The sequence below is a fragment of the Hyperolius riggenbachi genome, chromosome 11 (genome assembly GCF_040937935.1).
Source record: "Hyperolius riggenbachi isolate aHypRig1 chromosome 11, aHypRig1.pri, whole genome shotgun sequence".
Lineage (NCBI taxonomy): Eukaryota > Metazoa > Chordata > Amphibia > Anura > Hyperoliidae > Hyperolius > Hyperolius riggenbachi.
This window is the reverse complement of record NC_090656.1, coordinates 224,879,703-225,023,881: the sequence shown is the minus strand read 5'-3', so window position 1 is coordinate 225,023,881 and position 144,179 is coordinate 224,879,703. Positions and strand designations below refer to the sequence as shown.

Here is a 144,179-nt window from a genome sequence, read left to right as displayed (position 1 = left end):
ACCCCCTTCACCATACACCCACCTTTCATCAGAGAGATATACTGAGCGCCCCCTATCTTGCCAACAGATGACCAGCACCTGAGGAGAAAAATTATACATTGTGATCGCCATGGACAGCAGTACTGTATGAAGAGGTTTTTTTGGACCATCTGGAGAATGTTTAGCTAGTAACCATAAAATAATCTCACTTTCCTGCTGACATACAGAAGTTTCTAACATTGGAAAAGTTAGTCTCAGAGAGTGTGTGTGTGTGTGTGTGTGTGTGTGTGTGTGTGTGTGTGTGTGTGTGTGTGTGTGTGTGTGTGTGTGTGTGTGTGTGTGTGTGTGTGTGTGTGTGTGTGTGTGTGTGTGTGTGTGTGTGTGTGTGTGTGTGTGTGTGTGTGTGTGTGTGTGTGTGTGTGTGTGTGTGTGTGTGTGTAATGGGGTGGCTGAGTGATGTCAAGCAGGGACTGAGTGAAGAAAGGGTGCTGGAGACTGGGTGGGCGTGGGACTGGGGGAGTTGGAGGATTGGAAGATGGAGGGGATGGGGTTGGGAGAGAGGGTTTGGTGAATGAGGGGGTAGCATCCATTTGGAAGGAGCAGAATAACACATGATGCTCGATAACCCAACCTGCTCCTGTTGCTGGAGATCCAGAATCATCTGTATCAGACTTGAAGGTGTGAATGGGGCTGAATAATTGCAAGACACAAACACAGCTACTGCCAGGCAAAAGCCATGCTTCCAGTGCTACCTACCCACTTTGTGATTGGATGTTCAGGTAGTCGACTTCTGTGGACCGTTTCACAAACTGGATACAGGTGAGCGTGTTGAAGGTCTCGAAAGCTTCAGTAATTAAATACTTCTCATCATTACCTGAAATCATAAAATCAAATACAAGTTACACAATGACAGAGCAAGTGGCCTTGGTAACAGCGGAGTGAGATGAGCCAGGAAACAGTGGTGATTAGAGATCAGTGGTGCTCAGCAGAGCTCGAATATTCGAGTAGCTCGAATATTCGAGCTCTTTTTCAGCTATTCGAGCTCGGTATTCGAGCTCCGAATAGCTGGAGCTATTCGAATGGGCTATTCGAGTGAACTCGAATAGCCCATTCACTATTCGCGCTATTCGAGCTAACAGCGCTATTCGAGCTCGAATACCGAGCTCGAATAGCGTCATAGCCCAGATTGATGTCCTTAGAGCCAATCAGAGGGCTCCCAGGCCCTCTGACGGCGGCCAATCACTGAGGGGGACCCTGGCCAGCCCCTACCCTATAAATAGCGGCCGCCATGTTCCGTTTCTCCGTCCTTGCCCGACTTTGCACAGAGAGAGATTTGCTCCTTTGTGCGTTGGCTTAGCAAGAGCTTTATTGTGGTCATTTACCTAGCGTTTTTGCTCACATACACCTCCTATATACACCTATATTGTTGTTAGTTAGATAGACATTGTATTTTAGTTAGTAGCTTTTGTGTTACATAGAGAGAGACTCAGACAGCTGCTGCAGGCTTACAGCTTTAGGCCTCAGGGCCTTGCCTGTGTGGGCAGCTGTTCTCTCCTGTCCTCTGTTTATTTCTCATCTATACCAGTATTTCTGCTGTCCTTTAGTACTGATTGATTGTATTTTGTATTGTAGTTATATACTGTAACTGTACTAGGACACTCACTCAGTCACTGTTCATAGGCTACTAGCTCCTGCGTGTGCGTGCACTCACTGTCTGTGTACTGTACACACACTCTATTTCCTTCTGAATAGTTATATACTGTAACTGTACTAGGACACTCACTGACTGTCACTGTTCATAGGCTAGCTCCTGCGTGTGCGTGCACTCACTGTCTGTGTACTGTAGTGTACACACACTCTATTTCCTTCTGAATAGTTATATACTGTAACTGTACTAAGACACTCACTCACTGACACTGTTCATAGGCTACTAGCTCCTGCGTGTGCGTGCACTCAGTGTCTGTGTACTGTAGTGTACACACACTCTATTTCCTTCTGAATAGTTATATACTGTAACTGTACTAGGACACTCACTGTCACTGTTCATAGGCTACTAGCTCCTGCGTGTGCGTGCACTCACTGTCTGTGTACTGTACACACACTCTATTTCCTTCTGAATAGTTATATACTGTAACTGTACAAGGACACTCACTGACTGTCACTGTTCATAGGCTAGCTCCTGCGTGTGCGTGCACTCACTGTCTGTGTACTGTACACACACTCTATTTCCTTCTGAATAGTTATATACTGTAACTGTACTAGGACACTCACTCACTGACACTGTTCATAGGCTACTAGCTCCTGCGTGTGCGTGCACTCACTGTCTGTGTACTGTAGTGTACACACACTCTATTTCCTTCTGAATAGTTATATACTGTAACTGTACTAGGACACTCACTGTCACTGTTCATAGGCTACTAGCTCCTGCGTGTGCGTGCACTCACTGTCTGTGTACTGTAGTGTACACACACTCTATTTCCTTCTGAATAGTTATATACTGTAACTGTACTAGGACACTCACTGTCACTGTTCATAGGCTACTAGCTCCTGCGTGTGCGTGCACTCACTGTCTGTGTACTGTACACACACTCTATTTCCTTCTGATTACTGATTGATTATTGTAATTTCTGGTTGTACTTACTGTTACTACTTACTGTACTAGTAGGGACACTTAGTCACTGTTCATAGGCTAGCTCCTGCGTGTGCGTGCACTCACTCACTGTCTGTGTACACACACTCTATTTCCTTGTGATTATTACTACTGATTATTGTAACTTCTAGTTGTACTTACTGACTCTGTTACTACTTACTTACTGTACTAGACACTCACCCAGTCACCTCGCCCACCAACCCACTCCATTAAAGTACCCCACTTTTCACCCGCCCTTTTAAAAAACTTTTGTGTTTACGCCCAAAACATCGAAGATGTCTGGAAGTGGCAGCCAGCGCGGTCTGGGCAAGGGGAAGGGCAGCAAGGGAATCAGGAGGAGAGGGAGCAGCATTGTGGCAAGCCGCGGGCGAGGCCGCGCCACCATGCACAGTTCGCAGCAGCAGCGTCAGTGGCTAACATTCCTCCTATAGCCACTGGCCGTGGACGCCTTGGGCGCCGCCCAGCAAGAGCATCTGCAACTCACGCTGCAGAGACACAGCAGCAGCAGCGTGTAGCACCTGCTCCGATTTTCCTCCAGCCGGGTCGGAAACGTCCCATTGAGGAAAAGGATGCAGACACTGTGGTGCAACTGATGACGGAGGATGAGCAGCCCGCCATCAGCTCTGCATCCGAGGCCTCCACCCTCACCACCACCACCACCACCACCACCACCCCTGTTCGCAGCAACCGCCCAGCAGGGCCTGGGGAGGAGGCCAGTTCACCGTCAGTCGCCGACCTGTCACTCAGCACTCTTTTGACCCCAGGCATGATGAGTCAATTGTCTGCTGTTGTTGGCGATTTGGAGAAGGAGATGCTGATGGGCACTTTGGGGGATGAGGGATTGGACAGCAAGACTGTGGCGACAGTCAAGCAGCCCATCCATGCATCAGGAGAGGAGTTTGGGCGGTCATCATCCCAGCAGGGCATGTTTCAGGAGGGGGAGGATGATGATGACATGGTGACAGACAGAGACTGGGTGCCACCAGCTCCAGGGGATGTCGTCATCAGCAGCTCTGAGGAGGAGGAGGAGGATGCGCTTGTGGGCCTTGCAAGGAGGCGCATCATTGCAAGCATTGGCAGCAGTAGGCAGGTCCCCCAGCCTGCTGGTGTCTCAGGCTCAGCAGCAGCAGCATCTGCCAGTACCACCACCAGCCGCACCCAAGCCCCCCCCCCCCCCCCCCAACCACCACAGGGAGACAGGCAGCAGCGGTTCCATGCCGTAGGGGGTTGTTTTTGTCACCAATCTGGCGCTTTTTCACCATGCCCACAGTGTACAGCAAGTACGCCACTTGCAACCACTGTCAGCGGAAGTTGAGCAGAGGTGCAGACCCCTTAAAGTTCAGCACCAGCTCGCTCATCAACCACCTTGCTGCGAAACATTTCCACCAGCATGAGGAGTTCCAGAGGCTGAAGGCATCTGGTGCTGGCAGTGTCACCACACCCATCACTGCACAGCCTTCAGCAGCAGCAGCAGCAACAGCAGCCACCCGCCCTCCTGCTCTTCCAGCAGCACCAGCAGGAGTGCGGAAACGCACTGCTCCTCCCCCCTCTGCAACTCCTGCCGCCGACACTGAGGCCTGTTCTGGCAGCCAGTCCTCAGTGGCCTCCTCTGCTGTGTCTGCTGATTCCCGTGCCAGCAAAAGGCCACGCCAGAGCCTTTTGAGCGAGTCCTTCCAGGGGGTGGTTAGGGCTCTGCCTCCCAGCAGCCGTCGCGTGCGGCAGCTGAACGGCTTGCTGGCACGGGCCATGTGCTCCCAACTCCTGCCGTACACGCTCGTGCAGGAGGGGAGCGACATTCGTGCGCTGCTTGCTTGCGCAGCCCCAGACTGGCAGCTCCCCAGCAGACACTTCTTCGCCCGCAAGGCCATTCCTGCACTGCACCGCTTTGTGATGGCCAATGTGGAGCGAGGGCTGGAGCACGCGGTTGGTGAAAGGGTCCACGTCACCATGGACTCCTGGAGCAGCCGCTTCGGGACAGGCCGCTACCTGTCCTTCACTGTCCACTGGGTCAGCTTGGTGGAAGGGGGTGAGGATGGGAGAGCAGCAGCGGGCACAGCAGCAGCAGCAACACAGTGGGTGGTGCCACCCCGCAGGGTCGGGGGAACTGCAGCAGGTTCCTCCGATCCTCTGCCATCCTCCGGCACACCTGGCCAAACCCCCTGCCTCAGCAGCAGCGTGAAGGCCCGCCACTGCCAAGCGCTGCTGCACTTGGTCAGCCTTGGGAAGACCAAGCTGACGGCAACCCATGTGTTGGCCAAACTCCAGGAGCAGGAGAGGATTTGGCTGACCCCGAGAGGCCTCAGAGTCGGAGAGGTGGTGGCCGACAATGGGGCCAATCTGGTTGCCGCAATAGACAGGGGAAACCTGACCCACATCCCCTGTCTTGCCCACGTGCTGAACCTGGTGGTGCAGAAGTTCTTGCGCACCTACCAGGGGATGGGCGAACTGCTGGAAACGGCAAGGAACGTTGTGCGTCACTTCCGGCGCTCGGCTGCAGCCTGTGCGAGCCTGGAAGACGTGCAAAAGGAGCTGGATCTGCCACGCCATCGGCTGATCCTTGACGTTCCGACTCGCTGGAACTCCACCCTGGCGATGTTGGAGCGTCTGGTTGAACAGAAGCACGCTGTCAACCAGTACCTTGCCCTGGCCACTGTTTCCGCTGCTCAGAGAAGGGACAAGACCAGCAACATCCCGTCCATCGTCCCCGATGATGACTGGAGGCACATGCAGCAGGTGTGCTTAGTGCTGGCTCCCTTTCTGCAGGCCACTAACATGGTGAGCAGGGACCATGCTATGGTCTGCGAGTGGGTGCCCCTGGTTTGTCTGCTGAACAGGGCCCTCGATGCTTTGCTGGAACAGGGAGCAGCAGCCTTGGACCAGCAGGAGCGGCAAGCAGCTGCACAGTCCACCTCTGAGGGGGAGGAGGACTTGGTGGAGGTCCCTGACCTTGCTGCTGATGAGGGGGATCAGCACAGCGCAGCTGAGTTGGTGCGGGGGTGGAGAGAGGATGAGGCGGCAGAGGAGGAGGATGAGGAGGACAGCACTGCATCGATGTGCCAGCAGACGTGGCCCGCCTCTTCCCAATGGCAGCGCACATGCTGACGTGCCTGCGCAAGGACCCCAGGGTGATCCAGATGAAGCAGAGGGAGGACATCTGGATCAGCATGATGTTGGACCCGCGTCTCAAGGGGAAGTTGAGCCAGTTCCTGCCGCCTGCAGGAGGAGACCCAGCGCAACAAATAAGGAGCTTGCAGCAGGCCCTTGTTGAGCGCTTGGAGGAAGCCTTCCCCCAGCCTTCCACCCCCACTGTCCAGCCAGCACAGAGGCAGCAGCGGGTGCCTGCATCCAGCAGCAAGCGCCCCACAGACCTGCTGTCTCTCAGCCACGAGCTCTACAGGACTGTAGAGGCTCCGGCAGCAGTGACTAGAGAGGAGGTGCATGCAGCAGCATCCTCCTCCGGTCACAGCCAGCGCCTGACCCGCATGGTGGCTGACTACATGGGGTCCTACAGCGGGCTTGACAGCGATGCCCCTGTTGATCCCATGGAGTATTGGGTCAAGCGCCTGGAGATCTGGAGCGAGCTGGCGCAGTACGCCCTGGAAGTGCTGTCCTGTCCCCCTTCCAGCGTGCTGTCCGAGCGCTGCTTCAGTGCAGCTGGTGGCGTGGTCACCGAGAAACGCTCACGTCTGTCTCACAAGTCTGTGGACAGACTGACGTTTCTCAAGATGAACCAGGCGTGGGTGGAAGGCGAGTTCCTGGCCCCTGTTGTCGGCGAGAGGGGGACATGAACTGAAGAACCATCGTTAATGTGCCTTACCACTCTTTACCACCTCCTGGCTCCTGCTCACTAAGCCAGCCTGGTTCACTTTGACTATTACGTCGCCTACAGCCACACATTTTACACCTACAGTGGGCTGCTGTGTACTGCCCTTCTGCTGTCTGTCTGTGTTTCCCACTGTCAGGGTACACAGATTTACCTTCTGCTGCCACTCTGCCACCAGCTATTACGTCAAAAAATAGCTATATCTGTGTAATTGGTTGTAAAACCAAAACTACAAAACCATTAAAAAAAAAAAAAGGTTTAATTTTTCTGAGGTGCCCGGGTTGAAAACTGTGTTGTCCCAGTTGTGTATTGGACACAATGTGGGCTGCATGACCGCTGTCTGGGACCTCCTGTTGTGTTTATTTACGCCCTGGTATCACCGCTAGGTACCAGGGCTATTATGTCACGCTGCCTGCCTGCTGCCACACTCACACTACTCCTCCATTCCTCCTGCTGCTGCTGCTGTCTGTCTGTGTTTCCCACTGCCAGGGTACACAGAATTACATTCTGCTGCCACTCTGCCACCAGCTATTACGTCAAACAATAGCTGCTCACATTACTCCTCCATTCCTCCTGCTGCTGCTGCTGTCGGTCTGTGTTTCCCACTGCCAGGGTACACAGAATTACATTCTGCTGCCACTCTGCCACCAGCTATTACGTCAAAAAATAGCTATATATCTGTGTAATTTGTTTTACAAACAAAACCAAAAAACCATAAAAAAAAAAAAAAAGGTTTAATTTTTCAGAGGTGCCCGGGTTGAAAACTGTGTTGTCCCAGTTGTGTATTGGACACGATGTGGGCTGCACGACCGCTGTCTGGGACCTCCTGTTGTGTTTATTTACAGCCCTGGTATCACCCGCTAGGTACCAGGGCTATTATGTCACGCTGCCTGCCTGCTGCCACACTCACACTACTCCTCCATTTCTCCTGCTGCTGCTGCTGTCTGTCTGTGTTTCCCACTGCCAGGGTACACAGAATTACATTCTGCTGCCACTCTGCCACCAGCTATTACGTCAAACAATAGCTGTTCACATTCCTCCTCCATTCCTCCTGCTGCTGCTGCTGCTGTCTGTCTGTGTTTCCCACTGCCAGGGTACACAGAATTACATTCTGCTGCCACTCTGCCACCAGCTATTACGTCAAAAAATAGCTATATATCTGTGTAATTTGTTTTACAAACAAAACCAAAAAACCATAAAAAAAAAAAAAAAAAAAAGGTTTAATTTTTCTGAGGTGCCCGGGTTGAAAACTGTGTTGTCCCAGTTGTGTATTGGACACGATGTGGGCTGAACGACCGCTGTCTGGGACCTCCTGTTGTGTTTATTTACAGCCCTGGTATCACCCGCTAGGTACCAGGGCTATTATGTCACGCTGCCTGCCTGCTGCCACACTCACACTACTCCTCCATTCCTCCTGCTGCTGCTACTGTCTGTCTGTGTTTCCCACTGCCAGGGTACACAGAATTACATTCTGCTGCCACTCTGCCACCAGCTATTACGTCAAACAATAGCTGTTCACATTACTCCTCCATTCCTCCTGCTGCTGCTGCTGTCTGTCTGTGTTTCCCACTGCCAGGGTACACAGAATTACATTCTGCTGCCACTCTGCCACCAGCTATTACGTCAAAAAATAGCTATATATCTGTGTAATTTGTTTTACAAACAAAACCAAAAAACCATAAAAAAAAAAAAAAAAAAAGGTTTAATTTTTCAGAGGTGCCCGGGTTGAAAACTGTGTTGTCCCAGTTGTGTATTGGACACGATGTGGGCTGCACGACCGCTGTTGGGACCTCCTGCCTGCTGTGTTTATTTACAGCCCTGGTATCACCGCTAGGTACCAGGGCTATTATGTCACGCTGCTTGCCTCATTGACTGCCTGCTGCCACACACTCATCCTCCTCCTCCTGCTGCTGAATTTACCTCCTGCTGTCTGTGTGTTTCCACTGCCAGGGAGCACATACAATGGCGCTTCCAACATGCGTGCGCCACCAGCTATTTGTTACGCTCTAAAATAGCTGCATTTCTTTAAAAAAAAAAATTGAAAAGAGAAATAAGTGAAGAAGAAGAAGACGATATAGAAAAAGAAGGAGAAGAAGAAGAAGGAGAAGAAGAAGAAGAAGATGAAGAAGGAGAAGAAGAAGAAGGAGAAGAAGAAGAAGAAGATGAAGAAGGAGAAGAAGAAGAAGGAGAAGGAGAAGAAGAAGAAGAAGATGAAGAAGATCAAGAAGAAGAAGATGAAGAAGATCAAGAAGAAGAAGATGAAGAAGATGGAGAAGATGAAGAAGATGAAGAAGAAGAAGAAGATGAAGAAGAAGAAGAAGATGAAGAAGATGAAGAAGAAGAAGAAGATGAAGAAGAAGAAGATGAAGAAGATCAAGAAGAAGAAGATGAAGAAGATGAAGAAGAAGAAGATGGAGAAGATGATGAAGAAGAAGAAGAAGATGAAGAAGAAGAAGAAGATGAAGAAGATGAAGAAGATGAAGAAGATGAAGAAGAAGAAGATGAAGAAGATGAAGAAGAAGATGAAGATGATGATGAAGAAGATGAAGAAGATGAAGAAGAAGAAGAAGAAGATGAAGAAGAAGAAGAAGAAGAAGAAGATGAAGAAGAAGAAGATGAAGAAGAAGAAGAAGAAGAAGAAGAAGAAGAAGAAGAAGATATAGAAGAAGAAGATATAGAAGAAGATATAGAAGAAGAAGAAGAAGATATAGAAGATAAAGAAGAAGAAGAAGAAGAAGAAGTATATACAGTACTGGACAAAATTCTGGACACAACTTCTCTTTCCACCTTTTTTTTTTTAAAGGAACATCCCCACATAATCACTTGCTGTTGTTACTTGGAAAAAAAGATGTTTCTTGCATCATTCACCCTCAAAACAAGTGTTGGAAGCTATTTAAGGCCAATTCGAATAGTCAGCTCGAATAATGAGCTTGAATACCGACTCGAATAGTGAGCTCGAAGTCCGAGGTCGAATCGAATAGTAAAAATTATTCGACTCGAATATTCGACTGACCTCGAATAATTTACTATTCGAATTCGACCAAACTCGAATTTTAAAAAGGGGTATTTGAGCACCACTGTTAGAGATGGCCCGAACCTCAGATTTTCGATTCGGTAACCGGGTTCGCGAACTTCCGCGGAAGGTTCGGTTCGCGCAAACTTTGTCGAACCGCAATAGACTTCAATGGGGAGGCAAACTTTGAAAACTAGAAACACTTATGCTGGCCACAAAAGTGATGGAAAAGATGTTTCAAGGTGTCTAACACCTGGAGGGGGGCATGGCGGAGTGGGATAGGTGCCAAAAGTCCCGGGGGAAAATCTGGATTTGACGCAAAGCAGCGTTTTAAGGGCAGAAATCACATTGCATGCTAAATTGGAGGCCTAAAGTGCTTTAAAACATCTTGCATGTGTATACATCAATCAGGGAGTGTAATTAGAGTACTGCTTCACACTGGCAAACTAAACTCACTGTGTAACGCACCGCAAACAGCTGTTTGTGTTGTGACAGCCGTGCTGGACTGTTGCGCACCATGGCGAGAGTTCCAAAAAAGTGGTCAGCACCTCCAGAAAAATAGCTCTTTTACATTTAAAACATAGCTCTTTATTCAAAAAAATCTTAAAATCCATAAAAATATATGGACAGAAAGTGGGGCTGAGTTCCAGTTTCAGACTTCACAGCCTTTCTTCAGGCTGGACAGTCCCACAGGTGTGGGACTGTCCAGCCTGAAGAAAGACTAGGAAGTCTGAAACAGCAGGCTGTCGCTGGAACTCAGTCCCACTTGCTATCTATTTTTATGGATTTTAAGATTTTTTTAATAAAGAGCTATGTTTTAAATGTAAAAGAGCTATTTTTTCTGGAGGTGCTGACCACTTTTTTGGAACGTCTGCTGCTGTCTAAGAGGTACTCAAGGACGGATGGTCACAGCACTCCATTCTATCTCCATCTTGAAGCCTTGGGTGCTGATCACATTTGAATTCTCACCATGACGAGAGTGCAGGTGATGGCGGCTTTCCAGCCCATATGGTCCGCCAGGCTGAGGTAGCTGAATGACAGAACCGTGACTGTCCAGCTGATCAAATTTGGTCTGTCCACAATGAAGCAACGACCTTATTATCGTGGGTGATGATGGTAATGATCATGAAGGGGAATGGGCACATGTACATGCCTTTTGTTTTGTTGCTGCAGTGCAGCCAGAAAAATTAGGCAGGCATGTACACGCACCAGAAAAATTAGTATAGCGGCCGCTGCTAGCAGCGGCCTTAAAAATTCAGGTGTCCGTCTGGAGTCCTGGACCCTGTTGGTGGTGGCAGAGAGATGCTGTGTGGGGAGCGACTTAGTCTTGGGGCAGGCAGTCACACGGCGTGCAGGCAGAGATGCTGTGTGTGGGGACTGACTAAATCTTCGGGCAGGCCTGACCGTGCTTTGCAGACCAGGCCTCCATGATGACCCTTGACCCAACGCTGTGTGCCAGAGATGACACCACTTGCCTTTCAACATCACGGTACAGTTTGGGTATCTTCTTTTTTAAGAAATAATTGCGGCCTGGTATCTTACACTGCGGTGTGTGGCTTTGCTTTTGTGTGCTGCTTTTCCTCAGGTGGTCATCCCATTGCAGTTTGTGCTTTGTAATCATGTGCCTTCGTAAGGTAGTTGTCCCTATGCGGGTCTTGGTCTTTCCATGGCTCAATTTTCGGTGGCAGAAAGTACAGATGGCATTGCTCTCATCTCAGGCAGACACACAAAAAATTTCCACACCACTGAGCCCTGGGGTGATGGCACTTTGGTGGTGGTGGCCGACTGAGTGTTAAGTGGGGTACTAGAATCAGAGCAGAAGGAGGAAGATATGACACGCTTCCGTGCGGTACCGCACAGGTACCGCACAGGCACAGTGACACTGCGTGCGCTCACGTAGGTAGGTGAGTGCACTGTGAACAACAGGTAGGTATATGCAGTGATGAGTATTACAAAGTGCACCTGTCACACACAGACAGGTCCTGGACAGGCACAGTGACATTGCGTGCGCTCACGTAGGTAGGTGGGTGCACAGTGAACAACAGGTAGGTATATGCAGTGATGGGTATTACAATGTTCACCTGTCACACACACAGGTAGTCACTGAATGTGCTGGGCCTGGCAGTGGCACACACAGTAGGAATTACCAAGGCTGTCTATGCAACACAAGTGTCAGTGGGACACGCACAAAAAAATAGATCACAAGAACAAGATTAGCTCTCAAAAGAGCTGTTGGGGGGGGGGCTGTTTTAGCAAGGAGCAAGCTAAAAAGCCTACAAGAGCCTAACTAAGCTTTCCCTATGAGAGTCTGCAGAAGCTTTCCCTTCTCTAATTAATGCAGGCACACGAGTGAATCCAATGCCTGATGCTGTCTGCCTTTTATAAGGGGGGTGTGGCTCCAGGAGGGAGTGTAGCCTGATTGGCTACAATGTGTCTGCTGACTGTGATGTAGAGGGTCAAAGTTGACCTTCATTATGCACTAGGGGGCGAACCGAACTTCTAGAAAAGTTCGCGTTCGCTGGCGAAAGCGAACCACCGAAGTTCGCCGGGAACCGTTCGCTGGCAAACCGTTCGGGCCATCTCTAGTGGTGATCAGTGACAGTGGAGCGGGTTGGGCTAGGAAGCAGTTGTGATCAGTGTATCACGCTGATAAGTGAAGAGATCTAGCGTAACTAGTGTAAATCTCAGCTCTAGTGAGAAAGGCGTGGTCAGGGTCAGGCCAAAGTCGTTCACAAGTGCAGATGAGTGAAGTAAAATAGAGTTAGGCAAAATCGTAGTCAATTAACAGGCAGAGTCATACACATAAGTCAGATGTCAGTCGTATTGGAAGGATAAAACAGTAGCAAAGTCAGGGACAGGTCGAGTCATACACATATATCACATGGCAGTGGTACAGAAGGGCTAGGCAAGAGTGAAGTCAAGAGGCAGGCAAAAGGTCGGTACACAGATAATATACAATATTACGATATGATAATATTACAAATATATAATACTACAAAATTATAAGACTGACTGACTAGTGTACATATATATCGCGCTGATGCACAATATTATGAAATGTAGCTCTCAATTTCTCACTAGCTAGGGTCAGGAACCAGCGAACTGATTAGTATCAAGCCCAATGTGCAAGTGAATTTTATTAGCTTTAGCTGCAGCAGCTTGGCATTGAGTGCGATTATTTAACTTGTTGTCGATGAATACTCCTAAGTCCTTCTCCAAGTTTGATGTCTCCATCTGTATCCCGTTTATTTTGTGTGGTGCTAGACCATTGGCACGACCAAAATGTATGACTTTACATTTTACAACATTGAATTTTATCTGCCATTTATGTGTCCATATAGCCACCCTATCCAGATCCTTTTGCAATATGTCACTATCTTTCTGTGAGTTGATGATTCTGCACAATTTTGTATATGCAAAAATAGCAACATTGCTTTCTACTGCATCTACTAGATCATTCATGAATACATTGAAGAACACTGGACCCAGTACTGACCCCTGTGGTACCCCACTGCTAACAATCACCCATTTTGAATATGATCCATTGACCACAACTCTTTATTTTCTGTCCATTAGCCAGTTCCCTATCCATGCGCATAGACTCTTCCCCAGTCCTTGCACCCTCAACTTTTGCACCAGACTTCCCCAGCCCCACCCAATAATCTGTCAATTCGTTCCGCTACATTGCCGAACCCGAGCACCCATCCCATCTGAAATCAGTTACAGTGGAGTGTGCCAGGAAGCAGTGGTGATCAGTGACAGTACAGTGGAGTGTGCCAGGAAGCAGTGGTGATCAGTTACAGTGGAGTGTGCCAGGAAGCAGTGGTGATCAGTGACAGTGGAGTGAGATGGGCAAGGAAGCAGTGGTGATCAGTGACAGTGGAGTGAGATGGGCAAGGAAGCAGTGGTGATCAGTTACAGTGGAGTGTGCCAGGAAGCAGTGGTGATCAGTGACAGTGGAGTGTGCCAGGAAGCAGTGGTGATCAGTTACAGTGGAGTGTGCCAGGAAGCAGTGGTGATCAGTGACAGTGGAGTGTGCCAGGAAGCAGTGGTGATCAGTTACAGTGGAGTGTGCCAGGAAGCAGTGGTGATCAGTGACAGTGGAGTGTGCCAGGAAGCAGTGGTGATCAGTTACAGTGGAGTGTGCCAGGAAGCAGTGGTAATCAGTTACATTGGAGTGTGCCAGGAAGCAGTGGTGATCAGTGACAGTGGAGTGTGCCAGGAAGCAGTGGTGATCAGTTACAGTGGAGTGTGCCAGGAAGCAGTGGTAATCAGTTACAGTGGAGTGTGCCAGGAAGCAGTGGTGATCAGTGACAGTGGAGTGAGATGGGCAAGGAAGCAGTGGTGATCAGTTACAGTGGAGTGTGACAGGAAGCAGTGGTGATCAGTGACAGTGGAGTGTGCCAGGAAGCAGTGGTGATCAGTTACAGTGGAGTGTGCCAGGAAGCAGTGGTGATCAGTGACAGTGGAGTGTGCCAGGAAGCAGTGGTGATCAGTTACAGTGGAGTGTGCCAGGAAGCAGTGGTGATCAGTGACAGTGGAGTGTGCCAGGAAGCAGTGGTGATCAGTTACAGTGGAGTGTGCCAGGAAGCAGTGGTAATCAGTTACATTGGAGTGTGCCAGGAAGCAGTGGTGATCAGTGACAGTGGAGTGTGCCAGGAAGCAGTGGTGATCAGTTACAGTGGAGTGTGCCAGGAAGCAGTGGTAATCAGTTACAGTGGAGTGTGCCAGGAAGCAGTGGTGATCAGTGACAGTGGAGTGTGCCAGGAAGCAGTGGTAATCAGTTACAGTGGAGTGTGCCAGGAAGCAGTGGTGATCAGTGACAGTGGAGTGTGCCAGGAAGCAGTGGTGATCAGTGACAGTGGAGTGTGCCAGGAAGCAGTGGTGATCAGTTACAGTGGAGTGTGCCAGGAAGCAGTGGTGATCAGTTACAGTGGAGTGTGCCAGGAAGCAGTGGTGATCAGTGACAGTGGAGTGAGATGGGCAAGGAAGCAGTGGTAATCAGTGACAGTGGAGTGTGCCAGGAAGCAGTGGTAATCAGTTACAGTGGAGTGTGCCAGGAAGCAGTGGTAATCAGTTACAGTGGAGTGTGCCAGGAAGCAGTGGTGATCAGTTACAGTGGAGTGTGCCAGGAAACAGTGGTGATCAGTGACAGTGGAGTGTGCCAGGAAGCAGTGGTGATCAGTGACAGTGGAGTGTGCCAGGAAGCAGTGGTGATCAGTGACAGTGGAGTGTGCCAGGAAGCAGTGGTGATCAGTGACAGTGGAGTGGGATGGGTCAGGACGCAGTGCTGATCAGTGACAGTGGAGTGGGATGGGTCAGGACGCAGTGCTGATCAGTGACAGTGGAGTGTGCCAGGAAGCAGTGGTGATCAGTGACAGTGGAGTGTGCCAGGAAGCAGTGGTGATCAGTGACAGTGGAGTGTGCCAGGAAGCAGTGGTAAGCAGTGACAGCAGAGGCGGGACAAGGTCCTCCAGCACCCAAGGCTGAGACACCAAAGTGCGCCCCTCCACCCCTCCCACCCCAGCCGTCACACACTGATTGCTGTTAGACTAAGAGGGCCACAGGGCCCATAACCTCCCCAACACCTTAATATCTAGTTATCTGGCTTGCAGTCACTGCTATGTATCCCCTTTTCTTATTTCTTTCTGCTTCATACACAATTATGAATGACAGCTGAATGAATTGTGCGCCCCCTCCTACACTGCGCCCTGAGGCTGGAGCCTCTCCAGCCTATGCCTCGGCCCGGCCCTGAGTGACAGCAGAGAGGGCTAGGCCAGGTATGTACAAGACTCCAACACTCACTGTAATCTGAAGAGAGGGTATATGGGATTCTCACTCTTCCATCCTCCAGTTTGGGCCAGAGGCAGTTGGTGCATGGTGTGACACTGTAGGCGGAGTTTTCAACGATATCGCCTTGGAATAGTTTCAAAGTGGATTCTGAATGGTGGAAAAAGAGATTAGTTATTAGAGAGTCACTGTATTCACTTCACTGACAAACTACCCAAGCATTAAACACTTTAACAGGGAACTGTAGTGAAAATAGCATAATGATTAAAACTGCTTATGTTTTAACAATAAACTTTAATAAATGATTAAGTCAGTGTTTGTTTTGTTTGTTCAAATGTTTGTTTTCTGAGAGTTCTAAAGCCAGTACAAACGATACCTGGTCTACCAGAATGCTCTTGGAGGAAAACTCTGAATAGCTAAACAGCCTAGGCTAATCATCACTGGGAAGGAAGGAATAGATATGAATATACAGCAAAATATAGATATAGGAAGTGTTTCTGATGCTGAAACCAGGATATTTAAGGTGGGTGAAAGAGGGTATCCAGAATAATTAATTGCATTCTACTATATGTTGCGATATAGTTCCTCTTTAAGTAGGAAGAGCTGTAGCCCTTGTTATGCCTTTCAGCATTCAGACTTATCTGTTGTCTAGCAGGAGGTTTGAGGCTCCCATCTGAAATCCCCATTTAGGAACACTGTGGGATGGCTGCTTTATGTGTACCAAATAACAAGACAAGTCAGCTGATCTCATGTTTGCCATTAACCAGTGATGCTTGGATACCCCCGATCACGAATTCGAGTAAATCCGGCCAAGGCAGTATCGAAATCCGGATACGCCGTGATCATGATCCAGATTTCAAACAGAATTCCGAATTCAACTCGGATTTTAGCCATGATTGCATGTAGAATCCGTGATCACGGCTGTGATCACGGATTTGACTTTAAAGGACTCACAAGGTGAAATACGAAAAAAAAGTTGAATACCTGCATGAATTTTGAATGGACGGAGGACGCCATCCGCACCCTCCGTGCTGTTCCGCCGGGTCCCCGTGGCTCAATGTCCCCCGAGGCGGCTCCCAACCCCACAGCTCGGGTCGGGCTCTCCTGCCACCTCTAAAATGGCCGCCTGAGCTGGCCGTGGCTGCGCAGTCCGCATAGACGCAAGTGCAGCTGCGCAGCTCTAGGGCCTCCCCCCGATCCACGCTACAGACAGCCTGTAGCGTGGATCGGGGGGGAGGCCCTAGAGCTGCGCAGCCGCACTCGCGTTTATGCGGACTGCGCAGCCGCCGCCACCTCAGGCGGCCATTTTAGAGGTGGCAGGAGAGCCCGACCCGAGCTGTGGGGTCGGGAGCTGGCCTGGGGGGACACTGAGCAGTGGGGACCCGGCGGAACGGCACGGAGGGTGCGGATGTCGCTCTCCGTGCATTCAAATTTCATGCAGGTATTTAACTTTTTTTTCGTATTTCGCCTGGTGAGTCCTTTAACGTTAATAGCAAAGCCCCCATACATGCTACAATCATCAAATTTGCATGGACTATGAGGGTGAGAAGTGGCTACAACGTAAAAAAAAAAATTCAAAAAGAACTTTTAGTTTTTGAGAAAATCGATTTTAAAGTTTCAAATGAAAAAAGTATTTGTGATTAAAAACCCACTAAAACCTGCCGACTTTAGCGGTTAATAGCTAAAATAGTATATAGTTACATACTAGAAACACCAAATTTGCCAGATATGTCAAGAAGAGCTGGGAACAAGGGGAAAAATTAAAAAAAAAAAAAAAAACCTTATCGTTTTTGAGAGAATCGATTTTAAAGTTTCAAGGTTTCAAGTCTCAAAGGAAGTTTCAAAGGAAAAAAGTATACATGTAAATACGGTAAATACATTAACTACTATGCGGTAAATACAATAACCACATTTAAATGTACACTTTTTTCCTTTGAAGTTTTAAAATCGATTTTCTCAAAAACTATAATGTCTTTTTTTTTTAAAATCCTCTTGTTCCCACTCTGTTTCTGACTAGCATATGAGGGGGCTTTGCTATTAACTGCTAAAGTCGGCGGGTTTTCAGGTAATAATCACAGCCGTGATCACGAGCCGAATTTAGACCACGATCACTGGTGCATTCGGAACTAAATTCGTGATCAAGAAACGATCATGAATTCGGAATCTGACCTCGTGATCAGGAATAACAGCTCGTCGTTGTCATGGGTTACCCGTGATCATGAGCTCGTGATGAGCAACACTAACATTAACCCTTGCAATGTGCATCACTGAACTAAAGACACGCCTCTTTTCAGCAGTTGAAGAGTTAATACATAGGCCCTGATTGGAGTCTTCCGTTGTCCTCAGGTGTGCTGATGGCGAATTGCATTGTGGTGTCAGCATGCAGTAATCTGGGTTCTTGTCTATAGAGTGTTATCTGTACCTCAACAGTCAACACCCTCCATCACCCCTCTATCCTGCATCATAAAACTTCAGGTCGTTGTGAGCAGCAGTTTCATATGGAATGCTGGGAATTGTGAGCAAGAATTAAAGAAGGTATATTCACCTTTGTTGATCCTCAGGATGTGGCTGAACACGTCTTCACATTTCTCCTCCTCTGCGGATCCTGCAGGCGATTCTCACATTATACAAAATATTCTATAGATGCAGTACAGTCTGTTATTTTACTGTAAGGTGAAAGCAATGCATTATGGTCCAAAACTCATCAGAACCAATCAGCAATCATTCCTTGCAAACTTACTTACTAAATATGATCATATGTAAGTTAATGTTTACTGCATTTCATCTTTGGAGTCATCATCATCGCATTTCATATGTGGAGTAATGATTTCTGCATTTCATATGCAGGGTAATAATTGCTGAATTTCATATGGGGAGTAATGATTGCTGCATTTCATATGTGTAGTATAGATTGCTACATTTCATATGTGGGGTAATGTTTGCTGCATTTCATATGTGGGGGAATGCATGCTCCATTTTATATTAGTAGTAGTGTTTGAAGCATTTCATATGGGGGGTAATGGTTGCTGTATTTCATATGTGGGATAGTGTTTTCTGCATTTTATATGTGGGGTAACATTTCCTGCACTTCACATGTGGGGTAATTGTTGCCGCATTTTATATTTGGGGTAATGATTCATGCATTTCATGTGTGGCATAATGATTGCTGCATACTTTATTGGTGGTGATTATTGCTGCGCTTCATATGTGGGTAATGTTTGCTACATTTCATATTGGTGTGTGTGTGGTGGCGGGGTAATATTCAAGGTATGAAGAGAGTTAGGTCAGGGGGTGTTACGTGGTCCTTGTGATTTCTAGTTACGCCCCTGACTAGAGGCCTGATTACAAATGACCTAGTGTATTGAATGCAGAGTTAAGCATTGTACACACATGATGTTACATGTACATTTCATATTTGAGGCAAAGATTGTGGCATTTCATATGTGGGGTAATGTTTGCTGCATTTCATGTATGAGGTAATGTGTATTGCATTTTATATTAGTCGTCTTATTTGAAACATTTTATATGTGGGATATTGTTTGCTGAATTTCATATTTGAGGCAATGTTTGCTGCATTTCAGATGTGGGGTAATGTCTGCTGCATTTCAGATGTGGGGTAATGGTTGCTGTGACGCATTTCACATTCTCATATCGATTATACATCATATCTTGTATACAGTGTCACATCCGCCAAGGTTACCTTTCCATTCTAGCACAGGCAAAACACAGAGGTAATTAGATCTTATCAAAGGCCTTCCTGGGCTTCCAAGCCCATTGCTCACTAAAAAGCCATCCATCTGGAATTGGCCCTGACAGAACCTAATAAACTAGCTTTCATCTAGACTAGTGGCTGGAAAGGGTCACATCTCTGCAGGTCGTAAAAATTGCTTACCAAATATTCAAAAGGGAAGAAGCATCTACTCTGGTCTTATCTGTGCTTCTCCCTCACACAGTTGCCTCTGCAGGCTTGACAATTTATTTATTATTTATTTAAGTATTTATATAGCTTTGACATATTATGCAGCGCTGTACAGAGTATATTGTCTTGTCACTAACTGTCCCTCGGAGGGGCTCACAATCTAATCCGTACTATAGTCATATGTCTATGTATATGTCGTGTAGTGTATGTATCGTAGTCTAGGGCCAATTTAGGGGGAAGCCAATTACCTTATCTGTATGTTTTTGGGATGTGAGAGGAAACTGGAGCGCACGGAGGAAACCCACGCAGACACGGGGAGAACATACAAACCCCTTGCAGATGTTGACCTGGCTGGGATTTGAACCACTATGCCATCGTGCTGCCCAATGAACGCAAAATGACCCTGAAATTCATGTTTTCCTTATCTTGTGGTTTTCTGGGCACTGCAAACATGCTAACAGAACCATTTGGTCAGAAATTATTATGGACACACTACAAGAGGTTTGCAAGTGAATCGCACATACAGCCACTGAGAAAGAAAGGTTCTCAGTAGAGTTTTGTGGTTTAACACTCAGGTTTCATATGTGTGAATTCATAACACCTTACTAAACGCAAATATACAACCCATTTATTGATATGACTTATGGGCAATGTGAAATGGACATACCATATATTCTGCTAGATTTCTCTCCTGGACGGGGGAATGCCCCAAGCTTCAGTTGCACCAAGGCTGGACTTGTCAAAGCCACTCCCAGCTACAGAGTAAAATGCAGTGACTCTTTTTCTATCATCTGTTTTGTCTTATTCTGTCTACCGACAAGCCAGCGGCGCACTGGCCAAAATGCAATACTTTGGATTATTCTGCACAAAGACTCCTCAACCACAGTATTTGGAACTTTTCAGACATCTCCATAATTTTTTCTTTTCTGCTTATTTCTGTCCAACCAATCTTGTTCAACTGCTAGATGTACGTTTGGCATTTTCCTGTATATTTTTATGTATCGTTTTTTTAATAAATCAACAATTTAATCGTTTCAGTTTTTGCCCTTATTACATGATTATTTCTTATCCATGCTAGAACTCAGTCCTCAGAAGAGACACTATACCGCATGGTTTATCTTTATATGAATGCTGCATTTAATATGTGGGGTGACAGTTGCTGCATCTCATATTTGCAGTAATGATTGGTACATTTCATATGTGGATCAATTATTGCAGCAATAATTACGTGGGGTAGCAATCATATGTTTCGTATGTGGCATAATGATTGCTGCATTTTAAATCGAGGTAATGATAACTGATTTTTATATGTTGGGTAATGATCACTGCACTTTATATTGGTGGTAATGTTTGCTACATTTCAAATGTGGTTAAGTATTACTGCATTTCATATGTGGGGTAATGATTGCCATATTCCATATGTGTGATAATGATTGCTGTGTTTTATATCGGTGGTAAGGATTGCTGAATTTTATCTGTGAGGTAATGGTTGCTGCATTTTATATTGGTGGTAATGTTTGCTGCATTTTATATGTTGGGTAATGGTTGCTGAATTTCATATGTGGGGTAATGATTGCTGCATTTTATATTGGTGGTAATGATTCCTGCATTTCATATATAGGTAATTGGCAGCCAGTATATAGGTCAGGTGATACCTGGTCTGATCACACAACTCTTTTTTTCTTTTGAATGCAGTTCATATATGGGTAATATTTGCTGCATTTCATATGGGTGTGTGTGGGGAGGCAATGGCCAACATATGAAGAGAGTCAGGTCTGGGAAGGGAGTTGTTAGGTGGTGTCCTTGTGATTTCTAGCTACACCCCTAGCTAGAGGCCTGACCTAGTGGATGGAATACAGAGTTAAGCATTGCACACACATATGAGGAATGTTGCCTGGCAGGTTAGCGGCATGTTCTATTGCTATGTGGGGGCTGAGTGGGGAGAACAGTGCTCTTGGCCGTCATTTGACCAAATTGATCTACTCAGCCAACCACTGGCCAAAACATCTGGGGCTGCTGTATACACACACTAGATTCTCAGCACAGATGATCATTACCCGCTGAGTGTCACCTAGGGTGTGTATGGCTGTCATATTTAAATGTAAGGTCATGCATCTTGGACATGCCGGTGGAAGAGCATTATCTATCTATGAGGGAGCAGTGGTGGTAGATGTGGCTGTGCCAAGTGATGGGAACATCAGGAAGGAGTGGAAGGGGCTGGAGAAGTACCAGGGTCTGATAGAGGAAGGGCCGGCCTTAGGTTTCACGGCGCCCTGAGCGTAACCAGATTTTGGTGCCCCCCCATTCATCTTATTCGCGTGCGCACACACACACACACACACACACACACACACACACACACACACACACACACACACACACACACACACACACACACACACACACACACACACACACACACACACACACACACACACACACACACACACACACACACACACACACACACACACACACACACACCTTTTCTCCTAGGAGATTATTTTCATCTTCGATTTAAAATAACTTTTCAGGCATTTTACAATTGAAAAATGCGAGTGTGGGTAGAGAGGTGGGAAGAGGTAAACAGAGAGGGAGGGAGGGAAAGAGTGTGGATAGAGAGGTGGGCAGAGGGAAACAGAGAGGGAGGGAGAGAGTGTGGGTAGAGAGGGAGGGGGAGAGTGTGGGTAGAGAGGGAGGGAAAGAGTGTGGGTAGAGAGGGAGGGGGAGAGTGTGGGTAGAGAGGTGAGCAGAGGTAAACAGAGAGGGAGGGGGAGAGTGTGGGTAGAGAGGGAGGGGGGGGAGTGTGGGTAGAGAGTGTGGGTAGAGAGGTGGGCAGAGGTAACCAGAGAGGGAGGGAGAGAGTGTGGGTAGAGAGGGAGGGGGAGAGTGTGGGTAGAGAGGTGAGCAGAGGTAAACAGAGAGGGAGGGAGGGAAAGAGTGTGGGTAGAGAGGGAGGGAGAGAGTGTGGGTAGAGAGGGAGGGAGAGAGTGTGGGTAGAGAGGTGGGCAGAGGTAATCAGAGAGGGAGGGAGAGAGTGTGGGTAGAGAGGGAGGGGGAGAGTGTGGGTAGAGAGGTGAGCAGAGGTAAACAGAGAGGGAGGGAGGGAAAGAGTGTGGGTAGAGAGGGAGGGAGAGAGTGTGGGTAGAGAGGGAGGGAGAGAGTGTGGGTAGAGAGGTGGGCAGAGGTAACCAGAGAGGGAGGGAGAGAGGGAGGGGGAGAGTGTGGGTAGAGAGGTGAGCAGAGGTAAACAGAGAGGGAGGGAGGAATAGAGTGTGGGTAGAGAGGGAGGGAGAGAGTGTGGGTAGAGAGGTGGGCAGAGGTAAACAGAGAGGGAGGGAGGGAAAGAGTGTGGATAGAGAGGTGGGCAGAGGTAAACAGAGAGGGAGGGAGGGAAAGAGTGTGGATAGAGAGGTGGGCAGAGGTAACCAGAGAGGGAGGGGGAGAGTGGACAGAGATAGACAATGGGTGGGCATTGAAAGAGCGACTTACTGCCATCCAGCATATTCTGCACACTGAAATTAAACTACCAGCCTCACAAGCTGACAAACTGCAAAAAACAGGCAGAACCCTCGCTGTACACAATATTCACTAGGAATGTCCTGTCAGAAGGAAACAGTAAATTCGGGCGCCTGAGGCTAGTGGACAAATCGGGCGCCTCCATTCACTCCTATAATAAATATCGTTTAATGGGCGCCCGATAGGAAAAAAGGGCGCCGGTGAAAAATAACGTTTTAAAAGCGGCGCCCGGAGACTTAATGTTTTATTACTGCTTCTCATGATTACACATTATTTAATGATTTATACATTTTTAAATATTATTTTTAAACGAAAAACAGTACAATATTTTTTTTCAAACATTATTTTTAAACGAAAAACAGCACTTTTTTTTTTTTTTTTTTTACATTATTTTTAAACGAAAAAACCAACAGGGGGGTCTTAGGTTTAGGCACCAACAGGGGGGTCTTAGGTTTAGGCATCAACAGGGGGGGTCTTAGGTTTAGGCACCAACAGGGGGTCTTAGGTTTAGGCACCAAAAGGGGGGGTCTTAGGTTTAGGCACCAACAGGGGGGTCTTAGGTTTAGGCACCAACAGGGGGGTCTTAGGTTTAGGCACCAACAGGGGGGTCTTAGGTTTAGGCACCAACAGGGGGGTCTTAGGTTTAGGCACCAACAGGGGGGTCTTAGGTTTAGGCACCAACAGGGGGGTCTTAGGTTTAGGCACCAACAGGGGGGTCTAGGGGTTAGGGGTAGGTACAGGGAGGGTTACTTAGTAAAAAAATGTTTTAACGTTATTATACGTTTCAGTATTTAAACGAAAGATTAACGTTTTTACAATTGCCAATTTAATGCACATTATTTAATGATTTTTAACTTTAAAAAACATTAATTTTAAACAAAATATAGTACAATACATTTTTAAACGTTATCCATGCTTATCGTTAAAAACCTGGCGCCCTTTTTTCCCAGCGCCCCTTTTTAACGTACGCCTGTCAGAAAGCCTCAGTAAGGCTCCCTGCACACTGCAAATCCGTTTTCCGATTCCGATTCCGTTTCCGATTTTCCTTGAATACATTCAACAGAAAACCGGATCAAAAAACGCAGCATGCAGTTAAGATTAAAAATCTGAATTGGAATCGGATGTAAAAACAGATTAAAAAGCGGAATCGGAATCTGAAATGCATGCAGTGTGCAAGAGGCCTTACTGTGTGCAGTCTGCACACAGCAGGGTGATGGAAAGAATCACTCTAGAGGGCTGCTTATCAGTAAGTTCAGTGAGATGTCCAACATTCCAGGCAACTAGCATACACATTTAACACATTTGTATACAGAAGAGTCAGCGACCCTGACTCTTCTATATAGAGCCACTGAGTGAGATAAGAATAAACACAATCCGCTGCCCCAACCACGTGGAAGCGGAACTAACAGGGCACATTCCTCCAGCCATTTAGCCTGCTGTTCCCACTGTGCATTTCAAATACAGCTGCACAGCACTACTCATTATCCCTTTGCCATCACAGGGATCCTATTGGTGAAGAGGGGTGAAGCAGGCTGTGCTACCTATGTGTGGCTGCACTGATCAGCCTGCAAGTAGTTTGCTCACCCCTGAGCTAGCTGGATGGTGGACCAGGAAGGAATAAGCTGGGCATAGAACATCATCCCCCAGCTGCTTCTTACCCATGCTCTAGTGTCCTCCAGAGTCCGTGGGGCTGCAGCTGCACCACCTTCCTTCAGATGTCTCCTTGCTGTCACTAGAGGGCGTGTGCACGCACAGTGATGATGACAGCATGAGAGACAGCAGGTTGCTGGAGCCTTCGCCCCCATCAACCCCAGCGGCACCAGGGGGCGGAGCTACCACGCAAGATAGACTGGCCAGAGCCTGCAGCCAGCTAGGTAGATATGCAGCTAGAGTGGCAGGAGCGCCCCCCTGGAAGCCGGCGCCCTCCGGTCGCTCAGGTCAAAGGCCGGCCAGAACTATGCAGCATGTGTAAAGTGAAGGCCAAAGAGATCCAGATAGTGGGAGGAGCCATCAGAGAGGTTACCCCCCCTGGGCTGGGAGACCCTAGGGATCACATCATGTTTCTCTGTCTGTATAATCACAATGTGACTTGCACCCGCCAATCCGATTTTATTATGCCCCAGTTTTCATACAGGAATCCACTAGATGCTACTGGAGGTGAATCCACTGTGAGCACAGTAAATGTTTAAGATTGGTTTGGGTGCCCATACATGAAACAATGTTGATTGTCTGTACAATCGTTAGGATAAAGTTATCAATTCCGCACTGTAAATCAAGGTAATTTTGCTGCCACCACTCTCTAGAGAGGTAGAGAGCCCACGGGCTAGCCATTCCTATAAGGAAGAACACTTGTTTGCAACTTAGCTAACAAATCAAAAATTTATAAAAATAAGACAATGCGGTGGTGTGTCTCTTTATGCTACCCTTACAAGTGACGGTACAATAAAAATGTTCAACTTTCCCGGTTTTTTTTTTACCAAAACGATCAAATCGAATGAAAGTTGAAAAGAAACTTTTTTTTCGATCAAGAAAAACTAATGATTATCCAGTTTTTTCCATAAAAATCCGATCAGACATGTCGGAAAAATTTTATCAGAACTAAACGGAATAATCGAACTAAATTTTCTAATCGAAAAAAAAATGAAAAATTGTACCATGTATGGGCACCTTTAGGACAGAGAGTTCTACTGGCCTGGATCAGAATAATCAGGCAACAAGGGCAAAACTGAAACGATTAAATCATTCGTTTTATTATAAAACCATATTCAACAATACACATCAAAGCTGGCAAATAAAAATATCTGGGAGCTGAACAGATTGGTTGGATAGATAAGCGATGAGAAAATGAGGTGGGATGTCTGAAAGTTCAAAATACTGTCCAATAAGTGATAAAGTCTTTGTGCTGAAATATTTCCAAAATGGAGATTGCCCGTGTCCTGACAATGGACCCAAGACAAAGTGTGTTCCTGGGTTTAAAGGGGAACTTCAGCCTAAACAAAGATACTGTCATCAAGTTACATTAGTTATGTTAATTAGAATAGATAGGTAATATAATCTCTTACCCACCCTGTTTTAAAAGAACAGGCAAATGTTTGTGATTCATGGGGGCTGCCATCTTTGTCATGGGGGCAGCCATCTTTTTGGTTGAAAGGAGGTGACAAGGAGCAGGAGACATAGTTCCAACTGTCCTGTGTCCTGATTACCCCTCCCAGCTGCACACACTAGGCTTCAAATGTCAAATTCACAATGTAAAAAAAAAAATTGCACCAAAACAGCGGAACGAGAACAACAACATCAGAAATCCCATCATGCTTTGCACAGCATCAGGGGAAAAAAGCCCGGGCAGTTTTCTTCTGTGCAGCTAAAAATGAGGGTTGTATAAGAGAAACAAAGTTCTGATGCCGCGAAACTGTTAAAGAAACACCAAGCCTTTTCAGTGCTGCTGAGTCGATTTTTAGTCTGGAGGTTCACTTTAAGGGCCCGTTCTCACTTGAAGTTGAACGCTAGTGCTTGCGTTTTGCGTGGGTGACCGCGATAAGTGCAGTAAAATCACTGTACACTGCACCGCGTTTTACAATTGCCGCTAACCACGAATCGCCCACAATCACAGCAGTGAGATCACTGCCATTATCTAGTATTGCACTAGCGTTTTAAAAAGTGCGAAGGGCTTCGGCGATTAGCGGGAATCATCCCAGTGAGAACCGGCCCTTACTCACTTCTACAGCTGGGAGTGGCAATGACATGCAAAGTCCAGCCTTGTTGCAATTGGAGCTGGGGCAGTGCTTGACCCAGGGAGAGAAAATCTGGCAGAATACATGGATGCCGATTTCTCAATGCCCATGAGTCATGTCAAGAGGGGTTACATATTTGCGTTCAGCAAGGCATTATGAATCCGTACATATGCAACATGAATATTTAAGTGTAGAGTTGCACTGTATTACTCCCGGTCCAGAGGTCCAATCCACTTGGGAATGTCCCAGAATGTGTGTAAGATTAACCTAACTAAATTGTCAAACAAGGGTTTCATTTGTATTTTGTAGAGCCTATAAAACTAGGAAAAAGTGCTCAGTGACACTGGTACAGGCAGCCAGGGCCGGGCCGAGGCATAGGCTGGAGAGGCTCCAGCCTCAGGGCGCAGTGTAGGAGGGGGCGCAGAATTCATTCAGCTATCATTCCTAATTGTGTTTGAAGCAGAAAGAAATAAGAAAAGGGGATACATGGCAGTGACTGCAAGCCATATAACTAGATAGTAAGGTGTTGGGGGGTTGTGGGCCCTGTGGCGCCTCTTAGTCTAATAGCAGTCAGTGTGTGACGGCTGGGGTGGGAAGGATGGAGGGGCGCACTTTGGTGTCTCAGCCTTGGGTGCTGGAGGACCTTGTCCCGGCTCTGCAGACAGCTGCATCAAAGAAGAGTAAAAATAGGAATCCGTTCCTCTTCTTTGAGCTGGGCAGAGGTATAAAAAGTACAGTCACTCAGGCTGGGAAGCCTGGACTTAAAGTGGATCTGAACTCAGCATTCCTGTCTGTTCTAAAAGGTACTCAACAGCATAATAACCTTTAAACAAAAAACATTTCTTTGTTACAGACGATACAAATCCTAAAATAAATCTGCAGTGTATCTACTTCCTGATTCATGGAAGCAGACATATTGTTTACAGCCTGTGCTTTTAAATGGGCGTATCTGCTTATCTGCCATAGGCAGTCATGTGACCCAGGGGAGGATCAAATTACAACTAGTGAATAGACACAAATGAGGGGGGATTAGACAGAGTAAACTCTCTATATACATACACAGTGCATTTCTGTTATGTTTTTCTTGTGTCCTGTACGAGAGTTCATGTCCACTTTAACAGTTTCTGTCAACATTAAAAGGTACAGGGATGAGTTAAATAATCAGCAGGGTGCTGCGACAAGTGTTCATTGCACTTGGGAAAGCTCCCCTTTTATGTGATTCTAAAAGCTAAGCTAATTAATTCTGTACTAGAAAACTTTAACTCTTTTGCTGCCATGGCTCTGCTGTGATCCTGTAATTGAAATATGACTGTATGAGGTTTATGATGCATTCGATATGAAATATAATGAAGGTGTCACACACGCCCATCAATCATCACCATGTCTAATCACACCCATCACTCTTCATCATGTCTAATCACACCCATCACTCTTCATCATGTCTAATCACACACCCATCACTCTTCACCATGTCTAGTCACACGCCCTTCACTCTTCATCAAGTATAACCACACCCAGAGGCATATCTAGAGGGGTGCAGGCATGGCATGTGCCATGGGTGCAACGGCGCCATGGCTGCCCCCTCCTCCCTTGTGCTCCGCCACCATACTGAGGGATGCCTCTCAGGCGTTTGTACCTGCTCTTATACTGGAGGACATCTTTCGCTACCTATACTGGTGGGAGGGGGCTACTTATCAATTTATCCTGGGCGACCTCTACCACTACATTTTTTAGCTGGGAGGGGGGTACCTATACTGTGTAGACCCCTGTCACTACCTAAATTTGGGGGGGGGGGGGGTGGCGTTACTTATACTGGGGAACACCTCTCACTACCTATACTGAGGGGATGCTTGGGGGGGTACTTATACTGGGGGGAACCTACCACCATCTACACTGGTGGGGTGTTTAGTGTTTGCCATAGGAGCTATATTACCCAGATACGCCCCTGACCACACCTATCATTCTTCACCATGTCTAATCACGCCCCCATCACTCTTCCTCATGTATAACCACACCTATCATTCTTCACCATGTCTAATCACATCCCCATTACTCTTCATCATGTATAATCACACCCATCACTCTTAATCATGTATAATCATACCCCCATCACTCTTCATCATGTATAATCCCACCCATCACTCTTCACCATGTATAATCACACATAAATCATACTTACCATCACGGACTATTCCCCCAGGCAGCTGTATATGATATGAATAGAAACAACATACAAACTATTAGAAATCTATTTATTGATTGACTAAAGTATTTTTAATTACACTGCTTTATAGAATGATTGACTGGGATAAAGGTACAAAGTTTCTCCAACCAAACAAGGTTTGTCAGATAAAAGCGGAGACTGGTGCAGTGCATTTTCCACTGCTTGTTATCAGACTGGGATTCTCCAGGGGGCTGACCTCTCTGCCAGACCATTTTACAGTATTCCTACCTGTCAAGAACCGCAAGGGCCGATCCTTGATTGGGTCAATCGCTCAGAGTCAGAAACTCTGTCTCTCTGTCGCTTTGCGCATAGATGTCCATATGTGGATTCGCAATCTATGAACCGACTAGCCGAGAGGAGCGTTCTGACTCCAAAGGATTTACTACATACATACAATTCAAATGCTTGCCACCACGTGCGAGTCAGCGCACGACTGTAAATATATTTTAATGAACTGAGAACACTGTAACTTAACTCTTAGCAGTATGTAGGGATCGGCGCCAGATCTGTCTATCTGTGCCCGATTCAAACATACGGGTTGTAAAAACAAGATACTATAGGACACACGGTAACGTTTTCAGAGGAGTAAGTACGATTGTGTATGTTCAGGAACAGGTCATAATTGTAAAATGATTTTTAAATGTTTTAATAACAAAAATGCATTACACACATTCACATACACTAATTAACATATAAACACAAAGCTTAAAATAAAAGGGAAAAATTGTGAAAAGTTTACTTAACTTAGCAGTCCTTGTGAGATATTGAATGAAATAAAGTCCAGTTCAAATGCATGCATTGATATCAAAAAGTCCTTGAAACAAAGCATGCATTCAGTCCTCCTGGAACGCATGCATGGTACCTGTGTGTGTGACAGCTGCACATTCAGGGGTCGAGTCCTGCGTGAACGCGGGTGAACGGCGTCCACCCACTTTTTCTTCAAAGTGAACGCCGTTCACCCTGGCTTGTGTGGAGGGGGGCAGAGCAGGGAAGGCGAGCTATAGGGTCAGTGGGGATGGGCGGACATCTCCCCCCCCCCCCATCCCTCACCTTTGTGCTCCCCTTCCTGCCTCTCCCCTCCAGCGTTTTTAAGTGTCGGCCTGCGGCGAAAGTGGGCGGATACTTCCTGCGTTCCAGTCGCATGGGACGCTCCGCTCTGTGTGCGGCTAGTTTGGTCTTCTAGCCGCACACAGAGCGGAGCGTCCCATGCGACTGGAACGAGGTAAGTCTCCGCCCACTTTCGCCGCCGGGCCGACACTTAAAAACGCCGGAGAGGAGAGGCAGGAAGGGGAGCACAAAGGTGAGGGATGGGGGGGAGATGTCTGCCCATCCCCGCTGTCCCTATAGCTCGCCTTCCCTGCTCTGCTCCCTCCGGGTGGGGGGCTGGGGGCACACCTGGCTACCTGGGCACATATACACCTGCCTACATATACTGGGGACATATACACCTGCCTACATATAATGGGGACATATACACCTGCCTACATATACTGGGGACATATACACCTGCCTACATATACTGGAGACATATACACCTGCCTACATATACTGGGGACATATACACCTGCCTACATATACTGGGGACATATACACCTGCCTACATATACTGGGGACATATACACCTGCCTACATATACTGGGGACATATACACCTGCCTACATATACTGGGCATATATACCCCTGCCTACATATACTGGGGACATATACACCTGCCTACATATACTGGGGACATATACACCTGCCTACATATACTGGGCATATATACCCCTGCCTACATATACTGGGGACATATACACCTGCCTACATATACTGGGGACATATACCCCTGCCTACATATACTGGGGACATATACCCCTGCCTACATATACTGGGGACATATACCCCTGCCTACATATACTGGGGACATATACCCCTGCCTACATATACTGGGGACATATACCCCTGCCTACATATACTGGGCACATACACCCCTGGCTACATATACTAGGTAACTATACCTCTGGCTGCATATACTGGGGACTACTATACTCATGGCTACTTATACTGGGGACACCTATAGACCTGGCTACCTGGGGGTACCTATTTTGGGGGAACTGCTGTCAGATTATCTGCATTTTTGTGGAATCGCTGTTATGTATTTTGGGGAACAGCTGCCAGATTATGTGTATGTTAGGGGAACGGCTGCTGCCAGATTACATGTATTTTGGGGAACTGCTGCCAGATTGTGTATGTTTGGGGGACCACTACTGCCAGATTATATGTCCTTTGGGTGTTACGTGTATTTTGGGTGATCCGCTGTCAGGTTTCGCGTATTTTGGGGAACTGCTTCCAAATTATGTGTATGTTGGTGGAACTGCTGCTGCCACATTGTCTATTTTGGGGGAACCACTCCCATATTATCTGTATTTTGGAGGAACTTCTACCAGATTGTGTCTTTTTGGTGAAATGCTGTCAGATTACATCAATTTTTGGGGGATACACTACGGCAGAGCTCAAACTTCCTTCGCAGACCTTTTACATCACTGCTAAGGTCATGTATATTTGGCCCCACCCATGACCACGCCCACGGTGTGCTTGACCACGCCCATTTTTGTCGCAGCAGAGGTTCTCCAGGTGAGTCCACTCACTTCTTTTCCCAGGACTAGACCCCTGTGCACATTTGTAATACCAATCCCTGTATACCTGTTCAGTGCACCTACCTATGTGACTGCACGCAGTGTTATATTATATACCACCTGTTCATGGTACCTGTGTGTGAGACAGCTGCACATTGTATTGATACCGGTCATTGCACCTGTTTATGGTACCTGTGTGTGACAGCTGCACATTTGTTATACTAGTCATTGCATAATTGTTCACACGCCCCGCACGGCCCTAGAAACGGGCATGGGTATAAGCACAAAGTGGCGGAGATGTTGCCAACTTACCTGAAGGCAGAAAGGATGCAGCAGTTGCATAACAAGCTGGCAACTATGCTCTACAGTGCGTTTAAGGGTGATGTCACAGCACAACGGCATAAAGGTGCCACTGCCAGTAATCCTTCTCCCATGTCCACATAGGCAAGGACAGGATGCTCCAGCGATCTCATGGTGATGTCGGACATGCGGACATTCTTTAGTAAAACGCCTCGCCTTAGCCCTTCCGGATCCACCCTCCACCAATGCCTCGACCGGCAGGTAGCCGACTACCTGGCCTTAAGTCTGGATGTAGACACTGTGAGCAGCGATGGACCCCTGGACTACTGGGTGCACAGGCTTGACCTGTGGCCAGAGCTGTCCCAATTTGCCATCCAACTTCTTTCTTGCCCAGCCTCAAGCATCCTGTCAGAAAGGACCTTCAGCACAGCTGGAGGCATTGTCACTGAGAAGTGAAGTCGCCTAAGTCACAAAAGTGGTCAGTACCTCACCTTTATCAAAATGAATGAGGCATGGATCCCGGAGGGCTACTGCCCGCCCGAAGACTAAGTCAGTTCCCACACACAGCATCTCTGTCTGCACGCCGTGTGACTGCCCGCCGCAAGACTAAGTTGCTCCCCACACCAGGGAGCCAAAGTCTCTGTAAGTCTGTGCAGGGAGCCGAAGTCTCTGTAAGTCTGTGCAGGGAGCCAAAGTCTCTGTGAGTCTGTGCAGGGAGCCAAAGTCTCTGTGAGTCTGTGCAGTGAGCCGAAGTCTCTGTGAGTCTGTGCAGGGAGCCGAAGTCTCTGTGAGTCTGTGCAGGGAGCCGAAGTCTCTGTGAGTCTGTGCAGGGAGCCGAAGTCTCTGTGAGTCTGTGCAGGGAGCCGAAGTCTCTGTGAGTCTGTGCAGGGAGCCGAAGTCTCTGTGAGTCTGTGCAGGGAGCCGAAGTCTCTGTGAGTCTGTGCAGGGAACCGAAGTCTCTGTGAGTCTGTGCAGGGAGCCGAAGTCTCTGTGAGTCTGTGCAGGGAGCCGAAGTCTCTGTGAGTCTGTGCAGGGAACCGAAGTCTCTGTGAGTCTGTGCAGGGAACCAAATTCTCTGTGAGTCTGTGCAGGGATCCGAAGCCTCTGTGAGGCCTCTTGCACACTGCAAGTGATTACGATTCAGATTCCGCTTTTTAATCAGTTTTTACATCAGATTCAGATTCAGATTTGCAGTTTGCTCCCTGCACACTGCAAATCGGAATCTGAATCAGATGTAAAAACTGATTAAAAAGCGGAATCTGATTCGGAATCGCTTGCAGTGTGTAAGAGGCCTCTGTCTGTGCAGGGAGCCGAAGTCTCTGTGAGTCTGTGCAGGGAGCCGAAGTCTCTGTGAGCCTGTGCAGGGAGCCAAAGTCTCTGAGTCTGTGCAGGGAGTCGAAGTCTCTGTGAGTCTGTGCAGGGAGCCAAAGTCTCTGTGAGTCTGCGCAGGGAACCGAAGTCTCTGTGAGTCTGTGCAGGGAGCCGAAGTCTCTGTGAGTCTGTGCAGGGAGCCGAAGTCTCTGTGAGTCTGTGCAGGGAACCCAAGTCTCTGTGAGTCTGTGCAGGGAACCCAAGTCTCTGTGAGTCTGTGCAGGGAACCATAGTCTCTGTGAGTCTGTGCAGGGAACCGTAGTCTCTGTGAGTCTGTGCAGGGAACCGTAGTCTCTGTGAGTCTGTGCAGGGAGCCGAAGTCTCTGTGAGTCTGTGCAGGGAACCGAAGTCTCTGTGAGTCTGTGCAGGGAGCCGAAGTCTCTGTGAGTCTGTGCAGAGAGCCAAAGTCTCTGTGAGTCTGTGCAGGGAGCCGAAGTCTCTGTGAGTCTGTGCAGAGAGCCAAAGTCTCTGTGAGTCTGTGCAGGGAACCGAAGTCTCTGTGAGTCTGTGCATGGAGCCGAAGTCTCTGTGAGTCTGTGCAGAGAGCCAAAGTCTCTGTGAGTCTGTGCAGGGAGCCGAAGTCTCTGTGAGTCTGTGCAGAGAGCCAAAGTCTCTGTGAGTCTGTGCAGGGAGCCGAAGTCTCTGTGAGTCTGTGCAGAGAGCCAAAGTCTCTGTGAGTCTGTGCAGGGAACATTACAGTTTGTAACAAAAGAGAGATAAGCCACACTTCTGCTGTACAGCTCAATGGGCTGCTGTAATTTACCGAACTTCAAAGGCAGCTGTGAAAATCTTTATGAATTAGCACATTAAGGTCTAAAATACCGAATGTGGTATTTTCCCTCCCAGATTTTTTTTTTACTGCAAAGCCTTTTATGAATTGAGGCCACAAGATGACTGCTTTCGCTGCATTTAAAGCAGACCTGAACTCAGAACTTCCTCTCTGCTCTAAAAGATATGCATCAGCATAATAACCTTTAAAGAAAAAAAACATTTCTTTGTTACAGCTGATACAAATACTGCAATAAATCTGCAGCATGTCTACTTCCTACTTTCATGGAGGCAGACATAGGGTTAATGTCCTGTGTTTACAAATTAGTTGCTCTGCCATGGCAGAGGAGATTCCTGATCCTGAGCTGACACAGCTGAGAGTTCAAATTACAGTGGTGTTTAGTCACAGTTGAGGGGGAATTAGACAGGCTAAACCAGGCATGGGCAAACTTGGCCCTCCAGCCGTTCCAGAACTACAAGTTCCATAATGCATTGCAGGAGTCTGACAGCCACAGTCATGACTCATAAAGGCAAATGCATTGTGGGACTTGTAGTTCCGTAACAGCTGGAGGGCTGAGTTTGCCCATGCCTGGGCTAAACTCTCTAAATAGTTTTCCTTCTGTCCTGTGCAAGAGTTCAGCCCCACTTTAACCACTTATGGACCTGAGGTTTATACCCCTAGTGACCAGGCCATTTGTCACAATACGGCGCTTCACAATTTTAACGGTTTATTGCTCGGCCATACTTAGCTCCCAAATGAATTTTACCTCCCTTTCTTCTCACAAATAGAGCTTTCTTTGATGGAATTCGATTGCTGCTGTGATTTTTAATTTTTTATACATTTTTAAAAGAACAAAAGAACATGAAATTTTTGCAAAAAAATGTTTGTTTTTTAATCCCCCCCCCCCCCCCCCCCTCAAATTGGCAGAAGACTATGATACATACACTAAGCTACACTTACATAGACATATGCCTATGATAGGGATTCGATTGTGAGCCCCTTCAAGGGACAATTCAATGACAAGGCTAAGGACTATGCTCTGTATATCAATACATTTGAATGCATTCATTAAAATAACAGCCTGCCAGCACCGATCACTGACTGGCAGGCTGACCACTGGGGCACGCTGTGCTAAGTGACAGGAGCGCACGCTCTTGCAAGTTCCCATCAAATCTCGCTCCTCGTGAGATGACGCCATATGGCGTTGCTGAGACCTGAAAGAGACGCTTTTCTGACACCTTTCCACGTTAGGCGGACGGAAGCGGTTAAGAGTGCATAGACACATCCAATTTTGATTAGCCAATCAATGACCAATTTTACCACCTCATGTAGTATGAGAGCTTCCCTATACCATCTGCTTCCACTATTCAGAATCTGTTGGTCCTCATGCTTTGTAGAGGTGCTATAATTGTCCAATCAGCATTGCATGTGTGTATGAACCCTAGAAGATTCAGGCAGGGATGTCAGGGGTTTCTTACCGGCAGAGAAGACGTCAGGGGTGCGGCGTGGAGACAAATGAGCAGAATATGGAGAAGACTCTTCATAGTCCGACGTTCACCAGAGCTGAACTCTTATAGGTCACCTTATTCTGTTGTTACTGACAAGGGCTTCATGTTACCTATTACTTTATAGCAGTAACTGGATCAAGGTCCCTCTACTGATAAGAATAACGGCCAGTCATCTCCAACCGTCCAACCTGCCCTGAAGACCTTGGCTGGAGAAATGTTTCCATCTGACCCAGATAGGTCTGGGACTCGGGCCTCCTGCACTGGACTAGAATAATTTACACACGTGAGGAGAGTCCACCTCATCCCAGCATTGTTACCACTAAATACCAAGGAAAAAAACTCTTTACATCAGATGTGAATGTTAAAGCTGGTTATATTCTAAAAAGGGAAGGTGCAAGCTAAAAAAAACCCAAAAACAGATCTACAGACCTGACACCCATAATGTAGTGGTGCACTGTCTTGAGGAAAAACTCAGGGAACGTGCTAGCTGCAGTGCATAAAGAGGGAAACACATCATCTTGTAGCGATTTCAAAATGGCAGACTTCAAAATGGTCACCACCCCTCACATATACTAATGTGCCACAAACAGGAAGTTAATATCACCAACCATTCCCATTTTATTAAGGTGTATCCATATAGATGGCCCACCCTGTACTTACCTGTGGCTTCCAGTATCTGTCCCTCGCCGCAGCTCCGGTGTCCCAGGATCCCATCCGTTGCAGATGCCATCCTTGCTCGGTCGGGATCTTCTGCACCCGTGTTAGCGCACGGCCGTACCACTCTGGATCGCGCTCACGTGGCTTGGAGCGTTCTGCGCAGGCCATGAAACTAGTCACATGATCGTTTGCCCTATGTGAGTGGAGCCTCAGATCCATGTGTGATCCATGTGTATTCACGCTGTAAAACTGAATCTGTACCAATAGGTCAGGTTAGTGTTTTGCTGGGTGCGTCACACTAGGGACGTTGCTGTACGCATTTCACAGCGCATTGCGCTGTGCGCTTTGCTAGGTACAGCTTTTTGAGAAACGTGGTGTTGCATGCATTTCTGTGCGTTGTGCTGTGAAGCGCACAGCAATGAAAGTGAATGGGTGCAATTTTTAACCGAACAGAAGCGGCGCATAGAAATGCGCTTTGGAGATTTTACCCCTAGTTAAAAAGAAAAAAAAATTCAAATGAATAAAACCAAATCTTTATTGACAACTGCTACATCAAATAAGCAAAACGTGTTAAACAAAATGCGGTCAAGCAGCGCGTTTAAGCACATGTAAAACGCATGGGTCCGCTTAAAGAGAACCCGAGGTGGGGATCTTACAACGAAATCTTTACACAGAGGCTGGGTCTGGCTATAGTGACCAGCTTCTGTTGCTGTTTGAATCCCCGCTAAGTCCCCCCTGCGCTCCGCTCTCCCCCATAAATTACAGCCGCGCTGGTGACACGCAGTGTGTCGCAGCGGGCTATGTTTACCTCCCTAGTGTCACTCACGCTGCTCCCCCGCCTCCTGCAGAGCGCCGGTCCCCGCCTGCGTCCCTTCCCTCGCCGCTGATTGGAGGGAAGGGACGCGGGCGGGGACCAGCGCTCTGCAGGAGGCGGGGGAGCGGCGTGAGTGACACTAGGGAGGTAAACATTGCCCGACAGCGCGGCTGTAATTTATGGGCTAATGCAAAGCGCAGGGGGGACTTAGGGGGATTCAAATAGCAACAGAGGCTGGGCACTATAGCCAGACCCAGCCTCTGTGTATAGATTTCATTCTAAGATCCCCACCTCGGGTTCTCTTTAAAAAAACTGCACCGCAAAGCACTGAAACACACTATGAAATTCGCATCAACACAGAGAGGCTTTGCAAGCTTGAGAAAGGGAGGACATCCTCCCGAAACATGGCTGCTTTATGCACTAGCCTCATGTTTGCTGTATCCTGTCTTGACTTGATCATGTCTGAATAAAGAGCTTATAATTACATCATGAAGACGGTGCTGGGTCATCTTCTGGTTTTCCAGTTTGCTTCAATCCCCAAGGTCCGAGGGATTTGGACCTGCAAGGACGTCGATCTAAGTGGTGGGTGCAACCTGCACATTGGCTGTTATGAAATGCGCATCAACACATGCGTATTTATCATGCACTTAAATACGTTTCTGAACGCACCCAACAAAGGCCTAAGGCATCGTTCTCATAATTTTGCGCAGTTGGCCATGTGATAGAAACGCAACGTCTACGATCGCACGCAGTGGTGCTCATCACAAGCTCGTGATTACGAATAACTTGTAATCACGAGCCAATTTTTGCAATCACGGGGTTGTAATCAGCATTAGTGATCAGCTCTCGATCGCAAATCCCGATCACGAATGCACTCGTTACCTGACTCGTGATCACTAGTCGGTATTTGCAAATTTAGCAGTTAATAGCAAAGCCCCCTTACATGCTAGAAACACCAAACTTGCAGGTTATGTTAAAAAGAACTTGTCGTTTTTGAGAAAATCGATTTTAAAATTTCAAAGGAAAAAAGTATACATATAAATGCGGTAAATGACAGTTAATGTATTTACTGCATTTAAATGTATACTTTTTTCCTTTGAAACTTTAAAGTGGATCCGACGTGAACTTTTACACATTGCATAATTGTGTTCCTTTCCTATTGATTATAGGGCATTCCTCAAGCCAAATACTTTTTTGTTTTTGTTTTAATACTCTAATTCCCTAAAAAACTAAAGAAAACGTGCCCACAGGTTTTCAGAGAGCCAAGGCACTTTCAGACAGTAGCAAGGGCTCATGGGAGCTCAGTCTGTGCAGGAGGGGGGGAGGTGTTACTAGCCATTGATTTCAGAAGCAGAGGGGAGGAGGGAGGAGCAGAGGGGATTAGGCTGATGGCTCAAGATACAGATAAGCCTGCCTCTGTGTAATGTTTACAAACAACATGGCTGCTGTCATTGTATCACATGAATAAGCAATCATATTCTATTACAGCTGTTTGCAGCTAGATTCTAGATCTAAACTTTAGATAAGATATATAGACAAGTTACTTGTTATAGTTAGTTTTTTATCTCGGATCCGCTTTAACTTCAAAAACTATAAGGTCTTTTTGAAAAAAAAAAATGTCTTCTTGTTCTCACTGTTCTTCTTAACACATCCGGCAAATTTGGTGTTTCTAGCATGTAAGGGGGCTTTGTTATTAACCGTTGAAGTCAGCTGGTTTTTAATCACGAATCATGACTCGTGATTACATGCAGTTATTTGACTCAAAACCGCACTCGGATATCTGTTCCTATTCGTGATAACGAGACAATTCATAAGTGGGTGGAGCGAATTCGTGATCAGTTGAATACGTGATTGAGGGTATCAGAGCATCCCTGATCGCACGCCATCTGCGCCGCTTGCACTGTGCTGTTGATCCCATTCACTACAGTGAATGAATTAGCACTGCACTCTCAGACAACATGCATGCAGCATAGCGTATTACACTGCTGCACTGCACATATGATGGGAACAGCAAAAGTGCACGCCTGCCGTTTTTGTAGTCGCACACTATATGCGCTGCCGAAATGCGCATGGCAGCGCGTATAGTGTGAACAAGGCCTAATCCTTTGAAAGGAGTTCAAGTGGTCGGTCGTCAATAAGTAATAAAAGCTAGAGTACATTCTGCAGAGACAGACTCTGATGTTTCCTGTGGTCGCTCTGCATTTCCTGCTGTGGTCACAGCGGAGTTATTTCCAGAGACGACGCAGTGATCAGCGAGGGAGACGATGACTTCACTCGCTGCAGAACTTTCTGTTTTGTTTTCTCTGTGTTTTGTGCGGGGAATACAGCTGGAATGAGCTGGAAGTGGTAGGCGGACGTGGCCTCAGGGGTGATAGGCTCTGGGTTTCCCCGGCAGACGGGATTCCAGGGACTTTTCCTGGCCTGAGTGTGGAGGGACCCGAGGATCACATCCAGGAGGAGGATGCAGAGAGTCGTCTGCTGATCGGAGGGAGACATGTGCTGCCGGCAGGCCGGGGGTCCCTCCCTTCAGGGGGTCCTGGGGATACTGGGGACATTGGCTCTCATGGTTTCCTCCCTCACAGGTCAGTGGTACAACCACAAAGGATTGTGGGAAAATGGAGTGAAGATCACCAATCAGACGGCGCAACCAGAAAGCAGCAGAGGTAAGCGGATTTAGATTGTAAGCTCTGCAGACCAGGTGGCCATACATCAGGCGACTTGGTGCCAATTGACCCTCTGATTGGATGAATATTATTGAATCGGAGGAAAATCGGTGCTGCCAAGTGCATGCCCGATCGACGATGTAACCAATTTCATATGTATCGATCGGAGATGTAGCAGGATGTAAGGTCAGCTTGCTCGATGGGGTGCAGGGTGGTTACGGCGAGCGATATCGGGCTGAGCGACGAACATGACAAAACCCCCGGCGCTGTTCCCGCAGTGTATAAATGTACATGTATGCTTTCAGGGGCGTAGCAATCGGGGGCCCTTGAGCCAGAGGGGCCCTCCCTCAACTGCTGTATTATCTCTCTATTGGTCCTGTGCTGGTAATAATCACTTCTATAGATACTTTGAATAGTGGTAATCATTAACAAACTGTTCCCCGCCCCCTTCTTGCACCTCTGACACTGTAGTTGCCATTGGCAGGTTGTGGTGCACCGTATCAATTGTTATGTATAGAGTGCTTGGAAGGCCCCAATGTAAAACTTGCATGGCCCACAGCTCCTTAGCTACGCCACTGTATGCGTTTATACATTACCCATCTTGTGTAGCATTGCCCGTCAATCTTCCGAATCTGCTGCTCTTCCATTAGCCCCGTACACCCCGCTGGCGCATAGCACACCGATGCGTGTGTGACGTCACACATGCCAGCGGCGTGTATAGGGCTAAGAGCGGCAGATACAGAAGACGGACGGGCACGGCGACACAGGACAGGTAATCTATATAGACAAAACATCTCATTTTAGTTTTGTATGGAGTGTGGAAGCAGTAACAAGCCTTATAGACTCTTACTGTCGTCTTTGTCCTTCATTTCTCTTCTTGTGCTCTGTGACCCCGACAGTTAGACAGGAAATGAGTTCAGCCAACTGCACACTGCACATCACCATGGCTGGATTTGAAGCAAGGCCGCAAAGGCCATGGCCTAGGGCACCAGTAAGCAAGGGGCGGACAACGGGCTGGCTCACTAAGGCAGCTAAACTGTAAATATGTAAACCGCAGCAGTCACAAACCCAGGCAGTGGCTGCCCTGCTTTCACAGGGGCAAGCAATGGAGCACTGGTCCTGTGCTCCTACCATCCTGTGTTGTGCTCCCCCCAAGCACAGTACAAAACGGGGGGTGCACAGGACGAGGGAAGTACACAGGATGGGGGGAGCACAAGACGAGAGCACAGGACCAGGGGAACAAACGGGACAGGGACAGCACACAGGACGAGTGGTGCACAGGTCTGGATGTTTTTCGCGCAGGGTTGGTGACAGTGGGCCTTGGGTGGTACAATGTCCAAATCAGGCCCTGCACATCACATCTGTGAGTGCACAGAGGTGTCTTCACCTGATACTACAGCTTAGGTTCCTTGTGGCCACAGGTGGAGGACAGATGTTTGCCTTGAGAAAGGGACCCTGTGTGGTCCCGAAACATTGGCTTTTTGGGCTGTTTTCTATGAATGAATAACAATATATTTAAAAGGTGCAAGCTTTATCCTTGATAGGAAATGAGTAATGTCTGTATTATTACCTCACTCCCTGCTGGCAGTCAGACAGAAAGCAAAAGAGGAGTCATACGGCTTCACTACACTCTGCAAGCCAGGATAACTTACTTCGGCTGGATTTTCCCCACAGGAAACACACAGAGGAGGCAGCAATCGAGGAATTGGGAAGGTGGGGGCGGGGTTGCCAGGGATTGCTAGAATGTGCCATATATTTGCCAGGATTGCTGGGTAAGGTTGTTGGCAATTTACCAAGGATTGCCAGCGGTTTACCAGATACAGTGTTTGCCAAGGTTAATGGGTGTGCAGGGGCGGTTTTTAGACGTAGGCATTCCAGGTCATTGCCTGGAATGCCTTTGTTCCTGAAGGGTGCCACCCCCTTTATGAAGCACCACCCATGGACTAAGCCCCCACTGGTGTTAAGGCCACTTCCTCTAACACAGGAGACTTGGGTTCAAATCTCGGCTCTGCCTGTTTAATAAGCCAGCACCTATTTCAGTAGGAGACCTTGGGCAAGACTCTCTAATACTGCTACTGCCTATAGAGCGCGTCCTAGTGGCTGCAGCTTTGGTATTTTGAGTCAGCCAGGAAAAACGCACAATATACAGTAAATGTTATTTGTCTTTGTGCCTCTTTCTGTTCTATGCGCATCCTTCAGTTCCCTTCTGCCTTCTCCTGTCCCGCTTTGTGCTTCCTTCTGTCCCCTTTTGTGCCTCCTTCTGTCCCCTTGTGCTGCCTCTGCCCCCTGGGCATCCCTTTGTCCCACTGCGCCTAGGCTCTTTTTGTCCCAGGCGGAAGCACTGCACTGGTGACCGCACAGCTTCTGCTGCACTATAATCTGCATTTACACACTAAGCTAAAGGAATGCAGGAAGGAGTTGTGCAATAAAATGCGACCAGTATCGGTGGGTTGTTTGTATCTCGATGACTCTGTGTATTAAGCATCCACCTTATATGCCACATGGATCATATACTCTTTAGTGTGTGCATGGTTATTTTTCTTGGGGGGTGGTAGCGACAAAGGACTTCTTGCCAGGAGTGACAAAAAGCTTAGAAACGAGATTGCTGGAGACTTGCTAGAATTTGGCAGGCATCGTTGGGGATGGCCCGAGATTTTCCGGAGGTTTGCCAGGGTTTTCTAGAAATTTGATAGGATTTGCCGGGTTTGCCAGAGATTTACCCGGAGATTTGCAGAGGATTTTCCAAGGCTTGCTAGAGATTTGCTGGCCTCGGTATGCGCTGCGGAAGAGCTGCAGATATAAGAAGGCTCCGGAAGGTTCCAACAGGCGCTAGAGGTTCAGCCGCCTGGTCCACACTGTCTCCTCTCCTCTGTATGCTGCTCGCTACTTCCTGGTTTAGTGCGAGCGGCATACAGAGGAGAGGAGACAGTGGACCAGGCGGCTGAACCTCTAGCGCCTGCTGGAACCGCCGGAGCCTCCCTATCTGCTGCTCTTCCGCTGCATGAGGGGAGATAGGAGTCGGGGCCCCCAAGGAAAATTAAAAAAAACAGCAACACTTAATGGGCCCCTGAAGCAACGGAACTTCAGGGGCCCTCGTGCGGTGGCACGGCCTGCACGGCCGTATGTCCGCCCTTGTGCTGGAGGTATACTGTGGTTTGCAGTGGGTTCGCTAGGGATTTTCCACAGTTCTCTGTGTATTGGTTTGACACAATCCCGACATCTCGGCTGTAGCTTTACCATCTCTGCCACGGTACTGATCACAATTTCTCTCCTCACAGAACGTGGTGCACAAAGGTTCCTTGCTGGGATCTCACTGGTCATGGCTGCCTCCAGCTTCTGCATCTGTCTGGTGATCTTGTTTTGTATCCGGCCGCCGCAATATTCCCAGAGCCAGCGCCGGACGCCAAAGCCACAGAGCCTTCTGCTGTCTGTGCTCCTGCCTACAGGTCAGTACCAGGAACCAGGCTGATGATACCCCACTATCCACTGTGTACTGACCACATAGGGCCAATAACATGCTGTAATCCAGCTTGCATGCAAATTGAATACAGACCCGCCCCCTTTCCAGTAGTATACATCCCCACCATTAAATCCACCTCCTTTCTGCTCAAAAGCAGAACAGAGAGAGCGGCACACAGCTATTCCCACAAACACAACTTCCTGTGTGAAGCAGGAAAATAAGAGCCCCGCCCATACATTTTCTATAGGCTGTGAACTGTGTGGCCCCTCCCTATCCCCCTCTATTAGGACCTCCTTTTTTGGGGAGGGGGTGAAAGGTTTCCTCTGTGTGACTCCTCTGTTAATCTTCTTTTCAGGCCTCTTCTTCGCGGTGGCCTGGAGCCTCTACACCTGGCGGCACTGGGAGGAGATACGGAGTGACTGGACCGCCCTGGGATATTCCTATTGGCTGGGGGCGGTGGCCTGGACCACCCTGCTAATTCTTCTCCCCTCCATCAGTCTGGCGGAAGAATGTGCAGCTGTTGTAGATCGCAAAGCAATGCTGGTCTGACACGCCAGGCAGCCCCACTCCATGCAAACGTCATGCTAATTTGTATGCAGATATTTGCATAAAATAACATTTGCATCAACTCAGAATTATTAGCATCTCACTGACATCACTAAAGCAAAGTTTATTTTTTCATAAATGTGAGATTCCAAGAGCCCTTCGTGTCTGTGTGGCGTGTAACTCTGATGCAAGGCTGGATTTATACGTTTTCCTCCCGTAGTATGTTGGGGCTCCCCTTCCAAGTGCAACAGATCCCTCCCATTCCATGTGCTGCAGCCCCCTCCCATTCCATGTGCTGCACCCCTTCTCTTCCTTGCACAGCTCCCATGGGCATCAGCTTCCGTCTTTCATGTGTTTTCATTTGCAGCCTTATCTTTCATATGCTGCAACCCCTATATCATTTCCAGATATCCCCTTGGGCTGCAGCCACCCAAGGCCAGGGCCTGTGTGGCCTTTCCAGAATCCCGGCCCTGACTGTATGTATGTAGCACATGCATGTAACTCTATATATGTAGCACTGGTGTAACACTGTATATAGCAAATGTGTGTAGTACAGGTGTGTGATTAAGTATGTAGTACATGCATGTAAAACTATGTATAAGGTACATGTGTGTAACTGTATGAAGTACGTGTGTAACTATGTATGTAGATGCGTGTAACACTATGTATGCAGTACATGTGTGTAATTAAGTATGTAGTACATGCGTGTAACACTATGTATGTAGTATATGCCTGTAAGACTATGTATGAAGTACACGCGTGTAACTCTATGTATGAAGAGAAATGGTTCAGATTCTGGTTGCACAATTGATCAAAACAGGTGCAATGGTCTGAGCACAAGCAGACCAGCACGCTAAGAGCCAAGGATCAGAAGAAACTTGGTATATAATGTCAGAATTTTCCAGTATATTGTGGTCACAACATTTGCAAATAACATAGTTAGTGTAACTATGCTAAAATAACATAGTTACAGTAACTATGTTAAGTAACATAGTTGCAGCCGCTAGTGAAGGATCGGTCGCGATACTTCACAGGACTGCCCGCATTTAAAGTTACGCACGTTGCTAAGTAAGCAAAGCGCGCAACTAAGGAAGGCACGCCCCTTACATAGCAACGGACGCTGCTATGTATGGCATCCATAGCGGGCACTCCTTCATATTAAGCTGCGCTGCAGTACTATCAGGACTGATATCAGTGACGCTGGAGCGTCACTGCTCCTGAATGCACCGGAAGCAGGTGCCGAAAGGAAGGATCATGACGCACCCTCCTCCAGCTTATGTTTGCCGTTGCGTAGCATAGGCAGCCTTACACACGGAAGTCTCCCTCTGGGGCGGAGTGGCTGGGCAGAATAGGAGCGAGAGCGGTTGTCTCTCGCTCCTCATAGCAGGCTTTGGCGGGTCACTTGCTGTATAGTGCGTTCTGATGTGGGGGAACATCAAACTAGGATAATGCATTGCCGCACTGTAAAAAGGAATCCCCTCTCACGTAATGAGCTGCCCCATTACCCGTCGCCGTCAGTGTGTCAGATGCCGTCTATAAGGTATATTTAAAAAAAAAAAAAAAAAAGCTACACCATAAAGCAGAAAGATGTGCTGTTTTCGCACAGACTGTTGTTGCAATTTTGATTTATGCTACAGACAGAAAGTGGTTAAGTTTGATAGTACTCCTTTAATGAATCAAGCACTATGCCTGTTGTCATCCCAAAACAGGAAGTGCAGTTTCTGCAGGAAAAAAACAACAACTGACAAGCGAAGGTCCAGCAATACTTTCATTTATCTTTATACATTTATTGGTATAATAATGTCTGTGTTCTTTTTTGGCCAGAGTTTGTGTTTTAGGTGCTGTGATTGCCAGAGATCATGGCAGTGAATTTACTGGCCAATTGCTTTGCCCACACACACTGTGGGGAGCCTCCAGCCTCTCTCCCCTCCCCTCAGGGAAGCCTCGTTTCTCTCCCCTCCCCTGAGTGTAGGGCTCCGTTTCATCTATTCAATAGAATATTACCGCAAGTTAAAGGATACCAGAGCCCAACTTTCTGTGCTTAAAAAACATGTTGTGCTGGTGGGAGGGTGTCGGTGTTCACTTACCTCTCCCTTGTTCTCCCCGTTTTAACCCCCGTTACAGCTCCTGACCCGAGCGCCCAGTATGGAAATACTGCGTAGCGCAGTATTTCCTGTCTTCCTGTCTTCTCCCCTGTGAACGCGTTCCTCCGTCTTCCATAGATGCGCCCCCTCACTCCCGTGCTGCAGGTGTGCTGGCGTGCGCGCTCCATTGCCCTCTTCAGTTCTTGCTGTGGCGGCTGCTGGAGAGATACGTAAAGAGCGCACTTCCTCTTGCGCAGACTAGCCGCGACTGGAGGAAGTTACGGGACCTGGTACAGAAGATGGAGAAGACTGAGGACGGCAGCTTGGGAGCGATTCGTGCGCACGGGGCTGGAGGAAGCCCCAGGTATGTATAAAACGGTAAGTATTCTTAAAAGGACTCTGTAGGGGGTCGAGGGAAACTGAATTGAACTTACCCGGGGCTTCTAACGGTCCCCTGCAGACATACCATGCCCACGCAGCCACTCACCGATGCTCTGGCCCCGCCTCCGGTTCACTTCTGGAATTTCAGACTTTTAAGTCTGAAAACCACTGCGCCTGCGTTGCCGTGTCCTCAATCTCGCTGATGTCACTAGGAGCGTACTGCGCAGACACAGACCATACTGGGCCTGCGCAGTATGCTCCTGGTGACATCAGCGGTATCAAGGACACGGCAACGCAGGCGCAGTGGTTTTCAGACTTTGAAGTCTGAAATTCCATAAGTGAACCGGAGGCCGGGCCGGAGCATCGGTAAGTGGCTGCGCGGGCATGTTATGTCTGCGGGGGACCATTAGAAGCCCTGGGTAAGTTCAACTCATTTTCCCCCGACCCCCCTACAGTGTCCCTTTAACCTCTGGTACGCTTTAAGGAAACCAGAGATGAATGTTTTGGCACAAAATAAACATATCCCCCGATAGATTTTACAAAATAAATACTATACCTGGTATTTTCGCCACTCTGGTGTGCCGTTTCTTTGTATTTTTTTTACTAAAACTCCATACAAAACACAGTTCATCACAAAAGCATATTATTTAGTTGGCTTTGTGCAAAATTAAATCACCATTTCTAAAAACCTCTTATGGCTAACAAATATAGATAAAAAAATGTTTTTCAATATACCCTTACATTAGCAGCTCCTCCCATCTCATCACAGCTCTCTGTGATGCCTTGAATATACTGAACAGGAAAGCAGAGCAAGAAGGGGATAGGCTTGGGCTTGAAAAGACATCAGAGAAGACGGACTCAGCTACTATGATTCCTGAGCAAAGCCAGAGTGAATGCTCAGTCGGGGGTTTCATCAGGGCTGTTAACAAGCAAGCTGAGCAGTAAAGGATGAAACAGAGAGCAGGGTAGGTGTATTCTCTAATGTTCCCACTGATATATATGGTGAAATACATGAGGGGGCTTCGTCTCTGGTTCACTTTAAGCGCAGAAAGTTGGGCTCTGGTATCCTTTAAGTATGCATAAAGTTTTGCATAAAGCTGCAGTGTAGAAAAAAAAAAGATCTACAGTGCCAATTCATAAATCCTTCTCTCCTCAGCAGCCTCCGCCCAACTGCTCACTCCAAAACGTTCTCTGTCTACACCAAAGTCAATAGTCCCTGCCTATCATGCTTGTCTGTGAAACAGGTGGACATGGCTCCTGACTGAACACTAGGGGAGGAGTGATCAGGTAGTTGGAGGGTACTGAAGGGATGAGGATCGAATGATTGGTGCAGCAAGTATTTTTCCCCTTTATATTTAGGGCATCCTTTGGAGGGCCATGCCGGATAGGAGATACCCCCCATGTTGCAGGAAACAAAATGGATAAATCTCATCACACATGAAATACTGTCATCAGTTCACTGAGCATCAAACAATTAAACAGGACCCCCGACCTGGAATGTTTATATCCAGAGATAGAGCCATTGCGGACTAGAGTTCATCTGGTCCATGCTGGTACTGGAAAGCAATAGTGATGTCATATTTTGTCTATTTAGAGAAGATCAGAGGTAGACAGGAAGCACCGCCCCCTGTCTTCCTCTCAGCATCCTCAGATAGACAAGAAATGACATCACCAGTGTGGCTTAGAGGGGCACCAAGCTGCAATGGGCAGACCTCAGTATACGAACATCCAAGATGGGTGAAAGAGGGCAGTTTAGCCATTTGGGAGATGTGGTTAGGGATGGTCCCGTGACTGCCAAGGAGAAGGATGTGATCAGTTTGATCAGCTGATAGATTTGTAAAGGCTCTGATTTGCTGGTCATAATCATGTGTTAAACCAGAACGTCATCACAGCCAATCGGAACCTTAAAAATCTATGAACTGATTAAATGGATAACATGCTCTTCCATAAGTTCTCCTATGCAGGACCATCGCTACATGTGGTAGCAATCAAACAAGAGCAGTTGTGGTTTCGAGCTATAGGTAGGTCCTCCAGATGTGGTTGTTCCAGACATGATTCCTTTAGACTTGATCCTCCAGACATAGTTTCTCCAGACATGATTCTTTCAGGTGTGGCTCCTCCAGACTTAGTCCCTCCATGAAATGAGGTGCAATCATGTAAAAAAAAAAAAAACATTATGGGCCAGGAGTCGGCCACAGTTTGTGTCACTTTGATTGAACAAAAAGTTCCTGAATTTTGGTGGGTCCAGCCCACTGATCTAAATTTCTAATATAGTGCAGTGAGTTGTGGATGGGATCGGTCTTCTCATACGGTAAGAGGAGGACCATGGATAGTCTCCTCCACTCTTCTCATGGCTTCCCTGCCAGATTGCTGTAGACCTGGAAAACCTCTGGGTTCTGCTTGGCAAAATTTTCCACCGTGTTCCGCTGCAGCCAATCAGACGATCGCATCTGGCTCTGCAGCTGGACGATGAGGTCACTGAGGCTGGAGCCGGACGGCTCGTGGTGGCTGGAGACATAGATCACCTCGTCTGTGCTGTCCGCTTTCCCATCCTCCTCTGCCTCATTCTTCTGATCCAAGTGCAGCTCCTTCTCCCGGATCTCCAGAACCTTCCGGATTCGCTGCATTCCTATCAGCCAGAAATCAAAGCTGTCATTTCAAGGAGCATGTGGCCAAATCCGTTACAAGATCTATCTTGTGAGCTGTGGTGTCTATATTTGCCTATATCTGCCCATACCTGTATAACCTACCTACATCTGCTTATATCTGCCACCCTCCTAACTACCTATATCTGCCCAACCTACCTAAATCTGCCTATATCTGCCACACCATCCTAATCTACTTATTCCTTCCTCTTCTACCTACATCTGCCACACCCACCTAATCTACCTATATCTGCCCATCACTGCCTAGATCTACCTATAACTGCCTATATCTACCTACTTATATCTGTCCTTACCTGTCTATATCTACCTATACCTGCCTATAGCTGTCTATACCTACCTATCTGCCCATACTAACCTAATCAACCTATATCTGCCTATACCTACCAATATCTGCTTATACCTACTTATAAAAGCCCATACACACACATAGTGCATTAAAGTCAGCATGTGTAAGGACTTCCTCTGCCGATAATCCAGCATGTGTACAGCAACTCCCCACTGCTGCCCAGGCAGCGTTCCGCCAGGCGGATCAACTTAGCCGAACAACAGCTGATAGATTTTTTTCCCTCTTCACCACGTCCGCTGCGTAACCTCACATTTGCACCACTCCATCTGCACTCCGCATTGCATCAAAACGCGTTGTTAGCGTGCAGGCCACCTACGTGTCTGTACAGCATCAACCTAGTGATGTCTTGTGAGGGATCGGGTCCCAATACCCCCCCGGGCAACATCCATTTAGTGCAGGGGTGTCAAACTCAAATACAAAGTGGGCCGAAATTGAAAACAGGGACCTAGCCGCGGGCCAACCCTTAATGTCTACAGGCCACCTTATAAAGTTCCATAGTGTCTGATTGCCCCCCTTCCAACTCCTATACAATTCCCTGGTGTCTAGTGGTCCTCCCTTCCCTATACAGTTCCCTGGTGTCTAGTGGTCCTCCCTTCCCTATCAATTCCCTGGTGTCTAGTGGCCCCCACCGTCCACATACACTTCCCTAGTGTTTAGTGCTTTCCCCCTACCTCCCCCATTTGGCTTCTCTGGTGTTCTAGGGCTTTACCTCCAATATAACTTCCCTGGTGGTTTAGAGTGGGCCAAACATAATGCAAAGTGGAGAAACCCCTTGAGCGCCCAATTGAATGCCTCCGAGGGCCCAATTTGATCTGCGGGCCGGAGTTTGACATGTATGATCTAGCCTGTGCCAATATCTGCTTATAATCACCTATTATCAACCTACATGCCTTTACCTACCTATACACCTGCCCATATCTTCATGTGGCATGCTGGCACTGTGTGGCACTGTCATTGATAAGTAATGTGGATGTGTGGATAGAAGGATTATGATATTTTCTGTACATACATAACATGGGCTGCAGGTGGGATTTTCTCAACTAAAGCCTGGATCATATCATGCTCAGTAACGTTCAGTTACTGTTATGTTATTAGAGATAATCCGTAATAATAAAGACTCACCTGACCGTTCCCTCTTTCTGACGCTTCTTTAAAGCGGAACTGTAGATTCCTATTAAACACATTGTTTCACTTACCTGGGGCTTCCCCAAGCCCCCAGCAGCTGTCCTGTCCCGCGCCGCTCCTTGACGAGCCTCCGTTCTCCTGCCGCCAGCTACTTTCGGTTTTGCCACCGGGCCACTGCGCCTGCGCGGCTCTGGTCACACATATACTTTCTTCGCGTTCACCGCTATTGCAGAAGGGAACGCGAAGAAAGGATATGCTTGGCAGGGCTGCGCTGGCATTGACTTACAAGTCGAGGTACAGAACGGAGAGGCGGCGGGGGAACGGAGACTCGTGAAGACTCGCCGCGGGACAAGACAGCTGCTGGGGGCTTGCAGAAGCCCCAGGTAAGTGAAACAATGTGTTTAATTTGAATCTACAGTTCCGCTTTAAGTGTATTTGAAGTGAGAGACATAAGGATGTGGCCATATTTAATTCCTATTAAACAATACCAGTTGCCTTCCAATGCACTATACTTTACCTGTCTGTGTCTGCCGCTGGCTCCGGGCTCCATCCTCCGTCCATACACATGGCCCACGTGGTTGCCGGCGTACATGTGGGTGCGTGTATGACATCACACATGTGTCCATGTTACTCCAGAAACCACGTGGGGTGCCTGTATGGACGGAGCCTGGAGCCAGCGGTGGGCACAGACAAGTATAGTGCATCGGGCACCAGGGGGCACATTTAATAATCGGGGGGACAGCGTTGGGTTGGTGGACGTGGCGGCATAAAACCTGATCCATCAGGAATCGGCCTGCGGTGCATGGGCAGCTGGCAGATCTCTCTGTAATCAGATTTAATTAGAGAGAGATTTGTCTCTTGGCTGAATCTGCCCATCATCGCTAGGTGTATGTCCACCTTTAGAGGCAGTGGATCAGCAGATAATCTGCATTGTTTTAAGGAAATAAATATGGCAGCCTCCATATCCCTCTCACTTCAGGTGTGCTGTAGTGTCAGGAGGAAGTCCCAGTCAGCATCATGTATCACTGGGGCATATTCACTAAATATCTGTAAAATGTACGTGCGCAGAAAGCATTAGGAAGTTCACACAAATTGCGTTATACAGACATTGCGTATACTGCATGTATAATGCACGCTGTGCTATTTGCTCTTTGCGAATTTTACTGATAGTTAATAAATACACCCAGGGCCGGATTTAGGCCAAGGCCACCTAGGCCATGGCCTAGGGCACCACAGGAGCAATGGCACCAAAGCAACAGGTTAAACTGGTGGTGCAGCATTTGCAAGCTTGCAAATGCTGCAATTCAGTGAGATCAGGCGAGTGCCAGCCACCTGTGAAGCAGCCACTTTGCTCTCTGTGCACGTTGGCATTGTGGCGGGCAGCTACGGACTTGGGCGGCATTGGAGACGAAGGGGAAGAGGAAGCTTCTGCAGTGAAGGTGAACAGAGAAGTGAGTGACACTGATGGCTGCTGCGGTGTGGAGGGGAGCTATACTGATAGAGGGGGAGTGTGAAAGGGAGGGATTAAGGGAGTAATTAGGCTACCTATACTGGAGGCGGAGGGGAAGGGGTCATCAGGCAAACTATACTAGAGGGAAAGAGGTCTGTTGTCTACCTATACTGGAGGGGGGGGGGAGGGAAGTCATCAGGCTACCTATACTAGAGGGGAGGGTTCATCTGGCTACTTATACTGGTGCTAATGGGATAAGGGTCAACTCGCTACCTATACTGAAGGGGGGCGGCTGGTGACATTGGCCTTGGGCGGTAAAGAGTACAAATCTGGCCCTGAATACACCCCATTATGTCCTATAGCAGAGCATCGTGTATGTACAGCATTCGTTCCCCATGCGTTAGTGCTCCACACTCACCCAGCTGCAGGCGGTGCGTCTTGTCGGAGAAAATGACACGGAACCAGCCGGGCTCGGAACATTCGAAGGCTTTACCACAAGACAGAAGAACCTTGTTGTCCAGAAAGTGCCGCCACAGGATGACCTCCTCCTCAAAGGTTGTAGCCCTCAGATACTGGCGGAGGAACACACAAACGCTAATATCGGACCACAAACAGGGCATTCACAAACAACCTCTCAGCGTTACCGCAATTTATCTCCACTGACCAGAAACAACCTTACACATAACTGGCAACTTACTAACCTAGAAGTTCTCAAACTGGGAGCCACGGCTGCCCTCTGAGTTACAATGCCCCTATTCTGTTTCTCCTGCCGATTTTCGTGCTTCTAACCTGATCAGAGGGATCAGCAGCTTCTCCTCTCCCTCACCCTTCCCCTAGTGCCGGCTTTTCCTGATAGCCTCATTACACGGGACCAGCACTAGGGGGAAGAGTGAGGGAGAGGAGAGGTCACTGATCGCCCGCTGGCTCCCAGGATCAGGTGAGACCTGCGATCGGATTCTGCTGCTTTTAACTCTGCATGTAGAGGAGGACACGAGACTTAGGGGGGCACGAAGGAAGATGCAGAACAAACAAGGACACAAACAGGGACGGAAGAGGACAAGGACAAAGGTGGACACAAAGGGGAAAGGAGGAAGACAGAGGGGACAAACAAGGACATGAGGAAACATAGGGAGACTAAGGAGGACATGGGACGAACAAGGACACAAAGGGGGATGAAAGAGGACACAGGACAAATGGGGACATAAAGGGGGACAGAGGAGGACACATGAGACAATGTGTAAAATGGTAAGTGTGCATTTTGGTAATTATTTTTGTCAAGGGGTGCCTTGAACAAGATGTTGAGTCATCAAGGGTGCTTTGTCCCGGAAAAGTTTGAGAACCACTGTACTAACCTTTCAGCCACCCCAACTATGATCTGACCCAGGCAGTGGCTGCCTTGTTATCTAGGGATGGAAACCCTTGTATTTTACAGGCGGAGGCGGAGTCTCTCACCTTTCGAAAGTCGATCCAAGTGAAGAATCCAGCGTGTCGGTTGAGGAAAGGGACTCCCAGCGCCCGCAGTTCATCCGCCACGTATTCCTGAGCGGCCCGCAAGCGAGCGTGGTTCACCCGCAGATAAACCTGGTTAATCCAGTCTGTAGAGGCATAGAAGCACCACAAATGTCAGCATTGCGCGGAATAAACACAGACAATGATAAACGTGCATCACATGACACCACCGTATATCATCACTAATATTATAAATGCAGATGTTTGTTACTCAATCACGCAACAATGGCTGAACGGATTTGAACGGATTTGAATGGAATTTGGCACACACATAGTACACTACCTGGAATAACATATAGGATACTTCTTATCCCTATAACCAAAAAGTGGGCGGAGACAAATACAAATTTCACTGGGAAAATGTAAACGGCAGCCATTCTTACACCTTTTATTCCCCTACACATTCCGAGTGGTTTGGGTCACCCTGAGCTGCTTGGTTACTCTGTTGTACTCGTCCAAGCCCTATTTCATACAGCCTTATCAATCCCTGCCATGTACTGATGAGGACCAAACTTCTGAAATGGGCTGTCACATGTGGGTTTGATATGGCTGTGTAAAACTTAAAGCTATAAGCTTGCTATATACCAGCGGTTCTGGATGCTTGCTTGGCTTAACAAGGGCGAAAAGGGATAATTTGCATATTTTAGTAGTAGTGCATTGTGGGTAACCACAAATGTTCATTTATAACTGAATTATTGCAAATTTCCTTCTGTTTTAAGAAGGCAATTACACCAAGTTACACTGTTAATGGCAGGGTTCTCAAACTTTACACAGTTGGTCACTGGGTGACTGGGATTAATATTCAGGGAAGTGGTTGGAGCCTACAAAAGCCATTCAAAATTCACCTATTGATTTTCAAGGGGAATATTTAATTGCTGCCATTCTTGCACTGTTAATGGCACAAGCCTCAAACCTGGTAGCCAGTTGCTCATTGGGTGACTGGGGTTCAAATTCAGAAAAGTCCTGAATTCCCAGTCACTACCCCTCCCTATTGTGTAGTGTGGTGTCCCTCCCCTACTCTGCTGCAGGAGGAGGGGCCTGCATGCAAAAGATTCCCAATCACTGCCTCTCCCCATTGTGTAGTGTGGTGTCCTCCCCCCTGCTATGCTGCAGGAGGAGGGGCCTGCATGCATGAGATTCCCAATCACTGCCCCTCCCCATTGTGTAGTGTGGTGTCCCTCCCCCCTACTGTGCTGCAGGAGGAGGGGCCTGCATGCAGGATATTCCCAATCACTGCCTCTCCCCATTGTGTAGTGTGGTGCCCCACCTCCTACCCTGCTACAGGAGGGGGGGCCTACAAGCAGGAGATTCCCAATCACTGTTCCATCCTCCTGCTCTGCCTAAAAAGAGGGAGGGGAATGCATGCAGGAGATTCCAAAAACTTCCAGGGATTACTGACTTTAGGTGCGTTCTCTGCTATGGCAATAGCCTATGCTGGCAGGGAGGAGATGCACACATCTGTAGAGATGTTGGGAATGACCGATTTTCCTCTCTACATAGTGATCACTCACTAATTCCGCTCACTCGCCACTTCCTGTCAGGTGATTTTCCACCGCATCACATGATCATCACTGGAGAGTAGTAGGTAGGTCAGCTCAGTAAAATATGGTTAGTGTATTTATTACGTGATGTAGTGAAGACTATTTCTTGTTAGAGGAGGCAGAGTTACACCGTAATGCTTTATCGTCACTGTAAATCTTTACAAGGTACACACTGTAAGCCCCTCCCCCTAGCCTCACCCCGGTCCCGCATCAGCTGGGCTATCTTGAATTGGATTGGTCCACAGACACCGTGGAAGTAGCAGAGGGAGGCCACACCATTGCAGACATCTTGGTTTGTTGAGTAGAGAGTGCCGAAACGTATTCCGGACACGGCAAAGTCCTAAAGGCAGAAATATCTCCAGTGAGGGTTTTTTATTATTATGTATATATATATATATATATATATATACATATATATCGCCAACATATAATAGTAAAACACAAATAAATACACAAGATGTTCACAAGTCTGTACAATCAGGACATCCAGCACTACAAATACATACATGGTTGATACTGGGGCGTGTTCATATGATAACTTACAGCAGAATAACAAACACTAGAAGGAGGTCCCTGCCATTGGGATCTTACACTCTAGAGCAGGGGTCTCAAACTCAATTTACCTGGGGGCCGCAGGAGGCAAAGTCAAGATGAGGCTGGGCCGCATAAGGAATTTCACAATCGCGGCGCATCGCCGCCTCTGCCCGCCCCTCTCACTCTTCCTTCACAGAGAGGGGCGAGGAGAGGCAGCAATCCGTGCAGCGATTGACGTCAGCTCTGCCCCTTCCAGGAAATGCCGGCGGATTGCCCCCCCCCGGGCGATTTGGGGGCTCTGTAGCCCTCGTTTAGCGGCGGGGATGCGGCAGATTACTTGGGAGCACTGAAGCGAACTATAAGGAAGCTTTTGCCGGCGAGGGCCACAAAATATTGTATCGAGGGCCGCAAATGGTCCGCGGGCCGCGAGTTTGAGACCCCTGCTTTAGAGGGTAGTGGGGTGGAGACATTAGGGGGAGGAGACTGTCCTTGCGAACTTACATTCTAGAGCAGGGGTGTCAAACTCAATCATGTATGGGACCACAATCTACAACATAGTCTAAGTCCTGGGCCAAATTGTTTATTAGGATTTAACATTTGAGAAGTCTCACGCTAAGTGGGAAAACTAGCAAACATGGAGGGTTGCCCCTCGCTCTTCTTCACAGTAGTTCAGTGGAGCAGTTTTAATATTGAGGTATGTCATGTGATCAGGGGAAGGAGGTATGGAAGAAGGTGTGTGTGTGTGTGTGTGTGTGTGAGTGTGTATGTAGTGTGTGTGTGTGTAGTGTGTGTAATGTTTGTGTGTAGTGTGTGTGTGTGTGTGTGTGTGTGTGTGCGTGCGTAGTGTGTGTGTGTAGTGTCTGTATAGTGTGTGTAGTGTGTGTGTGTGTGTATAGTGTGTGTGGTGTGTGTGCGTAGTGTGTGTGTGTGTGTGTGTGTGTGTATGTGAGTGTGTAGTGTGTGTGTGTGTGTGTGTGTGTGTGTGTAGTGTGTGTGTGTGTGTGTGTGTGTATGTGAGTGTGTAGTGTGTGTGTGTAGTGTGTGTGTGTGTGTAGTGTGTGTGTGTGTAGTGTGTGTGTAGTGTGTGTGTGTAGTGTGTGTGTGTGTGTGTAGTGTGTGTGTGTGTGTGTAGTGTGTGTGTGTGTGTGTGTGTGTGTGTATGTGAGTGTGTAGTGTGTGTGTGTGTGTGTGTGTGTGTGTATGTGAGTGTGTAGTGTGTGTGTGTGTGTAGTGTGTGTGTGTGTAGTGTGTGTGTAGTGTGTGTGTAGTGTGTGTGTGTGTGTGTGTGTGTAGTGTGTGTGTGTAGTGTGTGTGTGTGTGTGTAGTGTGTGGTGTGTGTGTGTGTAGTGTGTGTGTGGTGTGTGTGTGAGTGTGTAGTGTCTAGTGTGTGTGTAGTGTGTGTATGTTTCGCGCCGTCAAAGACTGTGGCGCATCATCAGGACCTGATGATGCGCCAGTCTTTGACGGTGCACAACGGCTGTAGACCGCTCTCATATGCCTGGTACAGGCATATGAGGTGCTCTCTCCATCTGGTGGAGGTACTCTCTCCATCTTTTGATAGAAATGATGTTGTTATGCCTTTTAATGGATTGAAATAAATGTAATGTTTTACCTGGAAGTGCACCACCGCTTGCTTCTTCTACATTGAACTGGTCACTGGGATTGGTGAGTTGCACTTCACAGTGCAGAGCCCTGCTGCCTGTGCATAAGCATTTTGCTCCACTTTTGTGTGTGTTTTTTTTTTTTTACTGATGCCTAACTCTTAATCCTCCACACACACATAAACTCAACCTCCCATCATCACTGCCGATCAATGCCCAACACCCCCATCGGGAAAAAAACGTAATTTCGCGAGAGCCACTGTAGGCACTTATTGATATATCAGCATTGAGTTTTGCATTCGTTTTGGGTCGCCTGCAGTAGCCTAAATTATCCCTCAATGCTGATATTTCAATAGGCGCCTATGGCTGCGCTCGAACTTCCGGCACTAGCTGGCACCAAAATTGCCTGCTTCGATTAGAGCAGTCTTTTCTCCCCCCTTCTGATAGTTTACCGCTGAAGACCCCACAGCCATAAAAGCAGAGCAGCACCAAAGCTCACTACATCACACACACCAGCCGTGCAGATCAAGCTCCTTGCTGTGAAGCTTTGCCTTGTTATGCACCTAAATGAATGTTGGTTTAAGCCCCATAATCACACTCTATTACTGTTGATAATTACTAGCGATTGGGCGACAAATCCGTCAAATTCACGAATTCCTCACATATTGGGAAATATTCGAGATTCGTGGATTCAAATCCCGACGCCATTTACCGCTCGCCGAATCCGCCGAAACCCGATGCTGCGTCCCCGTGCATCCGCCACTCGCCCTCCTCCGTCCCTCTGCGCCTTCTCCGCTCGCCCCCCGTATAGTTAAAAAGTATCCGCTTACCCATCCAGAGCGGAGCTCGGAGCGGCAGACCTCACGCTGACTTCCTTGTTCCCCCTAGTGACCGGCTTTTACTATTACATCATCAGTAAAGCCAGTCCGGCCACTAGTGGGAACAGGGAAGTAAGGAAGAGGTCTGCCGCTCTGCGCTCCACTTTTTTATGCAGGGGGGGTGAGCAGAAGGAGGGATTGGGCTATGTGAAGGCCCCTATACCTACCTACCTACGTGAAGGCCCTATACCTACCTACCTACCTATGTGAAGGCCCCTATACCTACTTACCTACCTATGTGAAGACCCCTATACCTACCTACCTCTACCTACCTACATGAAGGCTCATATACTTACCTACCTACCTACCTACGTGAAGGCCCCTATACCTACCAACCTACCTATGTGAAGGTCCCTATACCTACCAACCTACCTATACTGAAGGCCCTATACCCTGCTACCTATACTGAAGGCCCCTTTACCTACCTACCTATACTGAAGGCACATGTACCTTGCTACCTATACTGAAGGCCCCTACGCCTACCTACCTATACTGAAGGCACATGTACTTTGCTACCTATACTGAAGGCACATGTACTTTGCTACCTATAGTGAAGGCACATGTACTTTGCTACCTATAGTAAAGGCAAATGGACCTTGCTACCTATAGTGAAGGCAAATGTACCTTGCTACCTATACTGAAGGCCCATATACCCTGCTACCTATACTGAAAGCTGCCTATATTGAAGGCACCTATACCTAGCTAGCTATACTGTGGGTACCTATGCCTGGGTACCTATACTGCGGCAATTATACCACGGATCGCACAATTCTTATGTGCAGGATTCGTTAGATTCGTGATTCGAAAGGTTCGAAATATTCGATAACCTTCATAGATTTGTATTCGGATTCGAAGAAATTGTAGATTCATCCCATCCCTAATAATTACTCACTAGCTGTTAGGGTGACACTGTGGTGAATGAGTACTGTACATACACGATGTTTGGTTATAGCTCAGCAGCATATGGAGGAGAGATAATGGACACTGTGTGAGTGAGTGGCATCTTGTGCGAGTGAGAAAACAATATACCACAATGTATCCTATACTCACCTTACTAACACCCCACATCACATGCGTCCTCTGGGGATCTGGGAGTCTGAGAAAATGCAAACATCAGAAACAAAGGGATACTGTAAACAGAAAGTTTATAAAATATGAATCATAATCTGACGTGAGAAGCAGCTCAAAAATATCAGATTTTTTTTTCATGATCTGATAACATGACCTGTGAGAGAGGCACAAATTTCAGAGGAATATAACAGCCAAGACTATGTGATAACACAAGACCCATAGCCTCGCTTCCAGAAAGCATGAACTGGTACAAGAGAGGCTCTGGCTCCTCGGGGGTGGGGCCTTATTCTCAGCAGGTAACACTTTTCTTTGGACAGCCAATTCAGGAAGCTTAAAGTGGGCCTAAACTCACAACTTCCTCTCTGCTCTAAAAGATAACTCAGAGCATAATAACGTTTAAAGAAAAACATTTCTTTTTTACAACTTATAGAAATCCTAAAATAAAACCCTTAAAGGAGTCATCGGGGGAAAAAGTAATAAAATAAGTGCTACTAACCCGGGGCTTCGTCCAGCCCCAAGCTCCCAGCATGTTCCTCGCCGCAGCTCTCCCTGCAGCCGTCCGCCACAGCTCCCTCCCGGTCCCCCAAGATGACGTCAGGAAGACCTCCAGGTTGGCCTGTACTGCGCCTGCGCGAGGGGCGCTGTCAATCACCGCCACGCGGGCCGGAGCGGACTGCGCAGGCGCAGAACTACTACCACCTGCACAGTCCGCTCCGGCCCACGTGACGGTGATTGACAATACCGCTTGCACAGGCGCAGTACAGGCCAACCTGGAGGTCGTCCTGACGTCATCTTGGGGGACCGGGAGGGAGCTGTGGCGGACGGCTGCGGGGAGAGCTGCGGCGAGGGACATGCTGGGAGCTTGGGGCTGGAGGAAGCCCCCGGTAAGTAGTACTTATTTTATTACTTTTCACTGATGAATCCTTTAAAGGACTTACGAGGCCAAAAATCGAAAATTTGATCATTACCTGTTTAATATTTGAATCCATAGGGGAGTTCCTCCGCGCCCTCCGCCGTAAAAGTATTCTTTGTATTGCCCCTAGGCTGCGACCCGACCTCACAGCACGGGTCGTCTCCTATGCCACACTCAAGATGGCCGCCGCAAAGATCCGCAGTTGCGCAGTACGCATGGCGGAGAGTGCGGCTGCGCAGCTCTCCGCCCTCGCCCAGCTGTCACACTAGGAGGACGCTGACAGCGAGCACGCGGCTGGGCGAGGGCGGAGAGCTGCGCAGCCGCACTCTCCGCCATGCGTACGGCGCAGCCGTGGATCTTTGCGGCGGCCATCTTGAGTGTGGCATAGGAGACGACCCGTGCTGTGGGGTCGGGTCACAGCCAGGGGGCAATACAAAGAATACTTTTGCGGCGGAATAGAGCGGAGGGTGCAGAGGAAATCCCCTATGGATTCAAATATTAAACAGGTAATGATCAAATTTTCGATTTTTGGCCTCGTAAGTCCTTTAAGTGTTAACTTCCTGGACATTGCTGGGAGCACAGAAAGGGTTAACCTTCAGTGTTTACATATCATCACAGCCCTGATTCACTCTTGCTGAGAAAGGGCTAATTAGACAGACTGATCTCCCTAAACACACACAGAGTGGATTTCTCTGCAACTATGGGGTCGATTCATAAAGCCTTACTGCATTCAGTAATGCAGAAAACAGCTGACTTTACCGAGCACTTAGGAAAATGTCAATTTATAAAAGCTGTTTCACGTGAAAAGCTGACAGTACCGAGCAGTGAGGTAAATTACCGACCACAAATGTCAGTAAATGTAATTTCATAAAGCCTACAACATGTGGTAAAGCCAAAATAGTGCAGAGTCTGTGCGAGGAGACTGTGCTGGCAGCCATGACTCACAAGCAGAAGCAGTGATAGCTGTAACAGGAGCAGGGAGCCAATAGAAACAGCCTCTGTCTTCTGCAAGTCTGAATGATGGAATCTGACAGGACCCGCAGCCTTCTCAAGCAGGACAAGCTTTTAAACCCCCCAGGGCAGCAGAGTGATCTGATCCAAACAGGCTTCCCCTAAATACCTTCGGCTGTTTAAAGGGGTTCTGTGTAGTTAAAAAATAAAGCAAAACCAATCACTTACCTGGGGCTTCTATCAGCCCCCTGTAGCTGTCATGTCCCGCACCATCCTCCTATGATTCTCCGTTCCTCATCACTGGCACTGGTCAATTATTCGTTTAACAAGACGAATAGTGCGCCCTCCCGCTCACGTCTCCGGGAGCTTACGGCGCAGACGCAGTGCAAGGTTTTCTCATACTGCGCCTGCGCAGTAAGCTCCCGGAGACGTGAGCGGGAGCAAGCATGTGTGCGGCAAGGGCCAAGCAGCCGCAGTTTCGCTATGGGGGTAATTGGACCGGAACGGCGGCGGGGAATAGATGAACGTAGATGACAGCGTGGGACATAACAGCTACAGGGGCCCGATAGAAACCCTAGGTAAGTTCCTTTTTTAACCTCACAGAACTTCTTTAACTTCTTGGGGTCCTGTTTGAAGTTGCGTAGGAGCTAGTGGGGAAAATCACCTAAGCGTGACGTGTAAAGTTTCTTGAAATTCTTCTAAGCTGTGGCAATTAAATAGAATGTTAACTCTCTAGTAAGGCCACATCTGGAATATGGAATACAGTTCTGGGCACCACATTACAAAAAAGATATTGAAGTTTTAGAGCAGGTGCAGAGACGAGCAAAAAAATTGATACGTGGGATGGAGGGTCTCACTTACCAAGAAAGGTTAGATAAACTGGGTTTATTTAGTCTAGAGAAAAGACGCCTTAGAGGGGATTGAATGAACATGTATAAATACAACAGAGGGCAATATAATAGCTTGGCGGATGAGCTTTTTGTCCCTAGGCCTTCTCAAAGGAATAGAGGACACGATCTGCGCATGGAGGAAAAACGTTTTAGCCATTTATTTAGGAAAGGGTTCTTTACAGTAAGAGTGATTAAGATGTGGAATGCGTTGCCACAGGAAGTCATTATGGCAAAATCTATACCTGCATTTAAAGGGGGCTTAGATGCTTTCCTTGAGTTGAATGACATCCATGGCTACAATTACTAGGTAATGCCCAATGATGTTGATCCAGGGATTTTATCTGATTGCCATCTGGAGTCGGGAAGGAATTTTTCCCTTTGGGGGCTAATTGGACCATGCCTTGTAAGGGTTTTTTCGCCTTCCTCTGGATCAACAGGGATATGTGAGGGAGCAGGCTGGTGTTGTACTTTGTACTGGTTGAACTCGATGGACGTATGTCTTTTTTCAACCAAAATAACTATGTAACTATGTTAGACTAATAGACACATTCAGAGCAATCAGAGGCAGTATAACAAAACATGTACATCTAAAGTGATGTCTGGAATGCCTCTTACTATTGTAATGCCCTCACTGCACGGAACAGCTTGTAACAACACAGAGATATTCCGCTCTCTTCTGCTGTTACCGAAAAGGTTTTTGTGAATGGGCTTCAGTAATTTACAGAACTTCTTCCTCACCTGTGAAAATGTTTATGAATTAGCACACAAAAGTATAAAATACCGATTGCGGTATTATCCCGACTGTTTTATGAATCGACCCCTATGTGTGTTTTCATTGTATGCTGTGCAACGGTTTAGGTCTGTTTTACATTCCTGTTTGGTCCACCCTCTCCCCACCAAAAAAATTCATAAAAAAATAAATAGAACCCGTTGAAAATGCCTTATTAAAGAGCCATGGTGACTAGGGCTGAACGGTTCGGCGGTTTTAAACCGTAACCGCGATTCCTGTAAAGACGATACAGGGATCGTCAATACCTACGGTTTTCCAGGCACCAGCTATGCTTGTCCGTGCGGCTCCACCTACCACCGCCGTCATATCATGAAGATGCAGTGATTGGCAGAAGCTGTGCCTGCTCTGTACAGCTCCGCCTACGCTGCGGGCCCCCTGATGCTCAGAGCGGATTTTCTTTTGTCATGTGATCCGCTTCCTCCGGTGCCTTCTGTCAGTAGTATCAGTATCTCATGCACCTCATGCAATCTCCACTTAATCATCGGAGACCCCTTCTCTGTGAGCCTCCAGGTCTGTTCGGCAGTGTAGTTGTTTCACTAGCTAAGCTGCTCCACTCCACAAGTTACATTCTTGCGTCTTCAATAGTACGGAAGGCGGGCAGACGGTCTGCCTGTCCCAACTTCCGATGCAGTTTACTGTTGCTTAGGTCCTGTAATCTGTCTCCCCCTCACTCTCTTCTCTACCAACTTGCCGGAGTTCTGGCTTCTCTGCCTCCTAACCTGATGCGTCTCCCACAGAGCCGGATTAAGGCCAAGTGGGTCCCTAAGCAGAGTAACAGATTTGCCCCCCCATTATGTTAAAATAGAATCCTACTCACACTGGGGGAGATTGTGGTCAATCTAAATAAATACATAATAATAATAATATGGTAGGACATTAGAGTAGGACTATGGTAGGATTAGAGTGTGAGCTCCTCTGAGGACAGTCAGTGACATGACTATGTACTCTGTAATGTGCTGCAGAAGATGTTAGTGCTATATAAGTACATAATAATAATAATAATAATATCTGGTAGGACATTAGACTAGGACTATGGCAGGATTAGATTGTGAGCTCCTCTGAGGACAGTTAGTGACATGGCTATGTACTCTGTAAAGCGCTGCAGAAGATGTCAGTGCTATATAAATACATAATAATAATATGGTAGGACATTACACTAGGACTATGGCAGGATTAGATTGTTAGCTCCTCTGAGGACAGTCAGTGACATGACTATGTACTCTGTAAAGTGCTGCAGAAGATGTCAGTGCTATACAAACACATAATAATATGGTATGACATTAGACTAGGACTATGGTAGGATTAGATTGTGAGCTCCTCTGAGGACAGTTAGTGACGTTGCTACGAAAAGGTAGAGAGATGAATGAAGACTAGCCAGAGAGGAGGAAAGGATAGAGATGGGGAGGGAGGGGAAAGCCAGAGAGGGGGCCAGGATCACAGAGGAAAAGAGAGGGAGAGAGGGAACAAGATGGGGAAGAGAGGGTATAGATTCTCCCATCCTGTGCTGGACAAGAGTGTGATGGGAAAGAAAGTTAAAAGAGTGGAGGAGGAAAGGAAATGTTTCACATGTCACAGTGGAGTGACTGTAAATGGGCAATAAATCAGGCAGGGAAGGCTGAGACAAAAGCACCCAGCAGGAGCTGGCAAGTCCGATTATCTTCTGTATATTGTAGTTTGTTTAGTTTACTTACAGGTCAGTGTGATTTCTTTGTTTGGTAAGGACCTGTGTGCAGAGCTTCTGTTCCCCTACAGCTGAGTGACCATCCGTCGGTGACTTGTGGTCGCTCTGCCCATCGTCAGTTTTCAGCCTGCTCACGTCTCCGTTACAGCTCCCCTCACTCACTGCTTTGCAGACCACGTGCTGGCTCACAGTGATGAGTGTGAGCGATGCACAGTGACGATGACAGGAAGTATACGGGCAGCTGGGGTTCTCTGAGGGAAGGGAGAGAGCGGGCAGGAGCAGGAGCCAGGAGGGGTAACCAGGAGGACAGCCAGCAGCGGCAGCGCAATATGACAGGCTGGATTATGTGCTGATGGGGCCCTTTGACTCTTAATGGGGCCCCAAGCTCCTGATTGTATTGACTGGTCGAATATCTGGCCCTGGTCTCCCAGTGCGCACACATACCTACTGTTCTCCGGCGACACCACACAGGACAGTACAGCTCCAGCTCTGGAGTAAAGGTGGCCATACACTGGTCGATTTGCCATCAGATTCGACCAACAGACAGATCCCTATCTGATCGAATCTGATCAGAGAGGGATCGTATGGCTACCTTTACTGCAAACAGATTGTGAACAGATTTCAGCCTGAAACCGATCACAATCTGTTGTGGTGGTGGTGGTGCTGCTGCTGCCGCCGCTCCCCCCCCCCCCCCGCGCCCCCCGCCGCATACATTACCTGCTCCGCCGGCGCGACTCCCGGGTCTCTCTCCGCTCTTCTTCTCCGCTCTGGTCTCCGGCTCCTGCATGCTTCACTTCTTCCTGCCCTCTACTGTTTAAACTTCCTGCCGGGCAGGAATAAGTGAAGGCATGCCGGAGACCAGAGCGGAGAAGAAGAGCGGAGACGAGCGGGGGTAGTCGCGCCGGCGGAGCAGGTAATGTATGCGGCTCTATTGCGTCGGTCGTCGGGCACTCGAACGCCGCTAGCGATGCGCTCTCTACCCGCCGGCGATCGATGGTTATTTTCCGCACGGCGCGATCGACGGGATCGGACGAAATGGATCGAAATTCGGCGTGTAGCGTGAACGATTGGCAGCAGATTCGATCCCAGTGATCGAATCTGCTGTCGAAACGGCTGTAAATCAGGCCAGTGTATGGCCAGCTTAAGGGGTTAGGAGATTACTAGTCAGCTGTAATCAGCTGCCCTAATCATCTGTAAAGCTGCCGGGGATCCCATAGACTTCAGAAACAGAGCTGTTTAGCAGCGTTGGGCTGTAAACCAAGCTGTAAATCAATTCTAACTCGGATGCATTCCTCTGAAGTGGTGATGCCTGTCTTGTCCTGGCCTTACTTTCAAACTGCTCTCCAGGTAATTAAATGGGCTGTTTTCTCCTCCACTCTGATCTTTGCCATAGTTATCTCACCTACTCCTCTGCTTTATTGCAACATAACTTAAACACCCTGCTTATATTTACTTAGTGAGGCTGGATCACCATTTACTGTTCATTAATTTCATTGCCGATTGTCCTCTGCAAAACGCCAGCAAACATTATCTAAGCGGCTCGTGGCTAGTGGAAAAGGGAGCTAATGCTCCATCCGCGTACTGTGCATGGGGATGGGAAGGGAGTGTTACATCTGGCTACTTTGATTTGAGTACTACTAACAGTTGAGGTGGGGCTAGGGGGAAGGCATACTGGCTACGTAGAGCTGGGGTGGGTGAAAGGGGGCGAAGAAGTGCTTAATTCAGGGGTCTCAAACTCAATTTACCCGGGGGCCGCAGGAGGCAAAGTCAGGATGAGGCTGGGCCGCATAAGGAAGTTCACATGTCCCCGCCACAAAACGAGGGCTGCAGAGCCCCCAAATCGCCCCGGGGGGCAATCCGCCGGCATTTCCTGGAAGGGGCAGAGCTTTCAGCTTCAGCTCTGCCCCTCCTGACGTCAATCGCAGCAGATCACCGCCTCTGCCCGCCCCTCTCACTCTTCCTTCACAGAGAGGGGCGGGGGAGAGGCGGCGATCCATTCGGCGATTGACGTCAGGAGGGGCAGGGCTACAGCTGGAAGCTCTGCCCCTCAGCGCAGTCGTGGATGTTTGCGCGGGGGATTTGGGGGTCTGCAGCCCTTGTTTAGCGGCGGGGATGCGGCGGATTACTTGGGAGCACTGAGGCGAACTATAAGGTATAATGGGCAAATATAGTTCGCTTCTGTGTCTCTTTTGCTTTTGTCGGCAGGCAGGGCCGGTTTAAGCAACAATGGGGCCCCAGAGCAAAATAAACCTGCCCCCCCTCCCCCCCAACAGATACCCTGGAACAAAAATCGGCATTAAGGGACCTTTTTTGCAGCTGGTATAGTCAGGGTGTGAAGCCCCAATCGGTCGGAGCTCCACATTCTGGCTACCCCAGCCTGCATGGGGGACAAGGGGTTAAAAAGTTTCAGGAGTGGGGACCCCACATAATTTAAAAAAAAAAAAATCCCACACTCTAAACATAAAAAAAAAAAATTGGGAAAATAGGATAAAATGCCAGGAATCTTCATACAGCCATATTGCGGCTGTATAGCGATCCCTGGCCAAAGCGCTGCGGCTGCGTATGGACCCCCTGGAAACCCTGTCAGGAAATGTATTGCTCTTTCTTTTGATACATGTAAAATTACACTACCGTTAGGCTTGCTACTAAAAGTGACATTTACCGCATTTAAAAGTATACTATTTTCCTTCGAAACTTTAAAATCGATTTTCTCAAAAACTATAAGGTCTTTTTGAAAAATAGTTTTTTCCTCTTATTCCTAATGATCTCCTTAACATATCCTGCAAATTTAGGGTTTCTAGTATTTAAGGTGGATTTGCTATTAACCATTAAAGTCGGCGGGTTTTTAAATGTGTATTTTTTTCCTTTGCAACTTTAAAATCGATTTTCTCAAAAACTATAAGGCCGATTTGAAATTTTTTTTCCTCTTGTAGCCACTGGGGGCCCCTACAAGCTCTGGGGCCCTGGGGCCACAAAATATTGTATCGAGGGCCGCAAATGGCCCGCAGCCCGCGAGTTTGAGACCCCTGGCTTAATTGTTTTGGGAGGCCCAACCAAAATTTTGCTATGGGGCCCCATGATTTCTAGCTACGCCCCTGCACCACACTGTTAGTACACTACTTAATCAGCTAGGCTACTAGGATTAGAGTCCTTCCTTAAGGTCTCTGAGACTCCGCACTGGCCTGTCAGTCACTGTTCAGCCAGTCATCAAGCCTGAAACTAGGCACAATTTTTATTGGCTAGGATTAATAACAGCTTCACAATGTTACTGCAGTAACATTTACAAAAATGACAGAAAATGACATCATACCATCAATTAGATAGTATGATGTCATTTTCTGACAATGCATTTTTGTAAATGTTACTGTACATTGTAAATTTAGTACTAAAGCTTGATTTTGATGAAAATCGTGAATCGAATCGAAATCGCAATTTCTGACAGAAATCGTGCAATTCAATCTTTTCCTAAAATCATTCAGGCCTAATGGTGACAGCAGTCTGGTATAAATAACAAGTCCAGCAACACTTCAGACAGAGCACCTGATCTGCATGCTTGTTCAGGGTCTACGGCGAAATTGCCGCGGCCGCGATTTCAATCGCGAAAATAGAGAAAACTAAAAGGCGTAGGGTGACGATTTAGGTGTCGCCAGAAAGAGGAGAAAGAGAGCTTTAAAATTATATCCATCTTTCCATAGTTACATTGTATTACACAGGGCGACTTTTTCCTAAAGTCAGCAGCTCCATTCTGCTGAATGGAGCTGCTGACACTGGGGAAAGTGTGGTCCTGTGTAATACAAGTAACTATGGAAAGATGGATATAATTTTAAAGCTCTCTTTCTCCTCTTTCTGGCGACACCTAAATCGTCACCCTACGCATTTTAGTTTTCTCTATTTTCGCGATTGAAATCGCGGCCGCGGCAATTTCAATCACGAAAATAGCAAAAACTAAAAGGCGTAGGGTGGCGGTTTATATATCATTGGAAAGAGGAGAAAGAGAGCTTTAAAATGATATGCATCTTTTCATAGTTTTTGCACTGCTCGGAGTCCCTCTAACCCATCAAGACAGCCAGGCAATCTGCTTTGTTTAAAAGGAAATAAATATGGCAGCTTCCATATCTATCACTCTCACTTCGGGTGCACTTTAACAGAACATGACATATCAGAAACACAAACGTACCTTTCGAAGCTCAGAACGCTGTGGTATGCCACCGATTCATCGAAAACCGACAGCATATAAATCTCGTCTACAATAACGTGTAAGGAATGCCTGCGGGGTAGAGACAAGGACACACTGCTTGATGAGAGACTTTTGGAAAGACAAACAGTGATTACAGGGCAAGTATAATACACTTCCTCGCATATACGGTAATCCGGGCCGGATTTCTGGCAAGGTCACATAGGCCATGGCCTAGGGCACCAGAAATTTGGGGGCGGCTCAGTGAGGAGCAGTAAAAGCTGTTCTATGCAGCCATCCCTATCTACAAGGACAGCTTTAACCTTTGAACTCTCTGTCCTGCAGTTGTGTCGTCCCTGCAAGACCTGTAAGCTCTATCCTGCAGGTATACTTCAGCCTAACTCTCATGGTGACTCAATGGGTCCATCATTAACGAGATGGCAAACATAAAAATTCTTAAAGAAAACATAATTTATAATCTATACGTGAATTACTGAAATGGTTATTGTCTGTGACTTCCAATGATGGAAAGTAAGTAGAATTCTCGGGCACACTGAGATAACAACCATCCATACATATGGTTGGCCTTGGGCGGTAAAAAGTACAAATCCGGCCCTGACGGTAATACAGGCTGTGCCGCGCCTTCTCTCTGTGAAAGGCCTCTATATGTGTACAGTGTCACTCCCTTGCATATCATATAATACAGGCCATGCCACCAGTGTTGCCAACCTTTTACGTTATTTTTTACTGACAAATACCTAAAAATGTACAGACAAAAGATTGTTTTTACTGACAAAATCCTCTGCCAAAAAAATGGGCGTGGTCACGTGGGAGTGGTCATGGGTGGGGCCAAATATACATGATTTTAGTAGTGCTGTAAAATGTCTGCCGGGGAAGTTTGAGCTCTGCCATAGTGTTTCCCCCCCTTCCCCCAAAATACATGTAATCTTACAGCATTTCACCAAAAATCCATGTAAAAATACAGATAATATGGCAGCGGTTCCCTAAAAATAGATGTAATCTGGCAGCAGCGATTCCCTTCCCTAATATACACATAATCTGGCAGTAGTTCCCCAAAATACACTTAATCTGACAGCAGTGGTTCCCCAAAAATAGGTAGCCCCAGGTCTAGGTGTCCCCCAGCAGGCTCGGACTGACCCACCGAACTGCCCACGTTTCCATCGGTGGGCCCCACCTCCTGGGGGCCCCAGAGCGGGCACAGTGCAGGAAGGGGGGAAATTGGGTACAGAGCGGCAGGGAGGAGGTGAAGCTTCCCCCCCCCCTCCCTCACCTAGGGCACCCCCCCTTCCGCGCTCCCCCTCCCTCCAAAATTGCAGCCAGCGGCCGTGAGCGGGGAATAGCTTACCGGCATGACATGAGATCCATCACTCTGCGTGCCGCTTGCTGGTCTCCGTCTCCTGCAATGCACTGTCTAATCACACTCTCACAGGAAGTACTGCGAGAGCGTGATTAGACAGTGCATTGCAGGAGACGGAGACCAGCCAGCGGCACGCAGAGCTATGGATCTCATGTCATGCCGGTAATCTATTCCCCGCTCGCTGCTGCTGGCTGCAAATTTAGAGGGAGGGGGAGCGCGGAAGGGGGGAGGGGTCCTAGGTGAGGGGGGGGGGAAGCTTCCCCCCCTCCCTGCCGCTCTGTACCCAATTTCCCCCCTTCCTGCACTGTGCATTTTGTCAGTAAAATTATCTGCCGCCAATCTGATTGTATTTTGTTGGGTATATGTAGTCAGGGGTATATGTGCCCAGTATATGTAGCCAGGGGGTATATGTGCCCAGTATATGTAGCCACTAGCCAGAGGTATATATCCCCAGTATATATAGGCAGGGGTATATGTCCCCAGTATATGTAGGCAGGGGTATATGTGCCCAGTATATGTAGCCAGGGGTATATGTGCCCAGTATATGTAGCCAGAGGTATATGTCCCCAGTATATGTAGGCAGGGGTATATGTCCCCAGTATATGTAGGCAGGGGTATATGTGCCCAGTATATGTAGCCAGGGGTATATGTGCCCAGTATATGTAGCCAGAGGTATATGTCCCCAGTATATGTAGGCAGGGGTATATGTGCCCAGTATATGTAGTCAGGGGTATATGTGCCCAGTATATGTAGGCAGGGGTATATGTGCCCAGTATATGTAGTCGGGGGTATATGTCCCCAGTATATGTAGCCACTAGCCAGAGGTATATGTCCCCAGTATATGTGGGTAGGGGTATATGTCCCCAGTATATGTAGGCAGGGGTATATGTCCCCAGTATATGTAGGCAGGTGTATATGTGCCCAGTATATGTAGTCGGAGGTATATGTCCCCAGTATACGTAGGCAGGGGTATATGCAGGCGGGGGTATATGTCCCCAGTGTATGTAGTCGGGGGTATATGTGCCCAGTATATGTAGGCAGGGGTATATGTCCCCAGAATAGGTAGCCAGGTGTCCCCCCAGCAGGAGGGAAGCAGCGCAGAGATGGAGAGCTGTGGGATCAGCGGGGAAGGGGAGGCCATCTCAACTCCCTTCCCTCACCTTGGGGCTCTCCCTCCCTCGCTCTCCCCTCCAGAACTAAGTGTGGTGCGGTGGCTGGCAGCGGGCGGAACTTACCTCCGTCTCGTTGCAGGCGCAGAATGGATTTGCCGCTAGTCTGGTCCAGACCAGAGCAGCGGCACCAAAACTTCCGTCGCTTGCGAGACAGAGGTAAGTTCCGCCCACTGCCAAACGCCGCACAACACTTCGTTCTAGAGGGGAGAGTGAGGGAGGTAGAGTCCCAAGGTGAGGGAAGGGGGGGGGGGGGGAAGACGTCCACCCTTCCCCACCGCTGATCCCACAGCTCTCCCTATTCTCTGCGCTGCTCCCCTCCAGCTCACAGGGCGGCCAATTATGGGCGCTGCTGAATTCCTTACGGAATTCACGGGCAGCTAAATTTGCATCAAAATTTACGGAATGCCGTAAATTTACGGGCGGTTGGCAACACTGCATGCCACGCCTCTCTGTGAGGGGCCGCTATCAGAGTGGGGTGTCACTCCCTCGCACATCATATAATACAGGCCATGCCACGCCTTCTCTCTGTGAGGGGCCTCTATCAGTGTGTGGTGCAACTCCCTCGCACATCATATGTTACAGGTCATGCCACGCCTTCACTCTGTGAAGGGCCTCTATCAGTGTGTGGTGTGACTCCCTCACACATCATATACGGTAATACAGGCCATGCCACGTCTTCTCTCTGTGAGGGGCCACTATCAGTGTACATTCAGTGTGACTTGCACGCACATCATCTGACACATGTTATGTACAGTGACCAGATTTTTTTGGGTCCAACCTGGGACGCGGTGGAGGGGGGGGGGGGAGTGGTCTTCGCGTCGCACCAAAAAATGGGCGTGGCCACGACATTGTATAGGCCAGAGGTGCCCACACTTTTTTGGCTTGTGAGCTACTTTCAAAAGTCAAAGTGATCTACCTACGTACAATTTTAGGAGCACACTTGTATATACAGAATGGAAAATGTAGTGGAGTCGGGATCTACCAAGAAGGCCTTCGCGATCTACCGGCAGATCGCGATCTACCTAATGGGCACCGCTGGTATAGACGGAGCGTAACCGTAACCCCAAAGCAGCAAATATAGCCAGCTATGACCTTTAAATAGTAAATGCAGCAACAGTTACCCCAGAGCCCAGACACCAGAAAATAAACGCAATGTGGGCAGCTTTTCACCAGAAAAACCGCAATGTTAGCAACATTTCAGCAGAATATAAACGCAATTGGGGCAACATTTCAGCAGACAACAAACGCAATTTGGGCAACATTTCACCAAAGCAGCAAATATAGCCAACTATGGCTATTAAAAAATAAATGCAGCAACAGTTACACCAGACACCAGAAAATAAACGCAATGTGGGCAGCTTTTCACCAGAAAAAAAAACCCTCAATGTTAGCAACATTTCAGCAGGAAATAAACGCAATTTGGGCAACATTTCAGCAGACAACAAACACAATTTGGGCAACATTTCAGCAGAAAATAAACACAATTTGGGCAACATTTCACCAGAAAATAAACGCAATGTGGGCAACTTTTCACTAGAAAAAAAATGCAATGTGGGCAACATTTCAGCAGAAAATGAACGCAATTTGGGCAACATTTCACTAGAAAACAAACCCAATTTGGGCAAAATTTCAGCAGAAAATAAACGCAATTTGGAGCTTGGAGCTCGTCTATGATCACCTGGACAGACCAGACTCCTACGCCAGGATCCTCCTACTGGACTTCAGCTCAGCATTCAATACCATCAGCCCCAAAATACTTCAAGATAATCTCGCCACGCTAGGTGTCCACCCCTCCCTACGGCGGTGGATCACGACTTCCTCACCAACAGATCCCAGGTCGTCAGGTTAGGAACTATCTCCTCACTACCTAGGACCAGCAATACAGGAGCCCCGCAAGGCTCTGTCGCCATTTCTGTTCTCTCTGTACACGAACAACTGCAAATCCTCGTCGGACTCTGTAAAAGTAATCAAATTTGCAGACGACACAACCATCGTCGGTCTCATCACCAATAACAATGAGAAGGCGTACCGCCACGCGGTCGACAGTATCTGCCACTGGTGCAGAGAGAACGGATTGGTCCTTAACACAGCGAAAACTGTGGAGATGATCATTGATTTCAGGAGGCGTGCTCCCACCCTACCTACAATCCGTATTGATGGCAAGGAAGTGGAAAGAGTTCCCTGCGTCCGCCTTCTGGGCACAACCTTCTCCAATGACCTGAGGTGGAAAGCCAACACTGCCTCCACACAGAGGAAAGCCCAACAGAGACTTTTCTTTCTTCGCCAACTAAAAAAGTTTAGTATGGCCCCAAAACTTCTGACTAACTTCTATTCTGCTACAATCGAATCGGTCCTATGCTCTTCCATCCTGGTCTGGTATGCCGGCTCCTCCGCCAGCGACAGGCTCAAAATGCAGAGGATCATCAGATCAGCAGAGAGGATCATCGGGAAAGCCCTTCCTACTCTGGACCTCCTCTACCACTCCAGGCTGAACACCAGAGCATTAAAGATCGCCAACGACTCCTCGCACCCAGGCCACCGCTTCTTTAGTCAGCTGCCCTTGAGCCGAAGACTCCGGTTCCGGTCCATCCTCACCAGGACCTCGAGACATAAGAACAGTTTCTTTCCCTCTACTGTCAACCTTCTGAACTCTCTCCACGAAATTGTCCATCCCCACCCTACAAACTCAAGCCACACTATAGCATGCTAAACTGAGGCACACTGCACATTGACGGCGGTCTAGCTCCAGCAAACTTTCTGCCTGTTCTTTGGGTGTATTTTTGTTTTGTAACTAATACTTCATTGTGTCCCCCTGCATCTGTTTCTGTTTTTTGCTTCTTCTGACTGCATGTTCCATCCTGTATCTGTATTTGTATCTGTATCAGTACCCTGTACGTGCCAAGCCCAATTCCGGGCACGACCCAGTCGTGCTTGGCGAAAATAAAGATTCTGATTCTGATTTTGGGCAACATTTCAGCAGACAACAAATGCAATTTGGGCAACATTTCAGCAGAAAACAAACGCAATTTGGGCAACATTTCAGCAGAAAACAAACGCAATTTGGGCAACATTTCAGCAGAAAACGAACACAATTTGGGCAACATTTCAGCAGAAAACGAACGCAATTTGGGCAACATTTCAGCACAAAATAACGCAATGTGGGCAACATTTCACCTGCAAAAAAAAGGAATTTACTCACCTAACAGAAGTCTCCTCTCCCGGCCGGACTCTGGCGCGCAGCTCCCCCAGACCATCTTGCTCCTGCATATCTCCTGCGCTGAATGGAATAGCAGGGTTTCGGAAAGATGGCGCCCAAAGCCCTGTACTGAAAACACAAATAGTCTCCAGTACAGGGCTTCGGATGCCATCTTCCCGTAGCCCTGCTCTGCCTGCCGGAAGACTATGCAAGCTGGAGCGGGGCTGTGGGCTATGAACTGGCGCGGCGTCTATTAGACGCAGCCAGTTCATGCAATCGTATGGTGGCCAGAGTCCCGAGGCCAGGACGTCCCGCGACTGAAACCGGGACTTTTCCCGGGACATAGCACAGCCTGGGACAGGGGACCAGAATCCGGGACCTGTCCTAGGTAAAGCAGGATGTATGGTCACAGTAATGTTGTGCCACGCCTTCTCTCTGTGAGGGGCCTCTATCAGTGTGGGGTGTGACTTCCTCACACATCATATCATACAGGCCGTGCCACACCTTCTCTCTGTAATGGGCCACTATCAGTGTGGGGTGTGACTCCCTCACACATCATATAACACAGGCCGTGCCACGCCTTCTCTCCGTAATGGGCCACTAACAGTGTGCGGCGTGACTCCCCCTCTGCAGTGTGAACAGTGAGGTACCTTTTGGCAAACTCCAGGAACTCCAGCATTTCTCCAGCCGAATATACGTCTCCCAGAGGATTGTGGGGGTTTATCAGGATGAGCGCCTTCACACTGGTTCCCTGGAAAATAAAATCAAGGCTCATTGGTTGTGTTACCACCAGAGGGCAGTATGACCATACAGGAACATAATGTAATCTGGAGTCTAACCTCCTCCTTGGCGTTTTGCAGGGTGGCCTCCAGCTTCTGCACCGTCAGCTGGAACGGCCGCGTTGCCGGTGGAGTTATCTGTGAGCAATGGAGAAAACAGGAGACAGATTTAGTCTCGGTGTTCAGCTTTTTATCACAGAACTATTTATACAACGTCCTCCATGTAGACCAGGCATATCGCACTCCAGTCCTCAAAGGCCGAGGTCCTCACACATTTTTGGCACAGCTCAATTTAATTAATGGGGCTGAATCAGGAAAGGTGTGGTTCATCAAGTAGGTGCGGTTCATCAGGACTGGAGTTCACCACCTGAATATTGCAGACAGAAGATAAAACTCCACAGAAAATGGAGGAGATAATGTCAGTCTAGTGTTATTTAATTATCGGGGGAAACCCACTATACTGTATTTATGGCTGGTGTCCTCAGTGGGAATGGGTGGTGGTAGAGAGTGGGGGAGTTAGGTTGTAGTGGAGATTAGGGGGTTAAGTGGTGGTGGAGAGTGGAGGTTGGGTAGTGGGGCGGGGGGTTGGGTGGTGGCAGAGAGTGGGGCGGTTGAGTGGAGGCGAAGAGTGGGAGGGTTGTGTGGTGGTGGAGAGTGTGGGTTGGTTGAGTCGTAGCAGAGAGTGGATGGGTTGAGTGGTGGTGGAGAGTGGATGGGTTGAGTGGTGGTGGAGAAGGGTGGGTGGGTGGTGGTGGAGAAGGGTGGGTGGGTGGTGGTGGAGAGTGGCGGTTTGGGTGGTGGTGGAGAGTGGCGGTTTGGGTGGTGGGCTAGAATGGGGGAATGGGTAGTGAGATTTTTATCCATTAGTGGTTCCTAACAATCATTTATACAAAGAATCATTTGTAAACGATCGTTCGGCAAATTGCATCGTTAGAGGCCACCTTAAGAGCAGTTCCTCCCTGTAGAATGTTATTATACTTCTAGTCAGTGTGACTCTATCGTTGCTTGTTTCCTATGTATCAATGTGTAGGGATCTGAGGTGTAGGCAGAAGCGTCACTAGAAATCATGGGGCCCTCCAGCAAAACTTTGATGGGGCCCTCCAATGTTTACACCCTTTTCCTTGCCTTCCCTTGGTGACCCTCACAGCCTGGAGGCCCATCATTCAAGGCCAGTGTCGTAAAAGTGTGGCCATCAGATTTTCACACCCATAAGAAGCGAAGCCACAAAAATGCCAGATCTGAAGGATGGACCCCTTTAGTAGAAGAAAGGTAGGTTAGTAGGGCTCCCCTCACAGCTCTGGGCCCCCCTGCGGTTGCAAGTGCTGCTCCCTGGTAGTTACGCCCCTGGGTGTAGGGTTCCTTCGTTCCTCACCTTGCTGTCCAGGTGGACGTACACGAGCTTAATGCCGCTGTACAGGAAGATGCTCTGTGTGATCCCGCCATAGAATGGGGTGGCAATTAGTATGGAATCTGTAAAGTAAAAAGAGTAAATGACTACCTGTTCCCAGCAGGGCCGGCCTTTGACCTGAGCGACCGGTGCGATCGCTCAGGGCGCCGGCTTCCAGGGGGCGCTCCTGTCCCCTGGCCACATGTTTTACTATGGAAGCTGCGGCTGGGTCCTCTGGCTCCGCCCCCTTGTGTCGATGCTAGGGGTGATGGGGGTAAACATGTCCATGCGGCGCCGTAATGGAAGGGGGAGCCGCAGCGCGGGGAGGGCAGCCCGACCTCTCCCTCCCTTCCTCTATGGGCCACCCTCCGTGATCCCCCCCTCCGATGCAGACTGGAGCAGGAAGCAATGCAGAGAGAACAACTCACCTCCCTGGTTCCGATCGCCGGCGCCTCTCACTTGCCGCTGCTGGTCTCCTCTTCTGCATAGTTACTGATAAACACTAAACTTCCTGTTAAGCAGGAAGTTTAGTGTTTATCAGTAACTATGCAGAAGAGGAGACCAGCAGCAGCAAGTGAGAGGCGCCGGCGATCGGAACCAGGGAGGTGAGTTGTTCTCTCTGCATTGCTTCCTGCTCCAGTCTGCATCGGAGGGTGGCCCGTGGAGGAAGGGGGGGAGAGGTCGTTCTGCCCTCCCCGCGGCTCCCCCTCCACTATGAGGGGAGGGGGAGGGGTACCTACCTACTCTATACTGGGGGCACCTACCTATCTAGCCAATACTGGGGGCACCTACCTATCTAACCCATACTGGGGGAGGCTACCTATCTAGCCAATACTGGGGGCACCTACTTATACTGGGGGGCAGCTACCTATCTAATCTATACTGGGGGCAGCTACCTATCTAGCCAATACTGGGGGCACCTACCTATCTAACCTATACTGGGGGGCAGTTACCTATCTAATCTATACTGGGGGCACCTACCTATCTAGCCTATACTGGGGGGCACCTACCTATCTAACCTACAATGGGGGGCAGCTACCTATCTAACCTATACTGGGGGGCAGCTACCTATCTAATCTATACTGGGGGCACCTACCTATCTAACTTATACTGGGGGAGGCTACCTATCTAGCCAATACTGGGGGCACCTACCTATACTGGGGGGCAGCTACCTATCTAATCTATACTGGGGGCACCTACCTATCTAACCTATACTGGGGGGCAGCTACCTATCTAATCTATACTGGGGGCACCTACCTATCTAACCTATACTGGGGGCGGCTACCTATCTAGCCAATACTGGGGGAACCTACCTATACTGGGGGGCAGCTACCTATCTAATCTATACTGGGGCAGCTACCTATCTAACCTATACTGGGGGCACCTACCTATCTAACCTATACTGGGGGCAGCTACCTATCTAACCTATACTGGGGGCATCTACCTATCTAATCTATACTGGGGCAGCTACCTAACCTATATTGCAGGTACCTACCTATCTAACCTATAGCTGGGACAAATGCCTACCTAACCTATACTGGGGCAAGTATACTGGCTACCTATACTAGGGGGGAACCTACCTGGCTAACCTATACTGGGGGGGGGGGAATCTATAGCTGGCTACCTTTACTGGGTCACCTATGCCTGGCTACCTATACTGGGGGGGGGGACTTATAGCTATATGTCAGGAATCAGGATGGACGGAGGCACGCTGAGCCTCAGGCTGCTGCAGACAAGCGCGCAGCATGTGTGCCACTCAGCACTGTGATAATATCCTGAGTGACGACGAGTCCTCTCCTGCTCCCTGAAATTTTGGCACCTACACTGGCACTAAGCCCCCCCCCCATTAGTGTATGTGTGTGGTGCGCTCACACGCAAAGAGGATGAATGTGGGGGGGGGGCACCAAAATCTGGTTACGCTCAGGGCGCTGTGAAACCTAAGGCCGGCCCTGGTTCCCAGGACTGTATCAATGACAAAGTGACATCAGACAAGATGAGAACGATGATGTCACCAGATCCCCTCTCCCCTACACCTTCCGGCAAGGCTCTGCTATCAGCATGCATCATGGGAGTGACATCCGGCATGAGGAGGCAGTACCAGATGGGTGGCATGCAGTAGGCTGAGCAGGACAGGAAAGCCACATATGGGAAAAGCAATATGAGGTCCAGTATTGTACAGCCGAATCACGACCGATGGCAGGAAGGCTGCACACTGTACAGCGCCCTCTGCTGGAGCTACTGAATCCAGCCAATAAATGACTACCTCCTGTACAACTACTGCTCTCCACCCCTCTCCTGCCCCGCCTCCGCCCACCCATAGCACATCTCTGCCTATCTTACCACACCCACTGCATGTACAGCACCCTCTGCTGGAACTACTGAGTTCAGCCAATAAATGACTAATTGGTGTACAAGTACTGCTCTCCGCCCCTCCCCCCACTCACCCTGTCACACCTCCCACCAATAGCACACCTCTACCTACTCTTACCACACCCCCTGCACTGTACAGCACCCTCTGATAGTACTAATAGGTCCGGCCAATAAATGACTACCTGCTTTACAAGTAATGCTCTCCGCCCCTCTCTCACCCTGCCACACCTCCCGCCCATAGCACACCTCTGCTTACTCTTACCATACCCTTGCACTGTACAGCGCCCTCTGCTGGTACTACTGAGTCCCGACCAATCACTGATTACCTGGTCTACAAGCACTGCTCTCCGCCCCTCTCTCACCCTGCCACACCTCCCGCCCATAGCACACCTCTGCTTACTCTTACCATACCCCTTGCACTGTACAGCGCCCTCTGCTGGTACTACTGAGTCCCGACCAATCACTGATTACCTGGTCTACAAGCACTGCTCTCCGCCCCTCTCTCACCCTGCCACACCTCCCGCCCATAGCACACCTCTGCTTACTCTTACCATACCCCTTGCACTGTACAGCTCCCTCTGCTGGTACTACTGAGTCCCAACCAATCACTGACTACCTGGTCTACAAGTACTACTCTCCGCCCCTCTCTCATAGCGCCTCACCTCCTCCAGCCTTTAGGACATCTCTGCCTACTCTTACCTTACCCCCTGCTGTGCAACCACACCCCCTGGACACTGATCATACCACACCCCCTGGACACTGATCATGTGATCTGAAACAAGGAATAAACCGCCAGTCTCACCTCCAGGATCACAGAGGACGGCTGCCAGAGAAGAGAAGAGAGAGCCGCAGCCATTCAGGATCACCACCTGCAACACAAGAAGAGTTATTCTAGCTACCCTGATGAAGGAAGCTATGGCGCTGTGCATGCTGGGAGTGACACACTAAGTGGGGCGCATATATACGACCCATCATGGTACTCTATTGTCCATAGAAGGACATAATACACCATACATAGACAGGAGGACAGACTTACCATGAGGCCGCCCCATACCTCCCCCTGGTGCAGTGAATGGATGGGCCTCAGCATGCTTGTTGTACATACAGCTTTACCTTGTGCTGCCATTATGGTGCAGATTCTGGAGCCTCATTTTCCCGGTTAGGCAAAGGAGAGGAATGGGGCGGCCTCCAGGCATGAGTGCTATCCTGTCTTCTACTGTATGTCCTACTATGGACACTGAAGTGTAACCACGGGGATACAGGAAGATGCCCTCCACATCATAGATTTGTGGCCATGTGCATCAGCCTTACATTTTTTAATTAATGTTTATTTTCAGATCTTCAGAGAATGACTATTTGATTTGATAATTATTATCGAATGAAAATCAGCACCACCAATTTCGGGCCGAAATTGGTCCCATGTATTGATTGGACATGCTGTAAGAAGCAGGGCCGATTTGCTCAATTGGGTGCATGGTGGTAAAAGCATGTGATATCGGGGCGAGCAATGACATCTAAACCCCTGGTGCTGTCCCTCTGATGTAAAATGGTCCAACCCCCCCCCCGCAGTATCTCTCTCTCTCTGGCACTTTGCACGCTCTCTCTCTCTCTGGCACTTTGCACACTCTCTCTCTGGCACTTTGCACGCACTCTCTCTCTGACACTTTGCACACTCTCTCTCTGGCACTTTGCACACTCTCTCTCTCTGGCACTTTGCACACTCTCTCTCTCTGGCACTTTGCACACTCTCTCTCTCTGGCACTTTGCACACTCTCTCTCTCTGGCACTTTGCACACTCTCTCTCTCTGGCACTTTGCACACTCTCTCTCTGGCACTTTGCACACTCTCTCTCTGGCACTTTGCACACTCTCTCTCTCTGGCACTTTGCACACTCTCTCTCTCTGGCACTTTGCACACTCTCTCTCTCTGGCACTTTGCACACTCTCTCTCTCTGGCACTTTGCACACTCTCTCTCTCTGGCACTTTGCACACTCTCTCTCTCTGGCACTTTGCATGCTCTCTATCTCTGGCACTTTGCATGCTCTCTATCTCTGGCACTTTGCACGCTCTCTCTCTGGCACTTTGCACGCTTTCTATCTCTGGCACTTTGCACACTCTCTATCTCTGGCAATGTGCACGCTCTCGATCTCTGGCACTTTGCACGCTCTCTATCTCTGGCAATGTGCACGCTCTCGATCTCTGGCACTTTGCACGCTCTCTATCTCTGACACTTTTCATGCTCCCTATCTCTGGCACTTTGCACGCTCTTTCTCTCTCTCTCTCTGGCACTTTGCATGCTTTATCTCTGGCATTTTGTATGCGCCCTCTCTCTCTTTGGCACTTTGCACACACTCTCTTTCTCTGGCACTTTGCACGCTCTCCCTATTTAGCACTTTGCACACTCTCTCTCTGGCAATACGCGCACTCTCTCTCTCTCTCTCTCCGGCACTTTGCACACTCTCAGGCACTTTGCACTCTATCTGGCAATTTGCACACTCTCTCTCTGGCACTTTGTATGTGCCCTCTGTCTCTCTGCACTCTCTCTCTCTCTCTGGCAATTTGCACACTCTCTCTCTCTCTCTCTGGCACTTTACACACTCTCTCTCTCTGGCACTTTGCACACGCTCTTTCTCTGGCACTTTGCACACGCTCTCTCTGGCACTTTGCACACTCTCTTTCTCTGGCACTTTGCACACTCTCTTTCTCTGGCACTTTGCACACTCTCTCTCTCTCTGGCACTTTGTATGCGCCCTCTATGTCTTTTTGCACTCACTCTCTCTCTGGTACTTTGTACACTGTCTCTCTCTGGCACTTTGCACTCGCTCTCTCTTTCTCTCTCTGGCACTTTGCACACTCTCCCTCTCTGGCACTTTGCACACTCTCTCTCACTCTGGCACTTTGCACACACTCTCTCTCTGGCACTTTGTATGTGCCCTTTGTCTCTCTGCACTCTCTCTCTCTGGAACTTTGCACTCTCTCTCTCTCTCTCTCTCGCTGGCACTTTGCACACTCTCTCTCTCTGGCACTTTGTATGTGCCCTCTGTCTCTCTGCACTCTCTCTCTCTCTGGCACTTTGCACACACTCTCTCTCTGGCACTTTGTATGCGCCCTCTGTCTCTCTGCACTCTCTCTCTGGAACTTTGCACTCTCTCTCTCTCTCTCTGGCACTTTGCACACACTCTCTCTCTGGCACTTTGTATGTGCCCTCTGTCTCTCTGCACTCTCTCTCTCTGGAACTTTGCACTCTCTCTCTCTGGCACTTTGCACACTCTCTCTCTCTGGCACTTTGTATGTGCAGTCTGTCTCTCTGCACTCTCTCTCTCTGGCACTTTGCACACAGCACTTTGCACACACTCTCTCTCTGGCACTTTGTATGTGCCCTCTGTCTCTCTGCACTCTCTCTCTCTGGAACTTTGCACACAGCACTTTGCACACACTCTCTCTCTGGCACTTTGTATGTGCCCTCTGTCTCTCTGCACTCTCTCTCTCTGGCACTTTGCACACAGCACTTTGCACACACTCTCTCTCTGGCACTTTGTATGTGCCCTCTGTCTCTCTGCACTCTCTCTCTCTGGAACTTTGCACACTCTCTCTCTCTCTCTTTCTCTGGAACTTTGCACACTCTCTCTCTCTCTCTCTCTGGCACTTTGCACACACTCTCTCTCTGGCACTTTGTATGTGCCCTCTGTCTCTCTGCACTCTCTCTCTCTCTGGAACTTTGCACTCTCTCTCTCTCTCTGGCACTTTGCACACGCTCTCTCTCTCTCTGGCACTTTGCACACACTCTCTCTCTGGCACTTTGTATGTGCCCTCTGTCTCTCTGCACTCTCTCTCTCTCTCTCTGGAACTTTGCACTCTCTCTCTCTCTCTCTGGAACTTTGCACACTCTCTCTCTCTCTCTGGCACTTTGCACACACTCTCTCTCTGGCACTTTGTATGTGCCCTCTGTCTCTCTGCACTCTCTCTCTCTCTCTGGCACTTTGCACACAGCACTTTGCACACACTCTCTCTCTGGCACTTTGTATGTGCCCTCTGTCTCTCTGCACTCTCTCTCTCTGGAACTTTGCATACTCTCTCTCTCTCTCTCTCTGGCACTTTGCACACTCTCTCTCTCTGGCACTTTGTATGTGCCCTCTGTCTCTCTGCACTCTCTCTCTGGCACTTTGCACTCTCTCTCTCTCTCTGGCACTTTGCACACTCTCTCTCTCTGGCACTTTGTATGTGCCCTCTGTCTCTCTGCACTCTCTCTCTCTGGCACTTTGCACACAGCACTTTGCACACTCTCTCTCTCTGGCACTTTGTATGTGCCCTCTGTCTCTCTGCACTCTCTCTCTCTGGCACTTTGTATGTGCCCTCTGTCTCTCTGCACTCTCTCTCTCTGGCACTTTGCACATTCTCTCTCTCTGGTACGTTGTGCACTCTCTCTCTCTCTGGCACTTCACATGCTGTCTCTCCTCACTGTCACACTGTTTCTCCCCGCAGTCTCCACACATCATACGCTCACAGATCAGATGGACGGTCACATGTACACCCCTCTAATTAATAGATTACTGGGTACAATAATTACTTACGTTCTCAGCATTCAGAGGTGAAGGGGCCTTACAGTAATAGGTCAGAAAACGAGCAACTTCCTCTCTTAAACTGTAAAAAAGAGGATGAGAGACAGTCAACGGCCCAGTGCTGAATACACGGTATTATTGTATTGACATAGATTAATATTACAATTTATTTATATGGCACCAGCATCTTCAGTGGCACCGCACAACAGACAATACACAGTATAAAAAGCAATGCATAGTATAGGATGTAGGAACACTGAATAGTGACGATACAACACAGCTTTGTACACAAAGACAAGATACATAACTACATTACACAGCAGCCCTGCAACAAACTCTGTGCATCAGAAAACTAACTTAGGATGTCCAGTTACCATACCCTGGAGCCCCGCCCATCCACTGTGTAGCCAGAGTTATATTACCCAGAAGCAGGACCAAAGTGTGACTTCTGTGTGGCCGGAGTTATATTACACCTGTGCATTATACCTTTATATAATAAAGAGACCCAGCACAGAATATTTCAAAGGCTTCCAGTGAAAATGATACAAACTGTCAGATACTCACAAGCTGTGGCCCTTCCAGTCTGGATACTGGAGCAGCGGAGGCTCCACTACATTCATGTCGCTCTGCGTCAGCTGCAAAACACAGATTTATAGAGATGAATGGAATTCTGTCCTCAGATTTCTCCCCCAGCAGCACAGCAGCCCTTCCCCTCTAAATGTATGGAATAGGAGAGAATGCATGGAAACAGGCACTAAGGGCAGTAGTGACATCAGGTTCATGGCCGGGTCTACCAGCTGCCTCCTCCAGAACCACCCAACACAGGATTAGCACAGCCAGGCCCAGCCATCTGTGGCATTCCTTCTAAGTCTCCCTCTGACCACTTCTGGTCTAGGAATACAAGTGGTGTCCTTTTAAAATAACCCTGTAGTGAAAGGCTAGTGTACATGGACCTTTATGTTCATTTTCAGTTCAGGTCCCAGTGAATTATTATTATTATTGATATATAAAGCGCTAACATATTCCGTGGCGCTGTACAAAGTAAGAAAAGAACATGGGGTATATAATAATACAGACAGAAGTGTACACCAATATACAAGATACATCATTAGTGACAAAATACAAAAATGATACAAAACACAGAATACAAAATACAGAATTGGTAATGACAGTGATAAAAGTAACATGATAAATAAAAGGGGGAGGGAGCCCTGCCCTTGTGAGCTTACAATCCAAAAGGAATGGGGGGGGGGGGGAACAAGATGAGGGGTAGTATATTTATATATTGTATTTATAAAGCGCCAACATATTACGCCAACATTATACAACAAATATATAGAGGCAGTGTGTTTTAGGATACCTAGTAGGGGTGCAATTTGGTCTTAGAACAATGAAATGGGAATGAAAAGCTAGGGTCCACCTGAGGTCAACGTGAGCAGAAACGGAAGGCAAAGGACCCTGTACACTAGTCCACACTGATATCGGACCCATGTTGACCTGTGGTGGACCTCATGCTGTATGGACTGTGAACTGAACTCAGTTTTGTGTAAAGTTTTGACGGTTCCCTCATGCTGGGAATACACGGTTCGTTTTTGAGGCAGATAGATGGTTAGATTGATAATTTCTGACATGTTCATCATTTTGCCGCTTGATTCCTGATAGAAGTAAATGGAAAAAGATAAGAAAAACGAGTGGAAGATAAGAGATTCGACTGCAGAATTGAGCGGCAGAAACGAACCGTGTATTCCCAGCATTAGGCCCAGGAGTCTGCAGAAGCATGTGCTTCTTATGTCCTATCTGGAAATGAGTAACTAATCAGTGCGCCACTCCCAAACCAGTGGTCCTGCACCCCTCCATCTCCTCCTCCTGTGACAGTTCAGGATGTCACATTACTCTCTGAGCAGCCGTAGAAAAGAGAGAGAGAGAGATGGACGGAGGTTGTAAAAAAGAAGCACAGAAAGAAAGACATAGAGAGGGAATATGAGAGACAAACAGAGAGATAGTGGGGGTGTTAAACGGGGGGTGGGACACACAGAAAGAGACATAGTGAAAAAAAGAGATGGAATATATACTCACCTAAAGGATTATTAGGAACACCATACTAGTACCGTACCCCATTTCACCTTCAGAACTGCCTTAATTCTACGTGACATTGATTCAACAAGGTGCTGAAAGCATTCTTTAGAAATGTTGGCCCATATTGATAGGATAGCATCTTGCAGTTGATGGAGATTTGTGGGATGCACATCCAGGGCACGAAGCTCCCGTTCCATCACATCCCAATCATGCTCAATTGGGCTGAGATCTGGTGACTGTGGGGGCCATTTTAGTACAGTGAACTCATTGTCATGTTCAAGAAACCAATTTGAAATGATTGGAGCTTTGTGACATGGTGCATTATCCTGCTGGAAGTAGCCTTCAGAGGATGGGTACATGGTGGTCATGAAGGGATGGACATGGTCAGAAACAATGCTCAGGTAGCCCGTGGCATTTAAACGATGCCCAATTGGCACTAAAGGGCCTAAAGTGTGCCAAGAAAACATCTCCACACCATTACACCACCACCAGCCTGCACAATGGTAACAAGGCATGATGGATCCATGTTCTCATTCTGTTTACACCAAATTCTGACTCTATCGAGACTCATCCGACCAGGCGACATTTTTCCAGTCTTCAACTGTCCAATTTTGGTGAGCTTGTGCAAATTGTAGCCTCTTTTTCCTATTTGTAGTGGAGATGAGTGGTACCCGGTGGGGTCTTCTGCTGTTGTAGCCCATCCGCCTCAAGGATGTGCGTGTTGTGGCTTCACAAATGCTTTGCTGCATACCTCGGTTGTAACAAGTGGTTATTTCAGTCAACGTTGCTCTTCTATCAGCTTGAATCAGTCGGCCCATTCTCCTCTGACCTCTAGCATCAACAAGGCATTTCGGCCCACAGGACTGCCACATACTGGATGTTTTTTCCCTTTTCACACCATTCTTTGTAAACCCTAGAAATGGTTGTGCGTGAAAATCCCAGTAACTGAGCAGATTGTGAAATACTCAGACCGGCCCGTCTGGCACCAACAACCATGCCACGCTCAAAATCGAAAAAAATGAGTTTCACTTACCTGGGGGCATCTACCAGCCCCTTGCAGGAATCCTGTGTCCTCCCCGTCACTCATGGCTCCTCCGGTCCCCCACCACCAGCTAGTTTTGTTTTTGCTGACTCAGAGTCGGCGATCCGCCATGCGTATCTTTGCACACATTCCCGCTGGTGCAGGAAGCAAACTCAGACATTAGCAAGTACATTATTATGTGTAGCGGTTCAATGCGTAAAAATTTACTTGTTAATGTCCGAGATTGCTTCCTGCACCAGAGGGAATGCGTGCAAAGGTACGCATGGCAGCCAGCCGACTCTGAGTCGGCAAAAACAAAACCAGCTGGTGGCGGGCACAGGATGGCTGCAGGGGGCTGGTAGATGCCCCAGGTAAATAAAACTCATTTTTTTCTAGATATAAGGTTCCCTTTAAATCACCTTTCTTTCCCATTCTGACATTCAGTTTGGAGTTCAGGAGATTGTCTTGACCAGGACCACACCCCTAAATGCATTGAAGCAACTGCCATGTGATTGGTTGATTAGATAACTGCATTAATGAGAAATTGAACAGGTGTTCCTAATAATCGTTTAGGTGAGTGTATAGAGGGGGGTGGGGGACATATAGTGAGAAAGACATACTGGCCCATATGGTACATATGCCCATATAGCACAAAAAGGTAGGTGAAGAAGGGAAGAATATTTTCTTGCTTGCTGGTTTATTAAAAGGCATTTTATTGACAAGTTGTGCAAATACCACGTAGTAGAAAGCTAAGGAGTAAAAATGAATTGCATATGGGCCACAGAGAGATAAAGTGGGGGGCAACTTACCCGTTTAGACATCAGGTCGAAGCAGAGTTTATTCTCACTGGTGCCAAAGTTAATGATCCCCTGCAGGACACAGCAATCATTATCATTTATATTATTGGCATACTCTATACTGATTCAAACATTTGATCAAAACAATTGAAAACTAAAACATTATCAGCCACTGCTTCCCCAAATAACAGAAGTCTATTCAAATGGACATTCCACTTAGTTTGAAGTGGACCTGAACTCTTGCATGGGACACAAGGAAAACACAGATTAAGCCACCCTGTATGTATTTAGAGAGTTTAGCCTGTGTAATCCCCCCTCATCTCTGACTATTAAGGAGTGTCATTTGATCTCTCAGCTGTGGTAGCACAGGAATCTTGGAAATGTTTTCTCTTTCAAGGTTATTATGCTGTTGCGTGTCTTTTAGAGCAGAGAGGACGTTCTGGGTTAAGGTCCGCTTTAAAGGAAACCTAAAGTGTGGTAAAGAAAAAAAAAGGCAGTTATACTTACCTGGGGCTTTCACCACGGACGCAATATGGGAAAATCTCTACGGCACCTGCGCAGGATGGCCCATGGCGACGGGAGCGCGAATGAGGAGGCGCACGGCCACGCAGGCACAGTGGCTGGCTGGCGAGTTAGTAGAAATCAAAACTCAGCCGCATCGGGGGACCGGAGGATCGTTTTGTCCCAGGGAGGGCACAGGGCAACTGCAGGGGGGGGGGGCGGTAATAGCCCCAGGTAAGTAAAACTGCCTTCTTTTTTTTTACTTCACTTTAGGTTCCCTTTAATGCAGATAAATAACAGATTGAAACACTTATCTTTGCATTCCACTTTATGGTAAATTTTATCACATTAAAGATGCGATTCAGAAACGGCCACAGTTTCTAACAAATCCTACTGGATGGCCGCCGGGGGAGTGGCTAATCACACTGGGGGAGGGGCCGCATATTTACTGGATATCTGTAGCCAAGGAACAGATGGGCATACAAATACAAAATCTCCAGCGGCGCAAACCAGAAATCTTTTGTGTGAAAACTGGGGTGTACTTTACAAGGTGGGGAAGTGATTTGTTTACTTTATACATGTTACAGGCACAGTACGAACCTCTATAGAACATCTATAGGCAGAGCCAGCAATGTATAGAATGAGAGAAGGGGAATCGCATGTGAGGTTTCTGTAACAACTTTACTTATAGAGCCGGTATCTCCTCGGTCGAATTTATACTTTTGGCAAATCTAGGCCACAGTGACGTAACTAGAAATCACTGGGACCCCCTGCGAAACCACCCCACCCCTCTGTGTGCCTGTGTCTTGTATGTCTCCAATGCCACTGACAGGAAGTAGAGTCAGTGGTGTTGGGGACATAGAGGACGTAGGCATGCAGAGCACTGTCACCACCTGGAACACAGAAATGAGAGGTGAGTTCCCCGCCCCCTGCAATAATTTATTGAGGGGGAGCTGGAGTTAAAGGAGGGGGGGGGGCGAGGTGAGGGAGGTCCCACCACTGTGTACCCACTGCCCCCTCTACAGCGCTGCACCCACCTCCTGTCACTGAAAACTGCTCTGTGCAGGCCTCCCCACCAGGCTCAAGGTCCCCCCTGCGCCTGCTTCCCTTGCAGGGGCTATTGCTACGCTCCTGCTAGGCCAAATTGTCGTGTCTGCCCTTTTTTGTGCAGCAGCGACCCTCCCATTGTATCTGCAGCCCCCACTTCCACACGTATCTCTGATGTACAGCGAACAGCTCCCTTGGGCATCAGATTCCCATTTTCATGTGATGCCCCCTCTTTAAGATGTAGCAACACTTATTTCATGTCTAGGTGCCCCCTCCCCCTTGGGCTGCAGCCGCCCCAGGCCTGGGCCTTGGTGACCTTTCCAGAAATCCGGCCCTGGGTATCCCCCATATGGACCGCAGCAGTTCTGATGTTTAACAATGACTCTATTTACTCAGCAGATTAACAACCTGTGCATGCTGATCACTTTTGTGGTCTAAAGAATACCGCTAATGGAATACTGATGTCTGTACATTGGATAAGAGAAATTAATGCATTTATTTTAGAAAAGTGCAGCAATACAAATACACATACCACAATACACATGCAATCCTACAATTGATAATACGCATACCACAATACACATGCAATCCTACAATTGATAATACACAGTGCACCACAAGCACCAGAACCTCTCTAACTACCTAGCCAGCAACAAGAAGAGTGATCTAGCAATATGCTGCTGGGAGAACCACTCTTAAAGTAAACCTGAGATGTAATAAAAATAAAAAATATATACATACCTGGGGCTTCTTCCAGCCCTGCTCAGCCTCATCAGTCCCTCGCTTTCCTTCCAGGCCGTCTGGATCCTCCGGTAGGTGGCCCGGTAATTTGGCCAGTTGGGGGAACTGTGCATTCGCGGCTCGGGCATGCGTACCCATATCACCCCCCCATGCCGCAGAACAGTCCCGGTGATGGGAGCCTGACGTTGGAGCATGTGGATGGACTGCACCTGCGCCGACTGTCCGAATTACCAGGCCGCCTACCAGAGGATCCCACAGCCTGGGAGGACAGCGAGGGACCGATGAGGCTGAACAGAGCTGAAGGAAGCGCCAGGTATGTATTTTTTTTATTTTTATAACATCTCCGGTACACAGAGATGTTATAAAAATTAAAAAAATACATACCTGGGGCTTCCTTCAGCTCTGTTCAGCCTCATCGGTCCCTCGCTGTCCTCCCAGGCTGCGGGATCCTCTGGTAGGCGGACCGGTAGTTTGTTAGCGCTGCCACAAGCAGAATTACAAACGCACAGGTCATGACAGACATCACCTGAAGAAAGAGTGGGAGAAGGGTGATCATGTGACCATACTGGAAGTGGCTGATTTGTTCCTATAGAATAGGGCTCAGTCGGGGACATAAAAATGTTTTTCCTACTTGCTTAGACTTGGGGTTTAAAGGGACTCCGAGCAGTGTAGAAACTATGGAAAGATGCATACCATTATGAAGCTCTCTTTCTCCGCTTTCCAACGATATATAAACCGCTGCCCTACGCCTCTTAGTTTTCGCTATTTTGTTGGAAAGAGGAGAAAGAGAGCTTCAAAATGGTATGCATCTTTCCATAGTTCCTTGTATTACACAGGACGACTTTTCCCCAAAGTCGGCAGCTGAATGGAGCTACCGACTTTGAGGAAAAGTCGTCCTGTGTAATACAAGCTTTCGTGATTTTTGCGATTGAAATCACGTTTGCCGCGATTTCGATCGCGAAAATAGCGAAAACTAAAAGGCGTAGGGTGGCGGTTTATATATTGTTGGAAAGAGGAGAAAGAGCTTCAAAATGGTATGCTTCTTTCCATAGTTTCTGCACTGCTCAGAGTCCCTTTAAAGGGACACTGTAGGGGGGTCAGGGGAAAATGAGTTGAAGTTACCCGGGGCTTCTAATGGTCCCCCACAGACATCCTGTGCCCGTGCAGCCACTCCCAAATGCTCTGGCCCCGCCTCTGGTTCACTTCTGGAATTTCAGACTTTAAAGTCTGAAAACTACTGCTCCTGCGTTGCCGTGTCCTCACTCCCGCTGATGGCACCAGGAGCGTACTGCGCAGGTCTAGTATGGTCTGTGCCTGCGCCGTGCGCTCCTGGTGACATCAGGGGAAGCGAGGACACGACAATGCAGGCGCAGTGGTTTTCAGACTTTAAAGTCTGAAATTCCAGAAGTAAACCGGAGGCGGAGCCGGAGCATCGGTGAGTGGCTGCGTGGGCACAGGATGCCTGCGGGGGACCATTAGAAGCCCTGGGTAACTTCAACTCATTTTCCCCTGACCCCCTACAGTATCCCTTTAAGATGTAAATAAAAGTCCAAAAGCGCAATTTTATGTATTCTTGCAAGAGGAAGAAAAAGGAAAGTAAAACTCACGTTTGGGTTTTTGTCTTCATCATACTTGTCTTCGTGATAAGCCCTGTACCCCTCCTCCGCGGAGCCTCGGAAGCCCGACAGGATGTTACCACGATTGGACAGATATGGGCTAAAGTATTGATTACAGTTATACACCCCTCCAGCATCTGAGCCCTGAGTCTTCTTCATAAAGAGTCTCCCCAGAATATCGCCATCTAGTGGTAAGGCGGTGTCCGGCTGAGGCATGGGCACAGCCTCCCCCCTGCCTTGCCGCATCATGCCCAGCATCTGGGTAAACATGGTGAACATGCGCTGCTCATGCTGGTGGTCCAGGTGTAGCCTCCGTTCCTCCAGCCCCAGCCTCCGCTCCTCAGCATCCTGCTCCTGATCCATCCGCCGCTCCAGAAGATGGAGAAAACGCTCTTCTGAGGCCCGCTGGGCCATCAGCATCTGGGCTATCAGGTCCTCCAGGGGCTCGAGAGATTTCCTCTTCCTCCACAGGCGCTGATGCGTGCTCTGACCCGAGGAACCAGGAAGATTGGATTCACTGAAACCTACAAAAGAGAAAAGACACTTAATAGTAGTAATAACTCCATGGCCAGTCTGGCAAAGTAATGGTGGTGGCTTCTGGTGGGATGATGGTGGTGCTGGGGGCTTGTGGTAAGATTATAGTGGTGTTGGGGATGTGTGCTGGGGTAATGGTGGTGTTGAGGACTTCTGGTGGGATTATGATGGTCTTTAGGACTTCTGGAGAGATTATTGTGGTGTTGGGGACGTCTGGTGGCATTATGATGATGTTGAGGACTTCTGGCGGGATTATGGTGGTGTTGCAAACTTCTGGTGGAATGATGGTGCTGCTGCGGACTTCTGGCAAATTTATAGCGGTGTTGTGGACTTCTGGTGGAATTATGGTGGTCTTGGGGAACTCCTTATGCCCTGCTATGCCTGCGGTGGTTCTTGTGGGGGCTACATGTGGTGCAACATAAGAATTTCCAAGTCTCCCCAAACGCTATATTATTAGTGGTAGATCACAAACACGACTGATATTATCCAGTTCCATATTAATTAATTAATCGAACTAACAAAACAGCCACAGTTTCAACAGAATTTGTTTTGAGTCAGTGTTGAATATTGAAATTACTGACTAGTGTACCGGCACCTTTATTCAGCAATACCATTCCTGATCATGGGCCAGGAGTGAGATTGGAAGACTTGAGCAGCAGAAGTGGACACAGCAGTGTGAGATGAAGGGCAGGAGGGTGGGCTGAAGACAAAAGCCCCAGCAGCTAAGCCAGGCATGGGCAAACTTGGCCCTCCAGCTGTTACGGAACTACAAGTCCCACAATGCATTGCAGGAGTCTGACAGCCACAGTCATGACTCATAAAGGCAAATGCATTGTGGGACTTGTAGTTCCGTAACAGCTGGAGGGCCAAGTTTGCCCATGCCTGAGCTAAGCTCTCCATCACTAGATGCTCTCTGCTGCACAGCACCCTGTGTTATGGGGTGGAGGAGTCAATGAAAGTTCAATGGGGGGGCAGGGGATGCACAGAGGGAGGGGGAAATAGTGGCTGCAAGACCACCAAGGAAAGCAGATGGGTGGGAGAAAGGGGACATGTTCAGGAGACAGGAGCTGTGGAGGCACCAACATGGAAACCATAGTGGCAGCGAAGGAAAGGCCCCTCAGCTCATTATCAAGAAGTAGGGATGGGCGCTCCACACAGGAATTAAAGAGAGGCCAGGAAATCCAGTGGCAGTACCTCTTTTGTAAAGGAAACCTGAGGACAGCTGCTGCCGCATAGCTGTGTACATCCTCACAGTCCACGGATGCACATTTGCATTGCTTTCTTTGAGGAAAGGGGTACTGTGTGCATACATAAAAAAGGCGCCTGGAAAAAAAGGGAGCAGGGGTTTGCCGCTAGTAGAATATCGCTTAAAGTAGCAATATTGTACTGCTGGATTCCAATAGTAAAATAGCAGTAATGTTTACCGATATTTTACTATGGCTAAAGCTAACCCTACTCTCACACAGAACCCTCCCTCTACCGATGCCTAACACTAACCCACCCTGGTGGTGCCTAACCCTAAGACCCTCCACCCTTGGTGGTGCCTAAACCTAACCCCCTGGTGGTGCCTAACCCGAAGACCCCCCCGGTGGTGCCTAACCCTAAGACCCCCAGTAGAGATGGCCCGAACGGTTTGCCCGTGAACTTATTCGCGCGAATTTCGGTGGTAAGCGTTCGCGGTGAACCGCAAACTATATGCGAGTTCCACCCACCCCTTATACTACATCATTAGGGTCAACTTTGACCCTTTACATCATAGTCAGCAGACAGAGGGTAGCCAATCAGGCTACACTCCCTCCTGGAGCCCCCCCAACCCCTTTTAAAACGCAGGCAGCGTCAGCCATTTCACTCACTTGTGTGGCTGCAGTAATTAGAGAAGGGAGAGAACCTGGCTGCTGACATAGGGAAAGCTTAGTTATGCTCTTGTGTTAGGCTTGATAGGTTGCTCCTTCTTGCTGATCTTATTGCTAAAAAACACTCCTCATCCTCAACAGCTCTTTTGAAAGCTAATGTTGTTCTTGTGATCTATTTGTGTGTGTGTGTGTGTCCCACAAACACTTGTGTTGCATATACAGCCCTGTCAGTCAGTCGCAGCTGCTGGGACCTTGGCCCCTTGGTAATTCCTACTGTGCCACTGCAAGGCCCAGCACATTCAGTGACTACCTGTGTGTGTGACAGCTGCACATTTGTAATACCAATTACAGCATACCCACCTATTCAGTGCACCTACCTACCTACGTGACCGCAAGCAGTGTTATATACCAGTCACTGCACCTGTTCGCGGTACCTGTGTGTGTGACAGCTGCACATTTGTAATACCAATCACTGCATACCCACCTGTTCAGTGCACCTACCTACCTGATTGCAAGCAGTGTTATATACCAGTCACTGCACCTGTTCACGGTAACTGTGTGTGTGACAGCTGCACATTTGTAATACCAATCACTGCATACCCACCTGTTCAGTGCACCTACCTATGTGAGTGCACGCAGTGTCACTGCACCTGTTCACTGTACCTGTGTGTGTGACAGCTGCACATTTGTAATATCAATCACTGCATACCTACCTGTTCAGTGTACCTACCTACCTACCTACGTGACCGCAAGCAGTGTTATATATCAGTCACTACACCTGTTCACGGTACCTGTGTGTGTGACAGCTGCAAATTTGTAATACTAGTCATTGCATAATTGTTCACAGTATCTGTGTGACTGCACGCTGTGTAATATACCAGTCCGTGCAGGACCCTGGCCCAAAGTATAGTGCTCAGAAGAAGGCACGTCCCATCAACTCCCAAGATTGTCAGGAGGTGGTTGACTATTTAAGACAGAACACCTCATCTTCCGCAGCCACCAGCGCTACTACGAGTACCACATCTGCTACATTTTACACTTCACAGGAGTTATTTGGTGGGGAATTCACTGATTCACAGACATTATTGTTACAACAAGATGAAGGCGCTAAGCAAGTTACATCACCTCATATGTCTGAGTTAGGCGACACTATGGATTTAAAGAAGCAGGGGGAGCTCGTCATCAGGAACAGCTGGGGGCAGTGTCTGGCGCCATGTATCGCCACCTATGGACAGCCAGCCAACATGCCCTTCAACGGCAGCTGCTGATGCCACCATAGTGCCATCACCCCAGGGGGGCTCAGCTGTTTGGAAATAATTTTGTGTGTCTGCCTTAGATCAGAGCAATGCCATCTGTTCTCTCTGCCGCCAAAAATTGTGCCATGGAAAGGCCAACAGCCGCGTAGGGACAACTACCTTACGAAGGCACATGGAGAAAAGGCACAAACTGCAATGGGAAGAGCACCAGAGGAGTAGCAAAGCCACCCTCCTTCTCCTTCAGTCGCTTTCTTCCTTGCACCTTCACAATCACAGCCACCCTCCTCCACTCCGCCTCTTACCTTGAGCGGTTGCTGCTCCTCTGCCTACAGCAGCAACCAGGTGTCCTGTGCACTGATGAAACAAAATTAGAACTGTTTGGGCCCATGGATCAACGCTATGTTTGGAGGAGGAAGAACAAGGCCTATGAAGAAAAGAACACATTGCCTACTGTAAAGCATGGCGGGGGGTCAATCATGCTTTGGGGCTGTTTTGCTTCTGCAGGTACAGGGAAGCTTCAGCATGTGCAAGGTACCACGAATTCTCTTCAGTACCAGGAAATATTGGAAGAAAATGTGATGCAGTCCGTCACAAACCTGAGGCTTGGGAGACGTTGGACCTTTAAACAGGACAATGATCCCAAGCATACCTCCAAGTCCACTAGAGCATGGTTGCAGATTAAAGGCTGGAACATTTTGGAGTGGCCATCGCAGTCACCAGACTTAAATCCAATTGAGAACCTCTGGTGGGACTTAAAGAAAGCAGTTGCAGCGCACAAGCCTAAGAATGTGACTGAACTGGAGGCTTTTGCCCATGAAGAATGGGCTGATATACCCGTAGATCGCTGCAAGACACTTGGGTCAAGCTATGCTTCATGTTTAAAAGCTGTTATAACTGGAAAAGGATGTTGTACTAAGTACTAAGAATGAATGTCACTTGGGGGTTGAATAAAACTGATAATGATGTGAGCACAGAAAAGACATTTGTGGTTATTTCATGTTATATTTGTCTGACTTACAAGTGCCTCTTTGATTTAATTGTAAACAAGATGACTGAAATGATCAAAATCAATGTTAAACTGGCCAAAACACTAAATTTTCAGTGGGGGTTTAATAATTTTGAACACAACTGTAAGTCTCCCGACCCTTGAATGTGTGGTCTTCATGTGGCACGCAGCTCTGAGCACTCCGAAAACTGGAAAGACGAGGATAAGAATCTCACCAACATAAGGCCTCAATTCACTAAGCTTAACTCCTGTCTTTAATAACTCTTTTGAGCTGTTTTACAGTTATCACCATGGAAAAGAAGGACTTCATCCGGGAGCCCCATTATCCTATCACCATATTATAAAATACTAGTCGACCTAAGCTCCTTTAAAAATGGGCTCTAGGTCTGTCACCGCCACATGTCAGCGTGCATATGGATTATGCGCGCACACGCCCGGTCCCCTAACCCGTCCTTGTCCTGTCCCAATGGCTGTCAGTGCGGCACATGCGCAGAAGCGCAAAAGCACTGACACAGGGACATGGGAGGCAGAGACACGGGCAAATTATTATATAGGATCACAGGAAATAAAACTTCACCACAACCAACAAATAAAAATAGCTTCTCCAGACTGGCCAAAGTGTCCCAAATCCCTTTCCCTGCTTATCTCCAGCCATCCGGTGTCTGCCAAGCAAAGGCCATTCCAGGTGAGAAGATAAGATGTCCCTCAACAGAACACACATTTATTACTGATCAGTGAGAGAGACCTCGGCACCCATCACGCTGCTCACTAATTATTAATCCAGGTCCAGGTTCGTACAAATGATCTAATGCCAGACTTTCCACTATTACTTCATGCCCACATCTGCTGTTACTTTAGCTGCATAGGGCCTCCCTTTATTAGGAACACTATACTAATACTGGGCAGAGCCTCCCTTTATTAGGAACACTATACTAATACTGGGTAGGGTCTCCCTTTATTAGGAACACTATACTAATACTGGGCAGAGCCTCCCTTTATTAGGAACACTATACTAATACTGGGTAGGGTCTCCCTTTATTAGGAACACTTTACTAATGCTGGGCAGGGCTTCCCTTTATTAGGAAGACTATACGAATACTGGGTAGAGTCTACCTTAATTATGCACACTATACTAATACTGGGTAGAGCCTTCCTTTATTAGGAACACTATACTAATACTGGGTAGGGTCTCCCTTTATTAGGAACACTATACTAATACTGGGTAGAGCCTTCCTTTATTAGGAACACTATACTAATACTGGTTAGGGTCTCCCTCTATTGGGAACACTATACTAATACTGGGTAGGGTCTCCCTTTATTAGGAACACTGTACTAATAGTTGGTAGTGCCTTCCTTTATTAGGAACACTATACTAATACTGGGGAGAGCCTCCCTTTATTAGGAACACTATACTAATACTGGGTAGGGTCTCCCTTTATTAGGAACACTATACTTATACTGGGTAGGGTCTCCCTTTATTAGGAACACTATACTAATACTGGGCAGGGCCTCCCTTTATTAGGAACACTATACTAATACTGGTCAGGACCTCCCTTTATTAGGAACACTATACTAATACTGGGTAGGACATCCCTTTATTGGGAACACTATACTAATACTGGGCAGGGCCTCCCTTTATTAGGAACACTATACTAATACTGGGCAGGGCCTCCCTTTATTAGGAACACTATACTAATACTGGGCAGGGTGTCCCTTTATTAGGAACACTATACTAATACTGGGTAGGGTCTCCCTTTATTAGGAACACTATACTAATACTGGGTAGGGTCTCCCTTTATTAGGAAAGCTATACTAATACTGGACAAGGTCTACCTTTATTAGGAACACTATACTAATACTGGGTAGGGTCTCAATTTATTAGGAACACTATACTAATACTGGGTAGAGCCTTCCTTTATTAGGAACACTATAGTACTACTGGGCAGAGCCTCCCTTTATTAGGAACACTATACTAATACTGTGTAGGATCTCCCTTTATTGGGAACACTATACTAATGCTGGGCAGGGCTTCCCTTTATTAGGAAGACTATACGAATACTGGGTAGAGTCTACCTTTATTATGCACACTATACTAATACTGGGTAGAGCCTTCCTTTATTAAGAACACTATACTAATACTGGGTAGAGCCTTCCTTTATTAGGAACACTATACTAATACTGGGTAGGGTCTCCCTTTATTAGGAACACTATACCAATACTGGGTAGAGCCTCCCTTTATTAGGAACACTATACTAATACTGGGTAGGGTCTCCCTTTATTAGGAACACTATACTAATACTAGGCAGGGCCTACCTTTATTAGGAACACTATACTAATACTGGGTAGAGCCTCCCTTTATTAGGAACACTATACTAATACTGGGTAGGACATCCCTTTATTAAGAAGACTATACTAATACTGGGCAGGGTGTCCCTTTATTAGGAACACTATATTAATACTGGGTAGGGTCTCCCTTTATTAGGAACACTATACTAATACTGGGTAGGGTCTCCCTTTATTAGGAAAGCTATACTAATACTGGACAGGGTCTCCCTTTATTAGGAACACTATACTAATACTGGGTAGGGTCTCCCTTTATTAGGAACACTATACTAATACTGGGTAGAGCCTTCCTTTATTAGGAACACTATACTAATACTGGGTAGGGTCTCCCTCTATTAGGAACACTATACTAATACTGGGTAGAGCCTCCCTTTATTAGGAACACTATACTAGTACTGGGTAGAGCCTCCCTTTATTAGGAACACTATACTAATACTGGGTAGGGTCTCCCTTTATTAGGAACACTATACTAATACTGGGTAGGGTCTCCCTTTATTAGGAACACTATACTAATACTGGGTAGAGTCTCCCTTTATTAGGAACACTATACTAATACTGGGCAGGGCCTCCCTTTATTAGGAACACTATACTAATACTGGGCAGGGCCTCCATTTATTAGTAACACTATACTAATACTGGGCAGGGCCTCCCTTTATTAGGAACACTATACTAATACTGAGCAGGGCAGCCCTTTATTAGGAACACCATACTAATACTGGGTAGAGCCTCCCTTTATTAGGAACACTATACTAATACTGGGTTGGACATCCCTTTATTGGGAACACCATACTAATACTGGGTAGGGCCTCCCTTTATTAGGAACACTATACTAATACTGGTCAGGGTGTCCCTTTATTAGGAACACTATACTAATACTGGATAGGGTCTCCCTTTATTAGGAAAGCTATACTAATACTGGGCAGGGTCTCCCTTTATTAGGAACAGTATACTAATACTGGCCAGAGCCTCCCTTTATTAGGAACACTATACTAATACTGGGCAGGGACTCCCTTTATTAGGAACACTATACTAATACTGGGTAGGGCCTCCCTTTATTAGGAACACTATACTAATACTTGGCAGGGTCTCCCTTTATTAGGAACACTATACTAATACTGGGCAGGGACTCCCTTTATTAGGAACACTATGCTAATACTGGGTAGGGCTTCCTTTATTAGGAACACTATACTAATACTGGGCAGGGCCTCCCTTTATTAGGAACACTATACTAATACTGGGCAGGGTCTCCCTTTATTAGGAACACTATACTAATACTGGGCAGGATCTCCCTTTATTAGGAACACTATACTAACTAATACTGGGCAGGGACTCCCTTTATTAGGAACACTATACTAATACTGAACAGGGTCTCCCATTATTAGAAACACTATACTAATACTGGGCAGGGTCTCCCTTTATTAGAAACACTATACTAATACTGGGTAGGGTCTCCCTTTATTAGGAACACTATACTAATACTGGGTAGGGCCTCCCTTTATTAGGAACACTATACTAATACTGGGTAGAGCCTCCCTTTATTAGGAACACTATACTAATACTGGGCAGGGTCTCCCTTTATTAGGAACACTATACTAATACTGGGTAGGGCCTCCCTTTATTAGGAACACTATACTAATACTGGGCAGGGCCTCCATTTATTAGGAACACTATACTAATACTGGGCAGGGCCTCCCTTTATTAGGAACACTATACTAATACTGGGTAGAGCCTCCCTTTATTAGGAACACTATACTAATACTGGGTTGGACATCCCTTTATTGGGAACACCATACTAATACTGGGTAGGGCCTCCCTTTATTAGGAACACTATACCAATACTGGGCAGGGTGTCCCTTTATTAGGAACACTATACTAATACTGGGTAGGGTCTCCCTTTATTAGGAAAGCTATACTAATACTGGGCAGGGTCTCCCTTTATTAGGAACAGTATACTAATACTGGGAAGCCTCCCTGTATTAGGAACACTTTACTAATACTGGGCAGAGCCTCCCTTTATTAGGAACACTATACTAATACTGGGCAGGGACTCCCTTTATTAGGAACACTATACTAATACTGGGTAGGGCCTCCCTTTATTAGGAACACTATACTAATACTGGGCAGGGTCTCCCCTTATTAGGAACACTATACTAATACTGGGCAGGGACTCCCTTTATTAGGAACACTATACTAATACTGGGTAGGGCTTCCTTTATTAGGAACACTATACTAATACTGGGCAGGGCCTCCCTTTATTAGGAACACTATACTAATACTGGGTAGAGCCTCCCTTTATTAGGAACACTATACTAATACTGGGTTGGACATCCCTTTATTGGGAACACCATACTAATACTGGGTAGGGCCTCCCTTTATTAGGAACACTATACCAATACTGGGCAGGGTGTCCCTTTATTAGGAACACTATACTAATACTGGGCAGGATCTCCCTTTATTAGGAACACTATACTAACTAATACTGGGCAGGGACTCCCTTTATTAGGAACACTATACTAATACTGGGCAGGGTCTCCCTTTATTAGAAACACTATACTAATACTGGGCAGGGTCTCCCTTTATTAGAAACACTATACTAATACTGGGTAGGGTCTCCCTTTATTAGGAACACTATACTAATACTGGGTAGGGCGTCCCTTTATTAGGAACACTATACTAATACTGGGTAGGGTCTCCCTTTATTAGGAACACTATACTAATACTGGGTAGGGCCTCCCTTTATTAGGAACACTATACTAATACTGGGCAGGGCCTCCATTTATTAGGAACACTATACTAATACTGGGCAGGGCCTCCCTTTATTAGGAACACTATACTAATACTGGGTAGAGCCTCCCTTTATTAGGAACACTATACTAATACTGGGTTGGACATCCCTTTATTGGGAACACCATACTAATACTGGGTAGGGCCTCCCTTTATTAGGAACACTATACCAATACTGGGCAGGGTGTCCCTTTATTAGGAACACTATACTAATACTGGGTAGGGTCTCCCTTTATTAGGAAAGCTATACTAATACTGGGCAGGGTCTCCCTTTATTAGGAACAGTATACTAATACTGGGGAGCCTCCCTGTATTAGGAACACTATACTAATACTGGGCAGAGCCTCCCTTTATTAGGAACACTATACTAATACTGGGCAGGGACTCCCTTTATTAGGAACACTATACTAATACTGGGTAGGGCCTCCCTTTATTAGGAACACTATACTAATACTGGGCAGGGTCTCCCTTTATTAGGAACACTATACTAATACTGGGCAGGGACTCCCTTTATTAGGAACACTATACTAATACTGGGTAGGGCTTCCTTTATTAGGAACACTATACTAATACTGGGCAGGGCCTCCCTTTATTAGGAACACTATACTAATACTGGGCAGGGTCTCCCTTTATTAGGAACACTATACTAATACTGGGCAGGATCTCCCTTTATTAGGAACACTATACTAATACTTGGTAGGGTCTCCCTTTATTAGGAACACTATACTAATACTGGGTAGGGCGTCCCTTTATTAGGAACACTATACTAATACTGGGTAGGGCCTCCCTTTATTAGGAACACTATACTAATACTGGGTAGGGTCTCCCTTTATTAGGAACACTATACTAATACTGGGCAGGGTCTCCCTTTATTAGGAACACTATACTAATACTGGGTAGGGCGTCCCTTTATTAGGAACACTATACTAATACTGGGTAGGGCCTCCCTTTATTAGGAACACTATACTAATACTGGGTAGGGTCTCCCTTTATTAGGAACACTATACTAATACTGGGCAGGGTCTCCCTTTATTAGGAACACTATACTAATACTGGGTAGGGCCTCCCTTTATTAGGAACACCATACTAATACTGAGTAGGGTCTCCCTTTATTAGGAACATTATACTAATACTGGGTAGGGCCTCCCTTTATTAGGAACACTATACTAATACTGGGTAGAGGCTCCCTTTATTAGGAACACTATACTAATACTGGGTAGGGTATCCCTTTATTAGGAACACTATACTAATACTGGGTAGGGGCTCCCTTTATTAGGAACACTATACTAATACTGGGCAGGGGCTCCCTTTATTAGGAACACTATACTAATACTGGGTAGGGTCTCCCTTTATTAGGAACACTATACTAATACTGGGTAGGGTCTCCCTTTATTAGGAACACTATACTAATACTGGGCAGGGGCTCCCTTTATTAGGAACACTATACTAATACTGGGCAGGGGCTCCCTTTATTAGGAACACTATACTAATACTGGGTAGGGTCTCCCTTTATTAGGAACACTATACTAATACTGGGTAGGGCCTCCCTTTATTAGGAACACTATACTAATACTGGGTAGGGCCTCCCTTTATTAGGAACACTATACTAATACTGGGTAGGGTCTGCCTTCATTAGGAACACTATACTAATACTGGGTAGGGTCTCCCTTTATTAGTAACACTATACTAATACTGGGTAGGGTCTCCCTTTATTAGGAACATTATACTAATACTGGGCAGGGCCTCCCTTTATTAAGAACACTATACTAATACTGGGCAGGGTCTCCCTTTATTAGGAACACTATACTAATACTGGGTAGGGCCTCCCTTTATTAGGAACACTATACTAATACTGGGTAGGGTCTGCCTTCATTAGGAACACTATACTAATACTGGGTAGGGTCTCCCTTTATTAGGAACACTATACTAATACTGGGTAGGGTCTCCCTTTATTAGGAACATTATACTAATACTGGGCAGGGCCTCCCTTTATTAAGAACACTATACTAATACTGGGCAGGGTCTCCCTTTATTAGGAACACTATACTAATACTGGGTAGGGCCTCCCTTTATTAGGAACACTATACTAATACTGGGTAGGGTCTCCCTTTATTAGGAACACTATACTAATACTGGGTAGGGGCTCCCTTTATTAGGAACAGTATACTAATACTGGGTAGGGCCCCCCTTTATTAGGAACACTATGCTAATACTGGGTAGGGCCCCCCTTTATTAGGAACACAATACTAATACTGGGTAGGGCCTCCCTTTATTAGGAACACTATACTAATACTGGGCAGAGCCTCCCTTTATTAGGAACGCTATACTAATACTGGGCAGGGCCTCCCTTTATTAGGAACACTATACTAATACTGGGCAGAGCCTCCCTTTATTAGGAACACTATGCTAATACTGGGCAGAGCCTCCCTTTATTAGGAACACTATGCTAATACTGGGTAGGGCCCCCCTTTATTAGGAACACTATACTAATACTGGGTAGGGCCTCCCTTTATTAGGAACACTATACTAATACTGGACAGGGCCTCCCTTTATTAGGAACGCTATACTAATACTGGGTAGGACCTCCCATCATGCGGGACTATGAGGATAACAAGATAAAGGGCAGTTTCACACTGGGGGCGATTATGCTGCACCAGCTATCAGTGCAGTGTCTCCTATGAAGGCTTTCTCACTACAGGATTACATCTTTGGAAAATTGATATCTTGCTGTCTGTACCATTTTTAAAAATGATTCTGCTTAAAGTGGATCTGAACTCTAGCGCAGAAAAGAAAGAAAACAGAGAGAAATCCACCCTGTATGTGTTTAGAGAGTTTAGCCTGTCTAATTCACCCCTCATCTGTGACTAATCACAAATGTAATTTGATCTCTCAGATGTGTCAGCTTAAGAATCACCTCTGCCATGGCAGAGCAGCTAATTTGTAAACACAGGTTGTTAACCCTATGTCTGCTTCCAAGAAAGCAGGAAGTAGACACACTGCAGATTTATTACAGGATGTGTATAAGCTGTAACAAAGAAATATTTTTCTTTAAAGGTTATCATGCTGTTGCTTATTCTTTAGAGCAGAGAGGAAGGTCTGATTTCAGGTCCGCTGTAAGCTGGGTGCACACTTAGCAGTGCGCGAAACGTCACATTTTTATGTGTATGGGTTTGGATTGCACTTTCCATGCATTTGTGTTTTGCGTTTTTGTTTCTGCACATGCATTTTTTTTGCGTGCGTTTTTATGCGTTTGTGGTTTGCATATGCGTTTTATATTTGTTTTCCATGCGTTTTTCTATTGCGCTTTATGCAAATCACTAGGAAGACAACAGGAAGTGGAAATACATTCGAAAATATTGTTTAAAAAAAAAACGCATATAAAATCGCATGAAAAACACATACAAAAGGCATTACATTGCGTCCCCATTGACTTTCATTAAGTGCGTTTTTGATGCGTTTTTGAAAAATAAGCAACAAAACCAGCATTTTTAAAACGCATATTATAAAACGCATATGCGTTTTTATATGCGTTTTTTGATGCGGCCCATTGACTAACACTACAGGCAAAAACGCTGTGTTTTCCGCAACGCTAGCATTTCTGCTAAGTGTGTTCCCAGCCTAAAAGGGAATGTGTAAAAATACAGATACCTTTAAAAAGCCCTCTGACAATTGCACTGCAAAATCGCAATCACTAAGCACCTAGCAGTTGCATTTTGCAGTGTAAACTGTCTCACCATCTCACTTTCTGCCCATCAGTCATCTAGTTATAAAGTCTCCTCCCCCTCGGAGTATCACGTGATTGCAACGTGACCATGATACCCACATACAACTCACATAAAAAACACCCCTAATTTGAGCCGGCTCGCGGTGACCCAGAAAAAGCTATGATAGCACATTAAAGGACCACTGTCACAAAAATCTAAAATGTATGTAAACACATACATATAAGAAGTACGTTTCTTCCAGAGTAAAATGAGCCATAAATTACTTTTCTCCTATGTTGCTGTCACTTACAGTAAGTAGTAGAAATCTGACAGAACTGACAGGTTCTGGACTAGCCCATCTCCCCATGGGAGGTTCTCAGGGTTTTCTTTATTTTTAAAAGCACTTCGTGAATGGCAGGTGCTCTGTTCAACTGCCAAGAAAGTGTGCAGCGAGCAGGGAGGCTGGCCAGCATCTTAGTATAAATCTTTTTCAGGGAGTGCCTTTATAAAGAATAAAGACCATGCTGAGAATCCCCCATGGAGAGATGGACTAGCCCAAAACCTGTCGGTAATGTCAGATGTCTATTCCTTATTGTAAGCGACAGCAACATAGGAGAAAAGTAATTTATCGCTCATTTTACTCTGGAAGAAACGTACGTCTTATTTGTATGTGTCTACATATATTTAAAATGTTAAGATTTTCAAGACAGAGGTCCTTTAATGTAGAATTGTAGCGGATAAGACGTACAGTCACTGTGTACCTTTTCTCGACGCTTAACGCTCCTCGCTGGATCCACAATGCCTCTCCTGTAAGTTGTTTACCCTCCAGGCGCACGGCCCCCCTCCTGGCCACTGCACAAAGCCACGTCCCCGGCTCTCAGAACAGCTGTTACCATTACCGCTCTGCGATTCAATTCACAACGACTGAGGTCCAAACTCCAGCACTGGCAGCGAGCGACCAGCTAATGTGACGCCTCCTTCCTGGCAATAGCTAAGCTGCCTCGTATAGCCAATAAACCGCAATAAAATAATCACCTCAGCAAGGTCACAAGTCAGGGCAGGACGCTTTTATGTAACAAATTCTTCTTGTAGCAGATATCTAAACCCAGAACTGTTTCAGGAGGGAAAAGATTGGCAAATAAAAGGGAGATCTGTGATTCCCCCACTCGGTGGGTTTCTTATGTGACCCCACCACTATACAGCATCTCACACAAGTCAGTACACTTCTCACAACTCTGTAAATATGTTGTACCTTCTCATGGGACAGCACTGAAGATAGGACACTGTGATACAATGTAAGGTAGTCAGTGTACAGCTTGTATAACGGTAAATGTATAACTCAACACAGCTATTAACCTTTTCTGCCTCCCCGGCAGTATATCTACGCCCCTAAAAACTTCACCTAAGCCTTGAGGTGTAGATATGCGTACTTCCAACGCGATCGCCACTCTGCACGCTCCCCGTCGCTCGTACGCGCGCACCCACGCTTGTTCTCGCTGCCACCCTGTTAGCCCGGAGATCAATGATTAAGTCCCCGTAGCAATGATCAGCGGCTTCTATGAGAAGCCGTGATCATTCTGAAAAAAAAAAAAAGTTCCCTTCCACCCTCCACCTCCTGTAAGCGTACAGTGTACGCTTACAGGACACATAAAGAAAAATAATGAGGACATCTTGTGCCTAAATAGTAAAACATTTTTTTTTCTCGTTAAACACTTTTTTTTAACATTTAAAATTAACTCATTCCCTCCCGCACTCTCCCCAAAGTACTCAAAAATGTTTTGTGTATAATTAACAAAAAAAATACAATAAAAAAAATACATAAATAGTTACCTTATGCTGGGAATACACGGTACGTTTTTGAGCCATTTAGATGGCTCGATTGATAATTTCCAACATGTCCGATCTCCCGCCCAATCGATTCCTTGCTCGATTTTGCATAGGGGACAATGGGAAAATATATGAAAAACAAATGAAAGATAAGAGAATCGGGCGCGAAATCGAGCGGTGTATCGATCGGGCGGCAGAATCGAGCCGCAAAAACGCACCGTGTATTCCCAGCATTAGGGACTGAACTTTTTAATATGTAAGTCAAGAGGGTATACTACTGTTATTTCTTAAATTCTGGGCTTGTAAATAGTGATGGACGCAAAACTGAAAAAATGCACCTTTATTTTCAAATGAAATATTGGGACATGTATTCTGATATCATTTGAACGGTATAATAACCGGGAAAAATGTGCAAATAAAATATGTGGGCTTTAATTTTTGTAGCGTGTATTGTTTTAAAACTATAATGGCCAAAAACTGAGAAAGAATGATTTTTTTTTTTACACTTTTTGTTATTATTCCTGTTAAAATGCATTCAGAATAAAATAATTCTTTCAGAACTTCCCAAAGAAAGCCTAATTGGTGACAGAAAAAAAACAAGATATAGATCATTTTGTTGTGATAAGTAGTGAATAAGTGATGAATGGGAGGAGCACTGAAATGTGAAAATTGCTGTGGTCCATAAGGGGAAAATACACTGAAGGCAGAAGTGGTTAATGTCTAAACCGCTGGCAACAAAAGTGAGTGCATTCTTAAAGCGGAATGAAACCCAGCATTTCTTCTTTGCTCTAAAAAATTATTTACAGCATATTATATACAACCAGCATTTTTTTTTAATAAAATAGCATTCAAAGGGTTACACACAGGGCTGGAAAGTTCAGTGCAGATAAATGTGGATGCATCCGAAGTTGTAGATAATGTTATCTTGTGTTTACTTAAATGCATCAAGTGAGGAATGTGACATTCTCTGACTGTGTAGAAGCTGCTGGACACAGAGAGACACTGAAAGCATTTCTGCCTTCCATACATAATGAATAAAACCAGTTATGAATAAAATGCAAAGTCATCTCACAAAGCAAAAAACTGTACTTTTGGGAACGTATAATTTCTAAATGAATAATAATACTTATGCACAAATGCAAATACGAAAACCATATGGCATATAAAAAGTAGGAAAACATGTTTTGATTGAATATTATGTCAGGGTTTTATACCGCTTTAAGGGATGAATGCCAAAATTGTATCTAAAGTGCCAATATTTTGTGTGCCATCATTATTTTCCAGCACTGCCTTATCTCTCTTGGGCATGAAGGTCACTAGAGCTTTACAGGCTGCCACTGGAATCCTCTCCACTCCGCCATGATGAAGCTGGTGGACTTTCCCGCTATAACGAGCCCAAGTATTGAGTGAGGATTGCCTCAGTCATAGTCTTGCTGACCATTCCTTACCCAATTTTCCTAAGGGGGGAGACGTGACGCCTTTGCGATCTCTGCAATACCGTTTACCGAAGAAATTGCAAATGCATTCTATTACCGAATCACAAAGTCCCTTCAGTTACTCGAAAGTTAAACTTTTCCAACACAGAAGTCATTAACCTTTCCAGCTATGATTCACAGAAGAGATAATTAGCTCAGATGTAAATTAAATTAGCCAGCTCAGTGCCAAAAATGGCATCCTGCTCTTCATGGCTGCCCTAACACCCCCTGCGGAGAACAGCTAACAAACTCAACTCTGAAGCAGACTTATGACAATGTCCACAGACTGCCTACCCAGTGCATCTCGATCTCACCCCCTTAGACACTCCCCCAACCCCCCATGTCCCCCTAGTCTTTGCTTTGCTTTGGCAATACCTGTATATATTTCGGTCTTGCCAATAAAGCTCATTTAAATTCAATGTTAGATAGAGCCCTTCCGCTCCTCCACCTTCTTTTTGAGGATGCCCCACAGATGCTTAATAGGGTTTAGGTCTGGAGACATGCTTGGCCAGTCCAGCACCTTTACCCTCAGTTTCTTTAGCAAGGCAGTGGAGGTGTGTTTGGGGTCGTTATGTTGGACTAGTGCCCTATGCCATAACTCAGCGGATCTCGGACAGATCATATAAAAACCAGCATTTTACATTCTGTCATCATGTTCTGAACCAATCGATATCAAACTTGCTTGAGCTGACACCTTCTCTGCCGAGGGATTTGATATCTCAGGTATAGAAGGTGCCAGATCAACGCTTCGTGGACCAGATACCTCCAGTTCAGGTTTAAGGCATATCTGATAATTTTGCCATGTTTGGCATCTATGGAAGATTGATTAATTTAGTAAAATGTCTGAATGACTTATTTTTTAATATCAAGGGGAATTAAAAGTCATTCTCTCTACCTCTCATCAGGCTAGAACAGGAATGTGGACCTAATGATTTTATGAGGGGATCTGTTCTTCTCCTTATCTTATTTGTACACACAGGATGTTAACAATATGTTAGCTTCCATAAAAGCAGGAAGTAGACACACTGCAGATTTATTGCAGGATTTTTATCAGCTGTAACAAAGAAATGGTTTGTCTTTTCTTTAAAGGTTATTATGCTGTTGCTTATCTTTTAAAGCAGAAAGGAAGTCTGAGTTCAGGTCCGCTTTAAATACAGACACATCTAAGTTAAACAGGTTCTGGGGCTATTTATGCATAATCAGTCCCTAAACTGCCTGGAACTAACCACAAGATCTGTATAATTGACATGCGTCCATATTTAAAGGGATAAGAGGGGAACGCTGTGCCTGTCACACAGCCTACACATACAGTACTCGGCAGAGTTGCCTGTCCCCAGCATGTCATCGAGGGCAGTGAACGGATCAGCCCGAACTGTCACAGACCGCACTCAGAAGGCCTATTCAATCACTGTATTGACAGTAACCAGAGCAAACAGAGGCACATGACATGTTTCGCCCGAAATATGTCATGTGCCTCTGTGTGCTCTGGTTATGGTCAATACAGTGATTGAATAAGCCTTGTGAATGCGGTCTCTGATTTTGCACCTTGAATTGGTATAATGCAGGAGGGGTGTACCTGCGCGGGACCTGCACCGGCATTCAGGTCAAGGGACCTGTTGAGTGGTAGTCGAGGTGTGCGTTTTATACAGTATGTGATAACACTGCGCCCCATGCAAGCACAGATGCACAGCTGTAAAATACACACATAGGGCTGTAACCCACTAGGTATCGCAATCATTTCATAAGCGATTTCCAGGCGATTTTTGTAGTGATTTTAAAAAAAGGCCTCTTGCACACTGCAAGCGATTCCGATTCCGCTTTTTTGCCAGCGATTCTGATTGCGATTTCAATTCTGATTGGTCGTTTCAATTTTTTTTGTGTGTGTGTGTTTGGCAATGTGATCTGATTGGCTGGATAGTGTACTGGTTTATGGCTCTGCCTCTGACACAGGAAACCTGGGTTTGAATCTTGGCTCTGCCTGTTCAGTAAGCCGAGGAAACCTTGGGCAAGTGAGGAAACCTTGGGTTAGGCTTTCTAACCCTGTTACTGTCTATAGAGCGTGCTCTAGTGGCTGCAGGTCTGGCGCTTTGAGTCCGCCAGGAGAAAAGCGCAATAAAAATGTAATGTGTGTTGTATAAAAAGTGCAGCCTGTGAACTTCCCTTCATCCAGGAGACAGTAGACAGGAAGTATCATGGCACTGTTAAAGAGACCCAGAGACGAGATGATACTAAATTTATACATACCTGGGGCTTCCTCAAGCCCCATAAGCCTGGATCGCTCCCACGCCGCCTTTCTCCGCTGCCTCTGTCCGCCGGTACCGGGTCCCGTAATTTCGGCCAGTCGGTGCAAGCGCAGTGCTCTCCCTCCGTACTGCGCAGACGCATGCGTACAAAGCCAGAGGGAGCCCCTATCCATGCGTAGAACTGGTTGCGTCCGGCGGAAGTGACGGGACTCGGTACCTGCGATAGAGGCAGCGGAGAAAGGCGGCGTTGGAGCGATCCAGGCTTATGGGGCTGGAGGAAGCCCCAGGTACGTATAACATCTTTTTTCATTTTTTAACTAGCCTTCGTCTCTGGTTCCCTTTAAAGCATTATGGGTAAAACAAGGGCTTGTGGGCACTTCCTGCGCTTTAAAAATCACACACAGGGGTCGATTCTCTAAAGCTTGATAACTGCTATCCCAGCAGTTATTACGCAATCTTGTTACTCCGCGTGATAAGCGGAGGTTTGCGCACGATCACGTGTGCGTTTTACATGAAGCACGCAAACCTCCGCTTATCCCGCAGAGTAACCTTTTGGGCGCGGATCGCGTGATAACTGCTGTGATAGCAGTTATCAGGCTTTAGAGAATCGACCCCACAAAGCGCTCTGTGTAGCGATTCACGTTTTGACAGCGCTTACATACTTTCCAATGGAGTGCAAATGCTCGCAAAATGCTGCATGTCCTAGGAGTGTGGTTACCCTAATTGCGATGGCTCCAGTGGGTTCCTCTCAATTCACTTACATTTGCAAAGCGTTTTTGGAAATCTCCAGTTTATGGCAATCCAAAAATGCTGCCAAAAGCACTCTTGTGGGTCTCAGCCCATATACGCAGATAGGGCGGGCTTATCTCTCTGGTAAAGCCGCTGTACTCACGCCACATGGCTCTCTGCCGAAGCAGCTAGCCGGGGAAATGTCTGCAGGGAATCTACTGTGTGTATAGCCGCTCCCAATACATTGGCTTATCTCATCCGAGTGCAGGCCATTGTTCTGCTCCTTTTCTCTCCTGCTCCAAGCTGCTCTGTCCTGCACTGCACCATCATCCTGCTTTCCCATCTCCATAGCAACAGAGCGAGTTGCTAGCTAATAGGCTAGAAACACATCTGCACAGAACTCAGCAGCATCTCAGCAAAGGGATCGAGTCCTGATGCCTGACAGTGACAGTAATGAATCGCACATGATCTTTAACTGTAACACTGAAGGCGCCCATACACTGTACAATAAAAACATTCGATTTTCCCATTTATTTGACCAAAACGATCAAATCGAAAATAATCTATTTTTCAATCAAGAAAAACGAACGATTATCCCGTTTTTTTCAATAAAAATCCGATCGGACATGTTGGAAAAATCTTTATATTCGATCTAACGGAATAATCGAACGAAGTTATCTAATCGGAAAAAAAAAAGGAAAAATTTGTACCATATATGGGCACCATTACAGCAGATCTGAGGCAGTTTTAACCTCCTTGCGACCACCTAACGCCAATTGGCGGTCGCAAGGTGGCTCTTCCAGGACCGCGTAACGCCAATTGGCATTAAGTCCTGGGGGAGTGGTTTGCAGGGGATAGTGCGCCAATGCATGCACATCCTGCTCCGCTCCGTCATCAGGGCCGGATTTGTACTCTTTACCGCCCAAGGCTGCTGTCACCAGCCGCCCCCCTTCAGTATAGGTAGCCAGATGACCCCTCCACCTTTCCCTCCAGTATAGGTAACCTGATGACCCCCTTCCCCTCCAGTATAGGTAGCCATATGACTCCCTTAATCCCTCTTTCCCCCCTCCCTTTCAGTATAGGTAGCCAGCTCACCTTCACACAGCAGCAGCCATCAGTGTCACTCATTTCTCCACTTATCTCCAGTGCAGAAGCTTCCTCTTCCTTTCCGTCTCCAATGCTGCCCAAGTCTATAGCCACCGGCCACAATGCAAACGTGCACAGAGAGCAAGGTGGCTGCTGCACAGGCTGCTGGCAGCAGAGTACCACAGTCAGGTGCTCGCCTGATCTCCCTGCATTGCAGCATTTGCAAACTTGCAAGTGCTGCATAAGTTCAGCCTGCTGCTTTGGTGCCCTTGCTCCTGTGGTGCCCTGCTTTGCTGCTGCTTTGGTGCCCTTGCTCCTGTGGTGCCCTAGGCCATGGCCTAAATCCGGCCCTGTCCGTCATCAGTCTACCAGCGATGATCGCCGCTAGGAGACTGTTTCACCATCTATTTACATTGTATAGCGCTGCGATCTATGGCAGCGCTGTAGTGGGTACAGCCGTGTCACTCGGCTGTCCCCTGGAGAGGCTCAGAGAGCTATCGGCTCTCATAGGCTGATGCCTACTAGAGCTGATTGCTGTGAATGGCTGGCAGGGGGGAGGGAGGTGAGGTAATGAAAATTGAAAAAAAAAATACACACATTTATTTAAAAATAAAGCACAAATAAATAAAAAATAAACAAACATCAGCAGCGATCAGAGTGCAACAACAGAAAGCTCTGTTGGTGGGCAGAAAAGGGGGGGGGGGGAATCATTTGTGTGCTGCATTGCAGCAAGCTTTTAAAGCTGCAGTGGCCTAAATAGTAAAAAACAGCCTGGTCACTAGGGGGGTGTAGGCCTATGGTCCTGAAGTGGTTAAAACGAAACGTTGGTCAAAGCTAATCCAAGAATACTGTTGGAGGTGCCCTGTTTATCTAATATCGGGTATGTATATAAATAGTAGTTGAATCTTACCTTCTTCAAAGAAAACTACAAAAGAATAAATTTTATTCATGCACATAAGACAACGCGTTTCACAGGTGCTGGACCGCTTCATCAGGTGTATACAAAGTGCCTCAGTAACAGTTAACAAGCGTGTGGGCACCTCTGCCACTGAGGCACTTTGTATTGACCTGTGAAAGAAGGGCCAGCACCTGTGAAACGCGTTGTCTTATGTGCATAAATAAAATTTATACATACCTTCTGTTGTTTTATCCTTGAAAAATGTACTATCCAACTACTATTTATATACATAGCCGATATTAGATATACAGGGCACCTCCAACAGTATTCTTGTTGGATATGTATGGAGGGTCCCTGGCAGCCGCGGTGGGGGCGAGGAAGACAGCGGACGCCTCTGGACTATCCAGAAGCTTTCCTTTACCTATTTAAGTAACTTTTTAGTTTTAAAGCTGCCTCGGGTTCACTGTAAGCCTAGGACTTGTGAAGGACACAAAAGGACCAAAAGTTAGTTCTTCTGAGTGCCCAATCTAATGACCCCTCACAGAGCACCCATTTCATTGGCTATTAGTAATAGACAATCGGGAGGTGGGAGGGGCACAGCTACGCTTGACTTTTTCCTCCAATGCTCATCTAAGGATTTTTTATAACGTCTTCAGAACATAAAGATTCTTACCTGAAGGAGATACGCTGACTTCGGCAGTCACCTCCACTCTTGATATGGGGGAATCTTGGCCTCCCCTGTCCAACATGGCCTGATCTTCCTCCTCCTGCTCCGCCCCAGAGTCCTGTAGGTAGGTCATAGAAGGGGGATCTGGGGTCAGGCACTGGTCATCAGATTGCACCTCCTCACACTTGATTTCCATCAGCTCTGGATGAGCAGCATGGCCGTATTGACCGAAGTGACCATGGAAGCCATCAGAGATGGGACTCTGCAGTACAGACTGGCCTAGGACTCCACCGGGACCTAACGAGCCATATGAGATAGTCGGGCGATGAGTGAGCACCCTGTCCATCACTTCATAAAACTTCCACGCTCTGCCACCCCTCAGGGTCTTGCTGTTGTCCTTCAGCCTTCGATACTCCAGCTTCATCTTCTTAATCTTCTCTCGGCACTGGTCCCCGGTTCGGTGGATCCCTTTTTCCCTTAATGTATCTGCAATTCGGTTAAAGACATGTTGGTTCCGCAGACAGCTTTCCAATTCCATCTGCACTGACTGATTGCCCCAGAGCTGTAGAAGCTCCACCACTTCGGGGTCCGACCAGTTACTACCCCTCTCGTATTTTTTGCCCCGGAAATCCATACTCGAAAGACCAGGACAAATATGGACAAGTAGTAGAATATGACCAGGACTGACGATCGAGGCCTTCAAAAGGTCATAACCTCCAGCCAAGTCAAACAACGTCTTTAGGCATATTCCCAAATGTTCTTCCTTCAACTTCCAGGATTTGCTCGGTAAAATGGGAGTTCTCAGGTAGATATGAAAAGGGGGGTTAAAGTTGTCCTTGGCCAAATATTAGAAACAAACCCTGGGTAGTGACATTGACTTTGACTAGAGTATGTTTTCACACTTCTATGATCAAATTTTAGGTGGGATCTGCAATATTATAAAGTGAGAGCATTGCTCCTGTATAATCAGAGTTTTCAGGAGATCCTATTGGCTGCTTTGACTAATGAGAATAATCAATGTAGCAATACTCACAAAGTAAGGAAGATCATTAGCATACAAAATGACCTCGAATGGACTGAAAGGTAGCAGAATATATTGTAGCAGCTTTCAACAGAGGAGACACCAAATACAATGTAACAATTATTACACAATGCAGGATGGATATTATTATAGGTGGAGAGTTTAGAATTATTAGGGGTGGAAAGTTTGGAATATAATCCTTATTACAAGTGGAGAGTGCAGACTATAATAAAATTATTATTATTAGAGAATTTGAAATATAATTGTTATTGTTATGGGTGGAGAGATTGAAATATGTTTATAATGGGTGGGGAGGTTGAAATATAATTATTATGAGTGGAGAATTTAGAATATAATATTTAGTATTAATATGGTTGGAGAGTTTGGAATATAATGACAATTATGGGTGGAGAGTAAAGAATGATATAATTATTATGGGTGGAGAGTTTGGAATATAATATATTTATTATTATTATGCGTGCAGAGTTTATTAGGATTATTATGTAGGGTATGCTCTTGCTATTATAGGTGGAGAGTTTAGAATACAATATATTATTATGGGGGAGAGGTTGGAATATGATGATTATTATTACATAATTTGGAATATAATTATTATTCAGGGTGGAGAGTATAGAATATGGTATGATTATTATGGGTGGAGAATTTGTAAATATATGTATTATTCTGGGTGGAGAGTTGCAGTATAATGTAACGATAATTGTTGCTGTTATTATTATTAGTGGAGGGTTTGTAATATGATGATTATGGGTGGACTAGGATAATAATCAGTAATGAGGACCTGGATCGGGTCGGCTCTGGGGTCTCCGGGGGGGGGGGGCGGATCTGCCGATCTCTAGTCGGGATCAGTTGAGATCTCCCTGTTTCTGGTGATCGGGGGGGAGGGGCCGGTTTGGCCCGGTTGGGGGCGGGTCCGGCACGGCTCGGTCAGTCTCGGCTCGGTTCGGTCCTGGTTCAGAGGCGGTCCGGCGGCTGGGCTGGCGGGATTACATCCGGGGCCGTGCGCATGCGTGCTGCATTATTCCGGGATAACTTTAGTCCGTGTCAGTCAGACGGATCCCCTCCCCCTCCCGGGCTGACACCTGGCGGCAAGTGGGGGAACTGCATCCGTGACATACACAGCACAGAGCCCCATATACCAGCACTGTTCCCTCTATTCCCCGTATACCAGCCATGTGCCCTCTGTTCCCAATATACTAGCACTGTGCCCTTTGTATCCCATATACAATCACTGTGCCCTCTGTACCCATATACCAGCACCGTGCCCTCTGTTCCCAATATACTAGCACTGTGCCCTTTGTATCCCATATACCAGCACCGTGCCCTCTGTACCCATATACCAGCACCGTGCCCTCTGTACCCATATACCAGCACCGTGCCCTCTGTGCTCCATATACCAGCACTCTGCCCTCTGTACCCCATATACCAGCCCTGTGCCCTCTGTACCCCATATACCAGCCCTGTGCCCTCTGTACCCCATATACCAGCACTCTGCCCTCTGTACCCCATATACCAGCACTCTGCCCTCTGTACTCCATATACCAGCCCTGTGCCCTCTGTACTCCATATACCAGCCATGTGCCCTCTGTACCCCATATACCAGCCCTGTGCTCTGTACCCCATATACCAGCCCTGTGCCCTCTGTACCCCATATACCAGCACTGTGCCCACTGTACCCCATATACCAGCCCTGTGCCCTCTGTACCCCATATACCAGCCATGTGCCCTCTGTACCCCATATACCAGCCATGTGCCCTCTGTACCCCATATACCAGCCCTGTGCCCTCTGTACCCCATATACCAGCACTGTGCCCACTGTACCCCATATACCAGCCCTGTGCCCTCTGTACCCCATATACCAGCCCTGTGCCCTCTGTACCCCATATACCAGCACCGTGCCCTCTGTACTCCATATACCAGCACTGTGCCCTCTGTACCCCATATACCAGCCCTGTGCTCGTACCCCATATACCAGCCCTGTGCCCTCCGTACCCCATATACCAGCCCTGTGCCCTCCGTACCCCATATACCAGCCCTGTGCCCTCCGTACCCCATGTACCAGACCTGTGCCCTCCGTACCCCATGTACCAGCACTGTGCCCTCCGTACTCCATATACCAGCACTGTGCCCTCCGTACCCCATATACCAGCACTGTGCCCTCCGTACTCCATGTACCAGCCCTGTGCCCTCCGTACCCCATATACCAACACTGTGCCCTCCGTACCCCATATACCAGCACTGTGCCCTCTGTACCCCATATACCAGCCCTGTGCCCTCCGTACCCCATATACCAGCACTGTGCCCTCCGTACCCCATATACCAGCACTGTGCCCTCCGTACTCCATGTACCAGCCCTGTGCCCTCTGTACCCCATATACCAGCCCTGTGCCCTCTGTACCCCATATACCAGCACTGTGCCCTCTGTACCCCATATACCAGCACTGTGCCCTCCGTACCCCATATACCAGCACTGTGCCCTCCGTACCCCATATACCAGCACTGTGCCCTCCGTACCCCATATACCAGCCATGTGCCCTCTGTACCCCATATACCAGCCCTGTGCCCTCTGTACCCCATATACCAGCACTCTGCCCTCTGTAACCCATATACCAGCACCGTGCCCTCTGTACCCCATATACCAGCCCCGTGCCCTCTGTACCCCATATACCAGCACTGTGCCCTCCGTACCCCATATACCAGCACTGTGCCCTCCGTACCCCATATACCAGCACTGTGCCCTCCGTACCCCATATACCAGCCATGTGCCCTCTGTACCCCATATACCAGCACCGTGCCCTCTGTACCCCATATACCAGCACCGTGCCCTCTGTACCCCATATACCAGCACCGTGCCCTCTGTACCCCATATATCAGCACTCTGTCCTCTGTACTCCATATACCAGCACTCTGCCCTCTGTAACCCATATACCAGCACTCTGCCCTCTGTAACCCATATACCAGCACCGTGCCCTCTGTACCCCATATACCAGCCCTGTGCCCTCTGTACCCCATATACCAGCACCGTGCCCTCTGTACCCCATATATCAGCACTCTGTCCTCTGTACCCCATATACCAGCACTCTGCCCTCTGTACCCCATATACCAGCCCTGTGCCCTCCGTACCCCATATACCAGCACTGTGCCCTCTGTACCCCATATACCATCCCTGTGCCCTCTGTACTCCATATACCAGCCCTGTGCCCTCCGTACCCCATATACCAGCCCTGTGCCCTCCGTACCCCATATACCAGCACTCTGCCCTCTGTACCCCATATACCAGAACAGTGTCCTCTGTACTCCATATAACAGCACTCTGCCCTCTGTAACCCATATACCAGCACTGTGTTAATACCTCCCAACTAATTCAGATGAGAAAGAGAGACACTTAAGCCACACCCCTGCCACACCCCTAATCGCGCCCCCGACACACACCTAGTCACGCATACCATAAAGATTTCATAAGAAAAATATGTTGTTTTAGAATTCAAACCACACTGGTCCTTTCTATCCTGGTTCATTTTCCTTCATATTAACATTTTAAAATTAGTAATATATCAATTTAAAGGATGGGAATAAAGTTTAGAGTCCATCAAACACATTTTTTAGTGAGAAATATATATAGGCAGAGATCAGCAGGATAGCCAGGCAACTGGTATTGCTTAAAAGGAAATAAATATGGCAGCCTCCATATCCCTCTCATTTCGGTTGTGACAGCTGCATGTAAATCTTTACTCACTTAAAGAGAAACTCCAAACAAGAATTTAACTTTATCCCAATCAGTAGCTGATACCCCCTTTTACATGAGAAATCTATTGCTTTTCACAAACAGACCATTAGGGGGTGCTGTATGACTGCTATTGTGGTGAAACCCCTCCCACAAGAAGCTCTGAGGACCGCGGTACTTTTGACAGTTTGCCACAATGTAACAAGGCTCACAGACAGAAATTAGCTGTTTACAGCTGTCTCTAACAGCCAAAACAGCTAGCAGCAGGTACATAACCTGCCCACAATAAAAATGTCACCATGTAATAAATGTCAGAATGTAAATCGGGGAGAGGAAAGATTTTACAATGAGCAAACACTGACTAAATCATTTATACATAATTATTGTAAAAATGAAGCACTTTTTTATTACACTATTTTCACTGGAGTTCTGGAGCACTGGCTTATTTCATCCCTTTGAAGTCTCTGTGTCCCTCACTGTAGTGCAGGGGTCTGGAACCTTTTTGTCTGAGAGAGCCATAAACGCCACATATTTTAAAATGTAATTCCATGACAGCCATACAATATGTTTCAAACTGGGACAGTAGGGCTCATGACCCTGTTGCCATGGTGATGTGTATACAGCTGATCTGCCGGACAGCGGAAGTGTCAGACACGTCTTCAGCCCCTCTTGCGTTTCAGCACCGTCAGCAATTTCCCCAAGAGCCAGACAGGAGAAATACCGACTAACAGCTTGTACAATTAGCTAGCTTACTTGGGGGTTGATCCTCTTTGTAGGACGAGATCCCCTCCCTTTGATTGGCCCAATAGGCTACCTGTGACAGGCAGCCTATTGGGCCAATCAAAGTGTGGGTATCTCGTTCTACAAAGTCACTGGACGTGACAGGCTCCAGAGTGGGCCAATTGGAGCAGCCGTTCGTTTTGGAGTAGTGTGAGTAAGTTAGTAGTGCACGCTACAACAGTAGCCAGTGGTGTAGCAATAGGGGGTGCAGAGGTAGCGACCGCATCGTGGCCCTTGTGTCAGAGGGGCCCCAAAGGGTCCACCCTCTATCACAGTATTAGCTCTCTATTGGTCCTGTTCTGGTAATGATTACTTCTATAGATGCTTTTAATAGTGGTAATCATTAACAAACTGTTCCCCATCCCCTTCTTGCACCTCTGATACTGTAGTTGCCATTGGCAGGTTTTGGTGCGGCCGTATCAATTGTTATGTATAGAGTGCTTGGGGGGCCCCAATGTAAAACTTGCATCGGGGCCCATAGCTCCTTAGTTACGCCACTGACAGTAGCGTGCACCACTTTGATAATTTTACTTGCGCTGTCACACTAAGATGTGCTACTTGAGCAGTGCAGCTTAGTGAATCAACCTTTACTGATTTGTCTGTGAGCCAGATGTAGCCATCAAAAGCACCACATCTGGCTCCTGAGCCATAGGTCCCCTACCCTTGCTGATGATTTTCACTAGGTGCAATAGGTGACCACATTCACTGGTATTATGTACTAGTGGTGCTCGTAAGGACTCAGTGATTACGAGGCCGTAATTACCGAGTTCATAATTGGCAGTTACAAACTCATAATCGGACGTTCGTAATCGCATTAAATTAGAATCGACGATTATGAGAGTACACGAAATTGGACTCATGAGTACTCGAAATTTCGATTACGAGTTGACAATTCAGTGTACTTCGATTAACGTTAATTTATAATAATATTTCAATTGGCCAGGGATCGCTATACATCCGCAACATGGCTGTATAATGATTCCTTACCACTTTACCTATTTTTGGGACCAATAAAAAATATATGACCAGAAAGTGGGAAATAAAAAAATATGACGTGAGGTCCCACCTCCCGAGTCGCTTTAACCCCTTTGCCCATGCCGGCTGGGATAGCCAGAATATGAAGCCCCGACCACATGGGGCTTCACACCCTGAGCTATACCAGCCCGCATGATCCATGGTATGGGGGGCTCTGAAGGAGAGGGGCGGCCAAGCCTCCTCATCTCCCCCAGAGCCCTTTTCCAATCCATGGACAGGGGGCTCTTCCCTACCTCCCCAGGAGGAGGTGGGGCTGCTGACGCAAGGGGGAGGGGTTCATGGAGGCATCTGGGAGTCCCCGTTAAAGGGATACTTAAGTCAAAAATAAAAAATGATGTTTACTCATCTGGGGCATCCCTTAGCCCCCTGAAGCTGTATGGTGCCCTCGCAGCCTCTCTCCGATCCTCCTGTCCCCGCCGGCGGCTACTTCCGGGTTCGGCGACAGCCGCCGACAGGCTGGGAACGCGAGTGATTCTCTGCGTTCCCAGCCGCTATATCACCTTCTATGCTGCTATAGCATATATGTTATACGCTATAGCAACATAGAGGGTGATATAGCGGCTGGGAACGCGGAGAATCACTCGCGTTCCCAGTCTGTCGGCGGCTGTCACTGAACCCGGAAGTAGCCGCCGGCGGGGACAGGAGGATCGGAGCGAGGCTGCGAGGGCATCATACAGCTTCAGGGGGCTAAGGGATGCCCCAGGTGAGTAAAAATAATTTTTTATTTTTGACTTAAGTATCCCTGTAAGAACGGGACCCCCAGATTCCCGCCCCCTACCCAGGAAAAATGAGTATTGGGGTACTGATTATCCCTTACCCATTTCCAGAAAGAGTTAAATGTAAATAAAAACATAACTACGAATGAAGTATTTTAATGTTCCTAATTAACAATAGATGTTTACCTTTAATTAATGTTCCCACGCCAATATCCTCGGAAATGAATGATCCATTCCCATGCCAATATCGTCTATGAGCTTGGTTGAAGTATGCACTATTTCATGAATTTGCTATTTCTTTTATATCGAATTCGATTGCAAAGGTGTCACAGCAGGCACTTCCTGTGTCCCGGTGAAGTTTTGGGGTCATTTTCTGTGTCGGTTGTTCAAAAACAGGAATCTAGCTTAACCCTTTGCCTGCCAAGCACATACTAGTTGCGATTTGGCAGGGAAGTGCTTAAAGAACAACTATCAAAGAAACAGTTTTTCTGTAAACCCCACATTCTTATAGAGCTTTTAGCAAGCAACACTAAAAACCCCTTCAGAGGTCTCTCAGCACAGCGTGTGTGAAAAAAAGAATGTTGTTTACCCAGCTGAAATTAACAATTTGTTGTGTGGGCATTGAGGGGGGGATTTTGGCTAACTTTGTTAGTTCTCCTTTAAACTGCCAATAACATTCTAGGTACGTTAATTGGCAATTTGGCCCCCGGGAAGCAGCGGGAGAGGGGCCGGCATCATTCCTCCCTCCCGCCACATGGGCCTCCCTCCTCTGCCTCCCTGTATGGCTGGATTAGCAGTGTGGTGTGCAATGACTCACTGATTGCTCGCTTCATGCCCTTGTCCCCTGCCGGTAGCCGTCTTCACTCTCTCCTCTCTACTTCCTGTATGACGCATGATTACGTGTCATACAGAGATCAGGAGAGGAGCCTGCTGCTGGAGGGGACACGACATGGAGCCAGCGATCAGGTGAGTAAATCACACACCAACTGCTGCCGTGCTGCGCTCCAGCCATGCAGGGGGGCCCATGTGGAGGGAGGGAGGATGATGTCGGCCCCCCCTCCCCGCAGTGGCACCCATACCTGCTACCTATACTGGGGGCTCCTAAAACTACTACCTATACTGGGGCAAAATATACCTGCTACCTATACTGGGGGCACCTATACCTACTACCTATACTGAGGCACCTATACCTGCGACCTATACTGAGGCACCTATACCTGCGACCTATACTGAGGCACCTATACCCGCTACCTATACTGGGGCACCTATTTCTGGCTACCTATCCTGGCAGCACCTATATCTGGCTACCTGTACTGGCGGCACCTATTCCAGGCTACCTATCCTGGCAGCACCTATATCTGGCTACCTGTACTGGTGTACCTTTACTAGGACAGGAAAAGTGGGATACCAATACATATCTAGTATTGCTGGATTCATCAGAATCAAGGATTTTGCAAACAGTAACAGTTTTGTCTGTAATGTAAATGTAAATCTTTGAAAAATAAACCACAACAGAAAATATTTTATTTTTTATTTCACTTTTTTTAACATATTTCACTCAAAAATGTTGTTATATCTCCAGAAAGTCCCAAATTTGTTTGATAGTTCAAGATTAATTTATTACAGAAAAAACAATATATAATATGTCCTATTTCACGTAGGTTTACTTGTCAAAAATTAGCAAAATGTCTAAAAACTGCTTGGCAGTTGATGTTCACGTTTAGGACAAATCGGCTGGCAGGGAAGTAGTTAAAGGATAAATGTAGTGAGAAGAATATTGAGGCTGCCATATTTATTTCCTTTTAAACAATACCAGTTGCCTGGCAGCCCTGCTGATCTATGTGGCTGCAGTAGTGTCTGAATCACACACCTGAAACAAGCATGCAGCTAATTTTGTCAGATCTGACAATAATGTCAGAAACACCCGATCTGCTGCATGCTTGTTCATGGTCTATAGCAGGGCTGCCAGGCAACTAGTATTGCTTAAAAGGAAAAAAATATGGCAGCCTCCAAAACCCTCTCGCTTTAGTTGCCCTTTAACCACTTTACCCCCGCGCGTACGTATTTCTCCGCCCCTTTTTCCATCCTTTAAAAACCAGGGACGGAGAAACACGTACTTTCCGCGTTCCCGACGCTGCCCGCGCTCCCGCTCGTAAACACGCCGCCCGCCGCTAGTAAACACGCCGCCGCCCGCTCGCCCAGAGATCAATGAACGGGAAAATCCATTCCCGTTCGTTGATCTAAGCCCCGCAATGATCAGCTGCTCTCCTATGGGCAGCGCGATCATTGTGAGAAAAAACTCACGTGTCCAGCCTCCTTATTCTTCCTCCAAGCTTCCGGAAGGAAGCTTGGAGGTCGCATTAAAACAAAAAGTTACTGTGGCCATCTTGTGGCCAAATAGTAAACTACACCCTACACATTTTTCACGTACAAATAAATGACTTTTACACATAAAATTAACTCATTACCTCCCACACTCCCCATTTTTTTTTTTTTTTTGTAATTAAAAAAAAATTAAAAAATTTACAATTAAAAAAAATACATTAATAGTTACCTTAGGGACTGAACTTTTTAAATATTTATGTCAAGAGGGTATAACACTGTTACTTTATAAACTATGGGCTTGTAATTAGGGATGGACGCAAAACTGAAAAAAATGCACCTTTATTTCCAAATAAAATATTGGCGCCAAACATTGTGATAGGGACATAATTTAAATGGTTTTATAACCGGGACAAAAGGGTAAATACGTTTCATGGGTTTTAATTACAGTAGCATGCATTATTTAAAAACTATAATGGCCGAAAACTGAAAAATAATTATTTTTTCCCCCACATTTTTCCTATTTTCCCATTAAAACACATTTAGAAAAAAATAATTCTTGGCATAATGTCCCACCTAAAGAAAGCCTAATTGGTGGTGAAAAAAACAAGATATAGTTCATTTCATTGTGATAAGTAATGATAAAGTTATAGACGAATGAATGGACGGAGCGCTGAAAGGTGAAAATTGCTCTGGTGCTCAGGGGGTAAAACCCCTCAGTGGTGAAGTGGTTAAAGAGAATCTGTATTGTTAAAATCGCACAAAAGTAAACATACCAGTGCGTTAGGGGACATCTCCTATTACCCTCTGTCACAATTTCGCCGCTCCTCGCCGCATTAAAAGTGGTTAAAAACAGTTTTAAAAAGTTTGTTTATAAACAAACAAAATGGCCACCAAAACAGGAAGTAGATTGATGTACAGTATGTCCACACATAGAAAATACATTCATACACAAGCAGGCTGTATACAGCCATCCTTTTGAATCTCAAGAGATCATTTGTGTGTTTCTTTCCCCCTGCAGTTATCTTCCACTGAAGTGTCAGGCTATTTCTTCCCGCAGAGTGCAGACAGCTCTGCCTGTATGTAATTCCTCAGTATGTGAAAGCCCAGCCAGCTCAGAGGAGGATTTATCCAGCTTGTAAAAGATAATAGAACAGAGAGAAGCTGCACTAATCTAAATATCACACAGGCAGTGTGCAGAGAGGGGCCTGGATGGGGGAGTTCATAGCAGAACCACAACACTGAAGAACTTGGCAGCCTTCCAGACACAGGCCTGACAAGTCTGACAAGAGAGAGATAAGTTGATTTACAGAGATGGTGATAGTAGAACGTGCTGCAGTAAGCCAGAACACATTAGAATAGCTTTTGGAACTTGTAGGATGATAAAAAACAGGATGCAATTTTTGTTACGGAGTCTCTTTAAGTCAGAGCGAATCGCAGTCACTTCCTGTCTTCTGGAAATTTTTAGGGGGTCATTCTCCTGGTCGGTTGTACAAGAATAAGAATCTAGCTTAGGCCAGAGCAAGCCGATGGTACTTCCTGTGTCCCGGAGATGTTTTGGGGTCGTTCTTGGGGTTTGTTGTGCAAGAATAGAAATCTAGCTTAGGCCAGAGCGAGCTGCAAGCACTTCCTGTATCCTGGCGAAGGTTTGGGGTCATTGCCTGGGTCAGTTGTACAAGAACAGGAATCTAGCTTAGATCAGAATGAGCCGCGGGCACTTCCTGTGTCCCAGAGATCTTTAGGTGGTCATTCTCTGGGTCGGTTGTACAAGAACAGGAATCTACTGTAGCTTAGACCAGAGGAAGCCGCCACAAAATTCCTGTGTCCTGGAGATATTTTGGGGACATTCTCTGGGTCAGTTTTACGAGAATAGGAAACTAGCTTACGTGAGAGCAAGGCACAGGCACTTCCTGTGTCCCCGACATGTTTTGGGGACATTCTCTGGGTCAGTTTTACGAGAATAGGAATCTAGCTTAGGTGAGAGCGAGCCACAGGCACTTCCCGTGTCCCGGACATGTTTTGGGGACATTCTCTGGGTCAATTTTACGAGAATAGGAATCTAGCTTACGTGAGAGCAAGGCACAGGCACTTCCTGTGTCCCGGACATGTTTTGGGGACATTCTCTGGGTCAGTTTTACGAGAATAGGAATCTAGCTTAGGCCAGAGCAAGCCACAGGCACTTCCTGTGTCCCGGGCATGTTTTGGGTCAGTCTCGTGTTACAAGTACAAGAATAGGTATCTAGCTTAGGCCAGAGCAAGGCGCGTGCACTTCCTGTCCAGCACAGCCATAAGAAGCCAAGACTTCCTGGAAACATTGCAAGCTTTTCTTGTGAAAGAACCTGAATTCCTCCAGGACTTGTCTGTGCTTTCTGCAATGACATTTATCCCCAGTAGAGGGCACTGCAGTCCTCCTGCAATAATAACCTATGAATGAAGCACTTGTCTTTCACTGACGTATATGTATATATAAGATGCTAAACAACTCCACCGTTTGTGACGTCAGGCTGGATTTCTGCTGTCGTCAGGCTATTTACTGAATGACTGAGTGGAACGTCTCGTACTCATTGTCTTTGCCCTGGTCGCCCAGAGGGCTGACGTGCTATAACCAATTCTCCTTACATAATGGTGACCGTAGGAAGAGACTATAGGATGACTAATGGACAGAGGCGCAATAGCAGCCATATATAATGGCCATAACCATGCTATGGGGGATGGGAGCAGAGGGGCCCCACCGTATCCCCCACCTGGCGACCGCTACTTCATTATCACCGTATTCTGTTTCCAGAATTGGGAGTGCAAGAAGCTCATCAACAGTTTAACAGAAACACTCAAGATTAGAGATGGCCCGAACCTCCGATTTTCGGTTCGCGAACCGGGTTTTGCGAACTTCCGCAAAAGTTCGCTTCGCGCAAACTTTCGTGAACCGCAATAGACTTCAATGGGGAGGCGAACTTTGAAACCTAGAAACACTTATGCTGGCCAGTAAAGTGATGGAAAAGATGTTTCAAGGGGTCTAACACCTGGAAGGGGGCATGGCTGAGTGGGATACACGCCAAAAGTCCCGGGAAAAATCTGGATTTGACGCAAAGTAGCGTTTTTAAGGGCAGAAATCACATTGAATGCTAAATTGAAGGCCTAAAGTGCTTTAAAACATCTTGCGTGTGTATACATCAATCAGGGAGTGTAATTAGAGTACTGCTTCACACTGACACACCAAACTCACTGTGTAACGCACCGCAAACAGCTGTTTGTGTAGTGACGGCCGTGCTAGACTGGTGCGCACTATGGTGAGATTGCTCTTCCTCAGTGATATCAGGTAATGTCTGACTGCCTTATCAACTTTCGATTGTTCTTTCTCTACCATTGTTAAAGCTTACATCTATTTTTTTTAAATTACATTTTCTGCTGGCTGTTCAGTACCTGTAACGAGAATCTGTTATGGAGGGCAAGTCTGCCATTGTGAGTGACCACAGGTAATGGCCGGGGAATCAGGGTTCGATTCTGGTCCGGAGTGGGAGCCTGAGAACCGGCTACCACCACCACACATCCAAGTAAGGACCCATTTGCTGTATAAGTAATGTACCTGCCCTGACTGTGCTTTGCAGACCAGGCATCTGCGGTCAGATGGACCCTTAACCCAGCGCTGTGTGCCAGAGATGACACCACTTGCCTTTAACGAGAATCTGTTATGGAGGGCAAGTCTGCCATTCATTCAACTGTGTGAAACTTTCTATGGTACTTTCTCAGTAGCATGGTGACCACGGGTAATGGCCGGGGAATCCTGGTTCGATTCCGGTCTGGAGTGGGAGCCTAAGAAACTGCTACCACCACGACACATCCAAGGAAGGCAGCAGGCACGCTGTGGGCAAAGGAGCAGGAACGGCTACCACACATCCAAGGAAGGCAGCAGGCACGCTGTGGGCAAAGGAGCAGGAACGGCTACCACACATCCAAGGAAGGCAGCAGGCATGGCATACACGTCCCGAGGTAATGACCAAAAATAACAATACAGGAGGACTTTCTAGGCCCTGCTGTATATGATACTGATCGATTTTACTACCTGTAATGAGAATCTGTTATGGAGGGCAAGTCTGCCATCCATTCAAGTGAAAGGTATGCACTGACTGCCAGGTATAATGCAATGTGCAGTCAAAGATGCAGTGAAAGGTATGCAGTGACTGCAAACAGCTGTTTGTGTAGTGACGGCTGTGCTGGACTGGTGCGCACCATGACGAGACTGCAGGTGATGGCGGCTTTCCAGCCCATATGGTCGCCGGGCTGAGGTAGCTGAATGACAGAACAGTGACTGTCCAGCTGATCAAATTTTTTGGTCTGTCCACAATGAAGCAACAACCTTATTATCTTGGGTGTGTCCCCCCATTACCTTCACCCCGGCAAGGTAATCGGCTACCTGCCGGTCCAGGCGTTGGTGGAGGGTGGATCCGGAAGTGCTAAGGCGAGGCGTTGGACTAAAGAATGTCCACATGTCCGACATCACCATGAGATCACTAGAGCATCCTGTCCTTGCCTGCGTGGACATGGGAGGAGGATTACTGGCAGTGGTACCTTTATTGCATTGTGCTGTGACATCACCCTTAAACGCATTGTAAAGCATAGTTGCCAGCTGGTTCTGCATGTGCTGCATCCGTTCTGCCTTCAGGTGAGTTGGTAACATGTCCGCCACTTTGTGCCTATACCGAGGGTCTAGTAGCGTGGCCACCCAGTACAGCTTATTCCCCTTGAGCTTTTTTTATACAGGGGACCCTCAACAGCTGGACAGCATGAAAGACGCCATCTGCGCAAAGGTGGATCCAGACGTACTATCCATCTCCTCTTGCTCTTCCTCAGTGACGTCAGGTAAGTCCTCCTCCTCCCCCCAGCCACGAACAATACCATGGGTCAGTTGAGCAGTACAAGCCCCCTGCAACGCCTGCTGTGGTTGTTATTCTGCTGCTGCCGCCTCCTCCAAAGAAACAGCTTCCTCATCATCTGAGTCTGACTCCTCTTCCCCACATGACTCTTCCTCCTCCTCCCCATCTGTGCTGCCGCAGGTGTTGAGCAAACATCTGGTTCTGATGCGAATTGATCCCACAACACTTCCTCCCGTAACTGTTCCTCTTCACACTCCTCCACAGCTTGATCCACCACTCTATGCACGGCACGCTCCAGGAAGTTAGCGTACGGGATCAAGTCGCTGATGGTGCCTTCACCGCGACTCACCAGGTTGGTCACCTGCTCAAACGGCCGCATGAGCCTGCATGCATTTCGCATGAGTGTCCAGTTGTTGGGCCAGAACATCCCCATCTCCCCAGATTGTGTTTTTCTACTGAAATTGTAGAGGTACTGGGTGACGGCTTTCTCCTGTTCTAGCAGGCGAGAGAACATAAGGAGGGTCGAATTCCAGCGAGTCGGGCTATCCCAAATGAGGCGTCTCACTAACAACTTGTTTCTCCGCTGAATCTCGGCAAAGTGTGCCATGGCCGTGTAAGACTGCCTGAAATGCCCACACAACTTCCTGGCCTGCTTCAGGACGTCCTCTAAGCCTGGGTACTTTGACACAAATCTTTGAATGACTAGATTCAGCACATGTGCCATGCAGGGTACATGTGTCAGGTTTCCCAAATTCAAAGCGGAAATGAGATTGCTGCCATTGTCACACACCATGTTGCCGATCTCCAGCTGGTGCGGGGCATGGCATCGTCGTACCTGGCATGTCGCATAGGCCCTGGGGAGCTGGGGCTGTGTAGCTGGAGAGGAGATCACAGCACCAGTAGAGTTGAACTGCCACTCAGCCAAGGAGGAGGAGGATGACGACAGCGAAGAGGATGTAGCAGGAGTGGAGGTGTCACAAGTTGGTCCGCTGCACAGCCACGTACTCCCTGCTTGCCATCAGTCACCAGGATGACCCAATGTGCTGTGTAAATAATGTACCTGCCCTGACCGTGCTTGGCAGACCAGGCATCCATGGTCAGGTGGACCCTTGACCCAACGCTGTGTGCCAGAGATGACACCACTTGCCTCTCAACTTCATGGTACAGTTTGGGTATCGCATTTTTAGAAAAATAATTGCGGCCTGGCATCTTCCACTGCGGTGTCCCAATGGCCACAACTTTACGGAAGGCCTCAGAGTCCACCAGCTGGTATGGTAACAGCTGGCGAGCTAACAGTTCCACCAAGCCAGCTGTCAGACGCCGGGCAAGGGGGTGACTGGCAGAAATTGGCTTCTTCCGCTCAAAGATTTCCTTTACAGACACCTGGCTGCTGTGGGCAGAGGAGCAGGAACCGCTCAAGGTCAGAGGCGGAGTGGAGGAGGGTGGCTGTGAAGGTGCAAGGGAGAAAGCGGCTGAAGATGATGCACCTGAAGGAGGAAGAATAAAAGGAGGGTGACTTTTTTGTGTGCTGCTTTTGCTCAGGTGCTCTTCCCATTGCAGTTTGTGCCTTTTCTCCATGTGCCTTCGTAACTGACTTTGAAGGGCATGTTGTCTGGCTGTACATAGGTGGCGATACAAGGCGCCAGACTCTGCCACCAGCTGTTTCTGATAACGAGCTCCCACTGCTTCTTTGAGGAACTCGTCTCCTCCTACTCTTCTCTGACTCCCCCTCTGAACTGTCCCCCTGACTGTTCATCTCCTCCATTGGGAACATAGGTGGGATCCTTATCATCGTCATCATCATAATCATCCTGCCCAGGTTCGTTTGCCTCAGACACTTTCAAAAATGCACCAACAGCAGGTACTTCATCATCCCCCTCCGCACACGTTACATCCATAGTGTCGCCTAACTCAGACATATGAGGTGGGGTAACTTGCTTAGGACCTTCATCAGGTTGTAACAATAATGGCTGTGTATCAGTGATTTCCCCACCAAATAACTCCTGTGAACTGTCAAATGTAGCGGATGTGGTACTTGGAGTAGCGCTAGTGGGTGCGGAAGATGAGGTGTTCTATGTTAAATAGTCAACCACGTCCTGACAATCTTGGGAGTTGATGGGACATGCCTTCTTCTGAGCACTGTACTTTGGTCCAGGGCCGCACAAAATCACTTCACCACAACCCTGCACAGACCTGCCGGGTGGCCTTCCTCTGGGTCTACCTCTGCCTCTACCTGTTTTGTCCATATCGGGGGGGATGAAGTGAAAGGTATGCACTGACTTGAGTAATACAATGTGCAGTCACACAGGTGCAGTTAACAGGTATGCACGGAGTGGTATATTACACTGCGTGCACTCACGTAGGTAGGTGGGTGCACTGAACACCAGTGCTGCTCAAATCCGATCCGGATGAAATCCGGATAGTTGTATTCCGGATTTCATCCCGTTAAAATCAAGTAACCTGTGCGTGCTGGGCGGGAGGTTTAATCTTACCTATCTTGACGTCTTCTTCGTCCGTCCCTCAGCGCCTCCCACGATGCGCTCCAATCCAGGGTCACGTGACTATACACTTCCTCCGTCAACCCAGAAGGAGGAAGTGTTTTTAGCCACATGATGCCGGATTGGTCCGCATTGTGGGAGGTGCCGAGCAACGGACAAAGAAGAAGTCATGATAGGTAAGATAAAACCCCCCACCCAGCCTGCACAGGTGACTTGATTTTAACAGGATGAAATCCGGAATACAACTATCCGGATTTCATCCGGATCGGATTTGAGCAGCACTGCTGAACACAACAGGTAGGTATATGCAGTGATGGGTATTACAATGTGCACCTGTCACACACAGACAGGTATCGGACAGACACAGTGACACTGCGTGTGCTCACATAGGTGGGTGGGTGCACTGAGGTGAACAACAGGTAGTAGGTATATGCAGTGATGGGTATTACAATGTGCACCTGTCACACACAGACAGATAACGGACAGGTACAGTGACACTGCATGCACTCACGTAGGTGGGTGGGTGCACAGTGAACAACGGGTAGGTATATGCAGTGATGGGTAATGTGCACCTGTCACACACACAGGTAGTCACTGAATGTGCTGGGCCTGGCAGTGGCACACACAGTAGGAATTACTAAGGCTGTCTATGCAACACAAGTGTCAGTGGGACACACACACAAAAAAATAGATCACAAGAACAAGATTAGCTCTCAAAAGAGCTGTTGTGGAGTGCTTTTTTAGCGATAAGAATCAGCAAGGAGCAAGCTAAGAAGCCTACAAGAGCCTAAGTAAGCTTTCCCTATGAGAGTCTGCAGCAGCTCTCCCTTCTCTATTTACTGCACGCACACGAGTGAGTCCAAAGCCTGACGCTGCCTGCCTTTTATAAGGGGGGGTGGGGCTCCAGGAGGGAGTGTAGCCTGATTGGCTACAATGCCTGCTGACGGTGATGTAGAGGGTCAAAGTTGACCCTCATGATGCACTATGGGGGCGAACCGAATTTCTGGAAAAGTTCACGGTTCTCCGCAATCACGAACCCTGGAAGTTCGCCGGGATCCGTTCCCCCGGGAACTGTTTGGGCCATCTCTACTCAAGATATTTCCAGAAATGAATTAACTATATATCTGTCGAAGAGACTGGTGAACTTGGCTTCCTCACTTTAAAAGCTAACCTACCAAACTCGCATTCAACCTACAAAATTTAGTAAGGATTGGTCAACCTAGATATCACTATTTCGGTTCAAGATATTATACCTTGACAATGTGTACACATTTAAGCTCACCCTGAAGCGACAGAGTGCTCCTTTTTCTCTTCTTCATTAAGTATTTAAAGGGAACCTAAACTGAGAAGGATATGAATTTTTCCTTTTAAAATAATACCAGTTGCCTGACTCTCCTGCTGATTCTGTGTCTCTAATACTTTTAGCCACAGCCCCTCACCAAGCATGCAGATCAGGTGCTCTGACTGAAGTCAGACTGGATTAGCTGCATGCTTGTTCCAGGTGTGTGATTCATCCACTACTGCAGACAAAGAGATCAACAGGGCTGCCAGGCAACTGGTATTGGTTAAAAGTAAACATCCATATCCCTCTCAGTTAAGGTTCCCTTTAACATGCCTTTTTGTGATCCTATATACTGTATGATTACTATGTTCTAATTGCTTAATATTGACGCACAACATACTTAAATTTATCTTAGATCTGGATGTAACCCTATGAGGTTTATGTTTCTGTTCTTTTTTATGTTGTGTTTTCTTGTATTCAGCTCAATTATTGGAGCTTATGGCCTCAATTCATGGAGCATTATCAAACGTTTATCAAACACTTTATCAAACGTTTGATAATTTACCTCATGGGTAAAATCTCACTAAGGTGTTATATTTTTGTTGAACGTTTTATCGGAAAAACATTCGATAAATATATAACACATTAGTGAATTTAAAATGAGATTTTACCCATGAGGTAAATTATCAAACGTTTGAAAAAGTGTTTGATAAACGTTTGATAACGCTCCGTGAATTGAGGCCTATGTTGGAAATATTCAATAAAAAAGTCTCCTATAAAAAACAACTATATATATACAGTATATACTGTAGCTGCTGGCAGGGCTGGATTTATTCTTTTTACCGCCCAAGGCTCCTGTCACCAGTTGCCCCCCCCCCCCCCCCCCTTCAGTATAGGTAGTGAAATGACCCCTCCCCTTCCCTCCAGAATAGGTAGCCACCTGACCCCTCCCCCTTCCCACTAGTATAGGTAGCCTGAGGACCCCTCTCCCTCCAGTATAGGTAGCCTGATGACTCTCTTAATCCCTCCTTTTCCCACTCCCCACCCCCTTTCAGTATAGGTAGCCAGCTCATCTCCACACTGCAGCAGCCATCTGTGTCACTCACTCCCTCGCTCGTCTCTAGTGCAGAAGCTTAGTCTTCCCCTTCCTCTCCAATGCTACCAAAGTCCGTAGCCATCCGCCACAACGCCAACGTGCACAGAGAGGAAGGTGGCTGCTGCACAGGCAGCTGGCAGCAGAGTACCGCGGTCAGGTGCTTGTCTGATCTCCCTGCATTGCAGGCAGCATTTGCAAGCTTGCAAATGCTGCACCAGTTTAGCCTGTTGCTTTGGTGCCCTTGCTCCTGTGGTGCCCTAGGCCATGGCCTATGTGGCCTTGACCTAAATCCGGCCCTGGCTGCTGGTCTATAGGATGTATATCGGGATAGCTTCTGGTCTGTAGGATGTATATCGGGATAGCTGCTGGTCTGTAGGATGTATATCGGGATAGCTTCTGACTTGTAGGTTGTATATCAGGATAGCTGCTGGTCTGTAGGATGTATATCAGGATAGCTGCTGGTCTGTAGGATGTATATCGGGATAGCTGCTGGTCTGTAGGATGTATATCGGGATAGCTGCTGGTCTGTAGGATGTATATCAGGATAGCTGCTGGTTTGTATGATGTATATCGGGATAGCTGCTGGTCTGTAGGATGTATATCGGGATAGCTGCTGGTCTGTAGGATGTATATCGGGATAGCTGCTGGTCTGTAGGATGTATATCGGGATAGCTGCTGGTCTGTAGGATGTATATCGGGAATGCTGCTGGCCTGTAGGATGTATATCGGGATAGCTGCTGGTCTGTAGGATGTATATCGGGATAGCTGCTGGTTTGTAGGATGTATATCGGGATAGCTGCTGGTCTGTAGGATGTATATCAGGATAGCTTCTGGTCTGTAGGATGTATATCAGGATAGCTGCTGGTCTGTAGGATGTATATCGGGAATGCTGCTGGCCTGTAGGATGTATATCGGGATAGCTGCTGGTCTGTAGGATGTATATCGGGATAGCTGCTGGTCTGTAGGATGTATATCGGGAATGCTGCTGGTCTGTAGGATGTATATCAGGATAGCTGCTGGTCTGTAGGATGTATATCAGGATAGCTGCTGGCCTGTAGGATGTATATCGGGATAGCTGCTGGTCTGTAGGATGTATATCAGGATAGCTGCGGGTCTGTAGGATGTATATCAGGATAGCTGCTGGTCTGTAGGATGTATATCAGGATAGCTGCTGGTCTGTAGGATGTATATCGGGATAGCTGCTGGTCTGTAGGCTGTATATCTGCACGCTGCTGGCCTATAGGATGTATATTGGGAAAGCTGCAGGCGCAGAGTGCTGTAAAGCACTTAGTTTCTCTCCTCTGCACAGGGAGAGATCAGAGAGGCTCTCATGGGGTATTATACTGTATTATTCTGGGATGAAGGGATGTTCTATCTGTCAGTCTGGGGGGCTCAGGCGTCTCCCCCTGATTACAGGAATGACACCCCCCGCCCGGCTGTGTTTGGTAAATGGACTTACAGAGCACGGATTTCTTCATACATCTGAAGCTGTGCCGGGAGCCTATCTCCAAGCCAAACGCCTCTTTCCTGCCAAGAACATGTTTATAAGCCGTGGCCAACACTGCGTGTGCGTTACCTCTGTGCCGCGGTATTAACCCTTCCTGGATCAGGACCTAGCACACAGGCCCAACACAAGACTGGACACACAGTCCCAACACAAGCCCGGGCACACAGGCCCAACACAAGACCGGACACACAGGCCAGATACAAGACCAGGCACACAGGCCAGATACAAGACCTGGCACACAGGCCCAACACAAGACCGCGCACAAAGGCCCTACACAAGATCGCGCACACAGGCCCTACACAAGACCGGGCACACAGGCCAGATACAAGACTGGGCACACAGGCCAGTACAAGACCGGGCACACAGGCCAGATACAAGACCAGGCACACAGGCCAGATACAAGACTGGGCACACAGGCCAGATACAAGACCGGGCACACAGGCCCTACACAAGACCGGGCACACAGGCCAGATACAAGACTGGGCACACAGGCCAGATACAAGACCGGGCACACAGGCCAGATACAAGACTGGGCACACAGGCCAGATACAAGACCAGGCACACAGGCCTGACACAAGATCCAGAAAAGGATTAATATGAAATGGGGCCCTAGGCAAGATATCAGTTTTTGCCCACCGCTGATGGTCACCTGGCTTTTTTTAGTAAGATTTGGACCCCTAGATCCCTAGACTCTGTCTAGACCCTAGGAAACTGCCTTGGTTTGCCTTGTGGATGATCCGGCTCTGCTTAGCACACAGGCCCAATACACAACCCAGCACACAGGCCCATAGCTCCCAACTGTCTTTCTTTTGGAGGGACAGACAGTCCCTCTTTGGGAACTCAGTTCTTCTGTCCCTCTTTCTTCCTCATCTGTCCTTCCTTCCTCCTCCTCTGTCCCTCTTTCTGGACTGATGTGCAGATATATGTAAAAGTGGCCACACAGCATACATTTTTTTTTATACATCTTTCCAATTCAAGGATTGCAATACACATGTGTTCAATTTTCCCCAATTATGAAAAAATTGAAAACCCTGAGAAAACTGCTTGAGTGTATTTATGAATAAATTGACAATCTGCGACACCCCATTCAATTTTCATAAAAATTGATCAGAAAAATCCAGCACTCCCAATCAACTTTTATCGAATGAAAACAGGAAATCTAATTGGATTTCTTGCTCGAATAAAAAAATAACAGATTTTTTTCGAGAAATCCAATCATTTTTAATGAATTGCCGTAAAATCGGATTATTTTATTGTATCGTGTGTGGCCACCATAAATATATGTATTTTTCTACTGAAAATAAGTTTAATTGACTCTAAACTTTATTCCCATCCTTCAAATTGATCTCCTGTATATACTCGCATATATGCCGACCCACATATAAGCCGGGGTACCCACTTTTACATCAGAAATCATCAAAAAGTAATTGACTACTGTATAAGGTCCCCCCCCCCAGTATAGCTCTCACCACAGTAGCCCGATGTGCCCCCAGTAAAAGTCAGCCTCCCTCCCCATAGCTAGATGAGACTCAAGGATGATACAGTTGTGTCTCAAGACGCCACTAGATGGTGCCATAGATATGAGACACAGCAATTGCCACATAGGAAGAATCCCCGATCATTGCACCGCTGACACGTTGCTTGCACTCTCTGCTCCACAAGCCGGGGGACACAGGTCTTAATCAACACACAGGAGACGCGGGGCATGGACACAGCAGAGAGCCAACTGGAAAGAGCGGGATCACTAGTGCACAATCCTTATGCTCCAATGCCAGTAACAAAATCTGCTCCACCATTCATTTTGCTCCACTGACTCACATATAAGCTGAGGGGGTAACGTTTCAGCACAATTTTTTTTTTTTGCTGAAAAATTAGGCCTATACGTGAGAATACAGTATAAGGTATTTATTATTTCCGCATGTTAATATGAAGGAATATGAACAAGGATATTGTCATATTCACCGTCCTGGTATTCTCCGGTGTCTCCGCGGGCGTGTCTGTACGCGTGCGCGCGGGGGCACGCTGGGCTTTATGGCTGCTCCTGTTTGTTTGGCGCACACAGCGTTGCACAGTGCGCACATAAGGTCGCACGCGTGCGCAGTGTGCCGAAAAGGTCGCACATCTGTAAGGTCACGCGCACTTTGCGCTACGCGCAGGCGTTATGATTGTCGCCCGAGCCTCTATTTAAACAGCTCTGCCTCTTAGAGCAGTGCTGTTAGTTCTTACAGCGTGTGCCTTGTGAACCTGTTATATATTCTGATCGTGTTTCCTGGTATTGACCCTTGGCTTGTGACCCCGACTTCTCTTGATTGCTGCCCGTCTCGACTCCTGGCTTGTCTCATCGTTTACGTCTGTCTGCTGCCCGTCCTGACCTTCGGCCTGTCTCTGACCTTCCAGTACTCCACCTGCCCTGACCCGCTGCTTTGTCTACGACCTAGAATATTATCTGTTCCTAGCTCTCCACATTGAGACGTCATCTGTTCTCCAAACCACTGTGGGATTACCTTTAAGCGCAACCTGGTGGGCACTAGGCAGCGAAGTCCTGCACTCCCCTCAAGGGGGTGTGGGTGAAGACCCGTGGTCACTTAGACTCGGTGCTTGGGTAGTCCGTATCGCAGTGGGGCGGTCAACAGCACCTATATCCTCACAAGCTAACAAATAGAAAGGACCAGTGTGGTTTAAATTATAAAACAACATATTTTTCTTATGAAATGTTTATGGTATGTGTGACTAGCGGTGTGCTGGTGGTGTAGTTAGGGGTGTGGCCTTTCTTATTTTAAAAAGTTGGTAGGTATGCAGGTCCAGTACATGACCCAGCACACAGGCCCAATACATGACCCAGCACACAGGCCCAATACATAACCCAGTACACAGGCCCGATACATGACCCAGCACACAGGCCCGATACATAACCCAGTAGACAGGCCTGATACACGACTCAGCACACAGGCCCGATACAAAACCCAGTACACAGGCCTGATACATAACCCAGCACACAGGCCCAATACATAACCCAGCACACAGGCCCAATACACGACCCAGCACACAGGCCCGATACAGGACCCAGCACACAGGCCCGATACACGACTCAGCACACAGGCCCGATACACGACCCAGCACACAGGCCCGATACATAACCCAGCACACAGGCCCGATACATAACCCAGCACACAGGCCCGATACATAACCCAGTACACAGGCCCGATACACGACCCAGGATACGGGCCCGATACACGACCCAGCACACGGGCCCGATACACGACCCAGCACACGGGCCCGAAACACGACCCAGCACACGGGCCCGATACACGACCCAGCACACAGGCCCGATACACGACCCAGCACACAGGCCCAATACACGACCCAGCACACAGGCCCGATACACGACCTAGCACACAGACCCGATACACGACCCAACACACAGGCTCGATACATGACCCAGTACACAGGGCCGATACATAACCCAGTACACAGGCCCGATACACCAGCACACAGGCCCGATACATGACTCAGCACACAAGCACACAGACCCGATACACGACCCAGCACACAGGCCCAATACATGACCCAGTACACAGGGCCGATACATAACCCAGTACACAGGCCCGATACACCAGCACACAGGCCCGATACATGACTCAGCACACAAGCCCGATACAGGACCCAGCACACAGGCCCGATACACAACCCAGCACACAGGCCCGATACACGACTCAGCATACGGGCCCGATACACGACCCAGCACACGGGCCCGATACACGACCCAGCACACGGGCCCGGTACACGACCCAGCACACGGGCCCGATACACGACCCAGCACACGGGCCCGATACTCGACCCAGCACACGGGCCCGGTACACGACCCAGCACACGGGCCCGATACACGACCCAGCACACGGGCCCGATACACGACCCAGCACACGGGCCCAATACACGACCCAGCACACAGGCCCGATACACGGCCCAGCACACAGGCCCATTACACGACTCAGCACACAGGCCCGATACATGACTCAGCACACGGGCCTGATACCTAACCCAGTACACAGGCCCGATACACGACCGAGCACACGGGCCCGATACACGACCCAGCACACAGGCCCGATACACGACTCAGCACACAGGCCCGATACACGACCCAGCACACAGGCCCGATACACGACCCAGCACACAGGCCCGATACACGACCCAGGACACAGGCCCGATACACGACCCAGCACACAGGCCCGATACACGACCCAGCACACAGGCCCGATACACGACTCAGCACACAGGCCCGATACATGACTCAGCACACAGGCCCGATACATGACCCAGCACACAGGCCCGATACACGACCCAGCACACAGGCCCGATACACGACCCAGCACACAGGCCCAATACAAAACCCACCACACAGGCCCGATACATGACCCAGCACACAGGCCCGATACATGACCCAGCACACAGGCCCGACACATGACCCAGCACACAGGCCCGATACACGACCCAGTACACAGGCCCGATACACAACCCAGCATACAGGCCCGATACACAACCCAGCACACAGTCCCGATACACGACCCAACACACAGGCCCGATACATGACCCAGCACACAGGCCCGATACATGACCCAACACACAGGCCCGATACATGACCCAGGACACAGGCCCGATACATGACCCAGCACCCAGGCCCGATGCATAATCCAGCACACAAGCCCGATACATAACTCAGCACACAGGCCCGATACATGGCCCAGCACACAGGACTGATACATTACCCAGCACACAGGCCCGATACATGACCCAGCACACAGGCCCGATACATGACCCAGCACACAGGCCCGATACATGACCCAGCACACAGGCCCGATACATGACCCAGCACACAGGCCCGTTACACGACCCAGCACACAAGCCCGATACATGACTCAGCATACAGGCCCGTTACATGACCCAGCACACAGGCCCGATACATGACTCAGTACACAGGCCCGATACATAACCCATTACACAGGCCCGATACATGACTCAGCACACAGGCCCGATACATAACCCAGTACACAGGCCCGATACATTACCCAGTACACAGGCCCAGGCGTCAGCACCTCCAGCTACACGACCTCATCTGATCTCCATCACTTCCCAGACACAATAACATCCTGTATAAACAGCCTGTGGCTCTCATTATCATCTATGGAGTGTTGCAATCCTCTGTGTGTTCCAGGCTTGTTACTCATTACTTCTTCCCCTCCAGTCCTCTCCATGTCCGGCTTCCCCCCAGTGCTGGGGTACCCCCTGCCGCCCGGCACTAATTATTATCATGCATAACTTCACAAATCACGGCAACATCACAAGTCCAAGTCCTCTGGAACACGGGAGTCCCTGGTGCGAGGGGGGTGGAGACCGCCTTTATCTTCTAATGGGCTAAATACATCTATTCCCCAAATTATATCCATCATTCGTTTCAGGCCTTTATTTTTTCCATTGCACAAAATTCCTTAAAACTTTTATTGCCTGAAAAACGTGTCCTGCTCAGAGGTAAAAAAAAAAAAAAAAGCCATTTATAGAAGGTTGTGTTTTTTGGGAAGGGAAATTATTCAATCTTTATATAAAATGTAACTTAAAAAATATACCTGAGGTGGGTGCTAATAAAGAAAATATACATACCTGGGGCTTCCTCCAGCCCCCTCTGGCCTGATCGCTCCCTCGTAGTCCTCTTCTCCATCTCCCCTTGCCCGTAACTGGCTGTGGAAAGTACTCCGCTCCCGCTCCCCGCGCTCGCTCCCGGTGAGTATCACAATTTATGGTGCCGACTCCTATAGGGGATAGGAGTGGACCACCTTTCCATCATCAAGCGCCCATCAAGCGCCCGTACAGTGCCTTATGGTAAATCCAGCCATGTTCCTCTCATTACAGTTGACTAGAGTTGGGCCGAACGGTTCGCCTGCGAACGGTTCCATGCGAACTTCAGTGGTTCGCGTTCGCGTCCCGCAGGCGAAGTTTTGCGGAAGTTCGGTTCGCCCCATAATGCACCATGAGGGTCAACTTTGACCCTCTACATCACAGTCAGCAGGCCCAGTGTAGCCAATTAGGCTACACTAGCCCCTGGAGCCATTCCCCCCCTAATAAAAGGCAGGCAGCGGCGGCCATTAAGCTCACTCGTGTGCCTGCGTTAGTGAGAGTAGGGCGAGCTGCTGCAGACTTTCTCTCATAGGGAAAGATTAGTTAGGCTTAGCTTGTTCCTGGCTGCATACCTGTTCTGTTCAGTGAGCCCACCATACCTGTTCTGTTCAGTGAGCCCACTGGATACCTGCATACCTGTTCAGTGAACCTGCCACTGCATACCTGTTCTGTGAACCCACCACTGCATACCTGTACTGTGAACCCACCACTGCATACCTGTTCAGTGAATCCACCACTGCATACCTGTTCAGTGAACCCACCACTGCATACCTGTTCAGTGAACCCACCACTGCATACCTGTTCAGTGAACCCGCCACTGCATACCTGTTCAGTGAACCCGCCACTGCATACCTGTTCTGTGAACCCACCACTGCATACCTGTTCAGTGAACCCACCACTGCATACCTGTTCAGTGAACCCACCACTGCATACCTGTTCAGTGAACCCACCACTGCATACCTGTTCAGTGAACCCACCACTGCATACCTGTTCAGTGAACCTGCCACTGCATACCTGTACTGTTCAGTGAACCCGCCACTGCATACCTGTTCTGTTCAGTGAACCCGCCACTGTATACCTGTTCTGTTCAGTTAACCTGCCACTGTATACCTGTTCTGTTCAGTGAACCCGCCACTGCATACCTGTTCAGTGAACCCACCACTGCATACCTGTTCAGCGAACCCACCACTGCATACCTGTTCTGTGAACCTGCCACTGCATACCTGTACTGTTCAGTGAACCCGCCACTGCATACCTGTTCAGTTCAGTGAACCCGCCACTGTATACCTGTTCTGTTCAGTGAACCTCCCACTGTATACCTGTTCTGTTCAGTGAACCCGCCACTGTATACCTGTTCTGTTCAGTGAACCCGCCACTGCATACCTGTTCAGTTCAGTGAACCCGCCACTGCATACCTGTTCTGTTCAGTGAACCCGCCACTGTATTCCTGTTCAGTGAACCCACCACTGCATACCTGTTCTGTTCAGTGAACCCGCCACTGCATACCTGTTCTGTTCATTGAACCCGCCACTGTATACCTGTTCTGTTCAGTGAACCCGCCACTGCATACCTGTTCTGTTCAGTGAACCCGCCACTGCATACCTGTTCAGTGAACCCGCCACTGCATACCTGTTCTGTTCAGTGAACCCACCACTGCATACCTGCTCTGTTCAGTGAACCCACCGCATCAGTGCGCATACCTGTGCAGTTAAGTGAACCCACCTACCTACGTGAGTGCACGCAGTGTGATATACCACTCCGTGCATACCCGATATGGACAAAACAGGTAGAGGAAGAGGTAGTGCCAGAGCCAGAGGAAGGCCACCCGGCAGGTCTGTGCGAGGTCGTGTAAATGTAATTTCGTGTGGACCTGGCCCACAGTACAGTGCTCGGAAGAAGGCACGTCCCATCACCTCCCAAGATTGTCAGGACGTGGTTGAGTATTTAGCGACACAGAACACCTCATCTTGCTCAGCCACCAGCGCTACTACTAGCACCACTTCCGCTGCATTTGACATTTCGCAAGAATTATTTAGTGGTGAAATCACTGATGCACAGCCATTGTTGTTACAGCCAGATGAATTTTCACCAGCTCATATGTCTGAGTTACGCAGCAACACTATGGATGTAACGTGTAAGGAGGATGAAGGACCTACTGATGGTGCATGTTTGGATTTTTCTGAGCAAGCGAAGCTGGGCAGGATGATTACGATGATGACGATGATACGGATCCTCTGTATGTTCCCAATAGAGGAGATGAAGAGGGGGACAGTTCAGAGGGGGAGTCAGAGAGTAGTAGGAGGAGAGAAGTTGCTGAAAGAAGCTGGGGCAGCTCTTCGTCAGAAACAGCTGGTGGCAGTGTCCGGCACCATGTATCGCCACCTATGTACAGCCAGCCAACTTGCCCTTCAGCATCAGCTGCTGAGGTCCCCATAGTGCCCACATCCCAGGGTGGCTCAGCGGTGTGGAAATTTTTTAATGTGTGTGCCTCAGATCGGAGCAAAGCCATCTGTTCGCTCTGCCAACAAAAATTGAGCCGTGGAAAGGCCAACACTCACGTAGGGACAAGTGCCTTACGAAGGCACCTGGAGAAAAGGTACAAACAGCAATGGGATGGCCACCTGAGCAAAAGCAGCAGCAGCACACAAAAGAAAAGTCACCCTCCTTCTCCTCTTCCTCCTTCAGGTGCATCATCTGCTTCTGCCGCTTTCTCCCTTGCACCTTCACAGGCACCCTCCTCCACTCCGCCTCTGCCCTTGAGCGCTTCCTGCTCCTCTGCCCACAGCAGCAGTCAGGTGTCCGTGAAGGAAATGTTTGAGCGAAAGAAGCCAATTTCGGCCAGTCACCCCCTTGCCCGGCGTCTGACAGCTGGCGTGGCGGAACTGTTAGCTCGCCAGCTGTTACCATACCGGCTGGTGGACTCTGAGGCCTTCCGTAAATTTGTGGCTATCGGGACACCGCAGTGGAAGATGCCAGGCTGCACTTATTTTTCTAGAAAGGCCATACCCCAACTGCACCGTGAAGTTGAGAGGCAAGTGGTGTCATCTCTTGCGAAGAGCGTTGGGTCAAGGGTACACCTGACCACGGATGCCTGGGCTGCCAAGCACGGGCAGGGCCGCTACATTACGTACACAGCCCATTGGGTCAACCTGGTGAACGATGGCAAGCAGGGCGCAGCGGACCAAATTGTGACACCTCCACGGCTTGCAGGCAGGCCTCCTGCCACCTCCTCTCCTCCTGCTACATGCTCTTCGCTGTCCTCCTCCTCCTTGGCTGAGTGGCAGTTCTCCTCTCCAGCTACACAGCCCCAGCTCCGCAGGGCCTATGCTGCATGTCAGGTACGACGGTGTCACGCCATCTTAAACATGTCTTGCCTCAAAGCGGAGAGTCACACTGGAGCAGCTCTCCTGGCTGCTCTTAAGAAACAGGTGGATGAGTGGCTGACCCCGCACCACCTGGAGATAGGCAAAGTGGTGTGCGACAACGGCAGCAATCTGCTTGCCGCTTTGCATATGGGGAAGCTGACACACATACCCTGCATGGCACATGTCATGAATCTAGTTGTTCAAAGATTTATGTCAAAGTACCCTGGCTTAGCGGATGTCCTGAAGCAGGCCAGGAAGTTCTGAGGGCATTTGAGGCGGTCTTACACAGCCATGGCACGCTTTGCGGAAATTCAGCGGAAAAACAACTTGCCGGTGAGACGCCTGATTTGCGATAGCCCGACTCGCTGGAATTCGACCCAGCTCATGTTCTCCCGCCTGCTAGAACAGAAGAAAGCCGTCACCCAGTACCTCTACAACTACAGTAGAATGAAACAGTCTGGGAAGATGGGAATGTTCTGGCCCGACAACTGGACACTGATGAGAAATGCATGCAGGCTCATGTGGCCGTTTGAGGAGGTGACCAACCTGGTGAGCCGCAGTGAAGGCACCATCAGCGACTTGATTCCCTACGCTTACTTCTTGGAGCATGCTGTGCGTAGAGTGGCGGATGAAGCTGCGAATGAGCGTGACCAGGAACAGTTACGGCAGGAACAGGCATGGGACCAATTTTCATCAGACCCAGCTGTTTTCTTAACACCTGCGGCAGCACAGAGGGAGGAGGAGGAGGAAGAAGAGAAGTCGTGTGCAGAAGACGAGTCAGACTCAGAGGATGATGAGCAAGGTGTTTCTTTGGGGGAGGAGGAGGAGGGGACGGCGGCAGGAGAACAACCGCAGCAGGCGTCGCAGGGGGCTTGTGCTGCTCAACCTTCCCGTGGTATTGTTCGCGGCTGGGGGGAGGAGGTTGACTTACGTGACGTCACTGAGGAAGAGCAAAAGGAGATGGATGGTACATCTGGATCCGACTTTGTGCAGATGTCGTCTTTTATGCTGTCCTGCCTGTTGAGGGACCCCCGTATAAAAAACCTCAAGGGGAATGAGCTGTACTGGGTGGCCACACTATTAGACCCTCGGTACAGGCACAAAGTGGCGGACCGGTTACCAACTCACCTGAAGGTGGAAAGGATGCAGCACATGCAGAACAAGCTGTCAACTATGCTTTACAATGCCTTTAAGGGTGATGTGACAGCACAACGCCAGCAAGGTACCACTGCCACTAATCCTCCTCGTGTGTCCACGCAGTCAAAGACAGGACGCTCCAGCGATCTCATGGTGATG

General features: G+C 47.8%; 2 protein-coding genes across 3 annotated transcripts in view; both read right to left on the bottom strand.

The window, feature by feature from the left end:
* The window catches only part of LOC137539230 (astacin-like metalloendopeptidase), a 51,308-nt gene extending 26,817 nt beyond the window's left edge, over positions 1 to 24,491 (bottom strand). Inside the window, exons 1-5 of the mRNA XM_068261769.1 lie at positions 24,352 to 24,491; positions 17,801 to 17,860; positions 15,271 to 15,405; positions 736 to 853; positions 1 to 78 (exon numbers count right to left, since the gene is read on the bottom strand). The exon at positions 1 to 78 is cut by the window's left edge and continues 101 nt beyond it. Coding sequence (XP_068117870.1) covers positions 1 to 78; positions 736 to 853; positions 15,271 to 15,405; positions 17,801 to 17,860; positions 24,352 to 24,355 — 395 coding nt within the window. The 5' untranslated portion in view covers positions 24,356 to 24,491. The remainder of the gene's footprint in view (positions 79 to 735; positions 854 to 15,270; positions 15,406 to 17,800; positions 17,861 to 24,351) is intronic.
* Positions 24,492 to 46,442: 21,951 nt separating this feature from the next.
* ACCS (1-aminocyclopropane-1-carboxylate synthase homolog (inactive)) lies at positions 46,443 to 115,031 on the bottom strand. 2 transcript variants are annotated; one of them, XM_068261230.1, is made up of 15 exons: positions 112,988 to 115,031; positions 90,568 to 91,100; positions 86,684 to 86,743; positions 83,342 to 83,412; positions 82,790 to 82,859; positions 79,021 to 79,087; positions 75,834 to 75,931; positions 74,522 to 74,599; positions 74,333 to 74,433; positions 67,940 to 68,029; positions 58,517 to 58,562; positions 54,652 to 54,793; positions 52,856 to 52,998; positions 51,822 to 51,975; positions 46,443 to 48,445 (listed from the first exon to the last, which is right to left on the bottom strand). In XM_068261230.1, exons 1-15 carry the CDS (start codon positions 113,613 to 113,615, stop codon positions 48,165 to 48,167), a joined length of 2,562 nt encoding a protein of 853 aa, XP_068117331.1. In that variant the 5' UTR covers positions 113,616 to 115,031; the 3' UTR covers positions 46,443 to 48,164. The 2 variants fall into 2 exon arrangements, with proteins under 2 accessions (XP_068117331.1, XP_068117332.1); XM_068261231.1 differs by lacking the exon at positions 112,988 to 115,031 and adding an exon at positions 104,818 to 104,966.
* Between the last annotated feature and the right edge of the window lie 29,148 nt (positions 115,032 to 144,179).

Excerpts from the sequence above, each read along its gene's own strand:
- ACCS (XM_068261230.1), bottom strand. The coding sequence starts at position 113,615 with ATGGATTTCCGGGGCAAAAAATACGAGAGGGGTAGTAACTGGTCGGAC. Across the intron at positions 74,600-75,833 it reads ACGTCCACCTGGACAGCAAG|ATAACTCCACCGGCAACGCG; the intron begins GTGAGGAACGAA and ends CATTGCTCACAG. Across the intron at positions 51,976-52,855 it reads CTTGGATCGACTTTCGAAAG|TATCTGAGGGCTACAACCTT; the intron begins GTGAGAGACTCC and ends TTCCTCCGCCAG.